Source organism: Hypomesus nipponensis, chromosome 18, assembly GCF_054491055.1.
Source record: "Hypomesus nipponensis isolate SF chromosome 18, ASM5449105v1, whole genome shotgun sequence".
Lineage (NCBI taxonomy): Eukaryota > Metazoa > Chordata > Actinopteri > Osmeriformes > Osmeridae > Hypomesus > Hypomesus nipponensis.
Genome location: NC_140378.1, coordinates 21392805 through 21532778, shown reverse-complemented (window position 1 = coordinate 21532778; position 139974 = coordinate 21392805). Strand labels below are relative to the sequence as shown.

The 139974-nt window shown below is 49.1% G+C and overlaps 8 protein-coding genes and 2 long non-coding RNA genes across 16 annotated transcripts in view; 4 read left to right on the top strand and 6 right to left on the bottom strand.

Moving 5' to 3' along the window:
- The window catches only part of LOC146252714 (constitutive coactivator of PPAR-gamma-like protein 2), an 18704-nt gene extending 18417 nt beyond the window's left edge, over positions 1–287 (bottom strand). Inside the window, 1 exon segment of the mRNA XM_084680933.1 lies at positions 240–287. Coding sequence (XP_084537059.1) covers positions 240–259 — 20 coding nt within the window. The 5' untranslated portion in view covers positions 260–287.
- A 966-nt stretch (positions 288–1253) lies between these two features.
- LOC146252713 (isocitrate dehydrogenase [NAD] subunit gamma, mitochondrial-like) lies at positions 1254–7998 on the top strand. The gene is made up of 11 exons (XM_084680123.1): positions 1254–1342; positions 2137–2184; positions 3428–3525; positions 3656–3771; positions 4465–4525; positions 5482–5614; positions 5983–6116; positions 6228–6330; positions 6458–6604; positions 6849–7004; positions 7415–7998. The coding sequence occupies exons 1-11, from the start codon at positions 1259–1261 to the stop codon at positions 7514–7516; spliced, it is 1182 nt and encodes a 393-aa protein (XP_084536249.1). The 5' UTR covers positions 1254–1258; the 3' UTR covers positions 7517–7998.
- Positions 7999–12730: 4732 nt separating this feature from the next.
- Positions 12731–21923, bottom strand: tm9sf4 (transmembrane 9 superfamily protein member 4). Its single transcript, XM_084679131.1, has 18 exons — positions 21794–21923; positions 20446–20553; positions 20196–20295; positions 19873–20029; positions 19374–19527; positions 18400–18523; positions 18203–18321; positions 17959–18070; positions 17795–17865; positions 17556–17688; positions 17347–17428; positions 15869–15944; positions 15256–15339; positions 14490–14665; positions 14323–14386; positions 13977–14096; positions 13697–13786; positions 12731–13570 (listed from the first exon to the last, which is right to left on the bottom strand). The coding sequence occupies exons 1-18, from the start codon at positions 21809–21811 to the stop codon at positions 13421–13423; spliced, it is 1938 nt and encodes a 645-aa protein (XP_084535257.1). The 5' UTR covers positions 21812–21923; the 3' UTR covers positions 12731–13420.
- Positions 21924–23211: 1288 nt separating this feature from the next.
- hck (HCK proto-oncogene, Src family tyrosine kinase) lies at positions 23212–34761 on the bottom strand. The gene is made up of 13 exons (XM_084679132.1): positions 34653–34761; positions 32123–32264; positions 31439–31475; positions 31037–31133; positions 30846–30941; positions 30426–30529; positions 30082–30231; positions 29187–29339; positions 28778–28960; positions 28530–28606; positions 26039–26192; positions 24972–25103; positions 23212–24139 (listed from the first exon to the last, which is right to left on the bottom strand). The coding sequence occupies exons 2-13, from the start codon at positions 32252–32254 to the stop codon at positions 23937–23939; spliced, it is 1518 nt and encodes a 505-aa protein (XP_084535258.1). The 5' UTR covers positions 32255–32264; positions 34653–34761; the 3' UTR covers positions 23212–23936.
- Positions 34762–36387: 1626 nt separating this feature from the next.
- rbbp8nl (RBBP8 N-terminal like) lies at positions 36388–52600 on the bottom strand. Of its 5 annotated transcripts, none has more exons than XM_084679003.1 (15): positions 52243–52600; positions 50413–50526; positions 49461–49503; positions 47401–47496; positions 47201–47313; positions 46504–46570; positions 44404–44576; positions 44179–44222; positions 43768–43859; positions 42528–43263; positions 42214–42304; positions 40340–40404; positions 39296–39428; positions 38698–38758; positions 36388–37228 (listed from the first exon to the last, which is right to left on the bottom strand). In XM_084679003.1, the coding sequence occupies exons 2-14, from the start codon at positions 50471–50473 to the stop codon at positions 38703–38705; spliced, it is 1770 nt and encodes a 589-aa protein (XP_084535129.1). In that variant the 5' UTR covers positions 50474–50526; positions 52243–52600; the 3' UTR covers positions 36388–37228; positions 38698–38702. The 5 variants fall into 5 exon arrangements, with proteins under 5 accessions (XP_084535129.1, XP_084535128.1, XP_084535131.1 ...); XM_084679002.1 differs by having other exon boundaries at positions 36388–36964; XM_084679005.1 differs by having other exon boundaries at positions 36388–36964; positions 38698–38755.
- On the top strand, positions 48084–67423 carry LOC146252709 (uncharacterized). The gene is made up of 5 exons (XR_014731983.1): positions 48084–48116; positions 55763–55944; positions 56144–56278; positions 58125–58279; positions 67311–67423. It is a non-coding gene; the product is annotated as an uncharacterized LOC146252709 (long non-coding RNA).
- A 1199-nt stretch (positions 67424–68622) lies between these two features.
- LOC146252708 (uncharacterized) lies at positions 68623–69733 on the top strand. The gene is made up of 3 exons (XR_014731986.1): positions 68623–68721; positions 68904–68962; positions 69266–69733. It is a non-coding gene; the product is annotated as an uncharacterized LOC146252708 (long non-coding RNA).
- Positions 69734–70230: 497 nt separating this feature from the next.
- Positions 70231–80323, bottom strand: gata5 (GATA binding protein 5). 2 transcript variants are annotated; one of them, XM_084681052.1, is made up of 6 exons: positions 79423–80323; positions 77348–77517; positions 76387–76515; positions 71823–71919; positions 71551–71678; positions 70231–71289 (listed from the first exon to the last, which is right to left on the bottom strand). In XM_084681052.1, exons 1-6 carry the CDS (start codon positions 79937–79939, stop codon positions 71170–71172), a joined length of 1161 nt encoding a protein of 386 aa, XP_084537178.1. In that variant the 5' UTR covers positions 79940–80323; the 3' UTR covers positions 70231–71169. The 2 variants fall into 2 exon arrangements, with proteins under 2 accessions (XP_084537178.1, XP_084537179.1); XM_084681053.1 differs by having other exon boundaries at positions 76387–76512.
- Positions 80324–112770: 32447 nt separating this feature from the next.
- Positions 112771–116073, bottom strand: LOC146252706 (zinc-binding protein A33-like). 2 transcript variants are annotated; one of them, XM_084680941.1, is made up of 3 exons: positions 115430–116073; positions 113836–114520; positions 113542–113717 (listed from the first exon to the last, which is right to left on the bottom strand). In XM_084680941.1, the coding sequence occupies exons 1-3, from the start codon at positions 115655–115657 to the stop codon at positions 113671–113673; spliced, it is 960 nt and encodes a 319-aa protein (XP_084537067.1). In that variant the 5' UTR covers positions 115658–116073; the 3' UTR covers positions 113542–113670. The 2 variants fall into 2 exon arrangements, with proteins under 2 accessions (XP_084537066.1, XP_084537067.1); XM_084680940.1 differs by having other exon boundaries at positions 112771–114520.
- An 85-nt stretch (positions 116074–116158) lies between these two features.
- Positions 116159–131300, top strand: slco4a1 (solute carrier organic anion transporter family, member 4A1). The gene is made up of 12 exons (XM_084680939.1): positions 116159–116595; positions 122382–123424; positions 124277–124367; positions 125183–125304; positions 125621–125732; positions 125841–125995; positions 126283–126541; positions 127290–127452; positions 127883–128058; positions 128334–128398; positions 128521–128669; positions 128934–131300. Exons 2-12 carry the CDS (start codon positions 122578–122580, stop codon positions 129171–129173), a joined length of 2379 nt encoding a protein of 792 aa, XP_084537065.1. The 5' UTR covers positions 116159–116595; positions 122382–122577; the 3' UTR covers positions 129174–131300.
- The last annotated feature ends 8674 nt before the right edge of the window (positions 131301–139974 follow it).

Genomic DNA, 139974 nt, shown 5'->3' with positions numbered 1-139974 from the left:
TGGCTACCTGGCTAATGTTAGCTAACCGTGCAGCTAGTTAGCTGTGATAGCTGTCGAGCTGAACCCCGGTGTGACTGACGCGTCAACTCGTACAGACAAGCCTGGAGCCGACACGACGCGGAATGAAATGAATGTTTGGAGAAATAAAATAAACTAAAAGAAAAGAAAAATAAAAGCCCGATGGTGCCTCCCTCGCTTTCTTCCACACTCACGACTTCATGTTACGGAGGGGAACATACTTCCAAGCGACATCAGCCATCTTGCGACTTCCTCGCGGACCGACAGACTGGGCCGTAGAGGCGGAGGAGCGGTGATGTGGAACGTCGCTACAGTGGGAAATGTATTTCTATATCTGCACGTCCTCAGACCCGGGCGCTTCTATTCTGTAGTGAAAGACTCTAAGTACCAGATGTGTGATACGATATTTCGGCTTGGAGAAGAAAAATAAAAACGGACCTTTTATTAAAGTTATGTTCTGAATCGAAGACACTTGTTATTGGCTACATTACTCTGGAGTGTTTCGTAAATGCGGCCTCTTAGTTATTAAAGCATTCATCTATTAGATAATGTATTTGTGGCACTTTATTATTAATCATTCACCCACAGTTGATTTAAAAATAAAATGTTATGAAGTTGTGTGTGTTGTCGAGGATAGTAAACAAGCATAAAACAGTACAGTTAATGTTGAGTCAGGTTAGTGAGAGATATGAACAGGATCACTCGTTTCTCAGCTGAGTTTTTGTCGCCCTCTTGTGTTTACTATCGGTAAGGCCAGAGAGAAGCACAGCCACCCGGTGGGCTCGTGAATTAGGAAGATAAAAACATATTTACATGTATGCATTTAGCAGACGCTTTTATCCAAAGCGACTTCCAAGAGAGAGTTTTACAAAAGTCCATAGGTCACTGATCATAACAACGAGAACAAACATTGCGGGTAGCCAAACATGAAACATACATTGTGAAAACCAAATTAAGTACCAAAGGGAAGAACAATAAGAGTATGTAGTTAGACAAGTTACAATTAAACAGCAAGAACCTCAAAAAGATGTGAGTGAAGCTGGACTCGTGTGTGATTCGGGAGAGGACGGTAAACTTGGTACAGGTGAGAGTCCTGATTTCAGCCCCTTATAGCCGTCACTCTGATCACGGCCGGGTTCATAACTGGTTAACGACACCCATGTTACATTTGGAGATGAGTTGTTTGTACTCTGCGCGCGCAGCCTTCCGTTAAGGGAGAGTTGAAACATTCCGATTCAAGATGACGGGCCGGTCGGTGTTGTCCCTGTCCAGAGTCCTAAAGCCTTTTTGGGCCAGATTAGTGGCCAATGGCCGCAATACGAACGTAAGCGCTTTCAATTCCTTTAATAGTCGTTTTCATCTTCTCCAAAGCTTTGACATATTTTACAGATCTTTTTTTAGAGTTAGTTGTAGCATATCGTTTATTGAAGCTAGTAAGCTGATTACGAGGTAACACGAATTTAGCCTAGCTAGATTGCCTAGCTCAATGGAGTTCAGATCAGTGGACAGTCGGCGTGTGTCGCTGTCCTTTCAGCACCACGGTGACATTGTCAGTTTGCTAGCACGAGGTGAGTGAATGTTGAATCCGGTTTAGGTTTTAGAATGTACAGAATCAATGTAGAATGTATTTCATAAATGGAGGATGAATTTCATGAATGGAGGCTATAATGTCTTGTGTGTGTATGTGATGTTTATAATGGAAGGTGAGGCCGAACAATAATGTCCATACTGGATAGACAATTAACTTCTAATCTATTTCAGAGTTTAGGTAAGAGTTATTTAAATAACTTTATGGTAGCAAATTAATTAATGGGATCTAGATAGACTGATTCATAACAGGAAATGTTGTTGTTGAATATCCCCTTTAGCACTGGAATGTAGCGCCTTCGTGCTGTTCAGTTCTGTATAAACGTTACGGACACAAGATGGAGTCATTGTTGTAAGCAGAGTACAATAGAGTACATTAGAGTACTAAAGTACTCATCAATGATGCAAACTTTATTTATATATATTTTTTTAACCTTTCAAAAATATAAAATGATAGTTTGAACATGGTTAGGGTCAGGGATCGCGTGATGATGTCAAAGTGACGTTTCCTGTTCTTGTCTCCATGTGCAGGTGCTGGTGACGTCTGCCGGTGGTAGGAGAGAGAAGTCCAGCTACACTGTGAGACTCCGCAACACCAACATCACACTTGACCCTTTTACCCTTGTGAAGAAAATGCTTCACTTTGTTTTTGTGTGCGGTAAAGTTGTCGCAATACAATGGTGGGTCACAATGACTGATGGGTCACAATGACCTGAAGATAACACAAGGGTTAAATAGTGCTAACAAGAAGTACAGCAGGAGATTACAGAACAAAAGTGCACAGTTTCAAAAGTTACCACAGTGTAAAGTAACATATCAGCTACCAGACACAGTGTAAAGTAACATCTCAGCTACCAGGCACAGTGTAAAGTAACATCTCAGCTACCAGGCACAGTGTAAAGTAACATCTCAGCTACCAGACACAGTGTAAAGTAACATCTCAGCTACCAGGCACAGTGTAAAGTAACATCTCAGCTACCAGGCACAATGAACACTAATAATATCAACTACAGTGCACCAATTACATCCCAACTAAAGCACAATGCAGTCACTGACTGCTAAGTTGCCATCTGTCTGCCATCTCCTCCAGACCCACTGCCCTGAGACCTTCCCTGCATGTCTGCCCCAGTGTGTCACCCATGAAGAGGAGGGGGTGGGGGGTGAGGAAGGGGGCTAGGAGGAGGGTGGATGGAAGGGGGTAGGGCATGGGAGGAGGCTAGAGGTTGGGGTGAGAGGGTGAGAGAGGGTGAGTTAAAATGGGATGGGGGGATGGTGGAGGGAGATTGGATGGGGGAGGAGGGGCTGAGGTGGGGGTAGGAGGGGGGAGATGGGATGAGGGGGAAGGAGGGGTGGGGTGAGATGGGAGGGGGGAGGCTCCTGCACCAACTAACCCTGTTATTTCCTCTTTGACCTCCCCTCTCCCCTCTGAACTACCAGGCCATAGTGAGTACCTCCCCCACACACACTTAAACACACTTACACACACTTACACACACTTACACACACACACACACACAGTTTCTCCACCATGAACTCATCATCTGGCCATAGTGATTACCACTCTCTCTCTCTCTCTCTCTCTCTCTCTCTCTCTCTCTCTCTCTCTCTCTCTCTCTCTCTCTCTCTCTCTCTCTCTCTCTCTCTCTCTCTCTCTCTCTCTCTCTCTCTCTCTCTCTCTCTCTCTCTCTCTCTATGTCTCTCTCTCACACACACTCATAAACAGTCAGTTTCTTTTGGTTATGTAGCGTGGGTTAGATTGTGGGGAATCATGTTGCAGTCCAGGAATGGGATTGGCATTCTAACGATGTTGATGTGTGTGTAGCCTCCTCCTGCACGGTATGGAGGGAGACACATGGTGACTCTAATCCCTGGAGATGGGATTGGACCAGAGCTGCTCAACCATGTACAAGAGCTGTTCAGGTACACACACACACAAACACACATATACACACACATACACACACACATATACACACACATACACACACACATACACACACACATACACACACACATACATACACACACACACACCCCTGCCTGTCCCCAGGTTCTGCTGTGTCCCAGTGGATTTTGAGGTGGTGAACGTGGACTCCTCCATGACCTCAGAGGACGACATCAACGCTGCCATCACCGCCATCAGACGTAACGGGGTGGCGCTCAAAGGTTCCAAACACCTACCTTCTGTAACTCATAACTCAACTCAAACACCTACCTTCTGTAACTCATAACTCAACTCAAACACCTACCTTCTGTAACTCATAACTCAACTCAAACACCTACCTTCTGTAACTCATAACTCAACTCAATAACCTACCTTCTCTAACTCATAACTCAACTCAAACACCTACCTTCTGTAACTCATAACTCAACTCAAACACCTTCCTTCTCTAACTCAAACACCTACCTTCTCTAACTCATAACTCAACTCAAACACCTACCTTCTCTAACTCATAACTCAACTCAAACATCTACCTTCTTTAACTCATAACTCAACTCAAACACCTACCTTCTGTAACTCATAACTCAACTCAAACACCTACCTTCTGTAACTCATAACTCAACTCAAACATCTACCTTCTCTAACTCATAACTCAACTCAAACACCTACCTTCTGTAACTCATAACTCAACTCAAACACCTTCCTTCTCTAACTCAAACACCTACCTTCTCTAACTCATAACTCAACTCAAACACCTACCTTCTCTAACTCATAACTCAACTCAAACACCTACCTTCTCTAACTCATAACTCAACTCAAACACCTGTTTGTGTTTGCTAAATGAACGTAATGTACAGTATGACATGAACAGGTCAGCATGTTTGAAAGGCTGATGTGAAGCTTTCATCTCTTCTCAGGGAATATTGAGACCAACCACAGCCTTCCTCCCTCCTACAAGTCTAGGAACAACCTCCTGAGGTCTGATCTCCTCTCCTCCTCCTCCTCCTCCTCCTCCTCCTCCTCCTCCTCCTCCTCCTCCTCCTCCTCCTCCTCCTCCTCCTCCTCCCTCCTCTCTCCTCTCTCCTCTCTCCTCTCTTCTCTGCTCTCTCCTCTCTGCTCTCTCCTCCTCTTCTCCTCTCTGCTCTCTCCTCCTCCTCCTCTCCTCTCTGCTCTCCTCCTCCTCCTCTCCTCTCTGCTCTCTCCTCCTCCTCTCCTCTCTGCTCTCTCCTCCTCCTCCTCTCTCCTCCTCTCTCCTCCTCTCTCCTCATCCTCTCCTCTCTGCTCTCTCCTCCTCCTCCTCCTCTCCTCTCCTCTCTGCTCTCTCCTCCTCCTCCTCCTCTCCTCTTTGCTCTCTCCTCCTCCTCCTCCTCTCTCCTCCTCTCTCCTCCTCCTCTCCTCTCTGCTCTCTCCTCCTCCTCTCCTCTCTGCTCTCTCCTCCTCCTCTCCTCCTCCTCTCCTCTCTGCTCTCTCCTCCTCCTCCTCCTCTCCTCTCTGCTCTCTCCTCCTCTCTTCTCCTCTATCCTCCTCTCTCCTCCTCCTCTCCTCTATGCTCTCTTCTCCTCCTCTCCTCTATGCTCTCTCCTCCTCCTCTCCTCTCCTCCTCTCCTCTCTGCTCTCTCCTCCTCCTCCTCCTCTCCTCTCTGCTCTCTCCTCCTCCTCTCCTCTCCTCCTCTCCTCTCTGCTCTCTCCTCCTCTCCTCTCCTCTCCTCTCCTCTCTGCTCTCTCCTCCTCCTCCTCTCCTCTCCTCTCCTCTCTGCTCTCTCCTCCTCTCCTCTCCTCTCCTCTCCTCTCTCCTCCCCTCTCTGCTCTCTCCTCCTCTCCTCTCCTCTCTGCTCTCTCCTCCTCTCCTCTCCTCTCTGCTCTCTCCTCCTCTCCTCTCCTCTCTGCTCTCTCCTCCTACTTGTATGCTAATGTGATGCCTTTCCCCCCCGCAGGACCTCTCTGGACCTGTATGCTAACATGATGCACTGCCAGTCTCTGCCCGGAGTGCGTTCTCGACACAAGAACATCGACATCATCATCATAAGAGAGAACACGGAGGGAGAGTACAGCAGCCTGGAGCACGAGGTGTGTGAGTGTGTGTGTGTGTGTGACTAAGTGTGTGAGGGGGAGCATTTTAATACAATTGTAAAGTGAGATGATGGTCTGTTCCTAAAGTAAACTCCCCCTTCCCTGGGGTGGTGACCTCTCTCTCTCCCCTCTCTCTCCAGAGTGTTCCTGGGGTGGTGACCTCTCTCTCTCCCCTCTCTCTCCAGAGTGTTCCTGGGGTGGTGACCTCTCTCTCTCCCCTCTCTCTCCAGAGTGTTCCTGGGGTGGTGACCTCTCTCTCTCCCCTCTCTCTCCAGAGTGTTCCTGGGGTGGTGACCTCTCTCTCTCCCCTCTCTCTCCAGAGTGTTCCTGGGGTGGTGACCTCTCTCTCTCCCCTCTCTCTCCAGAGTGTTCCTGGGGTGGTGGAGTGTCTGAAGATTATCACCAGGACCAGGTCTCTGAGGATTGCTGACTACGCCTTCCGGCTGGCGCGGGAGAAAGGTCGCCACAGGGTCACAGCCGTGCACAAGGCCAACATTATGTGAGTGTGTGTACATCCTTCATAATTTGTGTGTGTGTGTGCATCCGTCATCATGTGTGTGTGTGTGTGTTTGTGTGTGTGTGTGTGTGGGCATCTTCTTTCACGGAGCAGGAAGTTGGGGGACGGTCTCTTCCTGCAGTGTTGCAAGGAGGTTGCCGCCGGTTACCCTGACATCACCTTTGACAGTATGATCGTCGACAACACCACCATGCAGGTAACCATGGCAGCCTTCACAACATGTTAACGGAGCTCAAGGTGTGTGTGCATCCAACCCCAGCGTGTGTGAGGTGTGCATCCATTTCCTGACACCCAGAGCAAAGCAAAACTTCCTGCTGTTCCAGATGGTGTCCAAGCCCCAGCAGTTTGACGTCATGGTGATGCCTAACCTCTATGGCAACGTGGTGAGCAACGTGTGTGCGGGGCTGGTGGGGGGGCCGGGCCTCGTCCCAGGGGCCAACTACGGAGAGAACTATGCTGTGTTTGAGACGGTGAGGAGTTATACATGTTATATCTACATGTTATGCCTGGGTTAGATGTTATATCTACATGTTATACCTAGATGTTATACCTGTGTTAGAGGCTATATCTAAAAATACTCTGTCCCAGAATCTGACAAAAACACTGTGTTATTATGTGAGTGTGTGTGTTATTAAGTGTGTATATGTGTGTGTTATTATGTGAGTGTGTGTGTTATCAAGTGTGTAAATGTGTGTGTTATTATGTGTGTGGCAGGGCACGAGGAACACAGGTAAGAGCATAGCGAAGCGCAACTTGGCCAACCCCACAGCCATGCTGCTGGCTTCCTGCCTGCTGCTGGACCACCTCCGGCTGCACGCCTACGCCTCCATGATTCGCAGAGCGGTGATCTCCACCCTGACAGAGACCCGGGTAACTCCCTCTCACTCACACACTCACACACACACACACACACACACACACACAGAGTTTTCATCATGTTTATACTTTATTATTCTAACCTGACACTTAATATTCATGTTCACATATTTATCTAAACTGTTCGTGTGATTCTATAAAATGAATACTTCTTTCTCTTCTCCTCTTCCCCCCTCCCCTCCTCCCTCCCCTCCCCCCTCCCCTCCTCCCTCCCTCCCCTCCTCCCTCTTCTCCTCCCTCCCCTCCCCTCCCCTCCCCTCCCCTCCCCTCCCCTCCCCTCCCCTCCCCTCCCCTCCCCTCCCCTCCCCTCCCCTCCCCTCCCCTCCCCTCCCCTCCCCTCCTCCCTCCCTCCCCCCTCCCCTCCTCCCTCCTCTCCTCCCTCCCCTCCTCCCTCCCTCCCACAGCTCCACACTGCAGATCTAGGTGGACAGGGCTCCACCTCTGATGTGCTCCAGTCTATCATGACAGCGATCCAGAGCACTGGGCCCCTCACACAGAGCATCTAACACACACTCTCACACACACACACACACACACACAGAGCATCTAACACACACTCTCACACACACACACACACACACACACACACAGAGCATCTAACACACACTCTCACACACACACACACACAGCATCTAACACACACTCTCACACACACACACACACACAGAGCATCTAACACACACTCTCACACACACACACACACACACACAGAGCATCTAACACACAGTCACACACACTCACATTGAACATGTAACACACACACACACACACTCAAGTGCGCACACACACCATCATACCCTACAGATGTGTATGTCAAGGTGTTTTCCTTCTGATTGTATCCATGACTATGCAATGTATAGTTTCACACAAGGTATTAATACTCTCTTTATACTTATGTCTGTACTGATGTATGAGATTGATTATTCTAATACGGTTTGATAGAGAAAAATACAAAATAAATTACATGAACTGTTCATTGTGCTACAAAGTTTGTCTGCTAGCATGTTGTGCTAGCTACCTATTTAAACAGACCCTCTCTTGACTGTCATTGGTTAAAACAAAGGCCTGCAAATGTCCCATGGCTCTTCTTTCATTGGCTCCCTTGCATAGACCTGGCGTGTGTGCGTGCGTGATTATGATATCAACCCTGATTGAAACACAACAACAGGATCTCCTGATGTTGCAAAAGCTCCTTCACATAAGTGTCAAGCAAATGGTCACCAGACCTTGGTCTCCACCTATAATCTTTGTCACACAGTATCTCCTTAATAACCAAACCCCCCCTCTTCTTAGTCCTCAGCCCCAAGATAAGGGTATTGTATGTTTACCCAGAGTTCAGATTTGGGGGTAAGTCGAACCAGAATTCACTGTTTCAAGTCAGCCACCTGCAGCCGGCTGCGGCGCTGCATGAAGTCAGTCCATGTCGAACTCACCAAATGTCATGCCCTGGTTCCATCGAGACGAGTCATGGCGTCAGGAGGGAAAAGAACAAAATGGTACAACTTCTCAGACACTGACATTGAAATACCTGTAGGCGAGGTGGAGGAGCGAAAAAACACATTAGACCTATTCGGTGGCCACAGCAGCGAGATCACCAATAAATAAAAAAACAATGAGAGGTAACAATTTGAAAACAAAAGTGTATCTGTAAACACACGTTACTTCATGCCGGTTTTGTTATGAACAGTATTAGAGTTTGGACTGATAACGAAGATGTGAGTGGAGAGTGTAGCGATTGCACGGGAGCTTAACGACTGTATTTCCAGTTTTTGACATATGATGATAAATGCACAGTATTAAATAAATATATTTAGTCATACACTGTGTTCTGCAGTAATCTAAAGGTAGGATATGTGATGTTATCCTGTATTCCATGCAGTCGGCCATCTCCCCCTCCTACACTCCCGTAGTGGACAATCTGATGGTGAGACAGACAGCTTTGAAATTTCGGATTTTAAAAGGTGTTTATGGAACAATTATCGATCAAATAACACTGCTGGATGTAATCTTCATGAAAATGATGAAATGGAGTGAAAAAAACGTGTGCGAGGAAAACAAAATATATAAATAAATATTACGAGTAGCCTAATCGTTCTTCCCACATTTACTTTCTACAGTACGGTCATCTGGGTCACCAATTCCCACTGTCTGAAAAATGTGCGTATGCCTACACATGGGTCAGAGTTTGCGTGGAGGACCGCACAAACAGTCATGAAGTCACCACAGGACAGAACCTGACACAGTCATGAAGTCACCACAGGACAGAACTTGACACAGTCATGAAGTCACCACAGGACAAAACTTGACACAGTCATGAAGTCACCACAGGACAGAACCTGACACAGTCATGAAGTCACCACAGGACACAGAACCTGACACAGTCATGAAGTCACCACAGGACAGAGAACCTGACACAGTCATGAAGTCACCACAGGACGAAGAACCTGACAGTCATGAAGTCACCACAGGACACAGAACCTGACAGTCATGAAGTCACCACAGGACAGAACCTGCAACAGTCATGAAGTCACCACAGGACACAGAACCTGACAGTCATGAAGTCACCACAGGACACAGAACCTGACAGTCATGAAGTCACCACAGGACAGAACCTGACACAGTCATGAAGTCACCACAGGACAGAACTTGACACAGTCATGAAGTCACCACAGGACAGAACTTGACACAGTCATGAAGTCACCACAGGACAGAACTTGACACAGTCATGAAGTCACCACAGGACAGAACTTGACACAGTCATGAAGTCACCACAGGACAGAACCTGACACAGTCATGAAGTCACCACAGGACAGAACTTGACACAGTCATGAAGTCACCACAGGACAGAACCTGACACAGTCATGAAGTCACCACAGGACAGAACTTGACACAGTCAATAAGTCACCACAGGACAGAACTTGACACAGTCATGAAGTCACCACAGGACACAGAACCTGACAGTCATGAAGTCACCACAGGACAAAACTTGACACAGTCATGAAGTCACCACAGGACAGAACCTGACAGTTATGAAGTCACCACAGGACAGAACTTGACACAGTCATGAAGTCACCACAGGACAGAACTTGACACAGTCATGAAGTCACCACAGGACAGAACTTGACACAGTCATGAAGTCACCACAGGACAGAACCTGACACAGTCATGAAGTCACCACAGGACAGAACCTGACAGTTATGAAGTCACCACAGGACACAGAACCTGACAAAGTCATGAAGTCACCACAGGACAGAACTTGACACAGTCATGAAGTCACCACAGGACAGAACTTGACACAGTCATGAAGTCACCACAGGACAGAACCTGACACAGTCATGAAGTCACCACAGGACAGAACTTGACACAGTCATGAAGTCACCACAGGACAGAACCTGACACAGTCATGAAGTCACCACAGGACACAGAACCTGACAGTTATGAAGTCACCACAGGACAGAGAACCTGACACAGTCATGAAGTCACCACAGGACGAAGAACCTGACACAGTCATGAAGTCACCACAGGACAGAACCTGACACAGTCATGAAGTCACCACAGGACAGAACCTGACACAGTCATGAAGTCACCACAGGACAGAACCTGCAACAGTCATGAAGTCACCACAGGACACAGAACCTGACAGTCATGAAGTCACCACAGGACACAGAACCTGACAGTCATGAAGTCACCACAGGACAGAACCTGACACATTCATGAAGTCACCACAGGACACAGAACCTGACAGTCATGAAGTCACCACAGGACACAGAACCTGACAGTCATGAAGTCACCACAGGACACAGAACCTGACAAAGTCATGAAGTCACCACAGGACAGAACTTGACACAGTCATGAAGTCACCACAGGACAGAACTTGACACAGTCATGAAGTCACCACAGGACAGAACCTGACACAGTCATGAAGTCACCACAGGACAGAACTTGACACAGTCATGAAGTCACCACAGGACAGAACCTGACACAGTCATGAAGTCACCACAGGACAGAACTTGACACAGTCAATAAGTCACCACAGGACAGAACTTGACACAGTCATGAAGTCACCACAGGACACAGAACCTGACAGTCATGAAGTCACCACAGGACAAAACTTGACACAGTCATGAAGTCACCACAGGACAGAACCTGACAGTTATGAAGTCACCACAGGACAGAACTTGACACAGTCATGAAGTCACCACAGGACAGAACTTGACACAGTCATGAAGTCACCACAGGACAGAACTTGACACAGTCATGAAGTCACCACAGGACAGAACCTGACACAGTCATGAAGTCACCACAGGACAGAACCTGACAGTTATGAAGTCACCACAGGACACAGAACCTGACAAAGTCATGAAGTCACCACAGGACAGAACTTGACACAGTCATGAAGTCACCACAGGACAGAACTTGACACAGTCATGAAGTCACCACAGGACAGAACCTGACACAGTCATGAAGTCACCACAGGACAGAACTTGACACAGTCATGAAGTCACCACAGGACAGAACCTGACACAGTCATGAAGTCACCACAGGACACAGAACCTGACAGTTATGAAGTCACCACAGGACAGAGAACCTGACACAGTCATGAAGTCACCACAGGACGAAGAACCTGACACAGTCATGAAGTCACCACAGGACAGAACCTGACACAGTCATGAAGTCACCACAGGACAGAACCTGACACAGTCATGAAGTCACCACAGGACAGAACCTGCAACAGTCATGAAGTCACCACAGGACACAGAACCTGACAGTCATGAAGTCACCACAGGACACAGAACCTGACAGTCATGAAGTCACCACAGGACAGAACCTGACACATTCATGAAGTCACCACAGGACACAGAACCTGACAGTCATGAAGTCACCACAGGACACAGAACCTGACAGTCATGAAGTCACCACAGGACACAGAACCTGACAAAGTCATGAAGTCACCACAGGACAGAACTTGACACAGTCATGAAGTCACCACAGGACAGAACTTGACACAGTCATGAAGTCACCACAGGACAGAACCTGACACAGTCATGAAGTCACCACAGGACAGAACTTGACACAGTCATGAAGTCACCACAGGACAGAACCTGACACAGTCATGAAGTCACCACAGGACAGAACTTGACACAGTCATGAAGTCACCACAGGACAGAACTTGACACAGTCATGAAGTCACCACAGGACAGAACTTGACACAGTCATGAAGTCACCACAGGACAGAACTTGACACAGTCATGAAGTCACCACAGGACAGAACTTGACACAGTCATGAAGTCACCACAGGACAGAACTTGACAGTCATGAAGTCACCACAGGACAAAACCTGACAGTTATGAAGTCACCACAGGACAGAGAACCTGACACAGTCATGAAGTCACCACAGGACGAAGAACCTGACACAGTCATGAAGTCACCACAGGACAGAACCTGACACAGTCATGAAGTCACCACAGGACAAAACCTGACACAGTCATGAAGTCACCACAGGACAGAACCTGACACAGTCATGAAGTCACCACAGGACGAAGAACCTGACACAGTCATGAAGTCACCACAGGACAGAACCTGACACAGTCATGAAGTCACCACAGGACACAGAACCTGACAGTCATGAAGTCACCACAGGACACAGAACCTGACAAAGTCATGAAGTCACCACAGGACAGAACTTGACACAGTCATGAAGTCACCACAAGAGACAGCAGTAAAAAATAACAGAACATTTTAATATCATTTCATGGTACAATGTAGAACTCCTCAGGCATAACTTCCATGAGCTCAACCTCTGACACTGCATCCAAACCTGACCCTTCACCTTTACACTGGTCATAAACATCATCCAAAAGATTCAGTTAGGAAACAGAGACAGAGAGATAGAAAGAGAGGAGATACAGACAGAAATACAAGACAAGAAAGATTTTGTGCAAAATAAGTAAAACATCTTCAGGGTCAGAGTTCATGTCTGCTGGAGGAGACGCCTCCTCTGGTCCAACTCACACACACACACACACACACACACACACACAACACAGTAACACGCACACTAACACACTTTGGCCCGCGTGGTGTTGGAGGGAAGAGGCTGATAGTGATCTGAGCCTCTGTCCCTGCTGATGGGAGGAGGGAGACAGAAGGGGGGAGGGAGGGAAGCAAGGAGAGAGGCAGAGATGGAGGCTGAAAGAGGGATGGAGAGAGAAAGAGCGAGGAACCAGAGGCACCACCCTCTAGCAGTTCTATTTTTGCACCAGAACCACACCTTAAGCTTTCCACACATGCACACACACACACGCACGCACACACACACACACACACGCGTCAGTGCTCGTTGGACAATAAAGAATACAAAATAAACCAAACATAAAATAAAAAAACTTAAATAGAGCTGACAGAGAGAGTCAGTCGATCTTGACGGCGGCGTAGATACGGCGGATGAACACGTAGGCTGCGTAGAAGCCCATGGTGCCTGTCAGCAGCCAGAAGGACAGGACCATCAGAGCCGTGTAGCCCAGGTACAGCAGGGAGGGGACCACCTCCACGATGTCCAGCTGGGGAGCACACACACAGATTATACACTGGCTTAGGAAACTATTACACACGTCTAGTTTATGTGTAGTGTGTGTGTGGTTTCTTCATAAGAGGCAGGTGTTCTGAGAGCAGGAGCTGCTGTTTACCTTGTTGACAAAGTAGAAGACAGCGTAAACAAGGACGTAGAAGGCGGAGCCTCCCGATACCAGGAACGTTCTCCACCACCACCGGTAATCCTGGAACACACCATGTACACACCATGAACACACCACATACACACCACATACACACCACATACACACCACATACACACCACATACACACCACATACACACCACATACACACCACACCACGTACACACCACACCACGTACACACCATGTACACACCACGTACAGGGTGTGAGTGTGTGTGGTGTGTGTGTACCTCAGCGCAGAGCTGGAAGTAGACCATGACGATGCTGATCTGAGAGCAGGACACCACCAGGATGATGAACACCAGGAACAGGAACCCAAACAGGTAGTAGAACTGGTTCTCCCAGATGGCCTGCAGGGAGCGACCACACAGTCTTTAACCCAAAAACATAACCTGAAACCTGTAATCTGTAATCTACGCCCAATCCTAGCTCCTAATCTTAACCCCAAAACGATATCCCTCACTCTTAAGGCCAACCCTAGATGTCCTTCTAACCCTAAAACCCAGAAAGAAAACCTTGGAAGAGGAGGAGAGAAAGAGGAGGAGAGGAAGAGGAATGCAGCAGGGTGGTACTCACACTGAAGATGAAGAACAGCTCTATGAACATGGCTCCGAAGGGTAGGATCCCTGCCATCAGGATGCTGCAGAGCAAACATAGCGTGGTGATTGGTTAGGCTTCCAAAGGGCTGCATGGTGATTGGCTGAGCCCTTTGAAAGCAGCGTGGTGAAGGGCTGATGACTCACCCCACAAACTTGTTCATGTACCAGCGCTGCTCTGGGACCTGTCGAGGGATCTGATTGGTCCGTACAGGGTTGTCATAGGGTTGCTTGCGGAAGCCGAAGTAGTATCCCAGATAGACAAGAGGCATGGAGATACCAAACCACATACACAACAGGGCCAGCATGGTGGTGAAGGGAACCTGGGACACACACAGACACAGGCATTATACCCTGACCCTGAGACTGAAGAAGTTTGGCATGGACACAGTCATCCTCACTAACTTTTACAGATGCACTATAGAGAGCATTCTGACTGATTGCATTACAGTGTGGTATGGGAGCTGCACAGACAGGGACCACAAGGCCGTACGTGGTGTAGTCCGTTCTGCTGAGTTCATCATCGGCAGGAAGCTCCCTGCCCTACAGGACACCTATACCACACGTTGCCTCAGGAAAGCCGGCAGGATCCTAAGAGACTTCAGTCTTTAGACCCTGTTGCCTTCTGACAGGTGCTACCAAAGCATTTGGTCTTGCTCACGCAGACTGGACTACAGCTTCTTTGCAAGGGCCATCAGGCTTCTGAATGGACAGTGGTGTGTGTGTGAGGTGTGTGTGTGAGGTTTGTGTGTGAGGTGTGATGCGTGTTTCCCCTAACCTCAACACCTAACCTGAACCCTACGTCGAAGCCTGTGTGTGTGTGAGGAATGTGTGAGGTGTGTGTTTCCCCTAGCCTCAACACCTAACTTCCATCTAACCCTAACCTTCTAGCACTTGAAGTTGTTCAGCTCACCGCTCCTGAGGAATGCTCTCCCCAGATGAAACAGTTGAGAATGAAGCAGATTCCAAATACTACTGCAGGATACAGGGTTGCCGTCTGGAACACACACACAACATGGTAAGGTGGAGAGGTCAGAGTAGAGGGGTCACAGGTCAGGGTAGAGGGGTCACAGGTCAGAGTAGAGGGGTCACAGGTCAGGGTAGAGGGGTCACAGGTCAGGGTAGAGGGGTCACAGGTCAGGGTAGAGGGGTCACAGGTCAGGGTAGAGGGGTCACAGGTCAGAGTAGAGGGGTCACAGGTCAGGGTAGAGGGGTCACAGGTCAGGGTAGAGGGGTCACAGGTCAGGGTAGAGAGGTCACAGGTCAAAGTAGAGGAGTCACAGGTCAGGGTAGAGAGGTCACAGGTCAGAGTAGAGGGGTCACAGGTCAGGGTAGAGGGGTCACAGGTCAGAGTAGAGGGGTCACAGGTCAGGGTAGAGGGGTCACAGGTCAGGGTAGAGGGGTCACAGGTCAGGGTAGAGGGGTCACAGGTCAGGGTAGAGGGGTCACAGGTCAGGGTAGAGGGGTCACAGGTCAGGGTAGAGGGGTCAGGGTAGAGCGTTCAGTGTTTATGTTCCTGTACTCACACAAAAAGCTCCTTTCCTCCAGCGATGGCCCTTCAACGTGCGATACAGCCTCCCAGCGAAGTAGCCCCCAAACACCCTGCGCACACACACACACACACACACACCATTACCCCCCAAGCACCAGCAGACACACTATATGCTCTTCCAGACCATATGGTTCTGAGTGTTTAACTCTCTACAGAAGCTAGGTTACTGTGTGTGTGTGTCTGAGGAAGGGTTGGAACAATACATGTATTGGTACTGAACCGTACGGTACGGGTGTCACGGTTCGGTGCATGAAATTACACAGAGAATACACGGTATAAAAATAAATAAAACTTGCTTGCAAATTAATAACTGTAATGCAGAACTACTGTTAGATACTCGTGTTCTTTAGGGACACCTAGTCTGTAGCTCTGAAGCTCTGATTGGCGTCGCCTGAGTCAGAGCTAGCAGCACTAAGGATGAGGATGGTGAGTAGTGGCGACCCACGAGAGACAGAGGACCCGCCACCCTTTTTAAGATTGCATGTTTTGTAAAACTTTGGTTTCCCATTCAGTTCCAGCAGTACAGGCGAGAGAGTGGTGGATAAGACAAGCACTGTGTCTCAGCGTTGTTCAGCAGTTGAGGGCAGTGACGTGCAGTCTGGGTAGGTAAGTTAGGCACTGCCTACCTGCCAAAATTCAAACGTAAACATTTTTATCAAATCATTTTATTTAATAAACTTGTATTTGTATTTGTGATTTATATATGCAATATGTGTGTTATTCCAATTGTTTAGACTTTACAATGACAAATGTAGCAGTTACACATAATCAAATACAAAAGGGTTAGGTTCCGTTCACTGCGGACGACAATCGAAAAACTCACTTGCACACTTCGATCCTGTATTCTTCAACATATACGTTGAAAAGTAACTCTGCTGTCCTACGTTCTACATTACGTATCAAACATAGACCAATTAAAATCAAGATATTACTGGACATTTGCGCAGCTAACGTCATTACACCAGCTACATTGTAAGCTTAATCCAACTTCTCCTCCCTACAGTGCTCAACCAGCCTACACATACTAATAGAGCCCAAAAAAATCACTGACGCAATCGGAATTGACATGTTATCTTCAATGCGCCCGTATTCATAGAGGAACCTGGTTTGTTCTGCTTTTCCCTCCTTTGTACCAAACTCGTACCGAACCGTGATGTCTGAACCGCGGTATGAAGCGAACCGTGACGTCTGAACCGCGGTATGAAGCAAACCGTGATGTCTGAACCGAGGTATGAAGCGAACCGTAATGTCTGTACCGCGGTATGGAGCGAACCGTGATGTCTGTACCGCGGTATGGAGCGAACCGTGATGTCTGTACCGCGGTATGAAGCGAACCGTGATGCCTGAACCACGGTATGAAGCGAACCGTGATGCCTGAACCGCGGTATGAAGCGAACCTTGACTTCAGTGTACTGTTCCACCCCTAGTGTGAGGAGTGCATTATCTACTCACCCCATGAACATGAAGAGGAAACAGGAAGTGGTCATCAAAGCCCCTCTGCTGGACGGTGACAACATTCCCAACATCGCCACGACTACAGATGGACAAAAATGCGCGAACACACACACAGAACTGGAATCAACACATGGCTGGAGGTAGCAGGTGTAAGACAGTGTGTGTGAAGTGTGAAGTGTGTGTGAGGTGTGTGTGTGAGGTCTCACAGATGACGATGAGGATCATGCAGAACAGCTGGATGCCAGACCCCAGCAGGGAGCTAAGCACCATGGGATAGCGTGGGGGGCGGAACACGTCTCCATGGACGTTCTTCCAGCCAGACTCCTCCATGGTGTCCTCCTGAACACACACCACACACTTTAGAACATCCCTCACGCTGTGTGTGTGTGGTGTGTGTGTGTGTGTGGGGGGGGTTTGTGTGTATGGGTGGTGTGTGTGTTCTTACTATGTCGTCCTCTCTGTTGTAGTTGGCGATGTCCTTCCTCAAGGTTCTGATGATGATCATACTGAGAATCCCTAGGTACACACACACACACACAAACGTGATTATAACAGTGATACAAGGCTCAAGTGAGTAGAGAACACACACCACACGCACACAGTGCCTACCGGAGAGGAAGAACACCACCACTACAGAGTTGACGATGGAGAACCAGTGGATCTGAACATCACTCATGGTGAGGTAGGTGTCCCAGCGAGAAGCCCACTTTACCTGGCTCTCCTGGACACACACACACAGATGAAGGACACATGCTAACTTATACATGGACATACACGAGCATTAATCAACTCTTACACACAGCAAATATCAATTCAAACACACAAACGCACAGGACGTGCCCCCCCCTCTTACCTCCCAGTGGACAGAGTAGGTGAAAAGGACATGGTTCTCCTGGGAGGGGTCTATCTCCTGGGGGGCGGAGCCACCGGCCTCCGGAAGAGTACACGCCCCCTTTCCATCAGCCTTCAGGTCTAAACACAGGAAGTCAGGATGAACACACAGGAAGTCAGGATGAACACACAGGAAGTGGATGATAGATGCCCACCTACCTTCCACCTTCACGCTTTGAGGAACCACCTCAAAGCGCACCACACGGTAGTTATGATCTTCTTCCTCCTCCAGCTTCTCCTTGTGGAAGTAGAGGATGAAGGAGAGGTGGTTGTGGAGGTAGAACTGGAGGGGATAAGGAAAGGAGGGGGGGAGGAGGTAGAGAGGAGAGGAGGTAGAGAAGGTAAGATAAAGGAGCTACAGTACTACCCAGCTCCAGCTTTGATCTCCAGCAGCAGGTTAGGCTCCTCCTAGGTTCAACATATCAAGGATGAGACAACAGCATCATCACAACACAGGAGGGTTCCAAGGCTGTCTGGTCCATACCTAGTCTGTCTGGTCCATACCTAGTCTGTCTGGTCCATACCTAGTCTGTCTGATCCATACCTAGTCTGTCTGGTCCATACCTAGTCTGTCTGGTCCATACCTAGTCTGTCTGGTCCATACCTAGTCTGTCTGATCCATACCTAGTCTGTCTGGTCCATACCTAGTCTGTCTGGTCCATACCTAGTCTGTCTGGTCCATACCTAGTCTGTCTGGTCCATACCTAGTCTGTCTGGTCCATACGTAGTCTGTCTGGTCCATACCTAGTCTGTCTGATCCATACCTAGTCTGTCTGGTCCATACCTAGTCTGTCTGGTCCATACCTAGTCTGTCTGGTCCATAGCTAGTCTGTCTGGTCCATACCTAGTCTGTCTGATCCATACCTAGTCTGTCTGATCCATACCTAGTCTGTCTGGTCCATACCTAGTCTGTCTGGTCCATACCTAGTCTGTCTGGTCCATACCTAGTCTGTCTGATCCATACCTAGTCTGTCTGGTCCATATCTAGTCTGTGTGGTCCATACCTAGTCTGTCTGGTCCATACCTAGTCTGTCTGGTCCATATCTAGTCTGTGTGGTCCATACCTAGTCTGTCTGGTCCATACCTAGTTTGTCTCGTCTATATCTAGTCTGTGTGGTTTGTCTGGTCCGTACCTTGCCGTTGTCAGAGAATCCCAGTCTATAGCCATGTTCAAACTGAACATCCTTGACCGCGTCCTTCCTGTGCTCCTCCTCCAGCCCGCCGGCCCCCCCCTCTCTGCTGGGGTAGAACTCCAGACGCGTGGCCACCGGAAGGTTGTCTGCAATCCTGGTGTGTGTGGTTTGTGTGCGTGTTTAAACAGGGATCAATAATGTACTGATCTACTGGTAAAACTGGGAAAGAGGAGAGGTAGGGGGGAAAAGGAGCAGGGGACTAGGAGGAGCAGGACCAGGAGGAGCAGGACTAGGAGGAGCAGGACTAGGAGGAGCAGGGTGGAGGAGCAGGGTGGAGGAGCAGGACTAGGAGGAGCAGGACTAGGAGGAGCAGGACTAGGAGGAGCAGGACTAGGAGGAGCAGGACTAGGAGGAGCAGGACTAGGAGGAGCAGGACTAGGAGGAGCAGGACTAGGAGGAGCAGGACTAGGAGGAGCAGGACTAGGAGGAGCAGGCTTACAGGTGGATGTAGTACTCCTCCTGGATGCGCTCGGCCACCAGCTTGCTCTGCATCAGGCTGAGCGTGAACTTGGAGCACACCTCCTCACACTTCCTGTCCTGATTCATCAGCACAGAGTAGGGCGTGTTCACGATGCGGTCCCCTCGCAGTACCTCCCCTGCGCACACACACGAACATATGGAAACATATGCATGCATGCGCATAAACACACGGAACAACAGACACACACATTAGATCTCTTGTAGTAGTTAAATCTATGGGAGCCATACCAGGGCTTTTGCACGTCCATTACACATACACACACACACCCCAGATGCACTTACCCAGGTTCTCAGCCTTGTAGACCACCTTAGCAGGCTGACAGAAGGGCAGGGAGTAGTACTCATAGGGCAGTTGGGTCCTAGAGCTGGTCAGCTTCACAGCCTGAGGGGGGGGGGGGGGGGGGGGGGGCAGCGCAGACTAAGATCAGCAGCTCTCTGGTTTCCACTCAGCCTAGTTACACTTTAATACGTCCCACACAGACGTGTCTATGCAGGTGTAACCACGCTGCAAACTCGGCCTACGTTCCGCTACCTTGATTTCCACGGCGCTGCCCTGGTGGAAGTTCATGGGGGCGACACCAGGCACGTAGAAGGTCTGGGCCACCGGAAACACACATACAAGGAGCAGGCCCCATGTCTCCTGAGAGGCAGACACACACAGACACACACAAGTAACCGAGTTGAATTGGTTAAACTCACTCCCTGGTATAAATGCCCACCCGTGCCATAGATGAGCTAGCTGTTGGCCGGCATAGCTAAAGCAGTGTTTATAAACGGTCCCGTTTACAAACCCGTCAGAGGTCCCCAGACGAAATCCTAACTGCCACAGACTTGCCAGGGAAAGCCTGTGTTTACCGAACCTTTTGTCCTTATGATATCCGCGCACTGCGCCAGCAGACAGGTGTCAGTGCTACGCTGGAGAAGGCTTTAAAGGCAACTTCAGCGAGACAAATATGAGAAGGATATCAACTGTAAACTCTGACGGTGGTTTACTAGCTCGATTCGCATGCTATGACGAGTTTATTGACCGTTATTAACAACGACATGTCAATTCTTCCCGTGAGCGATCTCTGCTGTGGCACGGGTTTAAAACGAAGACCGTTAGAAGCTAGTTTACTACGTAAAGACGGTGGTTTTAGCACGTTTGTTAGCTAGCTTGCTAGTTAGTGTTTGTCTGCTAAGAAATGTGAAAGCGAAATGGCTGGCTAGTTTGGTGTAACTTGGCTCTGATAAGTTCTAATGAGAACCTAGGTTGTATTACTAATCTTTTTAACTGTTAACCTTCTAATCTGCCCACGATTTGTGGGTATCTACTAATACCTACACAAATGCGGAAATCGATTTGGAAGAGATAGCTAGCTAGACTTGCGACGTGTACAGATAAGATTAGCATAGCTAGCTAACAAGCAAGTTAGTCAGCCATACTGGGATAGCCATCAATGAATGCCAGCTAGCTAGTTACTAGCCAGCAGGATTAACGCTAAAATGCAGCACATTTAGTTTATGACAACATGGAGAAACGCGGATGCTCAGTGTGAACTAAATGGTCGATGGTACTAGACTGGCAAGCCACATGCTTACATCGTCTTTAAACGCTATGCGCTAGCCAGCCAACTATGTAGCGTGATTGTATCTTCTCAAGCTGAAACAGCTGGGAACTGGCTAACGACGTTAGCTCTTTACGGTAGCTAGAGCATCGTTAACTGCCTATTATCGTCACCAGAAACAGAAAGACATGCAATTAAAGTACCTCTTCTTTATTGTACTTGATAACATGTACGTATTTTGTGACATTTACGTAACACAAAAGTCACATTAATGCGTAAAAAGGCAAATCGAGTATGGTTTACATGACCACAGTTTCATTATTTTGCACCTACCATAGCAGCGGCTGCCATCTTGAATACACGTGTACAGGGTTGCCAGTTCGTTCAAGTACTTCCTCTCAGAACCGGTATGTCAACACATCAGATCAATGTGTTGCTCTGGTATTTTATGTTGTTATTGTTGGTCTAAGGTCGTACTGCCTTTTCCTTCTGAACTTTATGCAAAGATTTACGCGGATTCGATAAAGAACCCTTGAGCCTTGTATCGAGTGAAACTTACCTGGCAACCACGTCTCAGTAATATCATTAATCGTCAGTTATATATTTATTTATTTATTTATAATACATTTGTGATTAAATCTGCCCATATGTTCAGGGTTATTTGTGTCCTCTATATACAATTAATGGACGAGTCGCAGGCATTCTGAGATAATAGTTGTCTAGAGTTAGACAGGGTTAAATGCCAATCAGAAAACATCATCAGCACTCCGCTGTCGGGCGGAATCATTACCCAAACCAGAGAATGTCTAATATAGAGAGAACTGCCACTCCCGGGAAACTTCCGGGTTCTGAACTGGTTGGAGTTCCATGTGAGGGCGCTAACGAGCGAGTGCAGAATGAATGGAGGTCTATGGAGCGGTACCCCTCAAAATCCACTTTTCTCAGGATATAATTTTTTGTCTAGTAATTCAAATTCTGAATTCTAAAGGGAAGGCAAAAAAAAGACACACTGCTGGCTGTTTGATTTTTTTAAAGTCGCCTTTCTGTTCTAAAAAGCTTTTGAAAATGTAATTGACGTCATACACATCGTACGACCAGAGCTACTGCTTTATGGCAAGCTCTGGTCACTTACTTTTTTCTCTCAGGGCATCGACAACACAGCTGACAGGTTAGGCTCTCCCTGTCAATACACATGCTAGAAAGAGTTTTGGCTAGCTGATGTTGTTGCTAATGTTGCTAATGCTCTGAAATTCTGATTCCGCTTCGGATGCCATCAAGCAAGAGCTCTGGTCGTATCAGTCCTTCACTAACCAATCAGCATTCATTAGCAGAATGCTAGAGTGTTATAGGCCACAACGACTCACCCTGTAAGAAATCAAAAGGACATAAGTACTCGTTCATTCAACTTTCGACATATAATCCATGTTGAACATGCAAAAACTACAATCAAATCGGAGATTTCTCAACGGCAATCAGGCAAAAGAGACAAATTTAGCCGTTTAGCTCCATAGACTCCCATTCAACATGCACTCGCTCGCGATCACACCCAGTGGAACTCTGATGGAACTGCAACCAAATTCGGTACAATGGGGCTTAATAGGGAGTGGCAAGGCTATCCTTAAACAGGCTCTGCCCAAACGTTGACAGCATACCATTAAACGCCAGACTTTTTACAAAACTTGAGAGCCCTGAATAACACAAGCGTAATAACCAGTGTCGCTTAGTTAAGCACAAAAACAGATTAGTGAACCTTTAATATATTTTCTCTATATTTTATTCACTGTAATTAGTTTTCATATACAGCATCTTTTAAAAAAGGTATTTGCGTAAAAAAAGCATTATTACACATGGAATAAAAGCGACCAATAGCAAACGTTCCCCCATCCCGTCCTCCAGTTATACAGTTAAAGCTGTCCTCTCTTCGGTACACACACTTCTCAGATATAGTAGAACAACAACAGTGCTTTGCATAGTTTCTATTAAAGACTCAAAAAGGGACATCACAGTTTTACAGCCTTCAGGACACACGGATAAAGAAATGATAAAGCTCATTAAATATCAGCTCCAGTATTTAGTATTCAACTGTATTACAGACATAGAGATCTCCTTAAAGATCAATTAATATGATAGAAGAACCTTCTCATTAAAGATCACTACAAACAGTCTCCTTACAGACCCACGTGCTCAGAATACAATCAGATAAAAAAACTGAATCCTTTTTGAAAGAGTGTGATGGTGCAAAGGTTGAAGGTCACAAACAGGTCAAAGGTGAGCATGGCCAGGCAGAGGATCTATAGGTTATAAATAAGAGTTATCACAGTCTACTAGGATCAATCACACTGCTTCAATCATACCCAACAGACTATCTACTGTGTGTGCAGAGTGTGTGTGTGTGCAGAGTGTGTGTCCAGATATGTGTGTGTAGAGTGTGTGGGTGTGTAGAATGTGTGTGTGTGTAGAGTGTGTGTGTGTGTCTCTACGGCTGCTGCTGGTACTGGCTCTCGGTGGCGGTGTAGAAGTCTTCTAGAACACTCTGCAGGTACTCAAAGGTGGGCCGTTCCTCGGGCTTGTTCTTCCAGCACTCCAGCATGATGTCGTACAGCTCCTCAGGGCAGGTGGGGCTGCGCTGCATGCGGTAGCCTCGCTCCAGAGAGCGGATTACCTCAGGATTCGTCATGCCTGGAGGAGAGGGGGGTGTTAGTGACTGGGACCTGGGTAGGGTGTGTGTGTGACCTGGGTAGGGTGTGTGTGTGACCTGGGTAGGGTGTGTGTGTGTGTGTGTGACCTGGGTAGGGTGTAAGTGTGTGTGTGTGACCTGGGTAGGGTGTGTGTGTGTGTGTGTGTGTGTGTGACCTGGGTAGGGTGTGTGTGTGTGTGTGTGTGACCTGGGTAGGGTGTGTGTGTGACCTGGGTAGGGTGTGTGTGTGTGTGTGTGACCTGGGTAGGGTGTGTGTGTGACCTGGGTAGGGTGTGTGTGTGACCTGGGTAGGGTGTGTGTGTGTGTGTGACCTGGGTAGGGTGTGTGTGTGACCTGGGTAGGGTGTGTGTGTGTGTGTGTGACCTGGGTAGGGTGTGTGTGTGACCTGGGTAGGGTGTGTGTGTGTGTGTGACCTGGGTAGGGTGTGTGTGTGTGTGTGTGTGTGTGTGTGACCTGGGTAGGGTGTGTGTGTGACCTGGGTAGGGTGTGTGTGTGACCTGTGTAGAGTGTGTGTGTGACCTGGGTAGGGTGTGTGTGTGACCTGGGTAGGGTGTGTGTGTGTGTGTGTGACCTGGGTAGGGTGTGTGTGTGACCTGGGTAGGGTGTGTGTGTGACCTGGGTAGGGTGTGTGTGTGTGTGTGACCTGGGTAAGGTGTGTGTGTGTGTGTGACCTGGGTAGGGTGTGTGTGACCTGGGTATGGTGTGTGTGTGTGTGTGTGACCTGGGTAGGGTGTGTGTGTGTGTGACCTGGGTAGGGTGTGTGACCTGGGTAGGGTGTGTGTGTGTGTGACCTGGCTAGGGTGTGTGTGTGACCTGGGTAGGGTGTGCGTCCGTAGCCGATGATCTCCATCAGCAGGATTCCAAACGACCACACGTCCGACTTGATGGTGAAGGAGCCGAAGTTGATGGCCTCAGGTGCAGTCCACTTGATGGGGAACTTAGCTCCTGAGTGTGTGTTGTGTATGTGTGGTGGTGTGTGTGTGTGTATGTGTGGTGGTGTGTGTGTGTGTATGTGTGGTGGTGTGTGTGTGTGTATGTGTGATAGTGTGAGGACAGAGACTTGTTAGGGTCACAGGGGTCTTTGAGCCTGTAGACTGCAGAGTGTGTGTTCAGCAGGTCTGTACAGCAGGTGTCTACAGCAGGTGTGTTCAGCAGGTGTGTTCAGCAGGTGTCTACAGCAGGTGTCTACAGCAGGTGTCTACAGCAGGTGTCTACAGCAGGTGTGTTCAGCAGGTGTGTTCAGCAGGTGTCTACAGCAGGTGTCTACAGCAGGTGTCTACAGCAGGTGTCTACAGCAGGTGTGTTCAGCAGGTGTCTACAGCAGGTGTCTACAGCAGGTGTCTACAGCAGGTGTCTACAGCAGGTGTGTTCAGCAGGTGTGTTCAGCAGGTGTCTACAGCAGGTGTCTACAGCAGGTGTCTACAGCAGGTGTCTACAGCAGGTGTGTTCAGCAGGTGTGTTCAGCAGGTGTCTACAGCAGGTGTCTACAGCAGGTGTCTACAGCAGGTGTCTACAGCAGGTGTGTACAGCAGGTGTCTACATCAGGTGTCTACAGCAGGTGTCTACAGCAGGTGTGTTCAGCAGGTGTGTTCAGCAGGTGTCTACAGCAGGTGTCTACAGCAGGTGTGTACAGCAGGTGTGTTCAGCAGGTGTGTTCAGCAGGTGTCTACAGCAGGTGTCTACAGCAGGTGTGTACAGCAGGTGTGTACAGCAGGTGTCTACAGCAGGTGTCTACAGCAGGTGTGTTCAGCAGGTGTCTACAGCAGGTGTCTACAGCAGGTGTCTACAGCAGGTGTCTACAGCAGGTGTGTTCAGCAGGTGTCTACAGCAGGTGTCTACAGCAGGTGTGTTCAGCAGGTGTGTTCAGCAGGTGCTCTCACCTTCTCTGGCGGTGTACTCATTGTCCTCGATGATGCGGGCCAAGCCGAAGTCAGCGATCTTGCACACCAGAGCCTTGTTCACCAGGATGTTTGCGGCCCGCAGGTCCCTGTGGATGTAGTTCCTCTGCTCGATGTACGCCATGCCCTCCGCGATCTGCAACCAGGAAGAGAGGTTAGACCACGCCCTCCGCGATCTGCAACCAGGAAGAGAGGTTAGACCATGCCCTCCGCGATCTGCAACCAGGAAGAGAGGTTAGACCATGCCCTCTGTGATCTGCAACCATGAAGAGAGGTTAGACCACGCCCTCTGTGATCTGCAACCAGGAAGAGAGGTTAGACCACGCCCTCCGCGATCTGCAACCAGGAAGAGAGGTTAGACCATGCCAGAGAATGTCTAATATAGAGAGAACTGCCACTCTCGGGAAACTTCAGGGTTCTGAACTGGTTGAAGTTCCATGTGAGGGCGCTAACGAGCGAGTGCAGAATGAATGGAGGTCTATGGAGCGGTACCCCTCAAAATCCACTTTTCTCAGAATATAATTTTTGGTCTAGAAATTTGAATTCTGAATTCGAAAGGGGAGGCAAAAAAATACACACTGCTGGCTGTTAGATTGTTTTAAAGTCGACTTTCTGTTCTAAAAAGCTTTTGAAAATGTCATAGACGTCATACACATCGTACGACCAGAGCTACTGCTTTACGGCAAGCTCTGGTCACTTACTTTTTTCTCTCAGGGCATCGACAACACAGCTGACAGGTTAGGCTCTCCCTGTCAATACACTTGCTAGAAAGAGTTTTGGTTTGCTAATGTTGTTGCTAATGTTGCTAATGCTCCGACATTCTGATTCCGCTTCGGATGCCATCAAGCGGGAGCTCTTGTCGTATCAGTCCCTCACTAACCAATCAGCATTCATTAGCAGATTGCTAGCGTGTTATGGGCAACAACGACTCACCATGTAAGAAATCAAAAGGACATGAGTACTCGTTCATTCAACTTTTGACCTATAATCCATGTTGAACATGCACAAACTACAATCAAATCGGAGATTTTCAACGACAATCAGGCGAAACAGACAAATTTAACCGTTTAGCTCCATAGACTCCCATTCAACATGCACTCGCTCGCGATCACCCCCAGTTGAACTCTGGTGGAACTGCAGCCAAATTCGGTACAAAGGGGCTTAATTGGGAGTGGCAAGGCTCTCCTTAAACAAGCTCTGACCATGCCCTCCGCAATCTGCAACCAGGAAGAGAGGTTAGACCACGCCCTCCGTGATCTGCAACCAGGAAGAGAGGTTAGACCACGCCCTCCGTGATCTGCAACCAGGAAGAGAGGTTAGACCATGCCCTCCGTGATCTGCAACCAGGAAGAGAGGTTAGACCACGCCCTCCGTGATCTGCAACCAGGAAGAGAGGTTAGACCACGCCTTCTGCAATCTGCAACGAGGAAGAGAGGTTACACCACACCCCTAGCGATCTGCAACCAGGAAGAGAGGTTAGACCACGCCCTACACGATCTGCAACCAGGAAGAGAGGTTAGACCACACCCCTATTTCTCTCTTTCCCATTTCAGCAGCCCTGACCATGGACACACAATGAGAAGTCTCTTCCTGACTTCCCCTTATCAACCAGTTCCTCCTCACACCTGATGACTCGCACACACACAGACACACACACTCACACACACACACACACTCACACACATGTAGAAATGCATACACCACAGCCCTCGCTATGCAAACACACCTGGGGGAGGATAGAGGGTGGGACTCACTTCCTATACGACAACCATAGAGGAAGGGCAACTGAGCACATGCAGGCACGCACATAAACACGCATGTATACACACTCAGACACACACATAAACACACAAACAAACATTTATACATACACACAAACTGTTTCTTTTCATGCTGAAAGTGATTTGAATATGTAATTGCAGCCAATAAGAGAAGTCTGAGAGAGAGAAGAACAAACATCCTACACCAACAACATCCTAATCCTTGCAGGGATAGCACAAGTGCCTGCTTTAATGTCTGGGTCTGGGTCAGTGTGGGTCTATGTCTGGTCTGAAGTGTGTATGTGTCCGGACTGGGTCTAGGTCTTCAGTGGGTCTGAAGTGCGTCTGGGTCTAGGCCTGGTATAGGTCTGGTCTGGGCCTGGGCCTGGGTCTGGGCCTCGTGTAGGTCTGGTCTGGGCCTGGGCCTGGGCCTCGTGTAGGTCTGGTCTGGGCCTGGGCCTGGGCCTGGGTCTGGGCCTCGTGTAGGTCTGGTCTGGGCCTGGGCCTGGGTCTGGGCCTGGGCCTCGTGTAGGTCTGGTCTGGGCCTTGCTCTGAGCCTGTTCTGGTCTGGGTCGGGTCTGGATCTGGTCTGGGCCTGGGCCTGGGTCTGGGCCTCGTGTAGGTCTGGTCTGGGCCTTGCTCTGAGCCTGTTCTGGTCTGGGTCGGGTCTGGATCTGGTCTGGGCCTGGGTCTTGGAATGGGCCTGGTCTCACCTGGGCTGAGAAGTCGATGAGTTTGGGAAGCTGGACACGGTTGCCCTCGTCACTCTTCAAGAAGTCCAATAAACTGCCTACAAATACACACAAACTGCATTTTCATGTATGAACTCGACTGTACACACAAACTACTGCACGCACAAACTCTACTGTACACACAAACTACTGCACGCACAAACTCTACTGTACACACAAACTACTGCACGCACAAATTCTACTGTACACACAAACTCTACTGCACACACCTTTCTCCATATACTCGGTGATGATGTATATGGGCTCCTCGCAGGTGACCACGGCGTTGAGGCGCACCAGCTTGTCGTGCTGCAGGGTCTTCATCAGGTTAGCCTCAGCCAGGAAGGCTTCGGGGGACATGGTCCCTGGCTTCATGGTCTTCACCGCCACCTTGGCGTGCTTGTTGTAGGTAGCTGGAGGCACAGAGCACTACGTTACCCACAATGCATTTACTCCTGGTGCTTTAGTCATGTTTGTTGGGGATGGGTTCTTTCCTATAGATATAATGTAATATATTACATTATCCAAGAGAGATTATTGTCCACGACAGAAGTACTCAACTACAGTATTCCATAGCAAAGTGTAGCAAAAACCCATCCTCTTTAAGTTCAACATCAGTTTATTTGATGTGTGACCTACCCATCCAGACCTCTCCAAACTGCCCAGCCCCCAGGCGACGCTCCAGCTTCAGGGAGTCTCGGGGAATCTCCCAGGCGTCCTTCTCCCAGGGCTTCTGGGGCTTGGGGCTCAGACAGGGGCTGGTCAGGGCCTGGCACAGACCATCACCCTGCTCTGCAGCACACACACACAGTAGAGTTACATGACGAGCTGACAGCCTGCAGACAGAGTGTGTGTTGAGAGTGTGATGGTCTGAAACGGGAAGTGGTCACCCAGCCAGGAAGCTGTTTGCTCCCCTGTCTCAGCGCCCTGCACTCGTCTGTTAGACCCAACGCTCGCTCTCTTCTGTCTCAGACTGAGCGAGGGGTCGGGGTGACCTGGTCATCATGGTCACCAAGTGTAACAGGTGCCTTACATAAGGAATGAGCTTCAGTGCTTGTTAGAGATGACTCATCCAGCCAGATCATTAATGTAAAAAATGCCAAATGCAAAGTAGGTTGTGTTTCCTGTTGGGTTTGTTAGTAACTTCTATGAAAGGGGGGGAGGGTGACAGATGCTAACCCAGTCACAGGTGTCAAGGTGTCTCTCCCCAGTCTCTCTTCATCCATCCCTCTGTCCCACCCCAACCCCAGCAGCAGCCCCAGCCCCCAACTCCAGCCCAAACTCCATACCCTGGCCCAACCCCAGCCCCCTAGCCCCCAACCCCTGCCTCAGCCCCAACTCCAGCCCCAGCCCCCAACTCCAGCCCCAGCCCCCAACTCCAGCACTTAGCCCCAGCCCCAGCCAGGTAACCATGGTAACTCACTCTTGTAGCAGTCGGCCAGGTAACCATAGTAACTCACTCTTGTAGCGGGTAACCAGGTAACCATGGCAACTCAATCTTGTAACGGGCACCCAGGTAACCATGGTAACTCACTCTTGTAGTGGACGACCAGGTCCTGCAGGGTGCTGAAGGTAATGCGGGGGGAGATGTAGACGCCTCCGTTGTCCAGCGAGCGGATCTTGTAGTGCTTCACTGTGTCTCCTGACTGGACATCACTGTCCCTCACAGACAGAGAGTAGCTTCCTGCAGAACACAGCACACGTGTTGGTGTGTGTGAGTGAGTGTTTAAGTGTGAGTGTTTGTGTTTTACATGTGAGTGTTTAAGTGTGTATAGTGTGTTTAAGTGTGTGTGTGTTTAAGTGTGTTTATGTGTGTTTAAGTGTGTATAGTGTGTTTAAGTGTGTTTATGTGAGTGTTGAAGTGTGTGTGTGTCTCACCCGGCGTGGTTTCGCTGTCTCTGATCATGAAGGATCCTGTTTTGTTCCCTGAAGCCAGCAGCTGTCTCTCTGCATCCTTCCTGCTCACGCCCTTAAAGAACCACCTAACAGAGGACAACCAATCAGAGAGACAGGACAATCTGACCCACAGAACAACCAATCAGAGAAACAGCACAATTCCCTGACAGACAGGAAAACCAATCAAAAATACCAGACAGACAGAAGTATTAGACATCTCGACTGACCAACCAAAGAACAGGCTGATGTCCTGAGTAGGACTATGAGCTAACAGAGCGAGAGGAGCTAACAAAGTTAGCAGAACTAGAGCTAGCTGAGCTAGCAGAGTTAGCAAAGCAAACTGAGCTAGCAGAGTTAGCAAAGCAAACTGAGCTTGCAGAGTTATCTCATAACGCCTCTTACTCCTCAGTCTCCAGGGTGTCTTTGGCTACGTAGTTACTGGGGATGTATCCCTCCTGGCCTGTGGCCATGGCCATGGCTTTCCACCACTCCCCTGACCTGCAGAGGGAGAGAGAGGGGGAGGGAGGTAGAGAGAGAGAGGTTCCAACCAGTCCTCTGCAGTGTCTCTGTAGCTGTGCTGTGTGAACACTCACTCCACCAGGATCTTCAGCTTGTCTCCCTTCTTGAAAGCCAGGTCTCCCTCGTTCACAGCCTCGTAGTCATACAGGGCGATCACTGCGCTCTCTGGTCCTGGGGGCACACAGCACATGGAGGCTCAGGTGTGGGACATCCGTGTGTGTGTGTGTGTGTGTCTGTGCGGGCGTGTGTGAGTGTCTGTGCGGGCGTGTGTGTGTGTGTGCGGGCGTGTGTGTGTGTGTGCGGGCGTGTGTGTGTGTGTGCGGGCGTGTGTGTGTGTGTCTGTGCGGGCGTGTGTGTGTGTGTGTCTGTGCGGGCGTGTGTGTGTGTGTGTGTCTGTGCGGGCGTGTGTGTGTGTGTGTGTGTCTGTGCGGGCGTGTGTGTGTGTGTGTGTGTATGCTATACTGTACATTCCTTACCCTCTGGACCAGAAAGGGGGTCGGAGGCCAGTCTGGTCTGTATGTGGAGAGAGAGATCAGACACAGAGCTGTAGAAACTCTACACAGAATCTTCATATACTGTACATAATCTGACATCACACACAACATTTAAAAATAAACTATGTATACTGAAAATAGACCAGAATAACAGAAACAGACAGACATACGTACAAGCAGACAGACAGGAAGAAAGAGAGAGAGACAGACAGAGAGAGAGAGACAGAGACAGACAAGCAGACAGAGAGACAGAGAGAGAGACAGAGAGAGAGAGAGAGAGAGAGAGAGAGAGAGAGTGTGAGAGAGAGTGTGAGAGAGAGAGAGAAGGTACTTTAAGTTTTGACTGTAGGGTGTTTTCTGTGCTTGTGCCACTTCCTCTTCCTGCTGGAACATTGTGTTGTAACAGAAGCCCGAGTGATCACTGTCCTGCTGCACTCATTCACTTTCTCTCTCTGTCTTCCTCTCTTTCGTTCTGTCTCATGCTCTTCTTGCTCTCTTCTTTTCTATCTCTGTCTTTTTTACTCCTTCTTTCTCCTACTTTCTCTCTTGCTTATTCTCCCACTCTCTAACTCTTTCTTTCTCTTTCTATGTCTATCTCTTTTCCTACCCTACACTCCACTTCTCTTTCTCTGTCTCTCCCCCCCTTTCCCCATCTCCCCTCCTCACAGCCTTGGAGGTGGAGGTCCCTGTGGTGGGGTCCTTGACGTAGTGGGGGGGTTGCAGCCCCTTCCCAGCATCCTCGCTGGCCTCCTGCTTCCCCAGAGACTCCTGCTCCCTCGTAGAGCCGACACAGCCCATCCTGGATCAGCTGGGGAGGGGGGGTGGAGAGATCAAGAAGATCAAGGATCAGAAGAGCATAAATGCACCAGTATCACGATGGTCAGATTTGAGGAACCATCTGGATTCCCACCCTCCCCCTGACCTGCACATCAGAACGAACAAAGATACTGTCACAGTAACCTGCTAGCATACTGCTGTCTACAACCTTGTATGAAATATGGATCAAATGGCAATTAGTTTGTGTGCGCTTGTGTGTGTATGTTTGAGTTGAGTGTGTGATGTGAAAGTATGATTGGGTGAGTCGGGGTGTGTGTAGGAGTGGGTGTGTGTGGGGTGTGTGTGTGGGGTGTGTGTGTGGTGTGTGTGTGTCTTAACACATGATGAGTTACTGTTAAGCAGTAAGAGCCACACTTAGCAGGACTGCGTTTCCCGAAAGCGTCGTAAGCCTTAGTTGATTGTAGAATCCATCGTACGATGAATCCTAGTTTTACGGGCCGTTCCCAAACACATCGTAGCTAACGTGTCTCGTAAAAATGTGTAGCTCTGGAAAGTGCATAGATTAGCCTACTCCTTACGCGCACGTCAGAAATATCGATGGTTTTGTTTTTTCTCCATCGTTGCAAAATCCATCGTTATCGGGAAACGCAGCCCTGTCCTGTCAGGTGTCTGCCTGCAGCAGATGTGCAGACCAGGGTAACAGAGTCACCAGGGTAACAGAGTCACCAGGGTAACAGAGTCACCAGCGTAACAGAGTCACCAGGGTAACAGAGTCACCAGGGTAACAGAGTCACCAGCGTAACAGAGTCACCAGGGTAACAGAGTCACCAGGGTAACAGAGTCACCAGGGTAACAGAGTCAATAGGGTAACAGAGTCACCAGGGTAACAGAGTCACCAGGGTAACAGAGTCACCAGCGTAACAGAGTCACCAGGGTAACAGAGTCACCAGGGTAACAGAGTCACCAGGGTAACAGAGTCACCAAGGTAACAGAGTCACCAGGGTAACAGAGTCACCAGGGTAACAGAGTCACCAAGGTAACAGAGTCACCAAGGTAACAGAGTCAATAGGGTAACAGAGTCATGTCCAGCCAGGACACACGACAAGGCCCTGAGGAGACCAGGTGAGTTTACCAGCCTTGGCTCGTCCCCAAAAATAATGCTGTCAGGAGTTTGTGGAACATTAAAGAAACGTATTTATTTCCAGGTAAACTTGAACCACCCAGGGCCCCAAACCCCCTCAGGGCCCCAAAACCCCTCAGGGCCCCAAACCCCCTCAGGGCCCCAAACCCCCCAGGGCCCCAAACCACCCAGGGCCCCAAACCACCCACGGTCCTGGCCATACTATCCCCAACCCACAACCATCTGGTCAAACGTTTATCACACAGACTAACTCTAAACCAGCCCTCTACTGACCCTTCTCTCTTTCTCTCTCGTGAACTCTCTTATTCCATCTGTCATGGGCTGTTAAGTATCCACTCTCAGTTACAGGAAGTCCCAACTGGTCAGGGTAACTTGGTTTTAAAAGGTCAGTGACCAGATCTAACCACACATGACCTGACATTGTCCATCTTCTTCCTGTATCTGCTCATGTGTCTGTGTGTATGTACTGTATGTGTGTGTATGTATGTGTGTGTATATCTGTATGTGTGTGTGTGTGCGTGTGTGTGCATGCGTGTGTGTGTGTGTGTGTTTGTGTGTGTGTGTATGTTTCTCCTTTCTAACACGCAGACTCCAAGTCTCCAGGAACTGTCGTAATAAGTTTCGATTAACAAGTTATCTGTATCTGTTTCCCATGGACAGTCACGGTGGAGCCTAAACGCAGCTTGCGGTGCTAGCGAGGGCGCTTCAGGTGACCAGGGTGAAGTTTCACAGTGTACGGTGCTCTAAAGATGCCACTGGACAAGACCGGGGCGGAGGAAGTGAGTCGGAGCAGGACAGATGCTAATCAGAGACCTGCGCTCAGTTCGTTGAAATTTAAGTGCACAATTAAAGCCTTATTTGGAAACGATACATTACTTAACAAACCAATTTAGTTATTTTATACTTTATTTCAACTATTCGCCACATCCACAATACGTTAAAGCGTCGCACGTTTGAAGTCATGTAACGGACACAAAATTCAGTTCCTCTTTGCTAAGTTAGAAAGGCTGCGTGTCTATTTTTGACCCAGAATAGAGCTCAACCAACTGATCGAAACGTAACCTAATTTCAGATTCACGGGTCCGTGATTAATGAGCTCATTTTAAAAGGCTTAGGGTATGTGTTTTCAGAAAACAGACGTTTACAGTTAGTATAGCCTACTCGGTTAAAACGTTATCTTTTAAAATACACAGCTGCTTTTAAGTGTGATTTGATAGTATGTATAAGTAGAAGTATGATAAAGTAAGTTTGTGCAGCGAATACATTTAAAGCGCTCACCTCGATTATGCGGGTTCCCTGCGGTCAACACCGTCTGATTGTCGGGGGAGGAAAATCCTTGTTCTTCACCTTCCAAGCCCCATCCCTTAGACGATGCGGATAGAGCGATTGCGGACGGAGTGAGCGCACTTGTTGTACGAGGAAGTGACCCCCGCGCGCATCCGAGTTGTGCATGAGGAACTAACTGTCCGTGTCATCAACCGTCACTCCGCCACGAGGGCTGGATCGGGACAGGCCTACGGCATCGGGTCATTCTCCTTATAACCGTAATCAGTGGCAGCCTTAGCTTGTGTGGCTCCCTGGGCGAACCCACCCTCTTGATCGCCACTATTCGGATTATTATTATTTTTGTGAGTGGGCGCCCTGTGCCACCCCGGCAAGATTTAACCCTAGGCGGCTGCCCATGTCGACCATAGTTAAGTCCGACCCTGAAAAATCATAATCGTCACCCTCATCATCGCCATTGTTTTTATACAACCACAACCACAGGCTAAAAAATTCACATGGAAAATCCTCCACGAGGATGGATTACCTTTCCTTCAGATTTGAAATGAGTGGATGAATGTACAGATAAACAGACAGATGGGTGGAAGGTGGTGGACCAGAGGATCCAGGGCGGATCTCTTTCCCTGGGCGAGGGAGCAGGCTGGGCGGGGGGAATCCTCAGGCTCCGTAATCCTTCATCAGATGTCAGGATTAGACACCAGCTTCCTCTGACAGGGGAGGAGAATAACATAGAGGAGGAGAGGAAGAGGAGGGGAGGAGGGGGAGGAGAGGAGGAGGGGAGAGGAGGGGGAGGAGGAGGAAGAGAGGAGACGAGAAGGGGGAGGTAGAGGTGGAGAGGTGTGTGTTCTGTTTGAGGGCTGTAGGTGCTCCTCTGTATGCAAACAAGGAGAATGAGGAACCCACGAGCACAACCATTCCTGCTGGTGTGGCTGCTGTGTGTGTGAGGGTGTGTGTCTGAGCGTGTGTGTGTGAGTGTGTCTGAGTGTGTCTGAGTGTGTGTGTGAGTGTGTGTCTGAGTGTGTCTGAGTGTGTGTCTGAGTGTGTCTGAGTGTGTGTGTGAGTGTGTGTCTGAGCGTGTGTCTGAGTGTGTCTGAGTGTGTGTCTGAGCGTGTGTCTGAGTGTGTCTGAGTGTGTGTGTGTGAGTGTGTGTGAGTGTGTGTGTCTAAGCGTGTGTGAGTGTGTCTGAGCGTGTGTGTGTATTGATACAAAAGCTCTTTCCTTTGTGGAAGTTGTGGGACTTGTTGCAGTGTTGTGTGATCTGCTGTGGGTGAGATGTTGTGATGTCGTGGTGATGTCATCTCAGGGAGAAGTCCCAGGGTTCCCTGGAAGCTTGGTAGCCTTGGTAACAGTGCAGGGTACTTCCTGGTCACGGTGGCTCCACCCATTGTCTAGTTTGCATAAACATGCCTGAGGGGACACACCATCCTCTCACATCCTCTCACACACACACCAGGCACACACACACACCAGGCACACACACACACACACACCAGGCACACACACACACACCAGGCACACACACGCACACACACACACACCAGGCACACACACACACCAGGCACACACACACACACACACACACACACCAGGCACACACACACACACACACACACCAGGCACACACCACTACTACTACTACTAGAGCAGCAGATCAATCAGTTCAAGTTATTTATGTACTTATTCTATTATTTATACTTGTATAATGAATAATAACCTCATACACTTTGGTGTTCTAGACAGACAGTTTAATGAGACAAAACATGATGCTGATGAGATTGACACATAACACAGCGAGTCAGCATGCATTTAGCTGTACTGATACACTTACAGGATCAATAAGGCCCATCACCAAGGCAGACATCACATCTCTGTAAGTGGAAATACACACTAATGACATCTAGACAGGAGTGACGACAGCAAGGTCTCCATGTTCCCCTTTGTGCAGCAGCACAGCCCTTTCCCCTCCGACACACACGCACGTGTGTGTGTGTATACAGCTGAACACACACACACACACACACAGTTCCACCCCTTCTCTGCCACCTTCAGCTGTTCTGCAGCTGCAGTGGGAAGTTCACACTAGCTAAATATGAGAAAGAGGAACATGTAAGACAAAAAGAAACTCTGACAGGAAATTGATATGAAAGAGAGAGGGAGGGAGAGAAAGGGAAACAGAGAGAGGAGAAAGAAAGGCAGAAAGAGGGGAGTGAGAGAGAGAAATGTAAAGCAGGTAGTTTTATTCCTTCTCAGTGTGGAGTCACAAGGAAGGACTGTTTCTCCTCCTCCTCTCTATCTCCTCCTGACTGCTGCAGATTGAGACAGGTCCCAGGTAAACACTAGTGAACATTCACTACGTGCATATTTTATTTACAGTTTTTCACAATTGCTAAAACACTAAACCCCATCTCTGAATCAAATGTTCAGTGAACTAAACCAATTTGTCAAATCAGACACTTTTGGCAAAACTTTAAACACATTCTCATTCACTAAACACATTTTGCACTGTGATGCACTTGGTGATACGAGGCACTTGGCACTGTGATGCACTTGGTGATACGAGGCACTTGGCACTGTGATGCAAAATGGTAAACACAGGGGGCAAACAGTAAACACAACTACAACACAGTCGTCATCTGTAAAACACAATGACTCAAAATTGTTCACACTTGTTTCTAATGGTGGTTTGGGACAATGTCAGTTTTCACCATGGTGTCTGTATACAAGAATAGCCCAACATCAACCAGCATTTTTTACTGTAAATGTTTGCCTTCCACCATACAACCCTTTTCTCAACCCAATTGCAGAGTTTTTCTCTGTGTGGCGGTGAAAGGTCTATGACAGAAACCCATATACCAGGGTAAATCTCCTACAGTCAATGGAATTGTCCTGTGGTGACATAGGTGTGGAGTGTTTTCAAGGCTGGATCCAGCACACCAGAGGGTTTTTACCCCTTTTCTCTTTGTTGACAGTACTAAGTTGTGATGGTTACTGTAATATTTTCAAACCAAATGTACAGTATTTGTAAAGCCTCAGCCAACCTCAAGCTTCAAGGAAAAACTCCCAGAAAAACTCACTTAAGGAGAACAAATTTACAGAAACCTTGGGATGAGCAATTCAGTGTCAATGGGTGTTGAAACACCAAAATCCAGTGTTTCAAAATCCATTCATTTTCTTTATTGCTACAGTAAATGAATTTACTGTGTAAACATAAACAAATTCTTAATTACATGTAACTACATGGTTTGGATGCTGTGTTCTCCATTTTTTGTGTTGTGTGTAATGATTGCTCCATAGGGTTTATATATTGTTTGGTTGTGTTTATGATCTGACAGCATAGGTTGATTTTGAGCACAGGTTACATGGTTTAGGAGCGAGTGTTTGATTTTGCTACCCTGACGTTGTCATACTCATAATTCTAGTCAGAATATGAGTCTGAAAACTTTCCGTTGGGCTGTGAGTATGTGGCGTGTTTCAACCGAACTCGTAAAACAAATGCCTCTTCGCTTAATTGGATAGACCTACAACCAATCAGAGCAACGTAATATGTTGTTTGTTGAAAACAAATTCAACCCAAGAGCTCCGCAGTGACGTTGTTGATTACGTTACTGTTGATCATCTGTCCATCATCATATAAAGCCCGCCCTGGCAATTTCATTGGTCCGCCCAGATCCTGGTTTTATATAGTTTGTCCCCAATACGAGACCCTCCAGACCCAACTTCCCAACCACATTTGTGTTGTGGGCGGGGAGAAGGTGGGCTGGAAGCCAGGCTATGATTTTCCCAGAAGAATCAGAGGTTTTGGAAATTGAGTTTGAATATTTGGTTTTGTGTTTTCAGTTTTGAGAAAATGGTTGACTATTTAAAGAAATGTGTTTTAACAATCATGAAAAACTGTAAGCTCAATTTCCCCCTTGTGGATGAATAAAGTACCATCTATCACATGTGCAGAGAGAGTGACTGTGAGTATTAGGAACAATCTGACATGTTTAAGGTGTGTGTATGTCTGTGTATGATTGTAAAGGTGTGTAAAGCTCCTGACCTCAGTCATTCCTGTTCAGTGGAGGCTGGACTCAATCGGACCTTCCTCTCCTTCTGTACTGCTGAGAGGAGGAGGAGGAGAGGAGAGGAGGGGAGAGGAGAGGAGAGGAGAGGGAAGGGGAGGAGAAGACAGAGGAGGGCAGAGGAGGAAGAGGAGGAGAGAGGGGACAGAAGAAAGGAGGAGAAGACAGGAGAAGGGAGGGCAGGAGAGGGGAGGAGTAGAGGGGAGGGGAGAGGAGTAGAGGGGAGGAGAGGGGAGGAGGAGGGAGAAGAGGAGAGGACAGGAGAGGGGAGGAGAAGAGAGGAGTAGAGGGGAGGGGAGGAGAGAGGAGGGCAGAGGAGGAAAAGAGGAGAGAGGAGTGGAGAGGAAGAGGAGAGGAGGGAGAGGAGGAAAAGAGGAGAGAGGAGTGGAGAGGAAGAGGAGAGGAGGGAGAGGAGGAGAGGACAGGAGAGGGGAGGAGAGGTGTGTGTAGAAAGTAAACACAGGAGTATCTCTGTCTGTGTAGAAAATAAACTTGTGTGTATCTGTATGTATCTCTGTGTGTGCGTGTGTATCAGTGTGTGTGTGTGTGTGTGCATCTATGTGTGTGTGTTCTCACCCTCTAAGTCCCAGTCGCTCTCCAGCTCTTCTCTGGTCCTCTTGATGCTTTGACTGGTCTGGTCTCTCTCCTCCCCTCCCCTCCCCCTCTCTCCTCTCTCTCCCTCCCCTGCCACCTCCTTTTGGCTACGACTCTGGGGGCAAAGATGGCAAAAGTACACACGTCCTTGACTAAGTAGAAGTACAGATACTCATGTTTAAAAAGACTCTGGTAAGTACTGACTACACTTTTTCACTCAGGTTAAAGTAAAGAAGTGTGGGCTCTGACATATATTGAAGTAAAAAGCAGCCATGACTACACCTGTTGGACCTCACATCATATGAATACATTAATACAAAAAGACACTTTAGCATACGTCAGGAATCCTTTTTGACACTGACAATTTTGAACATCTCTTTCATATATGGCCATGCGTGATCAGTCATGTCCACATAGCTAACTCACTGTCTCATGTATTATGTACTTTTTCACAAATAGTTTGTTTACCTTTCAAATGTTTTCTTTCCTAAATATTTTATTCAACAATTCAAAACTTGATTTCAAAACGTTTGATCGAAAATATTTTTTCAACCTTTAATTTTTTTTTTTTAAATTCTACCTTTCAAAGTGTTTTTTCAACAATATTTTTTCAACACACACTGAAAGGAGAGGAAGAGAGGGGGAGAGGGGAACATATAAGCCTAAAAGAAAGTAAATCAGAGCACAACAGAATACAGTAGAGCATAGTAGAGTCCTCATCAAGTACTCATCAATTATGCAAACTTCTTTTCTCAAAAATATTGTTTCAACATTTTGAAACTTTTTTCCACACAATAAGAGGGGGACAGGGGAGAGAACAGACAAGCCTCAAACAGAGTAAAGCAGAGCAGAGCACAATATAATACACTACAGTCCTCATCAATTACTCATCAATAATGCACATTTTTGTTCCAAAATATTTTTTCTAACTTTGGGAGGAGAGGAGAGAGGAGAGAAGAGGAGAGGAGAGGGACGAGGAGACAGAAACAGAGATGGAAAGATAGAAGAGAGAGAGTGAAAACTGACCAGGTCAGGTGAGTGATGATGATCCTGTCTCTTCAAACTGCAGTGTAGAGTGTCCAGCAGCACCACTGTTGATGCGAAGAGCAAGAGCACATGGATGACAAGTGTTTCTGAACATAAACACACCCCACATCCCCCCCCACATCCCCCCCCCACATCCCCCCCACATCCCCCCCCACATCCCCCCCCACACACACCCACATCCCCCCCCCCACATCCCCCCCCCCACACACACCCCCACATCCCCCCCCACATCCCCCCCCCACATCCCCCCCCACATCCCCCCCCACACACACCCACATCCCCCCCCCCCACATCCCCCCCCACACACACCCACATCCCCCCCCCCACATCCCCCCCCCACATCCCCCCCACATCCCCCCCCACATCCCCCCCCCACATCCCCCCCCACATCCCCCCCCACATCCCCCCCCCACATCCCCCCCCACACACACCCACATCCCCCCCCCCACATCCCCCCCCACACACACCCACATCCCCCCCCCCCCACATCCCCCCCCCCACATCCCCCCCCACATCCCCCCCCCCACATCCCCCCCCCCCACACACACCCCCACATCCCCCCCCCACATCCCCCCCCCACATCCCCCCCCCCCCCACACACACCCCCACATCCCCCCCCCACATCCCCCCCCCACATCCCCCCCCCACATCCCCCCCCCCCCACACACACCCCCACATCCCCCCCCCACATCCCCCCCCCCACATCCCCCCCCCCACATCCCCCCCCCCACATCCCCCCCCCCCCCACACACACCCCCACATCCCCCCCCCACATCCCCCCCCCCACATCCCCCCCCCCACACACACCCCCACATCCCCCCCCCACATCCCCCCCCCCACATCCCCCCCCCCCACACACACCCCCACATCCCCCCCCCCACATCCCCCCCCCACATCCCCCCCCCCCACACACACCCCCACATCCCCCCCCCCACATCCCCCCCCCACACATCCCCCCCCCCACACATCCCCCCCCCACATCCCCCCCCCACATCCCCCCCCCCCCCCACACACACCCCCACATCCCCCCCCCACATCCCCCCCCCACATCCCCCCCCCCACATCCCCCCCCCCCCACACACACCCCCACATCCCCCCCCCCACATCCCCCCCCCCACATCCCCCCCCCCCCACACACACCCCCACATCCCCCCCCCCACACACACCCACCCCCCCCCACACACACACACACCCACATCCCCCCCCCCACACACACACACCCACATCCCCCCCCCCACACACACACACCCCCACATCCCCCCCCCACATCCCCCCCCCCCACACACACCCCCACATCCCCCCCCCCACACACACCCACCCCCCCCCCACACACACACACACCCACATCCCCCCCCCCACACACACACACCCACATCCCCCCCCCCACACACACACACACACACCCACATCCCCCCCCCACACCCCCCCCCCCACACACACACACCCCCCCCCACACACACACACCCCCACATCCCCCCCCCCACCCCCCCCCCCCCCCCCACACACACACACCCCCACCCCCCCCCCCACACACACCCCCCCCCCCACACACACACACACCCCCACATCCCCCCCCCCCACACACACCCCCCCCCCCACACACACACACACCCACATCCCCCCCCCCACACACACACACACCCCCACACCCCCCCCCCACACACACACACACCCACATCCCCCCCCACACACACACACACCCCCACACACCCCCCCCCCCCACACACACACCCACATCCCCCCCCCCCACACACACACCCACATCCCCCCCCCCACACACACACACACCCCCACACCCCCCCCCCCCACACACACACACCCACATCCCCCCCCCCCCACACACACACACACACCTGGTCGTAATGAGATGGTCAGCACTGGAATTTTCTTGTCTTTGGAGATTGCTGATTGGTCCTCTCTCCCTGTAAGCCCCTCCCCCTGATGCTAAACACACACAAACAAGAGCACACACATGGGACACACAACACATACAGACACATGCAGAATAAGGTGACTTGTAAACATTGGTATACTGTTCCATGTGTTAGACAGTTCAATTCTAGACATGCTTTCTTTTTTTAGTGTGTCCATGTGTGTGTTTGCATGTGTGTGTTTGCATGTGTGTGTTTGCATCATGGATGCCTGCGTGTGTGGGGGCTCTAGGTACCATGTTGTTTTGCTGGTTCTGCTGCTGTGATTGGTTAGCGGAGGGGGAGGAGCCTGCAGGGGGGGTGGAGGACGAGGAGGGGGGTGTTGGGGGACGGGGGGAGGAAGAGGGGGAGGGAGAGGTTACAAGCAGGTTCTCCTCCTCTCTGCTCCTCTCCTGCAGGGAGGGGCGGGGCTTGTTCTCTTGTGGCGATTGGCTAATTTTGGACTTCCCTCGACCTGATAGATCCAGAGGCCCGTCTGTCATCACCGCCTTCCCCAGCCTCTTTCCCAACGCTGTCTCAGGGTGCAGTACCGTATCTCTCCTGTGGAGCGCTGCCACTTTCCCATCCATGGACCCCTGCTCCCTCCCCAGGCTGGCTCCAGGCTCTGAGGGGCAGTGGAGAGGCCAGCCCTGCCCAGCTGCGGGCCTCCTCTCTGGGCTACCCTGCTGTTCCTGGGTGGGGTGTCTGGAGGTGTGCAGGCTAGGGAAGCGCGGGGAGCTGGGCTTGGGGCTGGGAGAGACTACCACCCCCTCCCTGGGGGCCCAGTCTGGGGGCGGGGCCAGGGGCCATGGCAGGGTGAGGCTGGGGGCCAGAGGGCGGGGCCGGTAGGGGACCGGGACCAGGACCTGGTGGCAGCTGGACTTGTCCTCTCCTGGGAGAGAGGAGGAGGAGAGGCCACTCCTGGAGAGGAGGAGGTGGGAGGGGATGGAAAGTGCGATGGGCGACTGTCTGATGATGTCCACACTCCGGGTTCTGAGAGAGAGAAAACAAGGGTGAAGGATGGAGGGAGGAGGGGTGGGAGGGATAGAGGGATGGAGGGAGGAGGGGAGGAAGGAGGGGAGGGAGGAGGGGAGGGAGGGAGGAGGGGAGGGAGGAGGTGAAGGAGGGAGGGAGGGAGGGAGGGAGGGAGGGAGGGAGGGGGGAGGGAGGGGAGGGAGGGAGGGAGGAGGGGAAGGAGGGAGGGAGGGAGGGAGGGAGGGAGGGAGGGAGGGAGGGAGGGAGGGAGGGAGGAGGGGAGGGGAGGGAGGGAGAAGGGGAGGGAGGGAGGGAGGGAGGGATGGAGGAGGGGAGGGAGGGAGGGGAAGGAGGGAGGGAGGGAGGGGGGAGGGGGGAGGGGGGGAGGGGGGAGGGGGAGAGGGGGATGGATGGACAAAAATAAATAAGTTACCGCACTAACATGCGCTCCATAGATTTTCGCGTTTAAGAACACAAAACTTGTCCCAAGTGTCTTGGTGTCATTGACCTCTGACCTCTCACCTCCGCTCCACAGCTCTCGCTGGAGTCCCACTGAGCTCCGTCCTCCAGGGGGGAGGAGCCTCTCTGGCCAGGGGGAGGGGCTTATAGGAGTTCTGTGGAGAAACAGGAAGTGTGAATGGTGGCTTGGAAGGGAAATTAAATCAGAAAATCTTCCTGTGTTTAAAGTCACATTTCACACTATCTGAGCTTGTATCCAAAGAGACGTATAAACAGTGTCAATAGAAAGCAGACTTTTAATAGTGTTTCCGAAGCTTGTCACAGAACAAAGTGTATTTACTGGGCAAAGTACAAAGTACCAGTTTCCCTAGTTTCCCCACAGCGACAGAAACAGCACATGCATTTGAGACTCAAAGATTGATATTGCAAAAGTGTCAATGTTTAAGATATTTAGTAGAAAAAAAGACCACTAACCAAAGATTGCCTTCCAGTCCAGCCACACTGGTGACTCTGTTCTGCTGGAGTAGAGCAGAGTAGAGCAGAGTAGAGCAGAACAGAGATATGTGTGAGTAAACTGTTCCAGCTGTGTACCGTGAGCAGGCCCACGCTAGGGAACATTAATCAAGTACACCTGAACCTTCTCAAATACGTGACAGATGGAATCTACATTGGGTCTGCTTGTTTTGTGTCTCCTCTCACCCTCAGCTGCACAGGCATCTGTCTGGTCTGGCTCTGTCTTCATAGCGCCGTTGCCCTCTACTGGCAGCCCTCTGCTCTTGCACCCTGCGTTCACCAGGGGCGTGGCTGGGGGTGAGAGGTCAGGGTTCTGTCTGACCTCTGAGGTCATATCCTGGGAGGACCCACCTTGACTTCTGAAAGGAGGAAGTTGTCATGAAACAATAAACATTATTATTCATCTAGCAAAAGCTTTTATCCAAAACGACATACAAACTGGACACATAGGAAGTACAGAACATCAGACAACAGTTTTTCAGAGGCCAGAGTTCTAACAGTGTTTCAGAGGTCAGAGTTCTAACAGTGTTTCAGAGGTCAGAGTTCTAACAGTTTTTCAGAGGCCAGAGTTCTAACAGTGTTTCAGAGGTCAGAGTTCTAACAGTGTTTCAGATGTCAGAGTTCTAACAGTGTTCCAGAGGTCAGAGTTCTAACAGTGTTCCAGAGGTCAGAGTTCTAACAGTGTTTCAGAGGTCAGAGTTCTAACAGTGTTTCAGAGGTCAGAGTTCTAACAGTGTTTCAGAGGTCAGAGTTCTAACAGTGTTTCAGAGGTCAGAGTTCTGACAAATAATCTCAGTTTACAAGTCAACTGGCATGTCTTTGTGCTCTGGATGTTTTGTTTCCAAGTGGCATTTTAGCTTGTTCGGCTTCAATTTATTTATTTTTATTTAGTCATTTATCAGACGCTCTTATCCAGAGCAACTTACAGTAAGTACAGGGACATTCCCCGAGAACACGTCATTGTGCACGGCAACCCGGTTTGATTCCCTAGTTTTAGCCCGATTACCTAACCACTCACCCATCTGACTCACCTGTCAAGCTGTCACAAGCTAGCACTTTAAGACAGACAACACACTGCGGCCTCTCTACTACCCACTATTGTACAGCTGAAGCCAAATACAAGATTTGTGTCATCATATTTTCTAGTCTTTGGCTTGGAAGGAGACTGCTTTGGAAGCACATTAGGCGATGCTTCATCCTCTGCTTTGCGTTTACGTTGGAGCACCGTCAAAAACTTGTCCATGTTATGCTAGCAGCTTGCAGGGTTATTTACTAATTGATTGATTCACTCATCCATCCACCCCCCACACCCCCCCTGCAATGGCACACCCCCCTAGGGGGTGCACCACCCCACTTTGGGAACCACTGTGCTAGAACAATCAACTATCAAATGCTAATGTAAACAGAGCAACAATAACATCTGTCTGCTGGCTGGGGGCAGCAGGGTGTAGCTGGGGGCAGCAGGGTGTGGCTGGGGGCAGCAGGATGTAGCTGGGGGCAGTATGGTGTGGCTGGGGGCAGCATGGTGTGGCTAGGAGCAGCATGGTGTGGATGGAGGCAGCATGGTGTGGCTAGGAGCAGCATGGTGTGGCTGGGGGCAGCATGGTGTGGCTGGGGGCAGCATGGTGTGGCTGGGGGCAGCAGGGTGTAGCTGGGGGCAGCAGGGTGTGGCTGGGGGCAGCAGGATGTAGCTGGGGGCAGTATGGTGTGGCTAGGAGCAGCAGGGTGTGGCTGGGGGCAGCAGGATGTAGCTGGGGGCAGTATGGTGTGGCTGGGGGCAGCATGGTGTGGCTAGGAGCAGCATGGTGTGGCTGGGGGCAGCAGGGTGTGGCTGGGGGCAGCAGGGTGTGGCTGGGGGCAGCAGGGTGTGGCTGGGGGCAGCATGGTGTGGCTAGGAGCAGCATGGTGTGGATGGGGGCAGCATGGTGTGGATGGGGGCAGTATGGTGTGGCTGGGGGCAGCATGGTGTGGCTAGGAGCAGCATGGTGTGGCTGGGGGCAGCATGGTGTGGCTGGGGGCAGCATGGTGTAGCTGGGGGCAGCAGGATGTGGCTGGGGGCAGCAGGATGTGGCTGGGGGCAGCAGGATGTGGCTGGGGGCAGCAGGATGTAGCTGGGGGCAGCATGGTGTGGATGGGGGCAGCATGGTGTGGATGGAGGCAGCAGGGTGTAGCTGGGGCAGTATGGTGTGGCTGGGGGCAGCATGGTGTGGCTGGGGGCAGCAGGGTGTGGCTGGGGGCAGCAGGGTGTGGCTGGGGGAAGCATGGTGAGTGCACAGCTAGACTCACTCCTGCATTGCTCTCAGGTCCTCCCTCAGCCTCCGGTTCCCCTGCTTCAGGACACTCACCTCCGCGGCTGAGGGGGTCAAGAGAGGAAGAGTGAGATGGAGGAGGGGATGGGGGGATGGGAAGGGTTAGAATACAGACTGATGTGTTGGAAATACCTGATTCTGACCTTAGCCAATAACCTTGGGGTTAGGGTTAACCCTTACCCTAAGGAGGGGGAGGGATGGAGAGGAGGAGGGGAGAGATAGACAGGAGAGAGAGGAGAGACAGGAGATATGGAGAGGAGAGAAGAGGGATGGAGAGGAGGAGGGGAGAGATAGACAGGAGAGAGAGGAGAGACAGGAGATATGGAGAGGAGAGAAGAGGGATGGAGAGGAGAGAAGAGGGATGGAGAGGAGAGAAGAGGGATGGAGAGGAGAGAGAGGAGGGATGGAGAGGAGAGAAGAGGGATGGAGAGGAGAGAGAGGAGGGATGGAGAGGAGAGAGAGGAGGGAGGAGAGGAGAGAGAGGAGGGATGGAGAGGAGAGAAGAGGGATGGAGAGGAGAGAAGAGGGATGGAGAGGAGAGAGAGGAGGGATGGAGAGGAGAGAAGAGGGATGGAGAGGAGAGAGAGGAGGGATGGAGAGGAGAGAGAGGAGGGAGGAGAAGAGAGAGAGGAGGGAGGAGAGGAGAGAGAGGAGGGATGGAGAGGAGCAGTCACCCAGGAGGGAGATGTGTTGTAGACTCTGTATCTGGGAGCTCTCATACTCCTGCTGTCTCCTCCTGGCCACATCCTGAGTTACTGAACACCTGTCACACAGCCCCGCCCGCAGCCTGCACACACACATGCAAAATGACACAAACACAGGTCAGCAAGGAATCAATCATTCACAAAGATGCCAAACACACACACACACCTACCTGTTCTCCAGTTGTTTGATGTTGTCTGTCAGAAGCCTCTGCTGCTCTCTGAGCTGCTGGTTCCTGTTGAACAGTTCCTCCATCCGCTTGCTATCCCTGCTCACAACAGACCAGCAGTCAGGCCTAACTAGTAGAGTATGATCAGTCAGACCCAAAGATGGCAAAAGTACACACATCCTTCACTCAAATAGAAGTACAGATACTCATGTTTAAAAAGACTGGTAAAGGTTGAAGCACTGACTACAGTTTTTCTCTGAAGTTAAAGGAAAGAATTGTGGGCTCTGACATATAGGCCTACTTTACTAGGTAAAGTACTAGGCCTACTGTACTGGTAGCTAGAGGAAACAAACGATTCGTTCATTTCCCGACCCGGTCTTTCTGCGAGTCTTTGGATCATTTTTCATGTGACCTGCATTGTATTTTTCAGTAGAGGAAACAGTTTCCTCATTCCCTTTCGCGTGGCCGCTGTTGTGACGTGAATGATACTATTCGCTCAAGTGATCATACTGACTGGTTTTGTTATTTTCACTTTACATTCACACTTACAGTTTAGTGCAGTGTAATTGTTTGCCGTGATAATTTAATGCTAGTGTCATAATAAATTACCAAATCATTCAAACTGTCATCATACTAACTACTTACCCGAGAGTGAGGTCATGCCGGGAAATATCAAACTGAGGCTGGTTTGATATTTCCGGCATGACCGAACGGTCGAGGTTAGTAAGTAGTTTATTATATGGCATTTTTAGCTTCTTTTCATTTTGTAAACGAAAGTAAATGGTACCTCTAGGCTAATTGTAGCTAGCTCTCAAGTCTTTTCACGGTGTGTTTCATGTGTTGCCTAGCAACTCATTACTTTTGATAGACAGCGGACAACATGGTTTTGCAAAAATGGCTTTAATTTCAACACAAAATTACGACACAAGTGATTCAAAGAGTCTAGTCTTCATCCCCACTTTCGATTACAAATCTTTTCAGCATCATCTGGATAGTAAAAGTCAGCAGCTTACTCGTCGATTTGGAAGCGGGAGTCAGATGGCTGAGCGGTGAGGGAGTAGGGCTAATCAGAAGGTTAACCGGATCGGTTCCCCGCCGTGCCAAATGACGTTGTGTCCTTGGGCAAGGCACTTCACCCTACTTGCCTCGGGGGGAATGTCCCTGTACTTACTGGAAGTCGCTCTGGATAAAAGCGTCTGCTAAATGACTAAATGTAAATGTCGATTTCACTCATTTTGAGGCTGACGTCAGAGGGCAATACGGATCCGTATTGACCGGCGAGGAGGGCAATACGCGGCTGGCATGACTACCCATTAGAAATCAGAAAGCTTGTACCGTCGTTGCCATATAATACATTATTTTAATGCCCCCCCCCCCCCCCCCCACCCCACAGCCCTGTTGAAATGAACAAATGTCTCGAAAAAAGAATCGTTCATTTTACTGAACGAGATTCAAAGAACCGAATCGGTAAAATGATCCGAACTTCCCATCATTAGCACGAGTAAAATCCATTGTTATGTCTACAAAATTATTTTAGAGATAGTATATATTTAGCTAGCTTGCAAATCCTGAGGATAGCCTACCGAAGTTGAATTAGCCAATGTCGTTAGCGATGCTAGCTAACGTTGGTTTGCTAGCATTTCACTGGGTCCTGCAGCTGTGTGATTTACTGAAATTATTATGAAATGTTATATTCTATTTACCAATTGCCTACTTTAGCAAGTCACAGTATTTCCCACCCCTGATAGTGTAACAGATGAAACAGTAAATTATTCCTCTTTCAAGTAATAGGCCTAAGCCCCGTTCCAGTGTTATTAACACTGTTAAGCATTAAATTAGCTGCACGTCTGTCGGTAGATCTTGGGACAAAGCCACTTTTTTGTTATACAACTGGGCTATACGCCCGCTTCGAAACAGCTGTACAACCACAAGAAAACTGTCAAATCGGGGTACAGGCCACGTATTATTATTTCTGATTTCTGATATATAAATAAGGTATGCTCCTATGGTCTATATTTCTACTAGGAAGTTAGTTTATCCAATCATACTCCAATCACACTCACCCTCCCTTCTTATTGGTCAGCTCCTGGATCTTCTCTCTCAGTCCTATAGGACGAGCACAGAAGTATCACATGACCATAAGATATTTGATTACCAGTGTAAAAGTGTGGTACAATTGTTTGATTATGTATCAGATCCTGTCTGGGCTCTGTTAATCACTAGGGGTGGGGGAAAAAATTGATTCACATTCTAATCGCGATTCAGTCTTCTAACGATTCACATCCATTCACAAATTTAAAAAATCGTTAGGTTCGTCCGTTTTTTTTAGTATCATTATAAATAAATTAAAATCTTTTAAATCGATTTTTTATCAAATTGTTAATCGATTTTTTATCAAATCGTGACCCCAACAATTGATGCTAATCAAATCGTGAGGTACCACAAGATTCCCACCCCTATTAATCACCCTGGGTTAGTCCTATCTGGGCTCTGTTAATCATCCTGGGTTAGTCCTATCTGGGCTCTGTTAATCATCCTGGGTTAGTCCTATCTGGGCTCTGTTAATCACCCTGGGTTAGTCCTATCTGGGCTCTGTTAATCACCCTGGGTTCGTCCTAGCCTGACGTTGTCATACTTGGGCTGTGAGTATGGGGGTGTTTCAACCAAACTCGTCAAAAAAATGCCTCCTCGCTCAATTGGATATACCTACAATCAATCAGAGCAACGTAATATGTTGTTTGTTGAAAACAAATTCAACCAAAGCGCTCTTTGGTGACGTGGTTGATTATGTTACTGTCCATCATCTGTCCATCATCGTATAAAGCCCGCCCTGACAATTTCATTGGTCCGAACAGCTCCTGTTTGGATATACTTTTTCCCCAACCGAGCGATCCCAGACCCAACTTCCCGAGCCAACTTTTTTGTGGGCGGGGCTAAGTTGGGCTGGAAGCCTGACTAGGTTAGTCCTATCTGGGCTCTGGTAATAAGCCTGGCAGCAGCGGGCATGTCCCTCACCTTCGACTTCTCGCTCGTGTGCATCATTCAGCCGGCGAATCAACTCGCTGAAACCTTCCATCGCTGTGGCACCTCCACCTTTGTGTCACCACCTTTGACCTCTGGCTTTAATATCTGGTTGGTTATGTGAGGAGATGACAGCAAGGCAACTGTTACACAGGACGACAGTCAGAGATAGACGATAGCAACAACCTGGAGAACTGGCTGTACTGGCTGGCAGCACCGCCTTCAGCCTTGATCTGTGTGTGGGTGTGTGTTGGTGTGTGTGTTAGTGTGTGTGCATGTGTATCTGTTGCAGGGACTTATCAATGATCATTCATAAAATGAGGATTTGAATTAAACCCTATTTAGACCTGGAAGACAGTTCTGCATAATATTTTATCTTGGCCAAACCAGGTCAGGCCAAAGCAGGCCAGGCCAAACCAAGGTAGAATCAAAAGGAAATGCAGGGGGAGTACACACAAACACGCACCATGGATCTGTTTTCTGCTAAGTCGACATGTTGGGATTCGTTGGATAACACATTTCCCTAAAGCTTGCAGAGCAAGAGAAGACCTGTACCTGTCTCATCTCTCTCTCTCTCCCTCTCTCTCCTCATCTCTCTCTTTCTCCTCATCTTTCTCTCTTCATCTCTCCCTCTCTCTCCTCATCTCTCTCTCCTCATCTCTATCCCTCTCCTCATCTCTCTCTCTGCTGTAGTCTGTATAGTGTGGTCTGTATGTGGGGAGACAGCTGGCTGTGGGGAGACAGCAAGGTTTAGTCAGTGCTAGCTGTGGTGTCAGTGCTAGCTGTGGTGTCAGTGCTAGCTGTGGTGTTAAAACTAGCTGTGGTGTTAGAGCTAGCTGAGGTGTCAGTGCTAGCTGTGGTGTTAGAGCTAGCTGTGGTGTCAGTGCTAGCTGTGGTGTTAGAGCTAGCTGTGGTGTCAGTGCTAGCTGTGGTGTTAGAGCTAGCTGTGGTGTCAGTGCTAGCTGTGGTGTTAGAGCTAGCTGTGGTGTCAGTGCTAGCTGTGGTGTTAGAGCTAGCTATGGTGTCAGTGCTAGCTGTGGTGTTAGAGCTAGCTGTGGTGTCAGTGCTAGCTGTGGTGTCAGTGCTAGCTGTGGTGTTAGAGCTAGCTGTGGTGTCAGTGCTAGCTGTGGTGTTAGAGCTAGCTGTGGAGACAGAACCCACACATCTGCATGGTTGTGAACAACCCCACAGACAAGATCACACATGTTTTCCTCCACCTCCTCATCCTGGTTACTCTGCTGTTGTTACTCAATACCAGTCTCTTCAACCACCCTAGACCCAACACTAGTACCAACACCAGGCCCCAGCACCAGTACCCTAGTACCAACCCCAGACCCCTCTGTCACCCTCTGTCACCCTCCACACCCCTCTCTACAATCCTCCTCCACACCTCTACTCCTCTCTTACCCCTCTACTCCTCCCCACCCCTCTTTTTCACCCCTCTACACCCCTCTCCACGCCTCCACCCCTCTTTCTCACCCCTCCCCACCCCTCTTTCTCACCCCTCCACACCCCTCTCTTAGCCCTCTACACTCCTATTTTACCCCTCCACACCCCTCTCCACGCCTCCACCCCTCTTTCTCACCCCTCCACACCCCTCTCGCACCCCTCTACACCCCTCCACACCCCTCTCTCACCCCTCCACACCCCTCTACACCCCTCTCCACGCCTCCACCCCTCTTTCTCACCCCTCCACACCCCTCTCGCACCCCTCTACACCCCTCCACACCCCTCTCTCACCCCTCCACACCCCTCTTAACCACCCCCCATGACACCTGTCATCCCTCTGCACATCTCCACAGTGGGCACAGAAAATCTACTCACCTTGTCAGAGCAAGGAGCTGTCTCTACCTCTCTCTCCTCCTCTCCCTCCCTCTCTCTCTCTTATTCTCTCTCTTTCACGTCTGTCGTTCTGTTCGTGTGTGAGTCCATATCTCTCTGTTCCAGAAAGTGTTTGTGCTGTCAGGGCTTCATTCTGAGATGGAGACAGTAGCCGACAGAATCACTGAGAGAGAGGGAAGACGAGAGAGGAGAAAGAGGCGAGGGAGGAGGTCTTAGCCTGCCTGCCCTCCCTCTCTCCTTCCATCTCCGCCTCAAAAAACCGGTTGGGGCAGTTCTTCTGCACAGCAACACAAACATCGGCGTTGGGGCAAGTTCTACCTGGAAAGACCAGTTCTGCAGAAATCCAAATAAACCAGAACGACCGGTCTTCTAAACCCTGGAAAGAGTGAGATTGAGAGAGACACTGAGAGGGAGGGAGGGAGGGAGGGAGGGGGGGGAGGGGGGGGAGGGGGGGGGGAGAGAAAAAGTGAAAGAGGGAGAAACAGAGAGGGATAGAGGGGGGAACAGAGAGAGGACCAGGTGTGTAGAGTATAGACCAGGACCAGGTGTGTATATGGACCAGGACCAGGTGTGTATATGGACCAGGACCAGGTGTGTATGTAGACCAGTACCAGGTGTGTATATGGACCAGTACCAGGTGTGTATATGGACCAGTACCAGGTGTGTATATGGATCAGTACCAGGTGTGTATGTAGACCAGGACCAGGTGTGTATGTAGACCAGGACCAGGTGTGTATATGGACCAGGACCAGGTGTGTATATGGACCAGTACCAGGTGTGTATGTAGACCAGGACCAGGTGTGTATGTAGACCAGGACCAGGTGTGTGGAGTAAAGGCATGCACCAGTACAGCTGTGGAGGACACTTCCTGGTCCTGTCTGGTTGCTGCATGCACCAGAACACAGAGCATGAGCTCCCTCATGGAACCATGAGAACCAGATCAGAGTTCCGGAATATGCTCCAAACCAACAGTAGTGTCACCACGGATACAGGCACAGTTATGGAATGTTCTGATGTGACCTGCAAACAAAAACAGAACCTGTGGAATGTTGACTTGATTATACTTGATATGGGACAGAGAGACAGGCAGGCAGACAAAGAGGCAGGCAGGCAGACAGCCAGAGAGACAAGCAGGCAGACAGACAGAGAGACAGGAAGACAGAGAGGCAGGCAGACAGACAGACAGACAGACAGAGAGACAGGCATACAGACAGACAGGCAGGCAGACAGAGAGACAGGCATACAGACAGACAGGCAGAAAGACAGCAGACAGACAGAGAGACAGGCAGGCAGACTTAAAGACAGGCATACATACAGACAGGCAGAAAGACAGCAGAGAGACAGCTAGGCAGACAGCCAGAGAGACAGGCAGGCAGACAGACAGAGAGACAGGCTGTTTCAAAATCAGAATCGTGTTAATTCGCAAAGTGTTCACAAACAAGGAATTTGCTTTGGTGGGAAGGTGCATACAGTAAACATATAATAAACCTATTGAATCTTCAAATCTTAAAGTGAGTGTGCTTATCCTTAAATATAAATATTAAAATGTAGAAAAATGTACAACAAAATATTGACAGAGCTATACAATATAGTCAGTTGAGGGCCTTGTTGATGAGCGGATGTAATGAAGGGCTGTTAGTGCCGGCTACCGCAGCACAGTCCTCTTTGCACAAGCTGTAGTTTGATCCTTGACCTCTTGACATCAATAATTAGTTTAAAATGACTTAACATGCGAACTTGTGTGGTAGTATTTCAGTGTTTTGTGTGTTGATATTGTTTATAATATTGTTTATATTATATTAGTTTTCATCTATTTTCACTGCCACTGATTGTAGTTGTTTAAAGGAATCAGATTAGTCTATCATTGTACAACCGTGGCCAAAAGTACTGGCATTGACACGTTATTATTTTAAGTTTGATGCTTCAGTATTTGGCAAAAACATTCAATATGCAAAGAGTCCCTGTTTTTATAGCTATCAGTCTGCTCTTGTAATCTAATCAAAATGATAGAATTTACCTGACGAGTTCACACTGTGTGCTGATAATGTAAACACAGAAATTATTTTAGCAGTCATTTTACATCAGGCCCTAAAACAGTGAAATGTGGGATTTTGTGATAAAGTAAACATTTTAATGATGAAGCTTTTGTTTCAAATGCATCTGAAGACTCACTCTGCACACTAATCTATAAACAATGTGAATCAACACTGAACTGAAGTAGCAAACTTTGGCCACAACACCAGACAACCAGCCCGGCTGCCAGCCCAGCTTAGCTCCGCCCACAAAAACAATTTGGTCGGGAAGTTGGGTCTGGAGTAGCTCGGTTTATTTTATGGAAACGTTCATTTTATTGTATATTTCATTTTAATTTTATTCCACTTAGTATTGCTAGTTTATGTATCTTTAGCATAGTTAAACCACATATTTAAATTTAAGATTCCTATGTTTATTGTATGCACCTTCCTGCCAAAGCAAATTCTTTGTCTGTGTAAACTTTCATGGCGAATAAATCCCTTTCTGATTCTGATTCTGAAAAACTATACCCAAACAGGAGCTGTTCGGACCAATCAAATTGTCAAGGCAGGCTTTATACGATGATGGACAGATGACAGTAACAGTTATAGAGTATAGAGAGAGTAGACTAGAGTATGACAACGTCAGGCTACCAGACAACAGCAACCTCTCCTCTCCTCCTCTCCCCTCTCCTCCTCTCCCCTCTCCTCCTCTCCCCTCTCCTCCTCTCCCCTCTCCTCCTCTCCCCTCTCCTCCTCTCCCCTCCAATCTTCCCCTGCTGGCAGAGCTCAGTACTGGAGGAGCACCCTAAATCTCTGCAGGGGTCATGGTCACTAGGTGGCAGTATCACATAACCACAAACACACACACACATACGCACACACTCACCTTGTATTACTGTTTTGGCTCTATTTTCTTTCTGACGGGAACCTGTGAGGGTGTGTGTGAGAGAGAGTGGGTGTGTGAGAGTGTGTGAGAGTGTGTGTGTGTGTGTACATATGCCAGCCTATGACAAGAGAAGCCAACTGTCAGCATAATGAGCAAGGTCAGGCAGATGCAGGTGGTAACTTTTAGTAATGATTAGAACATTGCTATACAAACAGACCCAATCTCAGCCCCCTAACTAGACTAGCCAACATATAAGCCCAGTTTAGCCTAGCCAACAAACAAGCCCAGCCTAGTCAATTTACCAGCCCAGTCCAGCCTTACTCAACCTAGCCTAGCCAATATAGTAGCCCAGCCCAGACCAGCCCACACACACACATGCACAGACACACACAGCCCTGAGTCAGAGTGATGTATGTGTTTGTTTGTTTGTTTGTGTACAGCAGCCGGTGCCCATGAGGCTTCCTGGAGAGGGACTTCCTGTCTATGCCAAGCTACTTCCTCTATACTTCCTGTGTCTGCCCTCTGACAGGACGCCCACCGGCTTCCCACATGTGGCCCAACTGATAAACTGATCTCCCTCTTTCTTGCTCTTACCCTCTAGAGAGAGAAAGAGAATGCTCAAGATTGAGGGTTTAAGACTGGCTGAGGGCTCAAGACTGACTGAGGGCTCAAGACTGGCTGAGGGCTCAAGACTGGCTGAGGGCTCAAGACTGACTGAGGGCTCAAGACTGACTGAGGGCTCAAGACTGAGGGATCAAGTCACCTACAGGAAGCAGGAATCAGGTAATTACACCTCAGGCTTGGGGTTAGCTCTCTCTACAGGGGAGAGGGTTAGATACAAAAGTGTCCCTGCAATGTGCTAAACTTAACTTCTGGCTCTGTGTTTAACTCCTGGCTCTGTGTTTAACTCCTGGCTCTGTGTTTAACTCCTGGCTCTGTGTTTAACTCCTGGCTCTGTGTTTAACTCCTGGCTCTGTGTTAGAGTCAGATGGCTGAACGGTGATGGCTAGTAATCTGAAGGTTACCGGATCGATTCCCCGCCGTGCCAAATGACGTTGTGTCCTTGGGCAAGGCACTTCACCCTACTTGCCTCGGGGGGAATGTCCCTGTTCTTACTGTAAGTCGCTCTGGATAAGAGCGTCTGCTAAATGACTAAATGTAAATGTTTAACTCCTGGCACACACTCACACATGAATATGCAGAAACACACACACACGTCGGCTGGTTCTGAAGGCCCATCTCTCCACCAACCATAAATCTAGACTGAATGAGACGCTGGATGCCTGGGTGGTCTCCCTCTCCCCTTCTCTCACTCTCTCGCTCCATCCCGCTTCCCACCTCTCTCTCTCCCTTCCCACCTCTCTCTCTCCCTTCCCACCTCTCTCTCTCCCTTCCCACCTCTCTCTCTCCCTTCTCACCTCTCTCTCTCCCTTCCCACCTCTCTCTCTCCCTTCCCACCTCTCTCTCTCCCTTCCCACCTCTCTCTCTCCCTTCCCACCTCTCTCTCTCCCTTCCCACCTCTCTCTCTCCCTGTTTCTCCTAACTCTCTATATATATCTCCTTCCAAAGCCTCTCAGAAGCATACCTCATCATACAAACCCAAAGAAAGAGCTGTAAACTGTCTAATACCTCGCCTTCGCTGCTCTCTCCTCCTTCCCTCCTTTCCCTTCCTCCGTCCCTACTCTCCTCTCCTCCTCTCCTCCATCCCTCCTCTCCTTCTTCCCTCCTCTCCTCCTTCCCTCCTCTCGTCTCCTCCTTCCCTCCTCTCGTCTCCTCCTTCCCTCCTCTCCTCTCCTCCTTCCCTACTCTCCTCCTTCCCTCCTCTCATCTCCTCCTTCCCTCCTCTCCTCTCCTCCTTCCCTCCTCTCCTCTCCTCCTTCCCTTTTCTCCTCCCCTACTCTCCTCTCCTCCTTCCCTACTCTCCTCTCCTCCTTCCCTACTTTCCTCTCCTCCTTCCCTCCTTTCCTCTCCTCTTTTCCTCCCCTCCTCTCTTGCTTCCCTCCTCTCCTCCTTCCCTACTCTCCTCCTTCCCTACTCTCCTCTCCTCCTTCCCTCCTCTCCTCTCCTCCTTCCCGCCTCTCCTCTCCTCCTTCCCTCCTCTCCTCTCCTCCTTTCCTCCTCTCCTCCTTCCCTCCTCTCCTATCCTCCTTCCCTCCTTTCCTCTCCTCCTTCCCTCCTTTCCTCTCCTCCTTCCCTCCTCTCCTCCTTCCCTCCTCTCCTCCTTCCCTCCTTTCCTCTCCTTCCCTCCTTTCCTCTCCTCCTTCCCTCCTCTCCTCTCCTCCTTCCCTCCTCTCCTCCTTCTCTCCTCTCCTCCTTCCCTACTCTCCTCTCCTCCTTCCCTACTTTCCTCTCCTCCTTCCCTCCTTTCCTCTCCTCCTTTCCTCCCCTCCTCTCTTGCTTCCCCCCTCTCCTCCTTCCCTACTCTCCTCTCCTCCTTCCCTCCTCTCCTCCTTCCCGCCTCTCCTCTTTCCCTCCTCTCCTCTCCTCCTTTCCTCCTCTCCTCCTTCCCTCCTCTCCTCTCCTCCTTCCCTCCTTTCCTCTCCTCCTTCCCTCCTTTCCTCTCCTCCTTCCCTCCTCTCCTCTCCTCCTTCCCTCCTCTCCTCCTTCCCTCCTCTCCTCCTTCCCTCCTTTCCTCTCCTCCTTCCCTACTCTCTTCTCCTCCTTCCCTCCTATCCTCCTTCCCGCCTCTCCTCTCCTCCTTCCCTCCTCTCCTCCTTTCCTCCTCTCCTCCTTCCCTCCTCTCCTATCCTCCTTCCCTCCTTTCCTCTCCTCCTTCCCTCCATTCCTCTCCTCCTTCCCTCCTCTCCTCTCCTCTCCTCCTTCCCTCCTCTCCTCCTTCCCTCCTTTCCTTTCCTCTCCTCCTTCCCTCCTCTCCTCCTTCCCTCCTTTCCTCTCCTCCTTCCCTCCTTTCCTCTCCTCCTTCCCTCCTCTCCTCCTTCCCTACTTTCTCCTCTCTTTTTCAGGCACTCCTAGAGATACGTAGGGGTGCTCCAAATCCATTTCATAACGGATAAACATTTGTCAAATAAGACGTGAAGCAGAGAGAGCATTGGCCACTTTAAAAGCACATCAAAGACAACAGAAGAGCCATGAGGATGGGACACACACACATGTTGAGGTAAAGTAAGCCACAGGTAGTTGACTTATCAACCTTAAAACTGTTTTCTCTCTCTCCCCCTCTCTCTCTTTTTCTCTCTCTTCTAAAGATGCAGGGAGGGGGAGGTTTAGGGATTGGGTGAGGAAGGGAGGGAGGAGTGGGGGTGTAGGGGGGAGGGAGGGAGATAAGTTGACTTCCCAGCATAGGACATCAATCAGGCCCTGACAGTTAGAACACTGACCAGGCCCTCTGGAACCAGCAACATGCAAGAGATGAGGGAGGGAGGGGAGCAGAGAGGGCAAGAGAAGGGGTAGGGAGAGAGAGAGGAGGGAAGAGAGGAAGAGAGAGAAAAATAGAGAGCGTGGGGCAGGGAGGGATAGAGAAAGATAGTGAGAAAAAAAGAGGGAAGGTATAGCAGAGAAAGAGAATGGGAGAAAGAGAGATGAGGGGTATAGTTTGAGCTCATGTTTCTGCAGTTTCTGTAGTTTGAGATCTTGTACAACTTGGTTTAAAAGCCTTTGTTTGGCATGCTGTGTGAAGCTTATCTCCCTGATTAGAGGATGTTTGTGTTGTGACATCACACTTCTCTACATCTGGGAGGCTGCCATGGAGGGTGAGACAGGCTCCATAGAGGAGGGTGAGACAGGCTGCATAGAGAAGGGTGATACAGGCTCTATAGAGGAGAGTGAGACTCGCTCCATAGAGGAGGGTGAGACAGGCTCCATAGAGGAGGGTGAGACAGGCTGCATAGAGAAGGGTGATACAGGCTCTATAGAGGAGAGTGAGACTCGCTTCATAGAGGAGGGTGAGACAGGCTGCATAGAGAAGGGTGATACAGGCTCTATAGAGGAGAGTGAGACTCGCTTCATAGAGGAGGGTGAGACAGGCTCCATAGAGGAGGGTGAGACAGGCTCCATAGAGGAGGGTGAGACAGGCTGCATAGAGAAGGGTGATACAGGGTCTATAGAGGAGGGTGAGACGGGCTGCATAGAGGAGGGTGAGACAGGGTCTATAGAGGAGGGTGAGACAGGATGCATAGAGGAGGGTGAGACAGGGTCTATAGAGGTGGGTGAGACAGGGTCTATAGAGGAGGGTGAGACAGGATGCATAGAGGAGGGTGAGACAGGGTCTATAGAGGAGGGTGAGACAGGCTGCATAGAGGAGGGTGAGACAGGGTCTATAGAGGAGGGTGAGACAGGATGCATAGAGGAGGGTGAGACAGGGTCTATAGAGGAGGGTGAGACAGGCTGCATAGAGGAGGGTGAGACAGGGTCTATAGAGGAGGGTGAGACAGGCTGCATAGAGGAGGGTGAGACAGGGTCTATAGGGGAGGGTGAGACAGGCTCTATAAAGTTCCGACAGTATTTCAGTTTTGAGGAACCTTCTGCCTTCACCAGCCTCTCAAACCCTAACCCAGCCTGAGTGCTGGGAGGCTGCAGGTGAACTGGGAGGCTGTGCAGCAGGGAGGCTGTGCAGCAGGGAGGCTGTGCAGCAGGGATGCTGTGCAGCAGGGAGGCTGTTCAGCAGGGAGGCTGTGCAGCAGGGAGGCTGTGCAGCAGGGAGGCTGTGCAGCAGGGAGGCTGTTCAGCAGGGAGGCTGTGCAGCAGGGAGGCTGTGCAGCAGGGAGGCTGTGCAGCAGGTGAACTGGGAGGCTGTTCAGCAGGGAGGCTGTGCAGCAGGGAGGCTGTGCAGCAGGTGAACTGGGAGGCTGTTCAGCAGGGAGGCTGTGCAGCAGGTGAACTGGGAGGCTGTTCAGCAGGGAGGCTGTGCAGCAGGGAGGCTGTGCAGCAGGTGAACTGGGAGGCTGTGCAGCAGGGAGGCTGTGCAGCAGGTGAACTGGGAGGCTGTGCAGCAGGGAGGCTGTGCAGCAGGTGAACTGGGAGGCTGTGCAGCAGGGAGGCTGTGCAGCAGGGAGGCTGTGCAGCTGGGAGGCTGTGCAGCAGGGAGGCTGTGCAGCAGGGAGGCTGTGCAGCAGGTGAACTGGGAGGCTGTGCAGCAGGGAGGCTGTGCAGCAGGTGAACTGGGAGGCTGTGCAGCAGGGAGGCTGTGCAGCAGGTGAACTGGGAGGCTGTGCAGCAGGGAGGCTGTGCAGCAGGTGAACTGGGAGGCTGTGCAGCAGGGAGGCTGTGCAGCAGGGAGGCTGTGCAGCTGGGAGGCTGTGCAGCAGGGAGGCTGTGCAGCAGGGAGGCTGTGCAGCAGGTGAACTGGGAGGCTGTGCAGCAGGGAGGCTGTGCAGCAGGTGAACTGGGAGGCTGTGCAGCAGGGAGGCTGTGCAGCAGGGAGGCTGTGCAGCTGGGAGGCTGTGCAGCAGGGAGGCTGTGCAGCAGGGAGGCTGTGCAGCAGGTGAACTGGGAGGCTGTGCAGCAGGTGAACTGGGAGGCTGTGCAGCAGGGAGGCTGTGCAGCAGGTGAACTGGGAGGCTGTGCAGCAGGGAGGCTGTGCAGCTGGGAGGCTGTGCAGCAGGGGGGCTGTGCAGCTGGGAGGCTGTGCAGCAGGGGGGCTGTACAGCTGGGAGGCTGTGCAGCTGGGAGGCTGTGCAGCAAGGGGGCTGTACAGCTGGGAGGCTGTGCAGCAGGGAGGCTGTGCAGCAGGTGGGCTGTGCAGCAGGGGGGCTGTGCAGCAGGGAGGCTGTGCAGCAGGGAGGCTGTACAGCTGGGAGGCTGTGCAGCTGGGAGGCTGTGCAGCTGGGAGGCTGTGCAGCAGGGAGGCTGTGCAGCAGGGAGTCAAAACGCAAAGTGCAAGTAACTTTGTGGGCGTGACTCCAGCTTGGTTGTTATTTTGCGGCAGCGGGATGAATGAATTTGCGCCTGGCACAAATCTAAAAAGGGTTGGTCTGAAGTAGCTACATTACTAATGGTTGTGGTTTGGGCGTAACGTGCAATAAACCAAATCAGAGCATCATCTCACATTCCCTTTAAGAGCAGCGCTTGTTCCATGGCGAATTGCTATTTTAACGGCGGATTTGCCAGGCGCACGCCAGCGGTTCACAGCCGAGGAGACCGACGTTCTCGTCAGGGCAGTAAAATATCGAGAAGTGACATTGTATGAGAAAGGCAGAGCAGTTTTCTCATGCTGCTCATTCAAATTATTATTATTATTTTTACATATATTTTATTTTTAAATTATTATATTTCTAAATTGTTTGGTTCTTAGAAATAGTTTAGCTAATGTACTTTTGTACTTAAGTCATTTATACCCGTATATGTTTATTGTTTGCACCTTCCTGCCACAGTCACGTATTTGTGTAACATAGGCTACATGGCGAATAAACCGAATTCTGATTCTAATGGGCATGGGAGAAGAAACCTAACCAAATTAGCTTCGGTTAAACAGTCATGGGAGGAAATTGCCACAGTTGTTACAAATCAAGTTCACATGCAATGTCTATAGACATTTCTTATGAAAATATTTGTATCATCATTGAAGAAATGTAACACACCATAAATCAAAACAACGTAACGTAGGTTCGCAGAAAGAAAACCCTTGCCTCGCCAGCAGTGCGCACGGATCAAGCTTGCGCTCTTAAAATAGCATCTGAATAATGCGCCATTGACTTTAGACCACGTTTTTCCTGGTCAGTAACTGTTTTTCGGAAACTGCAAGATAGCACCAGGGAACGTTTGCGCCTGAACACGCCTCCTTTTTCGCTGAACCGCCCACGGGAAGCGCAAGGTCATTTCGACGTGCGTTTGTGGAGGGAAAAGTCGGCTTTGCGTCGAGTGCAAACTAGGAATGACACTTGCGTCGTTGATTAATTCATTTGCGCTGGGTGCAGGATAGGGCCCTGACTGTTGGAACTCCTGTATTTACTATCATCACATTATACATTACTATCTTCTACATGAGCTGTTTGTGTGTTGCTTTTGATTAAACTGACTGCTAATTGAATACACGTAAATCTCAGTGTGTGTGTGTGTGTGTGTGTGTGTCTGTGCGTGCATGCGTGATTTCTCAGTCCAGTCTGTCTCTTGTAAGATGAAGGGTTAAGTCAATGTTTGGGGAAGATAAGACCATTCAGTCGGAGGGAGGGAGCCATCGAGCGAGCGAGCAGGTCTGCTGCTCCACTATCTCCTGCAGCAACAGGGAAAGACTGAGAGTCTGGCCAGCAGAACATACATACACAAACATGCGCGCACACACATACACACAAATTACACCCTCACACTCAGGCACACACAAGCTACACACACGCACACAAACCACACACACTCATTTACAAACTACACCCACACACAGAGGGAGAGAGGGTGCAGTGATGGACCCAGTCTTTTACACAGTGCAACAACAACATCATATCTCCAACACAACATGATAAAAGGCCAAATATTGGAGATGCCAGATGTAACATATTGGTGTGAGCAGTGTAAGGTGTGTGTAAGGTGCCCTCAGATCAGAGGATCAGGTCAGGTGGAGGTGTGTTCTCTGACCTTGTCAGGAGGTTGGCAGCTATCGAGGTGTGTAGCTGAACGGTATCACTCTCACACACACACACACCTACACACACTCAGACACATACACAAAAACACACACACCACCAACACATACACAAATACATGCGCACACATGAAGAGCAGAGTATAGTGTACTAGAGCAGAGTAGACTAGAGTAGAGAGGTTGAACTCTTGACCCCCTGCTGTGCATGTTCTCCTGGTAGAGGGAGGGTGATGAAAGCGCTGCCAGCTCTATGTAATCAAACAAATCATGATTAGAGATTCTTCTACAGGATCTGGAGCTGCTGCTATAAATCTGCAGAACTGTCTTTGTGTCTCTCTCGCTCATCACTCTCCTGTCTCTCTCTCCTATTCTGTCTTTAATCTCATTTCTGCCCCCCCAGTCTCCTTCACTCTTTCTCTCTTTCACACTCTCTCCTTCACTCTCTCCTTGTCTCTCCCTCCTTCATTCTTTCCTTCACACTCTCAATGTCTCTCTCCTTCACTCATCAGTGAAGAAAGAACAAGGGGGGAGGGGGAATGAGAGGGGAGGGAAGGAGAGATAATGGAGAAGAATGGTAGAGTTCCAGCAGTGTCTTTACGACGGTCATAATGATGATAATTTAGTGCTGTGCTCAGCTGCAGAGCAGCCCTGAGTATGACATCACAGGATCAAACAGAACCAGCGGCCCGACCCAGACCAGAGTTCTAGAACCCAGACCAGCGTTCTAGAATCCAGATCAGACTAGTGTTCTAGAATCCAGACCAAACCAGCGTTCTAGAACGCAGACCAGACCAACGTTCTAGAATCCAGACTACGATTTGCGCCCCCGGGGGAGGGGGTGGAGGTTGGTGCTGTTGATACATTTCGCCTAGGGCGCCAGATATGCTAGGACCGGTACTGAGTGACATCATGTTTAGAATTTTAACCTTTAGATCAGTGAGTTCTAAATATTTCCAACGGTCCCCACAGCTTAAGTAATTTTTTTGTTGAAATTCCGATCTCAAAAAACGGACCTCTCTCCTTAGACCCCAGGCTGTGATTGTATGACTGATATTGCTATCTGAAATTTTTCTACTTTTTGGCTCAAATTTTTGGGATCGGAATTTCACCATTTGAATTTGATCAGCTGGAATTGTTCTGATAGAATTTCTGAAACTTACATTTTTTTAATTGAATTTTTTAATTTCACTGTTGGAATTGAACAATCTGAATGTCCGAACCTTTAATTTTTGGATCTGTTTTCATTTTATTTAAATACATTCATATTTCAATTTTAAAGAGGTAAATTCAGAACCAACATATTCAGTGGTTTAAATTTCAATATTAAGTATTCAATGCCTTGCCTTCAAACAATTGTCACCGATTTTCTTCCGTAATAGCCCCCTCTCTCCGTGCACACTCTGAATCAATGTGTCCGATAATCGGAGAATCAATCCGGAGTTAGTATAACCGGTTAGTATCATAATTCTCTGCACAAATATGTCCAAAATGGATACATTTAAGTAAATTATAATAATATTCATAGTTAAATACATTTGGCAAATATAACAATATGAGTCCAACGTTATACATGAAAAACTATTTAGCGCTCAAATTAATGCAAAGAAATGTCTCACAGGCGATGCGCTCGCATGACTTGTGGAACTCCCTATACACTCACATCTAACCCACACTAGGACATAGGACACTTTTTACAACATCTGGCTCCGCCCCTACCTACCGCCACAAATATAATCACATTCTGTGGGAAACACTGCCCAGACCAGACCAGCATTCTAGAACCTAGACCTGCATGCGTGAATGTGAGTATGTATGTGTTTGTGCTTGCAAGACACCAGGCACTGATACTGAGGTGGCATGCTGGGAACCCAGGTACCTGGTAAACATCACTCTGCACCTCTCTCTCTCCTCTCTCTGGGATGCAGGGGAGAGGCGAGGGGTGCAGGGGAGAGGAGGGGGGGTGCAGGGGAGAGGAGGGGGGTGCAGGGGAGAGGAGGGGGGTGCAGGGGAGAGGAGGGGGGGTGCAGGGGAGAGGAGGGGGGGTTGTGAGTGAACCTGGACTTGACCTCTGCTGCTTTCTGGGCTCCTCTGTGGTGACGGATAGAGACTCACACTCACACACACTCCCCACACACACACACACTCCCCACACACTCACACACTCCCCACACACTCACACACACCCCCCTCTCACACACACACTCCCCACACACACACACACTCCCCACACACTCACACAATCCCCACACACTCACACACACCCCCCTCTCACACACACACTCCCCACACACTCACACACACCCCCCTCTCACACACACACTCCCCACACACTCACAAACACACTCCGCACACACACTCACACGCAACCCTCACACACACACAGAGGGAAAGAGGGTGCAGTGATGTAATGGATGAGTGGACGGGCGCCTACGTACTCCAGCTGTCTGTGTCTCACTACTAACTAATCCTAGACTGGCCAACCAATCACTTTCCCTGGGTTGGGATCAGAGGTCAACAAAAACATGAGTCTGAATGGGAGTAAATTGTCAGTCCTCTCTAGGATAGTAAAACCAACCTGTGTGTGTATGTATAGATGTGTGTATGTGTATATCAATTATATGTGTCTTAGGTTAGTATAAGTCTTGTCTTAGGTTAGTTAGATCTATAAGGTTAGTATAGGTCATTATGTGTATTAGAGGTCTAGTATATGGTATTGTATATTGCATACTATTTTGTATATTTAGGAGGTTTATTATTATTTAATTACTATTATATTTTAGCTTATCATAGATGTAATCTATGTTCTTAGTACTTATATGTTATGTTATGAGGTTGCTTGCGTTGTCTTGTTCCAAGAATTTCAGTGTCCAGTCTGACCTTGTGTTGTTCTGTGCACGTGACATTAAACAACTTGAAACTTGAAATGTGAGTGACTGAGGAGTGGAGCTTCCTCAGAGGAGGAACATGAGGACTATCCTCCTCTGGGAAATGTCATAAAACCTCCCCCTTCCTCTCTCTCTCTCTCTCTCTTTCTCTCTCTCTCTCTCTCTCTCTCTCTCTCTCTCTCTCTCTCTCTCTCTCTCTCTCTCTCTCTCTCTCTCTCTCTCTCTCTCTCTCTCTCGCCGCTCATCCCTCCTTCTATCCATTCCTCCCTCTACTGACTCCCTACCTCCCTCTTATCCTTCCTCCCTCTTTCCCCCCCTTCTCCCTGTTATCCATCATTCCTCTCCTCTCGTCTACTAAATTTAGAAATCTGTAACAGAATGGGCTCTGTTTAGAAACAGCTAATTATATCAGACTGCTGTGTTAAAACAAGACCAGGGGGAGATTTCTCTTTGTCTGTATCCTTTTTCTCTCTTTCACTCCATGTCTTTCTTTCCTTCTCTATTTATATTTCTGTGTTCAACAAAGGGAGAGAAAAAAAGAGAAACAAAAACACAGATCTTCAGACTGGAGAGGGTGACGGGGGGGGGGGGTGGAGAGGGTGAGAGGAAGGGGGGTGGAGAGGGTGAGGGGGGGGTGGAGAGGGTGAGGGGGGGTGGAGAGGGTGAGAGGAGGGGGGGTGGAGAGGGTGAGGGGGGGGTGGAGAGGGTGAGGGGGGGGTGGAGAGGGTGAGAGGAGGGGGGGTGGAGAGGGTGAGGGGGGGGTGGAGAGGGTGAGAGGAGGGGGGGTGGACAGGGTGAGGGGGGGGGTGGAGAGGGTGGGGGGGGGGGGTGGAGAGGGTGAGAGGAGGGGGGGTGGACAGGGTGAGGGGGGGGGGTGGAGAGGGTGGGGGGGGGTGGAGAGGGTGAGAGGAGGGGGGGTGGAGAGGGTGAGGGGGGGTGGAGAGGGTGAGGGGGGGTGGAGAGGGTGAGAGGAGGGGGGGTGGAGAGGGTGAGGGGGGGGTGGAGAGGGTGGGGGGGGGTGGAGAGGGTGAGGGGGGGTGGAAAGGGTGAGGGGGGGGGTGGAGAGGGTGAGAGGGTGAGAGGGTGGAGGGGTGAGAGGGTGAGAGGGTGGAGAGGGTGAGAAGGTGGAGAGGGTGAGAGGGGGGGGTGGAGAGGGTGAGAGGGGGGATGGAGAGGGTGAGAGGGGGGAGGGTAGAGAGGGTGAGAGGGGGGGTGGAGAGGGTGAGAGGGGGGGTGGAGAGGGTGAGGGGGGGGGTGGAGAGGGTGAGAGGGGGGAGGGTAGAGAGGGTGAGAGGGGGGGTGGAGAGGGTGAGAGTGGGGGGTGGAGAGGGTGAGAGGGGGGAGGGGTGGAGAGGGTGAGAGGGGGGAGGGTGGAGAGGGTGAGAGGGGGGAGGGTGGAGAGGGTGAGAGGGGGGTGGAGAGGGTGAGAGGGGGGAGGGGTGGAGAGGGTGAGAGGGGGGAGGTGGAGAGGGTGAGAGGGGGGGGTGGAGAGGGTGAGAGGGGGGAGGGGTGGAGAGGGTGAGAGGGGGGAGGGGTGGAGAGGGTGAGAGGGGGGAGGTGGAGAGGGTGAGAAGGGGGGGGTGGTTAGATGGGGGGGAGACGAGAGGGGAGGTGGGTGACTGAGGAAGGTAAGAGAAGGGTAACAAATTAAATATCACATCATCATCGTAAACAAACTAAACAACCGTATTTAAATTTGAAATGTGTGTGTGTGTGTGTGTGTGTGTGTGTAGGTACATGCATGTCTATAGACACACCACAGTCCTGCTCGAGCCAAGCCTCCTTGACAGGAGATGATGGAGTCTCCCAGGGGAAGCAGACAGCAGACAACCTGAGGAAGTTCTGATTTAAGGGTTGAATATGACTTAAATAAATACTTGTGTTACCCTTCCCAACACCAGCCTCCCACACTCTCTCCCTGTTGTTCCGTGGTCACACACATTTATTTTCCTAAAACCAGCAAAACAAAATGACTGGTAGAGGGGAAAGGGGAGGAGGGAGGGTGGCAACAATACTGAGCTAAAGAACAACATCAACTCAGATCCCTCAATGATCTGGACAAGGCTACATTAGATAGATAGATAGATAGATAGATATTGATAGATATTGTTTTTTATTGTCATTCAACAGCACAGCTAAGTGTACATTAGAACGAAATGTTGTTCCACTGGCTCCTTAGTAGTGCTCTAACTAAAAATAACAATATACTCCTGTGCGGAGTGAATACAACTAAAGGCAGATACCGTATTTGTTTGATTAAACGGCGGGCGTTTATTAAACAATTACACAATTTGAAGGGACTCCTTTGTGCTGCAATTGGGATCGATTCCGAAAAAAATATTTTGCACAAAATATTTGGATGGAAACATGTTTTGTTAGAGTAGTGTAGCATGTAACTTTTGCTTGTATTAAATCTATCCCTAGCGTCTGCTATCTTTCGACCAGTGTGTTAGCAGCAGCTGGTCCTGTTGAAGCCAGAAGGATAAAGCTAACCTACCCACATAATGGGACCGTGCTAGTTTAGCCTAGTACCAGCAGACTAGCAACTCAAAAGTGATATTAACTGGTAATAAGAAGGCCTATATGATCCCTTGGATAGTAATATGCCTATCCCTGTAATCTCGACCAATGTCAGCAGTCAACTAAGCATGGTTAGTGTCTATATTAAATTGATGAAAAACGGCACCCTGAAGATACAGATGTAGAGCAGGTTGGTGATGAATCAGCATCAGGGGTTCAGGTGACAAGTTGAATTGTCCATTTGGGTAAAGATTGCATTGAATTGCTGTTTTTTTAAGGGATGTTTAGACAACCCATGAAAGTTATCATTCACACTTATACTTGTAGGAGTGGGGGGCTGGGCAGTGACCCTACCAAAGCTGAGACGAAACCTACGCCTTTGGCTACCTCGCTATATTGTACATGTAACTGTTGCAATTACATTATAATAACGTTCATAATAATTTGTTTTCAACCAATGTCATAATTTAGAATTATATAGGCCTAATTGCATTCAGTATTATTAAGTGACTTTATTTGGTAAGAGAACAGTGCCTTTATTTTGAAGGCCTTGGAACTCTCGTGAGTGAGAGTCGACAAGCTAACAGAAAGCGAAGCACGGACAATTTAATGCTCCTATAAAAGGTTAAGGTTGTTGATCGTATGTTAGCGATCCAAGGAAACTTCTATTACCTTGTGTACAGCATGCAGCCAACGAGGGATGTTGTTTTGTGTCTGTATTTTACCTTGGGGAACGTTATTTACACGCTGCGCATGTCATTGAATGTTCATATTAAGCTAATGTGGTCTTTATTTTCTCGTTATAGGCTACTATGGGTTTAGTTTTCACGGTGGATTTGGAGAAGAAGCTTCAAATAAGCCTGTAGTAAGAAAGCCTCTTTTGTCTGCCAGCCCATCGAGGAAATTATAGTACACTTGTGATTTACACACTGTATAAATACAGTGTTTTAATTTAACCTATTAAATAACCATTTTGTGTTTTTTTTGGTGCGGCGTTTAATCGAGGGCGGCACTTATTACGCAATGTACATTTTTGGTGCGGCGTAATTTCGAGGGCAGCGTTTATTTGAGGGCGGCATTTAATCGAAGAAATACAGTAGATACCAGGCAGCTCACCCAGCCCTCAAACCCTAACCCAGTGTGACCTTTAACCCTCTGACATCACCAGGAGGTATAGGAACACAGCTACATCACCTGGAGGTACAGCAACACAGCTACATCCCCTGGAGGTACAGGAACACAGCTACATCACCTGGAGGTACAGGAACACAGTTACATCACCTGGAGGTACAGGAACACAGCTACATCCCCTAGAGGTACAGGAACACAGCTACATCCCCTGGAGGTACAGGAACACAGCTACATCACCAGGAGGTACAGGAACACAGCTACATCCCCTGGAGGTACAGGAACACAGCTACATCACCAGGAGGTACAGGAACACAGCTACATCACCAGGAGGTACAGCAACACAGCACACACACACAGACACACACACCTCTACACTGAACACACTATACACACACATTCACTTCCACAGTGCACACACTCTGCAGATAACACACTCTCTCCTATTGGTCCTCACTCATAAAGGTGGGGCAGGGCAGTAAAATGGTCCCCCCCCCCCCGTCCAGAGGTACCAGCCTGCTCCAGGACCAGCATCATAAACAAGCTGCAACACAACCTTTGATCGACAACGCTGACATGGGACACAGGAGCACACACCCTCCACACACACACCTTAATCTCACACACATACATCTTGAGAAACACACACACTCCTGCTCACACACACACTGGTCTCAGGAGCATCATCCACCAGCAGTGTGAAAACTGAGGGAAACTTCATGGGTAATTGGTAGAGGGTTTAGTGTGTCGTTAGTAGTGTGCTTATCTACCAGGGCGTTTCACTTCAGCCCGGGGCCTTTTTTTCCACCCGTAAACAAGGACTATCAAGTTAAGAGTATTTAGAGGGGGTAGAGATAAAGACAGACAGACAGAGAGTGAGAGAAAGAAAGAGAAAGAGAAATATGGAGAACAATACTTGACACACAGCTATGCTAAACAAACATGAATAACCAATAAATGTACTTTAATTATTTTGGAAAGATGAGTTTAGGAAAAAACAAAATAAACAATTAAAGAATCAGTTTATTAAACTAAACAGATTTCAAAGAACACTGTAAAGCAGTGAGATACTATGATACAATCACAGCTTCTTTTCACAACACTTCCGTCATAGCTCAACACAACGCAATTCAGAATCATTACAAATAAATTCTTCTTCTTTTTCTTTGTTATTTCAACGTCAGAACATGAAGTCAGTTTAATCATTCAGAGATGCTGTCAGGATTTGGAGAACCAGTATTCTGGACCATGAGAACCAGTATTCTGGACCATGAGAACCAGTATTCTGGACCATGAGAACCAGGACCAAACTCCCACTAAACAACTCTCCAGTCCAGTCCTAGCTGCAGTGAGAAGTGCTGTGGAAGTTAATGCCCCCTGAAACAGGAACACGTAGAGGTGGATTGTGGGTAATGTGAGGCTGGCGTCTGAGTTCTTGGGGTGTGACTGCTTATCTCAACATAAATAATGTCTCTGTAAAAGTTAATCATCATGTGATGAGCTCTGAGGTCGTAAATCTGATGACCCTGTGATTGGTGCTCCTGTCTCCATAGTGATAGCGTGGAGCTGATTACCTCAAGTGGGATGTCTCTGGGATGTCATGACAACAACTGCAGACTGTCCTGCTGCAAACTGTCCAGCTGCAGACTGTCCAGCTGCAAACTGTCCAGCTGCAGACTGTCCTGCTGCAGACAATCCAGCTGCAGAGTGTCCTGCTGCAAACTGTCCAGCTGCAGACTGTCCAGCTGCAAACTGTCCAGCTGCAGACTGTCCTGCTGCAGACGATCCAGCTGCAGACTGTCCTGCTGCAGACTGTCCAGCTGCAGACTGTCCAGCTGCAAACTGTCCAGCTGCAGACTGTCCAGCTGCAGAGCAAATTGATGACTTTTAGATGAGGAGAGGGGGGACCAGGTGAGCTGAGACCAGTTGGTGTTGTGGAGGTGCTCAGGCCTGAGACAGAGCACACCAGGAGTTGTGAGGAGCAAGGGAGGAGGAGGTGAAGGGGAAGTCCTCATACTTGATGTCCACCAGCACAGACCCTGCCCTGTCCAGCTGGGAGGAGGTCTGGAGGAGGGAGAGACGGAGATAGGGAGAGAGGAAGGAAGGGCGGGAGACAGAGGGGGGGGGGGGGGGGACAGACAGAAAAGTACTGTTACAAAATGTTACCAGCCACAGCCAGTCTGGACCATTTGGATTTCATTGGATACTGGCCTTACCCTCCCTGTTTCTTTCCCTTTTCCATCCCCCCCTAGCTCCCTCCCTCCCCCACTCTCTCCCCCTCCCTCCCCTGTTACCTCCCCCCTTCCCTGACTTCCCCAGGCTGACCTGCGAGGCGGAGGTCAGGGGAAGTCCTGGGTAGGGCGAAGGTGCCAGGTTGGGCTCACTCTTGATGGTGGAGGCGTGCTCAGATATGGAGAGAGAGGCTGGAGAGCTGGTACCTGAGGCTGTCCCCCCTGGTGGAGGGGTCGAGGGAGAGGTGGAGGGAGGGAGGGTAGGTGGAGGGACAGAAGGATAGAAGGAGGAATATCAACTACAAGAGCTAGGCTGCAGTATATACTAAAATGACACACATACCCTCCTCCCTCCCCCCAGCTGACCTCTGGAAGCCTGCCCTCCCCCCTGGGGGGTCTTCATTTTGGGTTTACGTTTCCTCGTCTGGATGCTCTCCTTCTTCATGGCCAGGGGGCGGGGCACCTGGGGGCAACACACAGTATAGACAAGGTCTAGAGTACAGTAGAGTGGAGCAGACCAGACCAGGGCTGCGTTTCCCCATAATGATGGATCTTAGCTGTTAAGAGGGTTCTCTACAAGTAAAATAACACACCATCGTTATTTCTTACGTGCGTTTCCAGAACATGCTCGTAAGGAGAACCCTCGTATGTGTCTCTTAAAGATGCTGTAAATGTGTTTTAAGTTCATCACACCACAGAAGAATGTGTTGTTAACTACCCATCCAAATTTGAATTAAAAACACAGACAAGTAGGTCAAATTCGGCTTTGAAATCGTGGGAAAATCAGCAGTCTTCTCTGCTTGATACTGGGGGGGTGTCGCCTGAAGGAGCTGTAGCTCCGCCCCCTGTGTGGAAGGCACCGCCTCTCTCAAGTACCAACGACCAGGATAATGGACGCCACGGCAAGTGAGAGGAGGAGCCGTATATAGGCCGTATATATCTGACGTATATAGGTCATATAAGTCTATGAGAAAGATAGATAGGTGGCTGTGACGTGGATAGGTTGGGTTTTGACTAGGGATGGGCGTGGTTAATCGAATATCCGGATATCCTAAAGTAAGTTAGTATTCGAATACTTTTTTCGAATACTTATGAGCGTAGTTTGATAAAAAAAAAAGGTTTTATTGAAAAACCGTCGCGTCATGTTGTGAATTCTAATAGTTGTGACGTTAGAAAATGATGAAAACCATCAAAAAAGGTAGGCTACGCCTGCGTTCTGCTGCGAGTCTCCTTTCATTTCATTTGGCGCTACAAGAAGCATTGTGTCCTGGCTAAGCAGTACCACGCAACAACCTCAGTTCCTGCAGTCTTTTCTACGCCGGCCTGCTCGTAAATCGACTCCGTACTAGCCTCTCCCCTGAGCATGTTTACATGCTAATTCTCCTGAATAAAAATGCGTATGGCTAATGCAGTTGTGGCTTATTTACTTTCTTACCAGTAGCCATGTAAAGCTAGCGTAATCGGCTGTTTATGTTCGCAATGTGTGGTGGCGCACCGTATCCTATAGGATTCCGGTTCCAAGTTAATATCCAAGTTAATATGCAATATTTCTCCGTGTGTCTTTCGTTTTTATGGAGGATAGCCTACCCAATGTGTTTAATTTAGTCCAATGTAGCCTACTTTTTATTTCACATAATAATAGGCTAATCGCTTTTCCGCCAAATTAAGAGCCTACGTCTGAAGACGCAGCGTTTTTTCAAGTTCATTGTCTTTTCGTCATGTTAATAAATTGATCTTTCATTTGTTTTCTTTATTCAACCCTTATTTAATCTAATAGTTTAACAGTCCCAATTATTGCCAGAATGTGTGGTGGTTCATGTGTTTACTGTATGCTTTGCGTCACGTCAGGCTAATTACATAACGGAACCACATTAATAAAATAGATTATCCGGATATTCGAAAATAATTTCGGATACTATTCGAATTGTGAAATCAGTTCAAATCTCCATCCCTAGTTTTGAACCACCTATACAAAACCTGAGCTGAAAACGGGTAAGAAAATGTTCAACAGTCTAACTCCACATTTCAGTGCTTTGCACATGCTTTCAGCAACTCATTTCACACCTATATAATGTAATGTAATGTGTATATATAATGTACATTATTATATAATGTACTGAGAAGTACATCATGGAATTTGCTTTACAAGAACAACTAAAGACAGTTCCCGGATGTTCCGTTGCAACTTCAAGACTTTTGTTCAAAGATGCTTAAGATGCAGTTAGCGATCTACGACTGGTCTGCAGCTCTCGTTCATCTACGAGTTTCAAGAGCTACGATGGCCTCGGGAAATGAGAGGGCTACACTCACCCTAGAGCACCTAACACTAGCCTTCTTCTACACTGGGCTCCACCTGCGGTGAACAACACTTCCTATTTAAGCACTGGGTGTCCTTCCCTCTTCACTCTGTCATGAAGTTTGTTGTAAGTACGCCTTCCATTCATGTATTAGTTGTGTGCCTCTACCCCGAAGGGGAAACTTATTTTGTTTTGGATTGTACTTCTGTTTGTGGATTAACTTGTGTTGGACTGAACCATCCTACCGGGGAGTACCCCTTTGTTAAATTGGAATAAACCATTTTTTGTTGCACTTGATCTGATATCCGCGTGTGCCTGAAAACCCCGGCCTGATAGATCCATCGTACGACGGATTCTACAATCAACTTAGGCTTACGATAGTTTGGGGAAACGCAGCCCAGACAAGTGCAGTAGAGAGCAGACCAGTAGAGAGCATTACAGTTACATTTATGCATTTAGCAGACGCTTTTATCCAAAGCATGAATTATGAATCTGACACAGGCCATGATGGGAAGCCAGTGGAGGGAGATGAGGAGTTGGGTAACATGGGAGCGTCTGGGTAGATTGAAGACCAGGCGGGCTGCCGCATTCTGAATCCTCTGAAGAGGGCGGGTTGCGCATGCTGGGAGACCGGCGAGCAGCGAGTTGCAGTAGTCGCACTTGGAGAGGACAAGTGCTTGGACAAGCAGCTGGGTGGAGTGCTCAGACAGGTATCTCCTGATCTTCCATATGTTGTAGAGGGTGAATCTACACGACCGGGAGACCGCAGCAGAGCAGACCAGTAGAGCAGACCAGTAGAGACAAGCGCAGTAGAGAGCAGACCAGACCAGTAGCGACAAGCGCAGTAGAGAGCAGACCAGACCAGTAGAGAGCGGAGCAGTAGAGAGCAGACCAGACCAGTAGAGACAAGCGCAGTAGAGAGCAGACCAGACCAGTAGAGAGCGGAGCAGTAGAGAGCAGACCAGACCAGTAGCGACAAGCGCAGTAGAGAGCAGACCAGACCAGTAGAGAGCGGAGCAGTAGAGAGCAGACCAGACCAGTAGAGAGCAGAGCAGCAGAGAGCAGACCAGTAGAGAGCACAGCTGTAGAGAGCAGACCAGACCAGTAGAGAGCACAGTAGTAGAGGGCAGACCAGACCAGTAGAGAGCAGAGCGGTAGAGAGCAGACCAGACCAGAAGAGAGCACAGCAGTAGAGGACAGACCAGACCAGTAGATAGCACAGCAGTAGAGAGCAGACCAGGCCAGTAGAGAGCACAGCAGTAAAGGGCAGACCAGACCAGTAGAGAGCAGAGCAGTAAAGGGCAGACCAGACCAGTAGAGAGCAGAGCAGTAGAGAGCAGACCAGACCAGTAGAGAGCAGAGTATGGCTGCAACTAACGATTTTTTAATAATCGATTAATCTGTCGATTCTTTTACCGATTTATCAATTAATCGGATAAAAAAGCAAAAAACTAAAAAGCATTAATTTCCAATCCTTTATGCAAGAACTGTAAACAATCTTAAGAATGTGCACAAACAGGCGCACAATTAAAAAAAGTCATTAATATTAGCGTGGATTTAATGCTATTTTCAGAAATGAGAAATGTATTTGAATTTTGTTTAAAACTTTATTGAAAATTGAAAGGTTGTGGAAGTAGGCCAGACTTTATTTGATTATCTTGTGTATATTTAAGAATTTTTTGACACAATTTTGAAAAAAGTTAAGATTTACGAGGATTAAGATATTTTCAATTTTTTTTGATTTTCTATCATTTTATTTGAGACTTAATTGAAAAAGTAAAGGCTGTGGAAGTATACCAGACATTGTTCAAATACTCTGGTGTCTGTTTGAGGTTTTATATTCATAAAAATATTATTTTTCAAAATGATATGGGTAGTTTTTACCCGGTCCCTAACACGACGCTGCAAAGGAGCGTCTTCCAAATGTGAGACGAATGTCGAATATGAAAATAACTTCACCTCGGTCAATTAACACACCTGTTCGACGTATTAAGTGTGAAATGCTCCCACACCTTGGGTCAAACTGCTTTCTCTGCCTCCGCCATGTGTTTCAGAACAACGTAGAGAGACAGAGCAGAGCAGTAGAGAGCAGAGCAGTAGAGAGCAGAGCAGTAGAGGGCAGAGCAGAGCAGTAGAGGGCAGAGCAGTAGAGGGCAGAGCTGTAGAGAGCAGAGCAGTAGAGGGCAGAGCCGTAGAGAGCAGAGCAGTAGAAGGCAGAGTTGTAGAGAGCAGAGCAGTAGAGAGCAGAGCAGTAGAGAGCAGAGCTGTAGAGAGCAGAGCAGTAGAGAGCAGTAGAAAGCAGAGCAGAGCAGTAGAGGGCAGAGCAGTAGAGAGCAGAGCAGTAGAGAGCAGAGCAGTAGAGGGCAGAGCAGTAGAGAGCAGAGCAGTAGAGAGCAGAGCTGCAGAGACATAGCAGTAGAGGGCAGAGCAGAGCAGTAGAGGGCAGAGCAGTAGAGGGCAGAGCTGTAGAGAGCAGAGCAGTAGAGGGCAGAGCAGTAGAGAGCAGAGCAGTAGAGAGCAGAGCTGCAGAGAGCAGAGCAGTAGAGGGCAGAGCAGAGCAGTAGAGGGCAGAGCTGTAGAGAGCAGAGCAGTAGAGGGCAGAGCCGTAGAGAGCAAAGCAGTAGAGAGCCTACCCCGTGTAGCTTCATATAGAGGCCGCAGGCATTGCAGACCGGCTCCCCCTCGGCGTTGCGTCTCCACAGGGTGGTGGTGCTGGTGTGGCAGTTGGTGCAGCACAGTCCCGCTCGCCGTGACGTCGTCTGCTGGGGAACCACAGCCGTTAGCACCGGGAACCCCAACACCTCATCAACATGCTGGGTTGGCACAGATGGGTCACTCTTCTGAGGCCGGGGTAAAGGCTGGGGGAGGATGGAGAGGGAAGAGGCTGGGGTAGAGGCTAGAGGAGGATGGAGAGGGAGGAAGTCGGGGTAAAGGCTGGAGAGGGAGGAGGTTGGGTCGAGGCTGGAGAAGGATGGAGAGCGAGGAGGCTGGGGTAAAGGCGGAAGAGAATGTAAAGGGAGGAGGGTAGAGACTGGAGGAGGCTGTGGTTAGGGAGGGAGGAGGCTGTGGTTAGGGAGGGAGGAGGCTGTGGTTAGGGAGGGAGAAGGCTGTGGTTAGGGAGGGAGGAGGCTGTGGTTAGGGAGGGAGGAGGCTGTGGTTAGGGAGGAAGGAGGCTGTGGTTAGGGAGGGAGAAGGCTGTGGTTAGGGAGGAAGGAGGCTGTGGTTAGGAGGCTGGGGAGAATGCTCTCTAGACACACAGAGGCCAGTGCCCTTGGTCCTAACCCCAGCACTCACAGCTCCTCTGTCTAAAAACAGCCAATCCAAGGCCAAGGCTGTGACGACCAGGAACAACACAGCCAGGAAGGGGGGGGGGGGGGGGGGAGGCATCCTGCACAAGACACAGCAAGGTCTCTCTCTCTTTCAGTTCAGAAAAGGCTTTATCGGCATGAAATACATGTGTAAATATTGCCAAAGCAACAATTACACTTTAATGATTAAGTTACGATAACTCGCTCCCCCTCTCTCTCTTTCCTTCTCTCCCTCCATTCCTTATCTTTCCCGCCGTTAATGGTAGAGCACGTTTGCTGGTCTTACCAGGCGCTTCTGGGGTTTGATGAGTGGTCGGTTGATGCCGTTCATCTTGTGGTAGAGGCCGCACGCGTTACAGAGGTAGTGGCCGGTCCCGTCCCGCCGCCACAGCGGCGTGGAGATCGAGCCGCAGTTGACGCACTCGCGCCCCTCACCGGGAATCTCCTCCAGCATGTCTAAAACAGACAAACATTTTACACATAAGATGCGGACACAAGTGTGTAGCAACAATATGAATGAAAATATTAATTAATGAAATCATAAATATAAGTCCCCATTTGTCGTGTGTCCAGTTGGTAGAAAAATATACCGAGTAGGCTTACTGTTCCTGAGCCATTTCCATGTTTTTTGTATGAATGTATTTTAGCCTATATAGTCATAGGTGTAGATGAGAATCACTAGAAAGCGACACCAATGTGTGCCTACTTTTTCTACTTTTCTAGTTTCTACTTAAGAAACTTTTCGTGAAAAATGTTGACATCTTCAAAGTTTGTCAAGAGCACGCGAGGTCGTAGCGGGAGGCGGGATGACAAATATGCCAGAACAGTCAATAGCGCGTGATGAATGCCCCCGCTTAGCGAGCTCGAAAGAGGAATTTAAAAGCCTCTCTGCGATGAAAAGAGATCCGAACTGAATGTATCAATAGTACGGAGACAGGGTCACAGGAGCGTCTTCCGGCGGGGGCCGAGCGGGCCGAGTGAGCAGAGGGACTCGGGGGAGAGGCAGGAATGTGAATGGATCTCTTATCAGCCCGGAGACTCAGGCGCCCCCTCTCAATCACCTCGCTGACACGCGACGGACTACTGCAATTAATTGCTCGGATTCCTAATACCGCGATTAGAACAAAACTACAGACCAGGGGAAAACCGGAGACAGTTGCATAATATTTAGCCGAGAATCGAACCCAATAGGCTACACAGCGCACACAGGGTTTACTGTTAAAACGCCTGGCAGGTCTGTTCTGCGTTACTTCTGGGGGAGATGTGGGAAGATATTTTAGGAAGCTGTGTTTTGTTGCAGTAAAACAAATCAGGACAGGCTATGGTGTAGGCATAGTTCAGCCTACTTCCAACGATAAACTTTCATGAATAAGTTGGGGTAATTCATTTAAATCGGTCAAATAAACAACTTTATGGAAGTGTGCCACCTGTAAGACCACTTTTGCAAAAAAAGTAATTTAATTTAATCTCTGAAAAGTCCACGCGCCCAGGCCTAATCAACAAGAACAGTATCCTACTGAATGTCCTATATAGCCTACTGAAGAGAGCGCAATGAGAATCCATGTCTCCTCAAAGGAGGTGTTCGGTGCTTAGTAAGTAGCCCATAGCCTACCTCTGATCCCACGGTTGAACAAATATTACATACACATCGTTCAAGGTGTTTATAAGTGTCCCAGTTGTTGTGACAGTGGATCGTTTCGCGGAGTGTTGAGCTCTTTCACCATGACAGTGGAAAAGCAGTTTGACCACTGCGGTGATTAAATTAGCCTCCTAATTAATTGGTTTTAGCGACCCTCTTATTTTAAGAATGTGTATTGTGTGTAAAGTTGCATTGTGTTTGAAGGTTGATTGAATCTTGTCTTTTCTGAGGACAGCATAACAATAGATTGTTTAAATGTTCCAGTGTGAAGGACGCCTCTCAACGACAATAAATAACTTTAGAGACAACACGGCAGTAAAATAGATGATCAGAGCTCCAAACGGTTTGGCCTTTTCAACTCTTGCCAAACAAGAGTTTAAAGTACCAATAGCCTAAGTAAAACACTTTAGGGCCCTATGTCTGCCTTTTGAAATACAAATCTTAGGGTAGGCCAACGGCCAACCTTACCTTTCCACTATCGGCAAGTTCTGCGTTTTTCTTTAATCGTTTGTTTAATTAATAGCGATGTTTTAAACACTTCAAAATATAGGCTGTTGGTTAAATAGTCTATGTTATCGTATATAAGTAGCCTACCACAACAACAGTGTATATTTTCATTAGTTCAACAACCTTAACCTTTAAAGAAATTAATAGGCCTATATATGGTCTACCGCACAACAACAAAATAATGATTCATATTATCTAAATACAGTCATACGTACCGAAACTGGGTCCTCTACCGGTCAGGGAGCCCTGCCGACCGTGTAGACCTATAATTCCGCTCTCGAAGTGACCGGGGGACCACGAGCTCGCCATCTCGGGGCTCATGTAGGCATAGGGACTCGAGTACGACCCTCCAACCGAGCGCACCAACGCGCTGCCGTACTGGTCGACACGGCCGCCGTTACCAAGTACCAGCGGGTTCTGGTAGGCCGTGTCCCTACCAGTGTTGCAGCTCACCGGCGTGCTGTGTGAGTAGGAGAAGCCGTGGGGCGGGTGAGGGCTGCCCGGATTGAACGAGGAACTGTCCGCGCCGCTCTGAGGCCAGCCGTGGTGCCCACCGAGACTGGGAGCCTGGTGTGGTGTCTCGCACGTCTGTAGATAGGGCAGCGCGGGGAGCATAGCGGGCACTCTGGTTGTGGGTACGTACACCGGGGAGCTGGCCGCGGGGTGTATGTAGTTCCCGGTCTCATGCACGTACGGGGACTGGTTCGAGGTTAAAGCTAGGCTTTGATACATTTTGACACCTCTCGTTCACCCCTGCTGAAATATAGGCTAAAGGGAGGTTTCCTTTCCTGGTTGTGAAAAGTCACTTCGACGGACACTTCTGTTCCCGGTCAGTTTTCGTTATCCCCTGCTTGCAGTAGTAAATAAAGACAGTCCTAAAAAGCATAAAATAGACGGTCAACTCCTGAAACCGGACGGAAACAGTAAGGAAGCTCTTTGACACGGCCCACAAAATAGAACGAGGTTGATTTAAAATAGTGCTTTTTGTGTTATATGTTGTTAATCATATTGCACATACAATACATTTATCTCAAAGACAGCATAATTCTCACTTAGCCTATTCCTATGAACGAAAATAAAACGATGAATATAATTTGGCCATAAAAAAATGATGACAAAGACATTTGAATTAATATATACATCACTCGGGTAACATGCACACTTTGACAGACTTATCATTGATCCACATCAGGCGTCATAGTGGCATTATTGTGATTGACAGATAATGTTCAGATGACGCTAATGTGTTCTGATCTCACCAGCCGACAATCAGCGAGGTCAGAGCAACACGATGCGCTTGACCCGTGTCACGAAACCAAACAAGAACTCAATCAAACTAAGCCACATATAACGGAGAGGGCCATATTTATCATGTGGATATTTCTATCAATAGTAGGCGAAGGCACATCATATAAAAACGTTGATAGCTGCGTAATACAATTCTATCCATGGGCTCTCCTTGAATTATCTCACCAACGGACCGAACCATGAAGCCCCCAGGGTCTCCGCGAGCCACGGACCCGCTACTTCTCCAAAACACCGCAAAACGACCTCGGCTTTCGCGAAGATGTCCAAAAATCTCCTTCTGCGTAAAGGTTCCGCATGGAGACAAAACGCGCTTTGTTGTCTCGGGGTTTCGGTCCTTCTCCGTTCTCGGTATCTGGAGAATGGTACCTCCGCTGATAGTGGTGATATAACTGTCCTCGGTCTTTACTGGCAAACTTTAGGCCAGTTATTTGTACGGCGGAGGCCACGTGACGTACTGTAAGGTAGGAGGTGGTGGAGGAGAGGGTGCGCGCGGAGGAATAATAACTTCACGGTGTGACTGGACCTGGGTGTAAACCCACCTTTACTGAATCTGCTGAATTAAAATATTTTATTGGGGGGGGGGGGGGGAGATTGGGTTAATATTCTATAAATTGCAACACAAAGCGTCCCGTTTATTTTGATTAGTTTAAAGATCTGGGACGTGGGCAGCTCAGCCTACTGGTCAAAAACTTAACAGGACTAATAGGAATTTAGTTAGGATAGTCGACGGTAAACTTAGTAAAATGTTTACTGTCAATGTATACACACTGTTGTTATACTAAACAAATGGACACTTATAAACGTAGCCTATGTTTGTTGCCCGTCACTGACCTGTAATAAAATCACACGTAAATGTCCAAATTATCCAATGAGTGAGTCGATAATTTTTTATTCTACCAATAATCCTTGAGAGGCCCTGTACTGGCTCTTTAAACAGCGAAGCTTGCAGTAAAAACATATTCTGTCTGAAAGAGAAACATTTTTTATGACCAAATAAATCAGAACGAGCTCTTTACAAAAGCAGGCAGAAGATAAGAGATATGACGCTGTTTGATGCTACAACTGTAATCACGGTGATTACATTGAGTTGAAGTTGTGTAATGTTTTCACCAATGACAACAGTAACATGAACAGCAACATCAAATCATTGCATGCATGTTGTATGCAGATAGAACACACTACATTTAAGAGAAATTGTTGCAACAACATTACTAATAATGTCAAAAAGAACAAAGGGCAATAACAACAATAAAAAAATAACTTTGTATTTATGTCTTAATACTAGTAATTCCATCAGAAGTATAGGCTATGCTAAAAGGCATATAGTGCTACAACTGAAACAACTGCTGATAATAAAAAAAGAAATATAATAATTAATATAAATAATAATAGTCTAATAGCAATAACATGAAATTATAGACGAAATTGATTGTCATATTAAACGTAATAACTTACCATTCAAACGTTTTGTTTTCGTGTTCCTGTAGCTGTGCCGGTGCTCATGTGGTGAAGGTGTCGCGTGCCAAACCTCTGCGTGCCCAGGCCTGTATGTATGTATGTATGTATGTATGTGTGTGTGTGTGTGTGTGTGTGTGTGTGTGTGTATGTATGTATGTATATATATATATATATATATATATATATATATATATATTCTGTTATAAAAGCAACGATATTAAAATGATTGGGCTATACTGGGGATATTGCAAATGCAATTATTTGTCCTGATATTGTGTAGGGTTAGCCTAACCCCAATCCAATTCTTTGTGGATTTTTTTTATCATTACAAATTCTGTAGGCCTATTTTGTGAAAGCCTACTGTCCTTATCATTCATTTTGTCTTTTTCATGGCAATTAAAGAACCATTTTGTTATCACAGGGTTCTATATATCACCTTATTTTTAGGGAAATGGGTCTTTGCTCCCAATCTCCCAATGTAGAACCCTAGGGTTCTATATTGAACCCCAAAGAACCCTTATTTTTTGAGTGTAAAGGGAGATTGAATCATTTTATCATTTGTATTTATATTCTCATGCACGTATCCTCGGTGTCTGACTGCCTGCTTGTTGGTTTTACTACAACAGGCCAGGCGCTTGTCGTGGGTCTGGCAACCTGATTTAATCTCGAACTTTTAGTTTGATGCAATAAAAGAGGACAATTAGCCTATTCGTCACAATGTCGAAAGTCTGTAGGAGCGACGGACAATGTGTGACATAGGTTAGAACGGATTTTAGTCAAATATTTAAAATCACCTGAACAAATATGGTCCTATTTTTGTGCGTTTGAGAGAATTAAATATTTCCTCAGAATGTGGTTGAAACACATCAAATAGAGGCATATAAACTATAGCAATAGTTGACATATAATTTGATAAAAGGGGCGATGAATTTAAACTAGGCCTACAAATTTAAGAACAATTTTAACCGAAATAATATAGAGCCTATGGTACTCAGTAGAAAAATAACGCGAACAAGACTGGTAAATATAATTATCCTTAAATTTCATTGTTGGCTTTGTCCATCTTACTTCATAAGTGTAAAAATACGAAAAGAATGTTGGCCTAACAAGTAGAATAATTAGAATGGGCCTTTCACATGCATGAAAATAAGGCATGATGCCTTATGATACGGAATACTTTTTTGTGTGATTTATAATTTGAGTAAATTCTCAACTTTTATAAATGAGGTTGGTGTTCAAGGTTGGACAGTGATTATTCTCTCTGGGGACTTACGGGCCTCATCGCCGCAAGAGCATAAAAACATCAGTTGCCCATTTGGTTCTTTTCAACTCCCCCCCCCCCCACACACACACACACACACATCAATCTTGGAGCGCGCGCCTGCCCTAACCCCAATAATTCACTGACAACCTTTGGTGGGTTAGCGTGAAGCTTAATTTTCGTCTCTCACTATGAGCGATTGATAAAGAGTTTATGAATGAGGTGCCGCTTGAAGACCCGCTTGGAGGGAGCCTCGTTACGCAGTCCATCACGCCGCTGCGCGAAAAAGCCTTCCACTCCGGTCAGTCTCTGGTTATGTCAATAGAATCTTGGGTGCTCCCAGCGCGTTCCTTTATCGGTTATTAATGCCGGTTTTAACGTTCTACTAGCCTCAGTGATAGACCCTTTGGGAGAATTGATCTGGTGATAAATTCCTTTTAGCTTTGATCATCCAGACATGTGACGCCATTGTCCAAAATGTTTGCATTCTTTAGACATGAACGGAATTTCTGTCTTTATCTTAATTTTCCACAGAGTCTGGTCTGGAAGATAGAGAAGGGTTCTCACTACGTATTTATTTTCTACAAATGGACGGATTGGAGTTGTGAACAGCAAGAAATAGCATCTGTGGATAAAAACGTGAGTGTGTGTGTGTGTGCGTGGGTGTGCACATGTGTGTGTGTGTGACGTGTGTGTGTGTGGAGTGTCAGTATGCTTATATATTCCCTTAAGGAGACTGTACATATAGTCTGATAGTGTCATCTTAGCTTGAATTTCCCTTTGAATCAATAGGGCTTTAGAATCAAAGTAAACCACATTGAACTCACCAGGGGAACAGTATCTTAGCCTAGTCTGAACTCTGGGCTGGGGAGGAGCTGTGCTGGGGAGGAGCTGGGGAGTGGAGGAGCTGGGGAGTGGAGGAGCTGGGCTGGGGAGGAGCTGTGCTGGGGAGGAGCTGGGGAGTGGAGGAGCTGGGGAGTGGAGGAGCTGGGCTGGGAAGGAGCTGGGGAGTGGAGGAGCTGGGCTGGGGAGGAGCTGGGGAGTGGAGGAGCTGGGCTGGGGAGGAGCTGGGGAGTCGAGGAGCTGGGCTGGGGAGGAGCTGGGGAGTGGAGGAGCTGGGCTGGGGAGGAGCTGGGGAGTGGAGGAGCTGGGGAGTGGAGGAGCTGGGCTGGGGAGGAGCTGGGCTGGGGAGGAGCTGGGGAGTGGAGGAGCTGGGGAGTGGAGGAGCTGGGCTTGGCTGAAGGCTGGAGAATGTGAAGCAGGAGTCAGGCTAATCTCCAGCCCTGAAAGCCAGGTTCCTGTCTGCCGGCCAGCACTATCAGAGTTCTCCTCCTGGTCTCTCCCTGCTATCTGTTTGTGTGTGCGTGTGTGAAAATTTGTGTGTGTCATGTAGTGTGAGAGTGTGTGTGTGTGTGTGTGTGTATGTATGTTGTATAGTGTGTGGCCACACACACACACACACAGTCAAACTGGCTACAGGACTGTAGACTGTAGATTATAGAACCCAGAGTCACCATGGAAACCAGGCTCCTCCTACCTGAGTTCAAAGGTGACGAAGCTCTGACAGATGGAAAGAGCTGCTTAATAGATATATAAATAGATAGATAGGTTAATGGATGGATGGATAAGTAGATTGATAGTATGGGCTCTGGGACTTAATAAAAAGCCAATACTATTGCTGAAAAGAAGACCAGTCATCATGCGACATTAGCGAGGTAGGGATTATATTTCACAAAGTGGTCTTGGCACACATGAACTATGCACCACCAGATTTAATTAACATCACCATTAAACCTACACCGTTCATCAACATTGTTGTTAATGGAAGACATTTTGTGATGTCATATGCCACCAGTGGCTAGGTAGTACTTTTCGCCACAGAAACTGAAAAATGTCCTAAACCAGAAACGTCTACAAAGTCATTTCAAAGCTATAGAGAATGAGATGCACATCTTGACACCTTTCATGTTTACATAGTACAAAAACTGTGGGATGAGTTAGGGAGTTAATAAATGACTGATTGGTCAGATATAAATATCAGTGTTAAAAAAACTCATCCCACTCCTTGATTGTAACTTTATTAGTAATATAATTAGACCGAGATTCATCATCTCTTTCCTATAATCAACTACAATCAGTGGCAGTGAGAGGTGAAAACTAATCTAATATATAAACAATATCAAAATACAAAACACTGAAATACCACCACACAAGATTGCATGTTAAGTCGTCTTAAACTAATTATTGATGTCAAGAGGTCAAGGATCAAACTACAGATAATATAAATAAAATAAGAAAATGATAAAACAATGATCTTCATTGTGATTACATCTTGATGATGGATATAATATTGGCGATATTAAAGAAATCCTGGTGGAACTGGTCCAAAGACCCAGATCCAGGATCAGACCAGCTTCTCCCAGTGCTGTCAGTCACCGTTGGCAGCGACTCCATGACTGACCTCAGATCAGCGTCTAGACAGCACTCTCCTCCTGCTCCATCCTCTGGGCTGCTCTCTCCTCTCCTTGCCCAGCTTCAGCACTGGAATGCGGGGAGACCAGCTCCATGCTCCCCCTCTCTGCAGGCTTCCTGGTGGTCTGGAGAGACAAAACACAAGAGACTCAGGAAAAGGGGAAAACCCAGAGAAATGTCACATGAACAAACAACAGTACCTTAAAGTACAGATAGAGGGCAGTGTTGGACGTCAGCAGAGTCAGCAGCACCACCACCACTCTGATGATGAAAGCTGTTTCTAACTCTGGTCCTGGTCCTGGTCCTGGTTCTAACCCTGGTCCTGTTTCTAACCCTGGTCCTGGTCCTAACCCTGGTGCTAACCCTGGTCCTAACCCTAGTGCTGGTCCTGGTTCTAACCCTGGTCCTGTTTCTAACCCTGGTCCTGGTCCTAACCCTGGTGCTGGTCATTCTGGTTTTGTTGAATTGTGATCCGAGTCAGCAGCCAGGAGTCAGGACTGTTTCTTGGCAACTCAACAGAAACACACACACTGCAGAAACACACACACTGCAGAAACACACTATAGAAACACACATGCTGCAGAAACACTGTAGAAACACACAAACACACACCCACACTGCAGAAACATACACACACTGCAGAAACACACACACACATTGCAGAATTACTACAGAAACACACATACACACACATTGCAGAAACGCACTGTAGAAACACACACACTGCTGAAACACACTGAAACACACTGCAGAAACACACTATAGAACCACACAAACACTGAGGCCCTCGTGTACGTACATTTGCAAACATAGTGTTATCAGCGCCATGGCTAACCCACAGACAGCGCACGCTGTGATACTTCAGCTTGCGTCCTATTTACGAAACCTGAAGGTCATTGGGTAATCAGCGACTTTCTCCGCCCACTATACCGTAAATTGCGAGTATTTAAAAGCGCAATTGAATGGGCCTCCTTCTCTCTGACTATCATGGATCAGCCACCAAAATCAAAACAGCGTAAACAAAGATTGAGTGATAACGAAATTGATGTGCTGGTTCATGAGATAACAGTGGATTTAAATATTATACAAGGTAGGAATTCCACACTGACACAAAAAAATGCCATCTGGACCAAAATTACAAATTCGTACGAGTACACTCTTGCACTTATTGAGGTTCATGTTGCTTAATTGGGTGTTCTCAAGCTTTCAGCGAGCACAACCATTGTTCTCTCACATATATTTATTATTATTAATATTTTCCCACCCCAAGGATCTGTCAATATTTGAACTACTTAGACAACGTCTGTGTCAAAAGTTTCGTCTTGGTAGCTTTGAGTTGCTTGCATTTTTATGTACTACGTTCTGTTGCACGGTTTAGGCTGAACTTAAGTTTTTGTGGCAAAAAGTGCCTTATGTCAACAAAGGAACTAAGTACTAGCCTACATCACAACGTCAGCACACGTTAGCAACGACGCGTGGATACAACGTGCATAGATGTGCTTTTGCACAGCGAGTATCGTATCGTGCCGTGCCGTGGTGTACTAGCAGCATCATACCTGTACATTTAAGCAGATCAAGACTTGCATGTACAGTAAGTCTAATGTCACATTAAAGAATGTATTAAAACTCAAGCTTGTGTGGTGCGTCACTGGCTTCAATGCCACAGCCAAACTTTATTTCCAAAGAAACGTTCCAATTTCCGGCGCTTTCAAACAATGCAACTAGCTTGCAAACTTGTTTTGAATTAGCCATTTCCCCTGTCAAGCTTTTTTACGTTTTTGGGGGCATATTTTCAGTTTACAGATGGTATTGTTTGAATTGCGATTCCATCTGAAATACTGCCAGTGACAACGTTGTTACAGTGGGCTACTGTACTATGCAAAATAGAGGCACGCTTTCACGGGCGTTTTTTGTACATATCGCGGAATACTTATTGAGGCGCACTTAACGCTTCCCCTCCCATCTCTTTATGGGAAACTCCCACTTTCCCCTGACCCTCCCGTGAATGCATATGCATGACACTGTCTACCTGTCTGTCTACCTGTCTGCCTGCCTGCCTGTCTACCTGCCTGCCTGTCTGCCTGTCTACCTGTCTGTCTACCTGCCTGCCTACCTGCCTGCCTATCTGTCTGCCTGTCTACCTGCCTGTCTGTCTACCTGTCTGCCTGCCTGTCTACCTGCCTGTCTGCCTGCCTGTCTGTCTGTCTGTCTGTCTGTCTGTCTGTCTGCCTGCCTGCCTGTCTGCCTGCCTGTCTACCTGTCTACCTGCCTGTCTGCCTGTCTACCTGCCTGTCTGCCTGCCTACCTGCCTGTCTGTCTGTCGACCTGTCTGTCAGCAAAGTGGCTATAACCTTGTGCTGATGTAATTAGTGGATGAGCAGCTTTATAATTTCATTAAGAGAATGTGCCATCTGTATGTTTGGAGACAGCAGCCTGTGATTCATGTGCTCTTAGTCCTTATTGTCCTGTTTGGGCACCCTTACCTCACACACCCCTGACATAGGGGACACATGTTTTAGCTGATCACTGCTGTTCTTGTGTGTGTGTGTGTGTGTATGAGAGAGAGAGTATATGTATCTATGTTTGTGTGCGTGTGTTTGTATGTGTGTGTATGTGTTTGTACCCTAGTCGGTAAAAGTGTCTACATGAGCAGACTCCATTAACCCTCCTCCTCCCAGCTGGATCTGCTGACTCAGAAAGGAGAGCACCTTCGAAGGACCTCAGCTAACAACCAATCCACCCCTCCACCCCTCCATCCCTCTATCCCTTATCCTTCCTTCCATCCATCCCTCTCTCCTTCCATCCCTCTATCCCTTATCCTTCCTTCCATCCATCCCTCTCTCCTTCCATCCCTCTATCCCTTATCCTTCCTTCCATCCATCCCTCTCTCCTTCATCCCTCTATCCCTTATCCTTCCTTCCATCCATCCCTCTCTCCTTCCATCCCTCTATCCCTTATCCTTCCTTCCATCCATCCCTCTCTCCTTCCATCCCTCTATCCCTTATCCTTCCTTCCATCCATCCCTCTCTCCTTCCATCCCTCTATCCCTTATCCTTCCTTCCATCCATCCCTCTCTCCTTCCATCCCTCTAACCCTTATCCTTCCTTCCATCCATCCCTCTCTCCTTCCATCCCTCTCTCCCTCCACCCCTTTACCCCTCTCTCCTTCCATCCATCCCTCTCTCCTTCCTTCCATACCTCTCTCCCTCCACCCCTTTACCCCTCTCTCCTTCCATCCATCCCTCTCTCCTTCCATACCTCTATCCCTCTATCCTTCCATCCATCCTTCTCTCCTTCCATCCCTCTCTCCTTCCACCCCTCTCTCTCTCCCTCCACTCACATCCCAACCCAGGACAGAGGGATTGTGAGATTTCTCTCTCTGCCCCCTACTGAGAAAAGCCAGTAAGAAACCCATGCAGAGGTCATGGAGAAGGAGGGAGAGAGAAATAGAGGGAGAGAGAGAAATAGAGGGAGAGAAAGAAATAGAGGGAGAGAGAGAAAGGAAGGGAGGGAGAGACAGGGAGAGAGGGGGAGAGGGAGGGGAAGAGAGAGAAAGAGAGGGAGAGAGTGAAAGAGAGAGAGAACGAGAGGGAGAGAGAAAGAGAGAGGGGGTGAAATGTGCAAAGACAAACAGAGATTAAATGGAAAGGGTTGATGACATCACTCAGGCAATGAAACCTGTCAAAGAGAAGCTTGTCCTTCAGGGTGAGGTACACACACACACACACACACACACACACACATATACACAGAAACACACATACATATATGTCCTGTCTGTAGTGAGGTGACTGCAGGGTTAACATGTCCTGTCTGTAGTGAGGTGACTGCAGGGTTAACCACTCGGCTCTACGGCCTCTTTGTTCTTCTATGTTCACTAGCAGTTCTGACCTTCAGACCTCAGAGAGGCTGTACCACTGATGTCAAGGAGCCTCCCTCCTCAGGCAGCCAGTGGTTCTCGACTCATAAACCCAGAACCTGAGGGGAAGTCTCCTCGTTACAGAGGAGGGGAAACCAGGGGGAGGGAGCAGGGAGAGAGGGAGAGGAAGGGAGGGAGAGAGAGAGAGGGGGAGAAAAATGTATGTTCAGCGTAATCAGTAATCCGTTGTGTGGCGACCTTGCTGCAGTGCAGGGGGGGAGTGAGATGTTCAGAAAGAGAGAGGTAGTGTTCAGAAAGAGACAGGTAGTGTTCAGAGAGAGACAGGACAGTAACCATAGCAGCCACTAACAGTACTAAAAACCACAGGTCTTATCGGTTTGATATGCTTAGTCACCCTTAGTACTGTGGCAGTAACATGTGTTTAACGCAGCATGTGTGTAGTGTGTTGGTAGCGTCTTCATTACTAGTGTGTAAATACTGCAGAACACACTGTCCAGGAAGCCATCAGAGCCTTTCAGAAGCATTTTGAGGACAACTATAAAGGAACTGGGTTAAATTAACACACATCTTCCTGCATGCACACAACTTGACACACACTCTCACACACACACTCACACACACGCTGGTGCAGCAGGAGAGCAGGTTGTGTTTTATACAAGGAGGAGTCTCCCATAAATCACCCTGAACAAGAGAGAGAGAGAGAGAGAGAGAGTGTGTGATAGTGCGTGTAGTAAGTGTATGTGTGAGAGTGTATGTGAGATAGAGAGCATGTGTGTTTGTGCGAGTGAGAGTGTGTATGTGTGTGAGAGTGTGTGTTTGTGTGTGTAGTGAGTGAGTGTGTGTTGTGTAGTGTGTGTGTGTGAGAGTGTGTGTTTTTGAGTGTGTGTGGTGTTGTGTGGGTGTGTGTGTGTGTGTTGAACTTCACCGCCACAACGTATTTGCTTCTAACTCCAGAGGACTTCCACCAGTAGCAGATCTTCTCACACACTCATATACTACACACGTGTACACTGTCACACCTCAGAAGGGTGGTGTTTGCATCTTGCGGAGCGCTCTACTAATTCCAGAACTTTGAACAAATGGTGGGTGATAAATCAGAACTGCCAGCACCAAAATACATCACACAAACACCTTTACACACAGATACATCCCACACACACACACACACACAAATAACACACATACAGTTTATATATAGCTACATCACATTAGAGATCTACTTTAACACCTCTCTCTCCCTCTCCTGCTCTCTGTCACTCTCTATGTCTCCCCCTTTTGTCCTCTACATAAAGTACCAGAGAACTCGCAGCTCTCTCCCTCCCCCTTCCTTCCTTCCCTCCCCCTTCCTCTCCCTCCCCTTCCTCTCCACCTTCCCCCTCCTCTCCCTCCCCTCTCCCTTCCTTCCCCTCCCCCTTCCTCTCCCTCCCTTTTTCCTTCCCTTCAACCCCTTCCTCTGTCTCTCCCTCCTCTCCCTCCCCTCTCCCTTCCTTCCCCTCCCCCTTCCTCCCCCTCCCCCTTGCCCTTTCTCCCTTCCCTTCAACCCCTCCCCCTTCCTCCCCCTCCTCTCCCTCCCCCTTGCCCTTTCTCCCTTCCCTTCAACCCCTCCCCTTTCCTCTCCCTCCCTTCTCCTTCCCCCTCTCTTCCCCTCTCCCTTCCTTCCCCTCCCCTTTCCTCTCCCTCCCTTCTCCTTCCCCCTCTTCCCCTCTTCCTTCCTTCCCCCCCCTTCCTCTCCCTCCTCTCTCCCTCCCTCCCCCCAGAATGGCAGTGTTAAGGCAGTTAGAATCTTCATGACTATGATAATAATAATTTAAACTCTCTGTAATTTCACTTCATTGCAGACATCCCAAGTCTCCCTGAAGGTCCGGGAGTCTCCAGCATTCCAACAGCGGCTCCCTGACTCCCGCAAGGGAGGGGGGGGGGGGTTCTCCTCCAAAGTAGAAGGGAGAAGGGAGACTGTCATTTGAATGAAAGGGAGAAAACTGGCGGAAACATGGCAAATATCGCTAATAAAAATTACAAAAAAGTTTTTGGGACAACATAGTCAAGGCGGCAGGCGTGTGTTGTTAAGGCGGCCGCCTTAACTGCATAGTGCTGCAGGAAACCTTGCGCAGCATGAAGCAGCATGAAGCAGTACCTGAACATTACACAGCATGAAGCAGTCCCTGAACATTACACAACATGAAGCAGTACCTGAACATTACACAGCATGAAGCAGCATGAAGCAATACCTGAACATTACACAACATGAAGCAGTACCTGAACATTACACAACATGAAACAGTACCTGAACATTACACAGCATGAAGCAGCATGAAGCAGAACCTGAACTTTACACAGCATGAAGCAGTACCTGAACATTACACAGCATGAAGCAGCATGAAGCAGTACCTCAACATTACACAACATGAAGCAGTACCTGACCATTACACAGCATGAAGCAGCATGAAGCAGTACCTGAACATTACACAGCATGAAGCAGTACCTGAACATTACACAGCATGAAGCACCATGAAGCAGTACCTCAACATTACACAACATGAAGCAGTACCTGAACATTACACAGCATGAAGCAGCATGAAGCAGTACCTCAACATTACACAGCATGAAGCAGCATGAAGCAGTACCTCAACATTACACAGCATGAAGCAGTACCTGAACATTACACAGCATGAAGCAGCATGAAGCAGTACCTGAAAATTACACAGCATGAAGCAGTACCTGAACATTACACAGCATGAAGCAGCATGAAGCAGTACCTCAACATTACACAGCATGAAGCAGCATGAAGCAGTACCTGAACATTACACAGCATGAAGCAGCATGAAGCAGTACCTGAACATTACACAGTATGAAGCAGTACCTCAACATTACACAACATGAAACAGCATGAAGCAGTACCTAAACATTACACAGCATGAAGCAGCATGAAGCAGTACCTCAATATTACACAGCATGAAGCAGTACCTGAACATTACACAGCATGAAGCAGCATGAAGCAGTACCTGAACATTACACAGCATGAAGCAGCATGAAGCAGTACCTGAACTTTACACAGCATGAAGCAGTACCTGAACATTACACAGCATGAAGCAGTACCTGAACTTTACACAGCATGAAGCAGCATGAAACAGCATGAAGCAATACCTGAACATTACACAGCAGGAAGCATCATGAAGCAATCCCTTAACATTACAAAGGTCAAATGAAATGCTGAAGTGTGCATTATTTGCTGCTAAACTAGTTCAGAAACAGCTAATAAACAGTTAATAATATGGCATATTTAATGAATAATATTTAATAATAATAAATATTAGTTAATGGTCTTTGTAGAATAGTGTAGGTGTGTGTGTGTATGTGTGTGAGTGTAGGTGTGTGTGAGTGTAGGTATGTGTGTGCATGTGTGTGAGTGTAGGTGTGTGTGTATGTGTGTGAGTGTAGGTGTGTGTGAGTATGTGTGTGAGTGTAGGTGTGTGTGTATGTGTGTGAGTGTAGGTGTGTGTGAGTATGTGTGTGAGTGTAGGTGTGTGTGTGTATGTGTGTGTGAGTGTGTCCTCGTAGGCTGTCACAGGAGCGTACCACACTAGGACAGAAGTGCTGTGTTCATCACTCAGAGTCAAACACACACACACACACTCACACAAACCTACAAGCCTCCCAGGAGCTTGTGAAAGGGGGAGATTGCCTCTTTAAGGTGGAAATCAATATCCTTTTCTTTTACCATCTCTACCTCCTCCTGCCCTCTCACCCGCCCTCTCCCCCTCCTCTCCACCCCTTCCCACCTCTCCAAACACATACAGTATTTATCTCACTTGAGAAACCTCTCCCTTCACCCTCTCTCTCTCTTTGGTCTCTCTGGTGTCTCTCTCTTTGGTCTCTCTGGTGTCTCTCTCTCTGGTGTCTCTCTCTCTCTGGTCTCTCTCTGGTCTCTCTGGTGTCTCTGTCTCTCTGGTGTCTCTCTCTCTCTGGTGTCTCTCTCTCTCTGGTCTCTCTCTGGTGTCTCTCTCTCTCTCTGGTGTCTCTCTCTCTCTCTGGTCTCTCTCTGGTGTCTCTCTCTCTCTGGTGTCTCTCTCTCTCTGGTGTCTCTCTCTCTGGTCTCTCTGGTGTCTCTCTCTGGTGTCTCTCTCTGGTGTCTCTCTCTCTGGTCTCTCTCTGGTCTCTCTGGTGTCTCTCTCTGGTGTCTCTCTCTGGTGTCTCTCTCTCTGGTCTCTCTCTGGTCTCTCTGGTGTCTCTCTGGTGTCTCTCTGGTGTCTCTCTCTGGTGTCTCTCTCTCTGGTCTCTCTCTGGTCTCTCTGGTGTCTCTCTCTGGTGTCTCTCTCTCTCCACCCAGGGTGAAGGCCAGTGAGTAAGCTGGGGACTGGAGGCTGGGGGCTAGAGGCTGGTGAGTAAGCTCGAGGCTGGAGGCTTCAGGGTGGAGAGTAGACAGGCACTCTCTTTATTTGGGCCTCTGCTAAATATACACTGGGCTGGGCTAGAAGTCTGGGCTAGGTGTCTGGGCTGGGTATCTGGGCTGGGTGTCTGGGCTGGGTGTCTGGGCTGCGTGTCTGGGCTGGGCTAGGTGTCTGGGCTGGGTGTCTGGGCTGGGTGTCTGGGCTGGGTGTCTGGGCTGGTTGTCTGGGCTAGGTGTCTGGGTGTCTGGGCTGGGTGTCTGAGCTGGGCTGGGTGTCTGAGCTGGGCTGGGTGTCTGAGCTGGGCTGGGTGTCTGGGCTGGGTGTCTGGGCTGGGTGTCTGGGCTGGGTGTCTGGGCTAGGTGTCTGGGCTAGGTGTCTGGGCTGGGTATATGGGCTGGGTGTCTGGGCTGGGTATCTGGGCTGGGTGTCTGGGCTGGATGTCTGGGCTGGGCTAGGTGTCTGGGCTGGGCTAGGTGTCTGGGCTGGGCTAGGTGTCTGGGCTGGGTGTCTGGGCTAGGTGTCTGGGCTAGGTGTCTGGGCTAGGTGTCTGGGCTGGGCTAGGTGTCTGGGCTGGGTGTCTGGGCTGGGTGTCTGGGCTGGGTGTCTGGGCTGGGTGTTTGGGCTGGGTGTCTGGGCTGGGTTTCTGGGCTACGTGTCTGGGCTGGGAGTCTGGGCTGGATGTCTGGGCTGGGTATCTGGGCTGGGTGTCTGGGCTGGGTATCTGGGCTTGGTGTCTGGGCTGGGTTAGGTGTCTGGGCTGGGCTGGGTGTCTGGGCTAGGTGTCTGGGCTGGGTGTCTGGGCTAGGTGTCTGGGCTGGGCTGGGTGTCTGGGCTGGGCTAGGTGTCTGGGCTGGGTGTCTGGGCTGGGTGTCTGGGCTGGGTGTCTGGGCTAGGCATCTGGGCTGGGCTAGGTTTCTGGGCTGGGCTAGGTGTCTGGGCTGGGTGTCTGGGCTGGGTGTCTGGGCTGGGTGTCTGGGCTGGGTGTCTGGGCTAGGTGTCTGGACTGGGTGTCTGGGCTGGGCTAGGTGTCTGGGCTGGGTTTCTGGACTGGGTGTCTGGGCTGGGTGTCTGGGCTAGGTGTCTGGGCTGTGTGTCTGGGCTGGGTGTCTGGACTGGGTGTCTGGGCTGGGTGTCTGGGCTGGGTGTCTGGGCTGGGTTTCTGGGTTGGGTGTCTGGGCTGGGTATGGGTTGGGCTAGGCATCTGGGCTGGGTTAGGTTTCTGGGCTGGGCTAGGTGTCTGGGTTGGGCCCCTCCCCTAAGTCCCAGACTGGGCACTTCAGGGTCTATTTTCTGCCCTCACTAAATAAGGACAGGGAGAGCAGCCTGCTGGGGGAGGAGAGGGAGAGGAGAGGAAGAGGAGAGGGGGAGGAGAGGGGGAGGAGAGGGGGAGGAGAGGGGGAGGGGGGAGGAAAGGGAGAGGAGAGGGGGAGGGGGGAGGAGAGGAAAGGAAAGGAGGACGAGAGGGGGGAGGAGGAGAGGGGGAGGAGGAGAGGGAGAAGGGGGAGAGAGAAGAGGAGAGGGACAGGAGAGGAAGAGGAGAGAGGGAGGGAGGAGGAGGGGAGGAGGAGAAGGGGAGGATGAGAGGGGGAGGAGGAGAGGGAGGGGAGGAGGGGGGGAGGAGGAGAGGGAGAGGGAGAGGGGAAGGAGGAGGGGGGTTTGAAAGCTCATCAGTGTAAAGCCTGTAAATAGACTGGGAGAATTCTGACCACAAGACCCTCCTGCTGTCTCTCTCCCTCACCCGCTCTTTCTGTCTGTTTCTCCCTCTCTCCCCCCTCTCTCGCCCCCCTCTCTCTTGGGTGGCTGTGGCTCAGAGGGTAGAGAGGGTTCCCTCCCCCTTCTCTCTGAGGTGAGGAGAGGTGAGGAGAGGTGAGGAGAAGAGGTGAAGAGAGGGAAGGAGAAGTGAGGAGAAGAGGAGAGGTGAAGAGAGGGAAGGAGAGGTGAAGAGAGGGTGTTCTCTGTCAAATATCTCCTCTTTTCACTAGACGTGTTTGTACTATTAATTCAGTCTCTCTTTCTTTGATTTTCCTCTGCTCTCACCTTTCCTTTTCTCTGCACTATCCCTCCTTCATTCTGTTCTCACTCACTTTATCACTTAGTCACTCTCTCAATATGTCCCTCTCTCCCTCCCTCCCTCCCTCCCTCTGCCAGATTTGTCCTTCAGCCCTGTCAGCATTCTGAACGTCCCCCCCCTCTCTAAGTTTGGAGCCCTGAGTCCTGAGCAGTACAAGGTGGGTAGCCTCAGTCCGTCTCTGCTCCCCACCACACCTCTCCTGTCAGCCCACTGGCTCCTCTCTCTCTCTCTCTCTCTCTCTCTCTCTCTCTCTCTCTCTCTCTCTCTCTTCTATTCCCCCTCTTGTTCCTGCGGTCCGGTGAGATAAAGAATACACGTCTCGTGAGCCTCTCCTCCTCTCCTCTCCTCCTCCTCTCCTCCTCTCCTCTCCTCCTCCCCTCCTCCTCTCCTCCTCCTCCTCTCCTCTCCTCCTCTCCTCTCCTCCTCCTCCTCTCCTCCTCCTCCTCCTCCTCCTCTCCTCATGTTGATGCAGCTCTGTGGGACAGCCTGCGCTGCATGGACACGGCAGCTCCACTACATGGGGTGAGTGTGTGTGTGACTGTGTGTGTGTGTGTGTGTGACTGTGTGTGTGTGTGTGTGACTGTGTGTGTGTGTGTGTGTGTGTGTGACTGTGTGTGTGACTGTGTGTGTGTGTGTGTGTGTGTGCGTGTGTGTGACTGTGTGAGTGTGTGTGTGACTGTGTGTGTGTGTGTGTGACTGTGTGAGTGTGTGTGTGACTGTGTGTGTTCATTCTGACAGTGCTTTCCTGGATAGATCTTCTTATGGTTTCTTACACACACCAGTCTCTGCTGTCAGGGAGATGGTAGTGAGCCACCAGTCTAGCTTCCTCCAGAGTGTTTGAGTGAGTGAGTGTAAGTGAGTGAGAGTGAGTGTGTGCACTAACACTCCAAAGTCAATTCTCATTACACATTTAAACGTTAAAACCTTTTCATGTAAATGTTCATTCACGTTAAACAAGTTTGGAGGTTTACGGGGCTGTTTAGAGGTAATTTTGATGCTGTTTAGAGGGTAGTAAAAAGTATATGTTAGAGGCTGCAAAGTGACTGGTGAGAATATACTTAGAGGCTGTTTAGAGGTTATTTGGAAGCTACTTAGAGGCTGTATAGAGGTTGGGTGAAGGTTATTTAGAGGATAGGGGTGTGTTCAAGGCTGTATGGAGGCTGTGTAAAGGTTATTTAGAAGCAGTGTAAAGCTTGTTTAGAGGCTGGTGGGGTGTGTGTATTAGAGCCTGTATGGAGGCTGTGTAAAGGCTGTTTAGAGGCTGGCAGAGTTCTGGCCTCCAGTGTGACAGGCTAGTGACGGAGCACAGAGGGACAGGTGCACTCTGGGTAAACCAGAGAGGCAGGGTGGCTGCTGTCAGCAGAGAGAGAGTGTGTGTGTGTGTGTGTGTGTGTGTATGAGAGTGTATGAGAGTGTGTGTGTGTGTGTGTGTGTGTGAGTCAGGAGGTTGGCCTACCATGACTATCTATAGATGGCACTCTGCAGACAGAGAGAGGGGGGGAGAGAGAGTGAGAGAGAGAGAGAGAGAGAGAGAGAGAGCATGCTGGTCAGCTGTCTGTCCTGTGACAGCTTCCTGTCAGGGTCCAAGGTGTCAGGTGACCAAGGTGGGCCTATAGGAGCCAGGATTAGACATCCAGCTGTTTAGTAGGCCTCTCTTTCCCTCCCCCCACTACCCCCTCCCCTCTCTCTCTCTCTCCCTCTCATTCCCCTCCCTCCCTGTCTTTCTGTGGGAGCTGTACTACACAGTTGTGATCTCTCTATCACTTTCTTGTTTTCTGTTTCTCACCCTCCTTCTTTCTTACAGCCTCCCCCATCCTCTCTCTAATTCACATTTGTCTCAATCACACTTCAAACATTCTCAGTGTTAGATCTAAATCTAGTGGAATCAAGGACAGACACAGACACAGACACACACACACACACACACACACAGACCCTCTGCACGGTCTTCATTAGGAGACTGACACTAGCAATGGTTTAATTCATTGAAAGCACGAGTCAGCCTTTGTGCATTTGCCTATAAATTGGTATTGATCTGAAGGGACAGGAAGGAGGAAGAAGAGGAGAGAGAAATGGAGAGAGAAAGAGTGGAAAGAGAGGGGAGGAGAGATGGGAGGGGAGAGAGAGAGAGAGGGGAGGAGAGATGGGAGGGGAGAGAGAGAGAGAGGGGAGGAGAGATGGGAGGGGAGAGAGAGAGGGGAGGAGAGATGGGAGGGTAGGGGAGAGGAGAGAGAGAGGGGAGGAGAGATGGGAGGGGAGCGAGAGGGGAGGAGAGATGGGAGAAAGGAGAGGAGATGGGAGAAAGGAGAGGAGGGGAGGAGAGCAGGACAGCATTAGAGTAAAAGTTTATTGATGGAAGAGAGAGAAACGATGAAATAGAGAGAAAGAGAGAGAGAGAGAGAGAGAGAGAGAGAGAGAGAGAGAGAGAGAGAGAGAGAGAGAGAGATGAACTGAGGGAGAAAGGAGGGGTAACAGATGAGAAGGTTGCTGTTAGGGAGAGAGAGGGAGAGAGCGAGAGAGAGAAACTGCAGAGGCAGCACCTGGGACATTATCCGGTAGAAGAGCATAGCAGGATATGCACTTCCTCCTCCTGCACCTCTCCCTCTCCTGCTCTCTTCTTCACCTCTCCTGCTCTCCTCCTCCACTCCCTTCACCTCCTGGACCAGTATGACTGTTCTCCTCATGTTTGGTGCATCATCCTAAGGAATGCTGGGGGAATCTCCTTAACTACCAGTAGCTAGGTAAGACCTTCTCTCTATATTCTTTTTCACTTTTCTCTTCCTCTCCTCCCCCTCTCCTCTTCTGCAGCCTGAGTGTAACTCAAGGTTAAGGTGTGTGTATGTGTGTGAGTGACTGTATTGAGAGATGGTAACATATGGATTTGTAAATTATGTAAATAATAGTAAATATGTTTAACAAACTAGCAGTTTATACTCTTTATATGTGAAAAGTGCATGGATTATAGTTTTATTTAGGTGTTTAGTGACATTGTGTGGTCAGTGTGGGCCTGGTGTTGGGTCAGTGTGGGACTGGTGTGGGGTCAGTGTGGGGCTAGTGTGGGGTCAGTGTGGGGCTGGTGTGGGGTAAGTGTGGGGCTGGTGTGGGGTAAGTGTGGGGCTGGTGTTGGGTCAGTGTGGGGCTGGTGTGGGGTCAGTGTGGGGCTGGTGTGTGGTCAGTGTGGGACTGGTGTGGGGTCAGTGTGGGGCTGGTGTGGGGTAAGTGTGGGGCTGGTGTGGGGTCAGTGTGGGGCTGGTGTTGGGTCAGTGTGGGGCTGGTGTGGGGTAAGTGTGGGGCTGGTGTGGGGTCAGTGTGGGGCTGGTGTGGGGTCAGTGTGGGGCTGGTGTGGGGTCAGTGTGGGGCTGGTGTGTGGTCAGTGTGGGGCTGGTGTGGGGTCAGTGTGGGGCTGGTGTGGGGTCAGTGTGGGGCTGGTGTTGGGTCAGTGTGGGGCTGGTGTGGGGTCAGTGTGGGGCTGGTGTGGGGTCAGTGTGTGGCTGGTGTGGGGTCAGTGTGGGGCTGGTGTGGGGTAAGTGTGGGGCTGGTGTTGGGTCAGTCTGGGGCTGGTGTGGGGTCAGTGTGGGGCTGGTGTTGGGTCAGTGTGGGGCTGGTGTGGGGTCAGTGTGGGGCTGGTGTTGGGTCAGTGTGGGGCTGGTGTGGGGTCAGTGTGGGGCTGGTGTGTGGTCAGTGTGGGGCTGGTGTTGGGTCAGTGTGGGGCTGGTGTGGGGTAAGTGTGGGGCTGGTGTGGGGTCAGTGTGGGGCTGGTGTTGGGTCAGTGTGGGGCTGGTGTGGGGTCAGTGTGGGGCTGGTGTTGGGTCAGTGTGGGGCTGGTGTGGGGTCAGTGTGGGGCTGGTGTTGGGTCAGTGTGGGGCTGGTGTTGGGTCAGTGTGGGGCTGGTGTGGGGTCAGTGTGGGGCTGGTGTGGGGTCAGTGTGGGGCTGGTGTGGGGTCAGTGTGGGGCTGGTGTTGGGTCAGTGTGGGGCTGGTGTGGGGTCAGTGTGGGGCTGGTGTGGGGTCAGTGTTGGGCTGGTGTTGGGTCAGTGTGGGGCTGGTGTGGGGTCAGTGTGGGGCTGGTGTGGGGGGAGGCAGAAGGGGAGAGAAGCTCCATGAAGACTGGGACCTGCTTGGGTGACGTACTTCTTTATATGCCCATACGAACAACAGCTACTGTGGAATGTAAAGAAGTATGTATCCCAGGTAGGACTGAACACCTGCCTGGATGCACGCACACATACACACGACCATAGGAACTGTGGAGATGACAGTGGTGATAACTGTGGAGATGATGGTGGTGATAACTGTGGAGATGACAGTGGTGATAACTGTGGAGATAGTGATGGTGATGGTAGTAATTTGGGGGATGTAAGTTTATAAGAGTGTGTGTTTGTGTGTGAGTGTGTGTTTGTGAGTGAGAGTCCCAATGCCTGTGTACTCACACACACGCGCGAATGCACATGTTAGCAGAGACCGGTGTGTGTATGTGAGAGAGAGAAAGAGTGCCAGAGAGAGAGAGTGTGTGTGTGAGGGTGTGTGTGTGTGAGAGAGTGTGTGTGAGGGTGTGTGTGTGTGAGAGTGTGTGTGTGTGAGGGTGTGTGTGTGTGAGAGAGTGTGTGTGAGGGTGTGTGTGTGTGAGAGTGTGTGTGTGTGAGGGTGTGTGTGTGGTACTGCAGAGGCACATGTAAGGACCACAGAGCAGAGCAGCACTATCAGCAGTTCAGACCTTTCCTCTCCCTCTCATCTCCCCTTCTCTCCTCTCTTTTCATCCCCTTTCCTCTTCTCTACAGAACACAGTAGGTGACACTTATACTATTACAGTATGGAAACACAAACACACATACAGTACACACACACACCCACACATACACACACATACATACACAGACAGCAGTTTCCAGTAAATGGTGCAGTGAGCAAATGCTTACTAATGGATACAATGGTCAGACTGGAGAAAGACGAGAGTACAGACTGGAGGAGAGTGGAGAAGAGGAGGAGAGAAGAGGAGAGGAGAGAGGAGGAGAGAGGAAAGGAGAGAGGAGAGGTGAGGAGAGGTGAGGAGAGTGGAGGAGAGTGGAGGAGAGTGGAGGAGAGAGGAGGAGAGTGGAGGAGAGAGGAGAAGTGAGGAGAGGTGAGCAGAGGTGAGTGGAGGAGAGGTGAGTGGAGGAGAGAGGAGAGGTGAGTAGAAGTGAGGAGAAGTGAGGAGAAGTGAGGAGAGAGGAAAGGAGAGAGGAAAGGAGAGAGGAGAGGTGAGGACAGTGTTGGTGCCATGGGTTGGGTTAGCAGGATCCTGCTTTATTTGACCCCCAAGATTAGAATCCCCCCAGGACAGTTCCTTCACGTGATGATCGGTCTGTTTAGAAGGAGGGAGAGAGAGAAAGAGGGAGGGAGGGAGACGGGGAGAGAGAGGGAGGGAGAGTGAGAGAAGGAGGGAGAGGGATGAAAAGAGGAAGAGGGATGAAAAGAGGGAGAGAGAGAGAAAGAGGGTCCCAGAGAGAGAGAGGGGGGAGGAGGTGTGGAGAGGGAGGGGGAGGAGGTGTGGAGAGGGAGGAGGTGTGGAGAGGGAGGGGGGAGGAGATGTGGAGAGGGAGGGGGGAGCAGGTGTGGAGAGGGAGGGGGAGGAGGTGTGGAGAGGGAGGACTGAGGAGGTGTGGAGAGGGAGGACTGATGAGGTGTGGAGAGGGAGGGGGAGGAGGTGTGGAGAGGGAGGAGGTGTGGAGAGGGAGGGGGGAGGAGGTGTGGAGAGGGAGGGGGAGGAGGTGTGGAGAGGGAGGACTGAGGAGGTGTGGAGAGGGAGGACTGAGGAGGTGTGGAGAGGGAGGGGGGAGGAGGTGTGGAGAGGGAGGGGGAGGAGGTATAAAGGAGAGAGAGGGGTGTTTTCCCTGCCCACATAGAGCTGTTAAGTGTATCAGAAAAAGTGCTCTGTGTTACAATTACATACAGAGATCCATATTATCAATACTAACCCTAAGCCATGCACATGAAAATGAGTATGTGTGTCATTATGTGTGTGCATGTTTGTATGTGTGTGTGGGAGTCTGAATGTGTGTGTGCGTGTCAGCACAATTTCAGCTGCTGACACACTAAGGACAACCAAACACAACCCCCCTGACCCCTCCCTCTCTCCTCCTGACCCCTCCCTCTCTCCTCCTGACCCCTCCCTCTCTCCCCCCTGACCCCTCCCTCAATCCTCCTGACCCCTCCCTCTCTCCCCCCTGACCCCTCCCTCTCTCCTCCTGACCCCTCCCTCTCTCCCTTGACCCCTCCCTCTCTCCCTTGACCCCTCCCTCTCTCCCTTGACCCCTCCCTCTCTCCCCCCTGACCCCTCCCTCTCTCCCCTGACCCCTCCCTCTCTCCCTTGACCCCTCCCTCTCTCCCCTGACCTCTCCCTCTCTCCCCTGACCCCTCCCTCTCTCTCCCCTGACCCCTCCCTCTCTCCCCCCTGACCCCTCCCTCTCTCCCTTGACCCCTCCCTCTCTCCCCCCTGACCCCTCCCTCTCTCCCTTGACCCCTCTCTCTCCCCTGACCCCTCCCTCTCTCCCCCCGACCCCTCCCTCTCTCCCCTGACCCCTCCCTCCCTCTCTCTATCCTTATCCATCTGGTCTGGGGTTGTGGTGAGGGAAACTCACCAGGACAGTCCTTCCTCACCACTTGGTTTACAGGGTGTGTGTAATCTACAGGGGCAACACATCTAGTTTAGCCGGAGGGGTCAGGAGAACAACTTTTTCAAGCAGTCACAGAAGGCAGAAGGGGGGAGAGGGAGGGGTCAGGGTGGGTCAGGGGGGAGAGAGGGAGGGGTCAGGAGCGGAGAGGGAGGGGGGGGGGAGAAGGGGATGCAAGGAGGGAGAGAGAAAAGGGGGAGGGGGGCTCAGGTTTGGAGAGGAAATAATTAAATAAATGATCTAAATAGCTATTGATTCCTTAAAGTGTGTTGCCGTTAGATTAAAAGGTTAAGGAATAAAATGGCTTTGTGGATTAAATCATTCCAAAGTAAAATCAAAATTGAGGCAATTAAGACCAGAGACCAGACCAGATAGAGATGGAGGGAGAGAGAGATGAGGAAAGAGAGAGTGAGTCAAGTTACCATACTCCAAAGAGCGTACTCTTCCATGTCTTCCATAGTGCCAGCTTGGCCTGCCCAAATACGTAGTCCACGAGTCTCCTCTTCTCATGCACTGTGTACCTCATGGACTGTGTACTTTATGCACTGTGTACTTTACAGGGTCTCCCTATAAACAGCGCGCGAGAGAGAGAAGGAGCGAGTCAGTCAGCCAGTCTGAAGGGCGCTCGGTGGGAGGAGGGCTTCTGATCAAGGTCAGGGAGCTGTGCTGCGTCAGGACCAGGGTGCAGCACCCCCCTGACCAGGGTGCAGCACCCCCCTGCACTCTCTCCCAGCACCAGGCCCCTCCGCTGGGCAGCAGCAAAACTGCCAAGTTCAGGCTTCACTGCTGGAAGAGGCCTCACTGCTGGAGCTTGTAGCTAAACTGCAGCAGTGTTGTGAAACCAGCAGGGCTATGCCCCTCAACACACACACACACATTATGGGAGCAGCTAATTAGCATGGCTCAGATGGAGTCAGATGGCTGAGCGGTTAGGGAATCGGGATAGTAATCTGAAGGTTGCGAGTTCGATTCCTGGCCGTGCCACATGACGTTGTGTCCTTGGGGAAGGCACTTCACCCTACTTGTCTCGGGGAAATGTCCCGCTCTGGATAAGAGCGTCTGCTAAATGTAAATGTAATGTAATTAGGCTGTCACAGCCGATAAAGCCGACAGGCAGAGCACAGGTTAGCTAACAGGTCAGGTAGCAGGTTAGCTACTCTTATCTCCCAAATAAACGTACCGGTAAGTTTTTTTTTTTTTTTTTTTTTTTATCCACCCGATACGTTCTTATTTTGGAAATACATTCATTTTGGGGGGGAAAATCGAGACATAATTTTCGAAAATTCCAGGAAGGGAATTTCGGAATGGAAGATAAATTTGAACTCTTTGATGTGAAAACGTTAGCTACCTTAGCTAGCTACTGGCAAGTAGCTTACATTAGCTAAAAACATTAGCCACCAACTGAAGGTTGTCAGTGCAAGCTAGTAAATGTTAACCAGAGCCTCATTATGGCTCTGATGTTAGCTCTAGCTACTGTACACTCACATAACGGTTCCCATTTAGCACACCAGCATGATAGTCACAACCTATAGACAACAAGCCTCTCATTGTCAAATACAAATCCCAGGGTATTTACTTGTTTATATTTGCGAACTCAAGTAAAGTAACCCAACTGTACCCAGTTGGTGCAAGTTCAGGATTGTATGCCGCACAAGACGCGGCATATGAGGTGCTGCAAGATGATGTAATTAGAAATATCACAGTACCTGCAATTGTACTACTATAAGTAGTATGACACGATAGTGAGACGGCTGAGCGGTGAGGGAGTCGGATAAGAGCGTCTGCTAAATGACTTATTGTATAAGTTTGTAGAGGTATACCAGTTGTCATGGCATGATTGTTATTTGACAAATTTGTAACTATGTATTTCCAAGCTACAGGCATTGAAGTATTTTCCTAGCAATGCTTTATTTGGTAGTGGTTGTCATGTTGACTGTAAGCTGCTTTAGGAAAAGTGATAGTACTAGTACATGTATGTTGTGTGTTTGTAATTAGACAGACTCTTTTTTTTGACTTTGTAATAACTATGTATTTCCAGTGGTTTTCATGTTATGTTGCAGACATGTTGACTGTAAGTTTTTGAGGAAAAGTTCTACCATATATTTGTAACCACACACCTCTTTTTTTTGTTGACATTTTCTAACAATAATTATGTATTTCCAAACTACAAGTGTTGCAGTTTTTTCCTAGCAATGGTATATTTGCTGTCCATTTCTATTCCTGATTGCAAGTGACAGTAAAAGATGCACACTTACACTGGTAGGAACACATTTTGATAGCATATGGACACAGTTTGCGTGCTGATCTGGCAATTTTCCGGGGGGTACTTTTATTCCGGGGGGTACTTTTATTTGGGTGATAAGAGTATGGTTACAGGTTACCTAGCAGGTTCGCTAGCAGGTCAGGTAGCATGTTAGCTAGCAGGTTAGCTTGCAGGTCAGGTAGCAGGTTAGCTAGCTTCATCACTGTGCTGCTGGAATCTTCTGACTTAATAGGAGAGGAATCCTCCGACTTAATGACTGTGGGTTAACGACTGGAGTAGGTACTGTGAACTATGGTTCTCTGAGTGTGTGTGTGACGCGTGAGGCATGGTGAGACAGTCCAGATAAGGAGAGAGAGAGAGGAGAGAGAGATAGGGGGGAGAAAGATAAGGAGAGAGAGACAGCGAGAGGGGGGGAGAGTTGGGTGTGATTGGAACAGGGAGAGTGGGGGGGGGGTGTACTATCTTCCTCCCCCCTCTCCCTCCCCCCTCTTCGCTCCCTCTCCTACCTCTCCCCTCCCCCCCTCTTCACTCCCTCTCCTACCTCTCCCTCCCCCTCTTCGCTCCCTCTCCTCTACCCTCCCTCCCTCCCCAGTGTGTGTGTGTGGAGGTGGGGGGCGAGGGGGGGTCAGCTACGTTTACGTTGCATGTCATCAACTCTGTTCTCTCTACATCATCTTGTCTCCCCTCTTCTCCAGGTACCCCCCTCATCCCACTTCACCCTGCGCCTCATCCAACTACATCTCCCAGAATGCTTTGCTAAAGCTGGTAAAATGGAACCAAATCAGCTGTTGAATGGATTTGGTCCCCTTCAACCAGCTGTAGCTGTGCATTGATCTCCTCGCCCTGAGTCCGGCCAGGCAGAGCCCTCGCCCTGAGTCCGGCCAGGCAGAGCCCTCGTCCTGAGTCCGGCCAGGCAGAGCCCTCGTCCTGAGTCCGGCCAGGCAGAGCCCTCGTCCTGAGTCCGGCCAGGCAGAGCCCTCGTCCTGAGTCCGGCCAGGCAGAGCCCTCGCCCTGAGTCCGGCCAGGCAGAGCCCTCGCCCTGAGTCCGGCCAGGCAGAGCCCTCGTCCTGAGTCCGGCCAGGCAGAGCCCTCGTCCTGGCCTGCTGCATGGACATTGCCCTGTCAACCAGCTTCATATACATGGAGAGAAATATGGATATTAAAGCCGATTCATGTATTTACCTTTGAAATGATGCGCCTCTGACAGTGTGTGTGAGTCTGTGTGACTGCAGTAAAGCAAGGTTCATGTCTGTCTCCAACTCTTAATGTCTGATCAATAAAGAATTCCTGAAGTTCTCATAAACTGCTGAAGTTGTTTTCGTGAGGGGGGGGGGGGCAGTGACAATGAGGACTGAAGCACACGCTCCCTTTTTGATTTAAATGATAGAATGTCTGTCATTCTTTTCTTTGATTTGGCACTTTCAGGGTGTCAAACATGGCCCACACTTTAGTGCAATCTCTATTGTTGCATTACTGCCGTGTGTGTGTGTGTGTGAGAGAGAGAGAGAGAGAGAGTGGGGGTTTTAGTGTACCTTCTACATCCCCCTTTCACACACACACATATTCCCACAGACACACGCCTTGCAAGCAAAGACACAGAAACCGACGTCCTTATTCCTCCTCTCAGCTCAGGACAGGTCAGTAGACCAGAACATCCATCTCAATCTGAAATAATCAGCCACATGAAATCTTATAAATTATGCATCGCTCGATAGTCCTGAAAGAGCGCTGCGTTAACACCCAGATAATGATCCAACTGCTTTATTCTCAATGTCACGGCTGTTTCCATTTCACCACACGTCACTGCTCTGGCAGAGATGGACAGGACAAGAGACCAGAAGGAGAGACCAGAAAGAGAGACAAGAGAGAGAGAGAGATAATAATATGAATACTATTTCTGTTATTCCACTGTACCATTGTTTGTCAATATGAACATGTGTTTCTTAATGCTACTAAAGCCCATTGAATTGAATTGAGGGAGAGACCAGAGAGAGAGAGACCAGAGAGAGATAGAGACATCAGATAGAGAGAGACCAGAGAGAGATAGAGACATCAGAGAGAGAGAGACCAGAGAGAGAGAAACAGAGAGACACCAGAGAGAGACCGAGAGACCGAGAGAGAGAGACACCTAAGAGAGAGAGAGAGAGAGAGATAGAGAGACCAGAGCAGAGCAGAGCAGAGCAGGGGGTAGGGGGAGACAACTGGATTCTAATTCTGGAAACACTTTGGTAATCAAGTCATTTGGCCCAAGTCCAGGGGCTCTCCCTGCCCAGCAGGGACTCTGGTACAGTACATCTCTCTATCTCACACACACACACACACACACACACACACAAGTACTCTGGTACAGTACATCCCTATCTCACACACACGCACAGACATTCTCATAAGGTACTGCAAAACTACACTTACACACACACACACACATGTACACCCACACCCTCTCTCAAGGCCAATTTATACTTCTGCGTCTTTACGGACACGCACACAGGGAACGCCCTCTCCGTCAAGGAACTCCCTCTCCGTGCCCTCTCCGAACCCCTCGCAGAGCTCTACGTGCACCTCCTGATTTTCCTGACTATCCGTCCATCAGTCTGTCATTTTACGGATACCCCTTGGCTGTGATTGGTCCGTATTAAGAACTGCTTGCGTCAGGGGCGGGGTTGCTGTAACAACAAGAGAACAGAATCCTTTGACCGCCATTGTTGTAAGTTTTTACAATTCATATTTCAGCTAAACAGTACATGTAAATCAGCATCTGAATTAAAATGTAACGAGTATTTTACAATATTTTATTGATGGAACGGCTCATTTGTAAATTTGCTCTGACTTATAACCTAGCTGGCATCGCAGTGCAGTGCCATCTACTGTTCTGGCAGTGAATTGCTTTCAGCACGTACAGCCGTCGGAGTAGTATAAATTCAACCAATCCGTCCAAAATCCGTGCGTGCATCTGTCCGTAACGGAGTTGAAGAAGTATATTTTGTCCTTCTCTTTCACTCTCTCTCTCTTACACATACAGTCTCTCACTCTCTCTCTCTCTTACACATACACTCTCTCACTCTCTCTCTCTTACACATACACTCTCTCACTCTCTCACAGACACACACAAACACAGGGTACTTGCCCACACACACACACCCATAGAAACATTTCACCCTCCCTGAACACACGACCATACAGCCTGGGTGTGCCTCCTGTTGTGATGGCTGAACTGGGATTAGACCTGAGATATCGATCAGCAGGACCAGGACTAATGAAAGGAGGCTTGAGCTGCAGGCCAGTGTGTGCGTGTGCGTGTGTGTGTGTAACCTACATATAGTCCACTCAGCACTTTAAGATGTACGTGTCCTGTGTGTGTGCATGTGTTTTTTGTTTGTCTAGATCTCTGTGTGTGCTTGAATTTGTGTGTGTGTGGATGTGTGTGCGCACAGCTTACAAGACCGACCCCACTTTATTGACAGTGAGAGAGGTGGAGAGAGTGAAAAGGAAAGATATAGAGATGGTGAGAGAGACAGACAGCAGGTGAAAGACTGAAGAGACTCGATATCTATACGGTCAGCTTGAGAGTACATGAATCCAACATCCCTCTCTCTCCTCCACCGTCCCCTCTCCCCAGGGTTAAGCATCCTTTATAAGAACTGTTAAGCTTGTTTGAGTGCTGACCACTTCCCAACTACTGTCCCTACGATGGCAACACCCCCCGCTGTCTGGTGTTTTATTTTTTCCCACAAAACAAAAGAAAACACCAGGCTGGCAGCTGATGCTTATTACAATCTGGTGATTCTGGGCTAAAATTAGGAGTAGGTCTAGCCTATTTCCTTATTGCTGAATCCTATTGAAAACAATAATTCAGTTTTTTGCTAGAACTTTGTTCTAGAAAATTTACGACTTTAATCTCAGAATATTACCCCCCACCCTCCTCCGTTTTTTTTACCTACCTGGCCCTAATACGCCGTCGTAGAAGTTTACTTCAGTTAAATACGTAAAAATAAAATAGACATTTTCCCTTTCAAACATTCTCTTGTGCACCCCTGGTGGTCAGTCTGCGCACCACTAGTGTAGTCTATGATATCACCTCAGTGCTGCGTTTTTAAATGTAATCTCCAAAAAGAAACAAATCTTGTGGAGATCAATTCTTCCATTGTTTCCCTAAATAGTTTCTACTCCGCCGTCGTGAATAGATTTGCAAAATAAGAAGAGATCCTGCTGGACATTTTAAGGTAAGATGTTAGTAGGTTATTATCTGTCATACAATTGAAAACTCCGCCCTGACCCTGCAGCACTGACCCTGCAGCCCTGACCCTGCAGCCCTGACCCTGCAGCACTGACCCTGCAGCCCTGACCCTGCAGCCCTGACCCTGCAGCCCTGACCCTGCAGCCCTGACCCTGCAGCCCTGACCCTGCAGCCCTGACTCTGCAGCCCTGACTCTGCAGCCCTGACTCTGCAGCACTGACCCTGCAGCCCTGACCCTGCAGCCCTGACCCTGCAGCCCTGACCCTGCAGCCCTGACCCTGCAGCCCTGACCCTGCAGCCCTGACTCTGCAGCCCTGACTCTGCAGCCCTGACTCTGCAGCACTGACCCTGCAGCCCTGACCCTGCAGCCCTGACCCTGCAGCCCTGACCCTGCAGCCCTGACCCTGCAGCAAAGTTTAAAGCTTAAACGTGTGTCGTATTGTGTAGGAAAAAACGTTTTGAAATGTGTAGTAATGTAATGGCTACTTTTTACTTGTCAGAGCCCATACATACTACAGAAGTGTAGTCAGTACTTCAACTTTTACCAGAGTCTTTTTAAACATGAGTATGTACCTCTACTTGAGTGAAGGATGTGTGTACTTTTGCCATTTCTCGCTAGCTAGCGGAGCCAGCTACTTGGTCTGGATAAATGGCTAATATAATGGCTTGATTAGCCGCAAACCGGTCCCTCCGTCCTTCACACACACTCACATACACTCACACACACACACACACACACACACCACAGTAAGACTAATGAACAAAGGCCCAAACAACTACATGTGTTTGTGTACTTAAGTGTGTTTGTGTACGTGTGTGTGTTTATCTGTATCTATGGCGATAATTATGACAATGACATTGCTGAGGATGAAGGTAGTGATGATGATGATGAGGATGGTGATTTTGAGGATGATGATGAGGATAGTGTAATTGACCTGTAACAGCGGGTGACAGGAACGTTTTTGTTTCTCTGCTTCCCTAGACAACACTGCCATCTAGTGGTCACAACACACTAACGTTATCCGACAGAGCTCAGACAGAGCTCTCTGACAGAGCTCCCAGACAGAGCTCTCAGACAGAGCTCCCAGACAGAGCTCTCAGACAGACAGAGCTCTCAGACAGAGCTCCCAGACAGAGCTCTCAGACAGAGCTCCCAGACAGAGCTCTCAGACAGAGCTCCCAGACAGAGCTCCCAGACAGAGCTCTCAGACAGAGCTCTCAGACAGAGCTCCCAGACAGAGCTCCCAGACAGAGCTCCCAGACAGAGCTCTCAGACAGACAGAGCTCTCAGACAGAGCTCCCAGACAGAGCTCCCAGACAGACAGAGCTCTCAGACAGAGCTCCCAGACAGAGCTCCCAGACAGACAGAGTTCTCAGACAGAGCTCTCAGACAGACAGAGTTCTCAGACAGAGCTCCCAGACAGAGCTCCCAGACAGAGCTCCCAGACAGAGCTCTCAGACAGACAGAGCTCTCAGACAGACAGAGTTCTCAGACAGAGCTCTCAGACAGAGCTCCCAGACAGAGCTCTCAGACAGAGCTCCCAGACAGAGCTCCCAGGCAGAGCTCCCAGGCAGAGCTCTCAGACAGAGCTCTCAGGAAGAGCTCCCAGACAGAGCTCTCAGACAGAGCTCTCAGACAGAGCTCCCAGACAGAGCTCCCAGACAGACAGAGCTCTCAGACAGAGCTCCCAGACAGAGCTCCCAGACAGACAGAGCTCCCAGACAGAGCTCTCAGACAGAGCTCTCAGACAGAGCTCCCAGACAGAGCTCCCAGACAGAGCTCCCAGACAGAGCTCTCAGACAGAGCTCCCAGACAGAGCTCCCAGACAGACAGAGCTCCCAGACAGAGCTCTCAGACAGAGCTCCCAGACAGAGCTCCCAGACAGAGCTCCCAGACAGACAGAGCTCCCAGGCAGAGCTCTCAGGCCGAGCTCCACTGCAGAGAGCGACTGCTCATTGAGAGAAACCAGGCAGGTGCGGATAGAGGTGGGCCTCTTCCAGAGCCGTCACAGACACACCTGTTGGAGGAAGTGCGTCCTGTAGGTCTGGAGGAAGCGCTGGTAGTCCTTACTGCTGTTGGAGGGGCTCCAAGGCAGGGCCTGGACGACCCGCCTGAACTCTCAGGATATGTTAATGAGACACGCTGAAGCTGGGGGAGACAGAAGGGAAGACAGAGGGGGAGTGAGAGGGGGAAACAGGGAGGGAGACAGAGGACAGTGCTAACTAGTTTGGCTTATTTCAGGATGTGCTGATTTGAGCAAACTACTAAAACATAGTAAAGTATGTCCTGACAAACTATGACTCGTACATCTGAGAGCATAGAGGCCCTGAGGACTGGGTCTGTTCTTTGGTGCATGTGTGTCTGAAGCAGGTGGGTACACAGTGTCTGAAGCAGGTGGGTATACAGTGGACCAATATGGATGACTTACAGGCAATACTAGACGTTTCACTCTCAAATCTCAGGTTTATTTGCCAGTTGAACAGCAAATAAACAAGAACAGGTACCTTGGAATTATTTTTCCTGCCCCTCTTTACAATTTCCTAGCAGCCTAAATGAAAGTGATAAATAATAAAATAAGTTATAATCCTATATGAGCTACTGCTCTCATTAACTATACCTATACATTTACCAACTACTTACTAACTGAGAGTGAGGTCATGCTGGGAAATATCAAACTGAGGCTTGGACGTATGCTGAGGTAAAGTATGTACATAGTGTATACAAATACAATATGAATACAAAGTAAATAAACATAATAAATCACTACACGGAAACTGACCTGTAGTGTGAACAGGTGTGAGAAGATGGTAGACTTGTCGGCCTGGAAGGAGGAGGAGGTGAAGCTGTAGATGTTGGAGCTTCCAGACAGCTGCACTCCAAGGATCCTCAGGCCCAGCCACACCTTTAAGTTGTTCTGGATCGATTCATCGGTGATGAAATGAGCAAATAAAACCTGTAGTTTCCAGAAACTTGCAAAGCCTACAGAGACTGGAGTTTGAACATGTTTATCACCAATAACAAAAGTGAAGTTGTGATACTGTGGGCTGATAATCCCAAGGAGAGAACTCCTCTCAAGGAGAGACCTCCTCTCAAGGAGAGACGTCCTCTCAAGGAGACACCTCTCCTCTGAGTTGTTGCGCTGGAAGTTTAATCTGCCTCTCAGTGGCTGCAGAGCATCATGACTGCCCAGCCAATCAGAGCTGCTCTTCTCAGCTAACAGCCCAGTAAAGAAACACAACCCTTCACATTGGAAGGTAAATAGCATGGCTTGCATTGCCTCGGGCACCATGATTTCCTGTCAGACAAGTTAATGAGTAACATGCTGCTACCCCCCCCCCCCCCCCCTTCTGAGACTGCTGACTCCTGGAGCGGGAGGTTCTGGGCCCACAGACACTCAGACACTGTTTAAACATCATCAAACTTCCTATCTGACAACTCAGACCAGTGGATATGGGGCTGTGGTTATGACATCATCCAGTCCTGCCATGGGTCACTGAGGTAGATCCTACATCCTATTAATATTTATGATATTGCCATCTTGGTTATATATAATGAGTTACATACTGTAGGGTTAAAGAAGGTAATTATTCACATTTTATTTATTTAATATGAGATTTGAAAAATGTTTTACACATTTTGAGTTCAAGGTATTCCATAGCTAAATCCCTGTTTCACCCGTTAAACATGATTGGCTGTGTTAAAACTTAACATTTCCAACAACACAACAAATTAGACAATACCTGTATAACAAAGCCTGTATTCAAATATTAAAGCATTTACAATAACTATGTATGACAATGGCTTTATGTAAAAATAGCAAAAACATAATATAGAAAAGAAATGATCTTGTTTTCAATTGACATTTATTCTCAGTTCATTTAAAGTATCCCATTTATTCACGCTAATGACATGCAGCAGTTATGTTTATTTATGTATTTTTGCTAGTTATGTCAGTGTTACCAATATCAGTGTCGCTTTTCCTTTTTTTTTTTTTACACCCAACTTAAATCTACCTTCTGAAAACCCCAAGCACAGTGACGTTCAGTCCTAGGTCTGGACTTCAGTACCAGCAGACCTTCAGAGGGTCTGGACTTCAGTACCAGCAGACCTTCAGAGGGTCTGGACTTCAGTACCAGCAGATCTTCAGAGGGTCTGGACTCACCTTATTATAACCAACAGCACAATAGGAAGCTACATTCTGCATACCGCCAACTATAGTATGAATCAGCATCGAATTGTCGGCATTGTAGAACAACAGCTCATTGGTCTCACAGTTGAGGTAAACGCCTATCTTACGAGGTGCGTCTGTTACCGGGGACGAAGGGCTAGCTGTACCTCTGCCCTGTTTGATGAGATATTGTTGACCGTCATACCGGAGAGCAGTTATGAGGTTGTTATGCGTCACACCCACCTCCCAGAGAGCCCCCAGCCCCACCTCCACCTCCCAGTAATGCTGCCCGTCGGGGAAGGGGGCGCTCACAGCATAGTCTGGCTTGCCTGAAGAGAACCTTGCAGAACTAGTTCTAGGTGTAGAAAATGCTAAATTAGTTCTTGTAGATATTGCACTTCCAAAGTTAAACGAATGTGCTTGGTGGAATACATCATGTTGAGACTGGGTGGGTTCGGGAGTGCTGTACATACTGCGTCCATCGTGAGAGACGGTCAGCTTCGTATTTCCTGGTGTCATGATGAGTCTGTCGGGCAGCGGTTTGATGATCTGCAGCATCTCCTTCCAGACGAGGAACTGCAGGTGACTGCTGTAGGGGCTGAAGGACAGAGACTCAGGTACCAGCGTCATCTTAGCTGCTCTAGACGGCTGCTCTCTCATCTTCTCCGCCCAGCCCTTCAGGAAGGCTTCAGGCTCAGAGACATCTCCTTCAGACCTCATCCAGTTCTCCCTCTCCTGCCCCTCAGACAGGTGGGTCTTCAGCCTCTCTAGATTCACCTCCATCTCATTCAGAGCCTCCTTGTTCTTCTGCTCCAGATCGTTCTGGATCTCCGTCTGCCTCCTCTTCAGGAACTGCTGCATCTCATCAAACTGCCAGCTGATCTGGACCTTCAGATGCTGGGTTTTCTGATTGAGTTTCATCTTCTCTCCTTCCTGTGTTTTGATCAGGTCTTCAGTGGTTCTGTTTTGACCAATGAGGAGCAGCATAGTGTCCTCTAGTCCCTGCTTCCTGATCTGGGCTGCTTCTTTGATTGGTTTAAACTTGTGTCCGTCATGCTCCTCCCCATCTCTGCATATGACACAGACCAGCTGCTGGTCGGTCTCACAGAACAGCTTCAGTTTCTCTTCATGCTCTGCACACATCCAGGAACTCCCCTTCTGGAGAGAAACACCACCATCAGCACAGGTCAACCTGGTGTTATTCATCATAGCGTTTAACACATATCAACTACAACGTATTTTATACTACATAAAAAGTGGTAAACTAGTCATAAGAAAATATTGCATTTGACATTGCAAATGATAAACAAAATACTGGCTTGATGAGTAAAAACAAATAACACTTTTCATAATTTTTTCTATATTCTATTTGTAATTTAGTAACATTTATTTTAAAAGTGCAAAGAGACATATTTCTTGAATCATAATAGGTGCAGAGACCAAGTCTGTTTATTTTGTAATGGAAACATAAGTGTGTGTCAAATAAACCTTTGTTTCAGACTCGGCCTGCCTGCTTTCCTGCATTTGGGTCCAACCCTGCACTCCACATCCTTGACAACTGCCTATCTAAGTTTTATAGCCTATGAACTGTTGAATTTGTCTTGTGCTGATAAGGTTGAGTGTCTGCAGCCGTGTAATTATGCTGGGCTGCGTTTCCCAATAACAATGGGTCTTAGCGTTCTACAAGCAAAATAACCAACCATCGTTATTAAGTGTTTCCCGAACATGCTTGCATTTTCAAGAGCCTCTTTAACTACAATGGCTTTGGGATACGCACCCGGACGGGTTGAGACCAGGGGCGTAGCCAGACAAATATTTTTGGTAGGCCTAGAAAAATACGGATAGATATCTTTACAGTTTTATTTTTACTTAGCCTATTTACTTTGCAATGTGCACCCGGTGCATCATTTTTTGGAGATATTTTCCTTTTTGGATAGGCCTTAAAACACATTGGGTAGGCCTGTGCCTACCCAGGCCTACCTGTGGCTACGCCCCTGGTTGAGACTGGTTTAATACCAATTTTGACCACACACAGTAACTCAGTTCCCATGTCAAAGTTCAAACTACCTTGTTCCTAATGTCCTCCTTCGCCGTGTCGGACAGCTTCTTCAGGGTGAGGCTGGTTGTCAGATTAGCAGCGTAGACAGCCTGGCAGCATGGACATGCTCTCTGTTCTGGGGAGCCGGAGACACATTCCCTACAGAAGGAGTGACCACAGGTGAGGCTGACTGGATCAGTGAAGATGTCCTGACAGACGGAGCAGGTGAGCTCAGCCCTGAAGGAAGCAGAGGCCATGTCCAGCAGCTGTGTTACTTCACAACCAGAATGAGGGAACTTCCTCCTTCACGACTAAACGAAACCTAACGCATGTCCAAACAGGAAGAATTGAAACTACGTAGTGAAAAATAACCACGTAGTAACTTTTCTGGCACTTCAAGAGAAGCGCAACATCGCCATCTAGCGGATACTTCCAGAAAAAAACGTCTGTAACAAACTGTAAAAACAATACACACATCCTAAACTACACAATATAATCCAGAATGCCACTATAGAATCCAAAACACCCCAATGAACCCCCAACAAACAATAAAACAGAGCAGAATATTCTAAAATCCAGAGCTTCAAATAACACGTGTGTATGGAACTATCAGTCAAGTCCACGTCCTTCCAGACTTTCTACAAGGCGGGTAGACAACTTCTATTACTTCAACACTGGGATAAAGATATACACGTGCCTTTTCCGTGTGGCCGGGGCTAGGTGCGTTCTGACAACGAGCCTTTTTCTAGACACCTGTCAGATACAGGATGTACTGACTGCAGCAGCTCGAGCTCTGCACTCTGTGTGCACTCGCGGAAATATATTTTCATCATAATTTACATTTAGATTTCTGAGAAAGATAGGTCACGGCGGAGCCACAGACCCGCCGAGTCATTCTGATAAACTGTCATCCGCTCCACTCATCTACCGGCAATTGGTCGAGCGGCGGTAGCGCCACGAGAAGCTGATGATCATTGGGCGACATCAGCTCCTTTTGAATTCGCGGACTCACGAGCGCTTAGCGACCGATAGACGCTGCCGCCATCGCCGTTAAAACTGTAGCACGCGGGTAGGAGGGAGAGGAGAGAGGAAGAATAAAAAGGATATCAAGGATTTCACGGGTTGGAAATGTAACATTGTGTTTTTAAAATTTTATTATATTTACGAAGCTCATTCGGTAGCTGGATATCTACAGGTGAGTATCTTAAATATTTTATTATTCGTTTTTCACATGGGTAGCATAGAGGGTCGTATCAGTGATGCTCTCGCGCCTGTGGAGCAGCATCAGCAGCCAGCGGCACGCGCAGGGCGGGCTGTGGCTCCCGTCAACGTGTCTGAACAGTACGAGCAGTGAGTGTGGCGCACATGCTATACAACCTCACACGGTAAAGGATGATTTACTCTGCTTCGCGGGACGTCTCTATCAGAGCTGAATATCTTGTTAAACGGCCTGCCTTTCGTCCGTTGCAGTTGTTTTAATCGCGGTTGATGAACAGACAAAAGGCCCGTTGTTCTGATCAACAACATCTGCGTCTGTCTAATCCATCTCGAGCGTGCTTCCCAGCTAATCCGCGAGGCGTAGGCAAAAGTGTTCAGTATTATTTTACTGTTAAAAGCAGCATGATTTCATAACCCGCCGTCATGTCACATTATGGATTAAGAAAAGGCTATTTAGTAGCCTATTAAAACCAGTGAATAACATAGCAGGTAGAACGTATTCCCACATCTGAAATCATATTCAGAAAACGTTTGTTTTCGTTATTTTTTGCATGATTAGCGGTATATTTAAGTACCAATTGATATTTCAATCAAAAACCATGCTAGTGTATGAACATGTTGCATAACAGGAGCTACGGCTTGATCTCCTGCTGCCAGGGTGGTCATTTGCCTACTCCGCGTGATCCGGATTCACACAAAACTGAATTATGCCTGATCCACGGACTTTAATCTTAGGTGATGTGGTTGCGGGGGGGGGGGGGGGGGGGGGTTCTTCCAATCCTTTGTTTGTATGTGCAATCAAGCAACACCGCCACGCGCTTCGCTTAGTTTCATTTGATGTCGGGAGTTGAGCTCGACCGAACGGTAACACCTGCGCGCGCCCCAGCTGGATCCAGGATGCGGAAGCGTCTCGGGTCAAACAGATTGTGAAAGGTTTGTAAACTGATCAACAAAGTGAACTTTGTGATCATGTGACTGTTTTGTTAAGCTCACGTGAGTTGGCCACAGTAACATCTACTCTTATACAAACCGTGTCTGTTCACCCCTCACTCACAGTGACTGCCCCCTGCATGGCTGGGCGTCACATGCGTGTTACATTGTGTAACGCAATGTGACTGTTTTGTTCCACACAGTAAGGTCATATTAGTAAAAAGGATACTTGTCAAGTTATTTATAGGAAAATCATTACCAAAGACTAGTGTGGTGGATTATTTCTACACTAGTTGGTATTTCCTGGTCTCCTGCTTGTCTGTTTTGTCAGCTAGTTTAGGTTAAGCATCCCCCCCTCCTCCCCCTCCTCCTTCCCCTCCTCCCCCTCCTCTTCCCCCCTACTCCTCTTTCTCCTCCCCCCCCCCTTCCCCTCCTCCTCCCCCTCCTCTTCTCCCCTACTCCTCTTCCTCCTCCCCCCATCCCCCTCTCCACTCCTCCTCTTCCTCCCCTCCTCACCTCTTCCTCCTCCCAGGTTAGTGTGGATCTCTCATGTATGTTTGTACTTTGTACTCTTTTCTCAGTATAGTATAAGTCAGTCGCTTGGTAACCATCACTATCACAGAACCAGAAAAGGTCTGAGGTCTGAGGTCACCATGACGATGAGGAGCTTTTAGTCATTCCCTTGTCAAGTTCCCTCCCACTTATCGTATCTAACAAAAACCTTTCACAATTAACTTCCTATTTTCTGGTTCCTCTATTCAGACACTTTGTTCTTTGTACAGTCCTATGGTTGTGGATGTGTGTTTAGGAAAAACATACAGGTCAGTGTGAGTAATTAAAACTACTTCAGCATAATAATGTACCTAAAATACAAACGTGAGCAAGGGCAGCAATCGCTATTGAATCAACAGGCATGCAATTATGCTAGCAGGGGAAGAATACAAACAACGAAAATCACCAGTTAACTTAAAATTGCAATAACTGTAGACTAATACAATAACAGGCTTTAATGAACTGAAAACATAAGTTATACGACTAACAGTTCTCAAGGATGCACACACGCAATCTCAACTGCGCTGTGAAGCGTGTCCTTGCTATTCTCCGACATGCACTCTAACAATCACTGCTGATAGACGGCCTGTCTTGTACAGCCCTATTTCTGATACCGTGGCGGCAGAAATGTAGCGGTGGTGGGCCGCCACGACAAAATCAACATAGGGGAAACACTGAGCTAATAACATGTTCCCTGTTAGCTCAACTTCCCAGATGCTTTAGACCTGGCCTCCCAGATGACAGCTTTACCAGCGGTCACAGTCAGGTCAAGGTAAGGTGGAGGAAGGGTCATGGTAGGGTCACAGTAAGGTGTAGGTAGGGTCACAGTAAGGTAAAGGTAAGGTGTAGGTAGGGTCATGGTAGGGTCACAGTAAGGTCAAGTTAAAGTGTAGGTAGGGTCATGGCAGGGTCACAGTAAGGTGTAGGTAGGGTCACAGTAAGGTAAAGGTAAGGTGTAGGTAGGGTCATGGTAGGGTCACAGTAAGGTAAAGGTAAGGTGTAGGTAGGGTCATGGCAGGGTCACAGTAAGGTGTAGGTAGGGTCATGGTAGGGTCACAGTAAGGTCAAGGTAAAGTGTAGGTAGGGTCATGGCAGGGTCACAGTAAGGTGTAGGTAGGGTCATGGTAGGGTCACAGTAAGGTCAAGGTAAAGTGTAGGTAGGGTCATGGCAGGGTCACAGTAAGGTGTAGGTAGGGTCACAGTAAGGTAAAGGTAAGGTGTAGGTAGGGTCATGGTAGGGTCACAGTAAGGTAAAGGTAAGGTGTAGGTAGGGTCATGGTAGGGTCACAGTAAGGTAAAGGTAAGGTGTAGGTAGGGTCATGGCAGGGTCACAGTCAGGTCAAGGTAAGGTGTAGGTAGGGTCATGGCAGGGTCACAGTCAGGTCAAGGTAAGGTGGAGGTAGGGTCATGGCAGGGTCACAGTAAGGTCAAGGTAAGGTGGAGGAAGGGTCATGGCAGGGTCACTGTAAGGTCAAGGTAAGGTGGAGGTAGGGTCACAGTGCTGTCCAGGTCCAGCTGAGGTTGTAAGGGACAAACTGAAGCAACTCTCTCACACACACACACACACACACACACACACACACACACACTTGAAACACAACAGTGTTTACCAAAGAGGAGGAAAGGTTGCTGGCTCCAAGACAAGCACCAGTACAGGATAACCCAGCCCACACACACACACACAGCCCCCCCCCCCCAACACACACATACTAGTCCACACACACACAGCTTCCCCCTCAACACACACACACAGCCCCCTTTAAAAAGTGCAAAAATAAACTTTGGTATCATTCATGAGTACTTGATGAGGACTCTACTACACTCTGCTGTACTTTATTGTACTCTGCTTTACTCTACTATGTTTTAGGCTTCTTTGTTGTCCCCTCTCCTCCAGTTTCACTGTGTGTGTGGAAGCTTGAAAAATATTTTTGACAAAAAGTTGTCCATTTCTTTTTATGAAGAATGAAAGAATATTTTATTCAAAATAAAGTTTCTGAAAAAAAGTTTCAATAGGTTAAAACAATTTTTTCCAATAAAAGGTTCGAAAAAATTGTTTCTCAAGGTGGAAAAAATAATTGTAAAAAAAGTTTACAAAGTTTACAAAATATATTTTGTAATAAAATAATAAAAGGTTGAAAAAAGGTTTAAAAATATTTTTGACCAAAGGTTTCCTTAATTATAATTTTTTTTACAAAGATTTAAATATTTTCAAACAACTTTTTCAAAAAAAAAGTTTCAAAAGGTTGACCAAATTTTGACTGAAGGATGTGTGTGCTTTTGCACAAACAAACACATTCAACCACTGAGCATGATTTGAAAGGAGGATTATTCTGTGTGTGTGTGTGTGTGTGTCAAGGTGGGCTATCAGCAGGGTTAAAGACGTCACCAGCAGGAGTCTGATTGTCTCAGCGTCAGGGTTTAAGAAGCTTGAAGTTGTAGAGACTGGCTCATATTATGAGACTCTTCTCTATGTCTGTCTCTGTCTGTCTCTGTCTGTCTCTGTCCTGTCCTCCAGCTCTCTCTCTTGTTTGGGACTGTGAGCTGACAGCCATGTTGTGAAGTGCAGGTAGGGGAAACCTTTTGTTGTTTAATCTCAAATTGTTGTAATTGTTACATGTACTTATTAGGACAGGAGAGAGAGAAAAGAGGCAAGCAGGAGAGGGGGGAGTAGGAGAGAGAGAAGGAGGAGAGAGTGGAGGAGAGAGGGGAGGAGGAGCTGAACAAAGCTGAACGAGATAAGAGGATTTTCTTAAGAGTATCTCAAAATAGATGAAACACAAGAGGTAAACGTGGTCTGACAGGGCGACTCCTGTTCTCGTCAGCAAACCTCTCAGATCTGGAGGTGCAGAACACTGACTGCTCTCTTCCTTCTCCAACATTACAAAGCAGTTTTACTTCAACATAAATAATCTTAAACAAGAAGCAAAATTGCCTATTCTAGCTAGCTACACCTGTTTTAAATATGCTTTTTTTTAAAGGAAAGATTCAAGTGTGAGTCATGTTTAGAGCTGTTTGATGAGCTGTTGCTAATCCACAACTAAAAGACAGTTTGCTAAGCCAGATCAAGATCATTTTAATTAGCAATATAGCTACTGTTTATACACACAGGTGCATAACAGCTTTCGTATGTCAATTTGGATAAAACAGTCTGCTAAATGAATAAATGTATCTGTGGTTGTGTGGTTCAGGGTTGTGTAGTGTTCTGGGTTGTGTGGTTCTGGGTTGTGTGGTTCTGGGTTGTGTGGTTCAGGGTTGTGTAGTGTTCTGGGTTGTGTGGTTCTGGGTTGTGTGGTTCTGGGTTGTGTGGTTCTGGGTTGTGTGGTTCTGGGTTGTGTAGTGTTCTGGGTTGTGTGGGTCAAGGTTGTGTAGTGTTCTGGGTTGTGTGGTTCTGGGTTGTGTAGTGTTCTGGGTTGTGTGGTTCAGGGTTGTGTAGTGTTCTGGTCCTGCAAAGGTCATGATCTCAAGTACCTCTTGGCCACCAGGACTTTTCTAACTATTTACACATTTCAACATTTCCATTTATGAGACTCAAGATTAGCAGAGTAGCGGAGCACGATAGTATTCAAACTACATCAACTGTCGCTTCCTGTAGTGGTTCGTGGGTGGGTTTGGAAGAGAGGGGAGAGGGGGGAGAGGAGACAGTGGGGAGAGGAGAGAGGGGGGAGAGGGAGGAGAGGAGAGAGGGGAGAGGGAGAAGAGGGGAGAGGGAGGACAGGGGGGAGAGGGAGGAGAATCAAGAAAGAGGGTGATAGAGATGGAAAAATAGGTAAATTAAATAATAAGATATTGGGGGAGAAGGAGGTCTAGCAAACTAACTGTCTACCTATCTGGCTGGCTGGTTGGCTGGTATGTAATGGCAGCGTACCAGGCTGGAGCAGCTGAGTGTGTTGGTTCTGTACAGGCCTCCAGCCTAACGGGCTCAGTCTTTGTCCTGACAGTGCTGGTCCTCTGGGCCGCTGTAGCACCCTGGCAGCACCACACACACACTATGCCATGTCTCCAAAGAACAGAGCGGACTCTGTGTACAATATTTGGTGACAGTGTTGTGGTTACAGTTTTGTGGTTATGGTGTTGTTTTACAGAACATTGTAATGATGATAGCTAATTGTGTTTTTCCCTGTCATCTCTCTCCTTTCTTTCCCTGTATCTTTTTCTCTTTTTTTCTCCACCCCTCTCCCTCTCTCCTCCCTCTCTCCTACGCTCTCCTCCCCTTTCTCCTCCCTCTCTCATCCTATCCTCTTCCCCCTCTCTCTCCCCCTTTCCCTCTCTCCTCCTGTCCAGGATGACCCTACGCAGAAGCCACAGAGCGGCAAATTGTGTTCCCTCCCTGTAGAGCCCAGCACCTCCCTCTCATCTATCCTCTTTCCCTGCAGCCTCCCCCTAATGTCCCTTTTCTCCTCCTCTGTCACTCCTCGTAAACACAACCAAACCATCTGACCAGCCAGATCAGGTCACACCCCCCCTCCCCCCCAGACAGATGCCCGTTCTCCTGAACGGCGACGCTTCCTTCAGCTCCAAGCAGGAGTTGCTGGACCTCCAGGACTGGCCCCCGGCCCGGGGAGCCTCCTCCCTGGACACTCCCAGTCCTGTTGACTCCCAGGCGGGCAGTCCCCTGGGCTCGGACCCTGACAGCCCTGGAAGTCCCTCCGGAGATGCATCCTCCAAGGGTGTCAGGGACCTCCTCAGCCAGCCCAGTCCGCCGACAGGCCCCCCGTATGGGCTGGTTGACCCAGACACACCCCTGGGGGTGAAGTTCGTCCCGGAGGAGGTGGAGCAGCTGTGCGGCTGGGGCCGTCTGACCCCGCGGGCGGTGCAGGCTTTCAACACCCCACGCTGGGTGCTGTTCTTCCTGTGCGTGGCCTCCTTCCTGCAGGGCATGATCGTCAACGGCTTCATCAACACCGTGGTCACCTCCATCGAGCGACGTTTCGACCTGCGCAGCTACCAGGCCGGCCTGATCGCCAGTTCCTATGACATCGCCGCCTGCGTCTGCCTGGCCTTCGTCAGCTACTTCGGGGGGACGGGGCACAAGCCGCGCTGGCTGGGCTGGGGCGTGCTGGTGATGGCACTGGGCTCGCTGGTGTTTGCCCTGCCGCACTTCACTACGCCGGCCTATCAGGTCAGCAAGAGGGAGGAGGCGGGGCTGTGCTCAGCCAACCGCAGCAGCCCCTGCCTGGGCCGCGAGGGAGGCGGGCTCTCAGACTACCGCTACGTGTTCATGTTGGGGCAGTTCCTGCACGGCGTGGGGGCTACGCCCCTCTACACGCTGGGCGTCACATACCTGGACGAGAACGTCAAGTCCAGTTACGCACCTGTCTACATAGGTGAGTAGGACTAGACAGGTGACAGTAGGTCTTGTTTGCTGTACTTGTTGTGGTCTTGTCTATGCTAGCTGTGCTAGTTATTGTCTTGTCTGTGCTAGCTGTGCTAGTTGTGGTCTTGTCTATGCTAGCTGTGCTAGTTGTGGTCTTGTCTATGCTAGCTGTGGTAGTTGTGGTCTTGTCTATGCTAGCTGTGCTAGTTGTGGTCTTGTCTATGCTAGCTGTTTTAGTTGTGGTCTTGTCTATGCTAGCTGTTTTAGTTGTGGTCTTGTCTATGCTAGCTGTTTTAGTTGTGGTCTTGTCTATGCTAGCTGTTTTAGTTGTGGTCTTGTCTATGCTAGCTGTTTTAGTTGTGGTCTTGTCTATGCTAGCTGTTCTAGCTGTGCTAGCTGTGGTCTTGTCTATGCTAGCTGTTCTAGCTGTGCTAGCTGTGGTCTTGTCTATGCTAGCTGTTCTAGCTGTGGTCTTGTCCATGCTAGCTGTTCTAGCTGTGCTAGCTGTGTGTGGACCAGTAAGGTATCTGTGTTCCAGGCCTCCACCACTTTCTCTCCTGATCCATCAACATCGATCAATACCACAGCCTCAGTGCACTCTATCAGTTTGACCCTCTCTGGCTCCTGTAGTCACACCACCTGCCCCAGGCACCCTGTTACCACGGAGGGCCAGTGGTTCCGCCCACTCACCTGATCTGTGAGCCAATCACAGCTGTCCCTCCCCTCCCTGGCCCCTATGAGAACAGAACTCCACAGAAACAATAACTTCTTCTGATCTTACCCAGACAGGAAGGACCATGTAGGTGCAACAGGAATTGGTGTACAGGAAATGATTTAATGCTCTTCTTTTGTCCTCCCCTAGGGATCTTCTACACAGCGGCCATCGTGGGACCTGCAGCTGGTTACCTGCTGGGAGGCTACTTCCTCAACATCTACACAGAGATACACCAGAGGTCAGTACACCCCTAGTCCCCTAGTCCTCCTCTTGTCCTCCTGTCCTCTAGCCCTCCTATCCTCTAGTCCTCCTGTCCCCTGGTCCTCCTGTCCCCTAGTCCTCCTGTCCCCTGGTCCTCCTGTCCCCTAGTCCCCCGGTCCTCCTGTCCCCTAGTCCTCCTGTCCCATGGTCCTCCTGTCCCCTAGTCCTCCTGTCCCCCAGTCCTCCTGTCCCATGGTCCTCCTGTCCCCTAGTCCTCCTGTCCCCTAGTCCTCCTGTCCCCTGGTCCTCCTGTCCCCTGGTCCTCCTGTCCCCTGGTCCTCCTGTCCCCCGGTCCTCCTGTCCCCCGGTCCTCCTGTCCCCCAGTCCTCCTGTCCCATGGTCCTCCTGTCCCCTAGTCCTCCTGTCCCCTAGTCCTCCTGTCCCCTGGTCCTCCTGTCCCCTGGTCCTCCTGTCCCCTGGTCCTCCTGTCCCCCGGTCCTCCTGTCCCCCGGTCCTCCTGTCCCCTGGTCCTCCTGTCCCCTGGTCCTCCTGTCCCCTGGTCCTCCTGTCCCCTGGTCCTCCTGTCCCCCGGTCCTCCTGTCCCCTAGTCCCTCAGTCCTCTAATTCTTCATGTACTAAGGCTAATACAGAGACAGAAGTTCAGAGCTAACAAATAAAAGGACAACACTGCCCTCTAGTGGTTTGGAGGAGAAAGGTGTGAATCCACAGAGGTAAAAAAAAATCTCCTTTCAATGTGTGTGTGCGTGTATGTGTCTGTGTGTGTGTGTGTGGGAGGGGTATATGTGTGTGTGTGTGGGGGGGGTATGTGTGTATGTGTGTGTGTGTGTGCAGGACAGAGCTGACTCCAGAGAACCCTTTGTGGGTGGGGGCGTGGTGGGTGGGCTTCCTGGCGGGGGGGGCCGCAGCTCTGCTCATCGCCCTGCCCATCCTGGGTTACCCACGGCAACTACCAGGTAAGCCACCCTCTGCACCACTATTACTGTCTTCCTGTGGTGAAGGAAAAACTAGGTAATAACACCCTATGCACTCCTCTCTCTTTCTCCCCCCTCTCTCTCCCTCCCTCTCTTCCCACTCCCCCTCCCTTACTATTCCCTCCCCTCCCCTCCCTCTCTCCCTCTCTCCCTCTCTCCCTCTCTCTCTCTCTCTCTCTCTCTCTCTCTCTCTCTCTCTCTCTCTCTCTCTCTCTCTCTCTCTCTCTCTCTCTCTCTCTCTCTCCTCTCTCCCTCTCTCTCTCTCTCTCTCTCTCCCTCCCTCCCTCCCTCCCCTCAGGTTCTCAGAAGTACCAGGCTATGCGTGTTTCGGAGGCCCACCAGCTGAGGGATGGCAGCCAGGTCACGGCCTCCGACCCCCAGTTTGGGAAGTCAGTGAAGGACATGCCCAGGTAGGACAGTATGGACTGCAGACTGTGTGTGTGTGTGGTGTAGGAGGATGGAGTTCATTTTATGTACTGGCAGGAGTCATGTTCTAAACACCTCCCTGCTCCCCCCAGGTCGGTGCTGCTGCTACTGAAGAACCCTCCCTTCCTGTTCCTGTGTCTGGCGGGGGCGACCGAGGCCACGCTCATCGCAGGCATGTCCACCTTCGGACCCAAGTTCCTGGAGTCCCAGTTCAGCCTCAGTGCCTCCGAGGCAGCCACCTGGTTTGGTGAGGAGAGAGAGAGAGAGAGAGAGAGACAGAGAGAGAGAGACAGAGAGAGAGAGAGAGAGAGAGAGAGAGAGAGAGAGAGAGAGAGGAAGTAGAGGAAGGAAAGGGACAGGATTGGAGGGGAGGTAGAAGGTAGGAGAGCTAGAGGGAGTGGATGGGTGAATAGGGAGGAAGTGGAGGAGGTCAAGGCGAAGGTGAAGGAATACCATTGTTCAAACATAGTCACTTTGATAATCTATATTTACAATTCTGTATAAACTGTAAACATGTAAAGTTCCCCCGTCCAGGTTACATGGTGGTACCTGCTGGTGGAGGGGGCACCTTCCTGGGGGGCTACATCGTCAAGAGGATGAACCTGCGTTGCCGTGGCATCATCCGCTTCTGCATGCTGTGTGCCCTGGTCAGCCTGCTGGCTGTCTTCATTTTCCTTGTCCACTGTCCCAACGTGCCCATGGCTGGGGTGAACGCGCCCTACCGCCCCCCCCAGAACCCCCCCTACCAGGACCAGGGTCATGAGTACCCCAGCTACACCCCGCCCACACACAGGTGACTCTCAGAGTTTGTTGAATTTAGAAGGGTCTCTCCTCTTACCTTGTCTCGTCTCCTGCCCTCTCCTAGCCTCTCCTGCCCTCTCCTAGCCTCTCCTGCCTTCTCCTGCCCTCTCCTAGCCTCTCCTGCCTTCTCCTGCCCTCTCCTAGCCTCTCCTAGCCTCTCCTGCCCTCTCCTGCCATCTCCTGCCCTCTCCTGCCCTCTCCTAGCCTCTCCTGCCCTCTCCTAGCCTCTCCTGCCTTCTCCTGCCCTCTCTTAGCCTCTCCTGCCTTCTCCTGCCCTCTCCTAGCCTCTCCTAGCCTGTCCTGCCCTCTCCTGCCATTTCCTGCCCTCTCCTGCCCTCTCCTGCCCTCTCTTAGCCTCTCCTGCCCTCTCCTAGCCTCTCCTAGCCTCTCCTGCCCTCTCCTAGCCTCTCCTGCCTTCTCCTGCCCTCTCTTAGCCTCTCCTGCCTTCTCCTGCCCTCTCCTAGCCTCTCCTAGCCTGTCCTGCCCTCTCCTGCCATTTCCTGCCCTCTCCTGCCCTCTCCTGCCCTCTCTTAGCCTCTCCTGCCCTCTCCTAGCCTCTCCTAGCCTCTCCTAGCCTCTCCTAGCCTCTCCTTGCCTCTCCTGCCCTCTCCTAGCCTCTCCTAGCCTCTCCTAGCCTCTCCTGCCCTCTCTTAGCCTCTCCTCGTCCACCCAGTCCTGTACAGATGATAGAATGTAGAAAGCAAACTAGGGGCAGTAAAGTGTATCTCCCTCCTGTCCAGGGCGTGGGTGGAGGGCAACCTGACAGTTGCGTGTAACTCAGGCTGCAGCTGTGTGCGGGAGCGCTACAACCCCGTGTGTGGAGCTGACGGAGTCATGTACTACTCCCCCTGTCATGCTGGCTGCACCGCCCTCAACCACACCGACCACGCCACAGGCCGACAGGTACGCCACCTGCACCACAGCTATCAGACCTTTTCAAGGTCTACACAACTTCAATTGCTATTTCCATGGGGTTTTAGGAGTTAAGGGTTAGAATGACATGAAGGGTTAAGGTCAGGGGTTACGGTTAGGGTCAGGGGTTACGGTTAGGGTCAGGGGTTACGGTTAGGGTCAGGGGTTACGGTTAGGGTCAGGGGTTACGGTTAGGTTCAGGGGTTACGGTTAGGGTCAGGGGTTACGGTTAGGGTCAGGGGTTAACTGATGGGAATTAGGGATAAGAGATTGGGGACAACCTGATTTTAAATGTCAAGTGAAATGTTGGTCCTCACTAGGCCAGTAAAACAACCCATTTGTGTGTATATGTGTATGTGTGTGTCTGTGTGTGCGTGTGTGTATGTATGTATGTGTGTATGTGTGTGTGTGTGTTCCCCAGGTGTTTTCCAGCTGCAGCTGTGTGGGGGGTAATGTGTCGTGGGAGGGGGAGGGGCTGGCGTCGGCAGGGAAGTGTAGCAGCACCTGCCACCACATGCCAGCCTTCCTCATCTTCCTCTTCCTGGTCATCTCCTTCACCTTCCTCTGCTCCATCCCCGCCCTCACCGCCACGCTAAGGTGGGCGGGCTCAGCAGCTGCAGCCAATAGGACACAGACCTAGACTGACTGAAGTCTATAAGAAATGCATAGCCAATAGGAAAGATAATATTGACATTAAAACTGAAAACATTCATCAAGACGCTACACACTAATCCTATAGACGCACACTATCTGTATCTGCACATTCACACCACACCCCATAGATACACACAGATCATTCCTGTGTGTGTGTGTGTGTGTGTGTGTGTGTGTGTGTGTGTGTGTGTGTGACCTGCCTCCCTGGCTTCCCACAGGTGTGTCCCAGACAGCCAGAGGTCTTTTGGTCTTGGCATACAGTGGATCGTGGTGCGGACACTTGGTAGGTTCTCCTGTTCTACCCAGACAGGGAAGAACGTAGGATAGCCTGGGTTCTACTCAGACTGTCTTGGTTCTACTCAGACTGGCTTGGTTCTACTCAGACTGGCTTGGTTGTACACACAGGTGGAATCCCTGGCCCCATCGCGTTCGGCTCTGTGATCGACATTTCATGCCTGCTGTGGCAAGACCAGTGTGGGGAGCAGGGCTCCTGTTACCTCTACCACAACTCTGCCATGAGCAGATACACCCTCATCGCTGGCATCATCTACAAGGCAGGCATACTTCACAACATTACCTCAGGATATTACCTCAGTACATTACCTCACAACATTACCTCACAACATTACCTCACAACATTACCTCAGGATATTACCTCACAACATTACCTCACAACATTACCTCACCACATTACCTCACCACATTACCTCACAATATCCACCATCACTGAAGTCTAATTCTCTCGGTTTTTCCCTCCCCCACCTGTCTCCCCCCCACCCCCCACCTCTCTCTCCCCTCCCCCACGTTTCTCCCCCCAGGTGTTGGGGACTGTCTTCTTCCTGTTGGCCAGTGTTCTCTACCAGCCCCCCCCGGACTCCCCCCACTATAGCTGTGACAGCACGGACCCAGGGGCGGAGGGGAGGGAGAGGGGGAGGGAGGGGGAGGGCGGGAGGGAGGGGGGAATGGAGGGAGGGAAGGTGGGCAAAGCCTGCAGCGACCTCCCCGTTAAGGACCATTCCCTGGACCACATCATCACCAATGAACACGCCCACTTGTGACCTCACACTGCAGCCTAGCGCAAGTGCTTGTGTGAATGTGTGTGTGTGTGAATGTGTGTGTGGATGTGTGTGTGTGGACGCGTTAAGGAGATCACTGTGTGTTGCCATGGAGACGTCTGAGCCACTGTAAACAAACAGTTTTTCAAAAGATGATGTTCAGAGTGTCAGCCCTGGATGGAGCCAGACTGATAGTGGTCGGCATGGTAACCCTCTCCTGTCAGAGGGCTCTGTGTGTGTGTATGTGTGTGTGATAAGCACTGTGTCCCAGCCTTGACTATGAAGCATGAGAAATGTGGAGTAAAGTTCTGGCGTTTCTAACCCCCCCTGGACCTGTCATTAGTTACATTACTACTGGTCCTTTTATTACCCTAGATACATTACTACTGGTCCTTTTATTACCCTAGATACATTACTACTGGTCCTTTTATTACCCTAGATACATTACTACTGGTCCTTTTATTACCCTAGATACATTACTACTGGACCTGTCATTACCCTAGATACATTACTACTGGACCTGTCATTACCTTAGATACATTACTACTGGAACTGCCATTACCCTAGATACATTACTACTGGACCTGTCATTACCCTAGATACATTACTACTGGACCTGTCATTACCCTAGATACATTACTACTGGACCTGTCATTACCCTAGATACATTACTACTGGACCTGTCATTACCCTAGATACATTACTACTGGACCTGTCATTACCCTAGATACATTACTACTGGAACTGCCATTACCCTAGATACATTACTACTGGACCTGTCATTACCCTAGATACATTACTACTGGACCTGTCATTACCCTAGATACATTACTACTGGACCTGTCATTACCCTAGATACATTACTACTGGACCTGTCATTACCCCAGCAGATATCCTTTCTCTCTCAGTTCTCCTGCATACTGACACCTGCTACTGATCCACAGGAACTCAGAGGTGCTGGAGCGACCTCACTGAGTCTGTGCAGGAAGGGACATCTTCCCCAGAGACACAACCATTTTCCCCAGAGACACGACCATCTTCCCCAGAGACATGATCATCTTCCCCAGAGACACAACCATTTTCCCCAGAGACACGACCATCTTCCCCAGAGACATGACCATCTTCCCCAGAGACATGACCATCTTCCCCAGAGACACGACCATCTGCCCCAGAGACACGACCATCTACCCCAGAGACACGACCATCTGCCCCAGAGACACGACCATCTGCCCCAGAGACATGACCATCTTCCCCAGAGACACGACCATCTGCCCCAGAGACATGACCATCTTCCCCAGAGACACGACCATCTACCCCAGAGACATGACCATTTTCCCCAGAGACACGACCATCTTCCCCAGAGACACGACCATCTTCCCCAGAGACACGACCATTTGCCCCAGAGACACGACCATCTGCCCCAGAGACACGACCATCTGCCCCAGAGACATGACCATCTGCCCCAGAGACACGACCATCTATCCCAGAGACACGACCATCTGCCCCAAAACCAAAAAAAAACATTAAACATGTATCTGTGTGCCAAGAGTGATGAGTGATAACCTGATCTGATGCTATTTGTTGTTTCACCTTTATTTATTCAGAGGTTTTTATTTATAAATCAAATTACTGTATTACTATTATTTATACATACATGTATTCATTTTGGGGGGGATTTCACATGATGTAAGATATTGTGTAATGACATCTTTATGTGGAGATCATTTGGCAGATGTTAAACCAGTACTATGATCCAGTTCCCAGAATAGCTAAGCTGTGTCCTAATGGAACAACTGTTCTGATCCTGTGATAAAAATACTAATATGGCACCGCTTTTCACCTGACCACTTCCTGCCTTGCACTTCCTGCTTCCTGTTTGATTATCTCCCATTGGCCCAAATGCCTGCCAATCCATTTCCGTCCTAATGTCCTGCTGATCGAAAGTGTGCATTCTTTTGGGTGTGTTTGTGCGTGTGTGTTCCCGTTTGTGTGTGTGTGTTTCTGTGTGTGTCCTAAGATTTTGCTTTTCTTGCATACTTTTTTATTGACAAAAAAATGGAACGGAAATCAATAATTTGTACGGAAATATTTCTGAAATTGTCATGTTTTTTATAAAAAAGAACAGGTGAATTACTAGTTTTGTCGTTATTGTTTTTGCAAGACCAGAGTTTATCACAACCGAGTCAAGACCAATTGCAAGGCAGGGCGAAACCGGGTCAAGACTAGACCACTCAAAAAACCCAAGCAGTAGGGTTTGACTAAGTAAAAAGTTAGATTTGATCTGTAACTGTGTATTTGAACTCAACATCACTCTTAAACTAGTGCTGTGTGGTTAAGGCCAGGCAAAGCAGCCTCTTTAATGCGTTTGATTGTTAGTTTTTCTTCTCCGACGTGGAGGCGCATTAGTAGCCAACTCGCTCTCTGCTTTCACATCTCTCTCTCACCCAAGTGAACGAGCGCCGTACCGCAGCGTTTAACTTCACAATATTACAGTTTTTTACAATTGCTATGACAGTTTTTCCAATACCTTAAACAAGTTTTACAACTCTTAACGCACCAACACACCTACCACACACAATTGGCAAAACTGTTAATTTCATGCTCCAAATCACACATTGTAAACTAAACTCAAACGCCAATTGTCATAACACAAAAATACACTAAACATGAAACCATGTCTACCAAACACTAACACCCGTTCTCTTTTCACAGGAACATTTAGTCAATCATAGCACTATGTCATAAAAAACACTAACATCAGATGGAATTAAACTGCATTCATTTATGCAGGTAAGTGTCAGGTCACACAGTATATGGATTATAGATTGTGTTTGCAATGCAGTTTCTTTTGAAGCCTCTACATTTTTGTTTTGTTGGGTTTAGTAAATGCATTTTGTTTCTTTTGCTGCGTAAATTCAGAACAAAGACCAAATGACCCATCTCAGAGTAGCTTTATAGAATGTACGGTTACTGTATTGAAAAAAAGAAGATAGAAACAATTGCTGCAGTAAAGGCTTCATTTGCAACAGGTCATTACTGCAAGAAATATGCAATATAGCTTCAATTTACAGTATTACCTAGCTCTGGCCCTTCTCTGAGCGCCACCACACATTCTAACTCCTCTCCCTCTCCCTTGCTCCACTCCTCTCCCTTGTCCTGGTACTTGTCTTCCTCTCCCTTGTGCAGGCATTACTGTATTCTTACTTTCTTCGTGTTGCTCTATATTGTTATTTTTCCACACCAGATCAGCCCAAAGAGGTCCTCTTTACTGTCTATACCATATGGTCATGCAAGTGAAAGAACCTCAACACCTGAGTGTTTCCTAGTTGGGAATCAGCTGTGATTTACAGTAGGCCTATTTGCATAACTTCAGCTGTTTCTCAGTAGCAATAGAATAAAATACAGGGGATATATTTGTGTTTCAATTCACAATATAAACAGCTGTTCACTTTGACTTTAGCCAATAATTTAGGTTTTGAACATAATGTTATCTGTTTTGCTGACAGTGGGAAAACATTGGAAAATTTGGCAGTAAAAATAGATTGTTTTGGTCTTGGTTGAGCTTGTGTGTAAAAGTTCAAGCACTTAAAATGTGTGTTTAGCCTACTCTATGCATTTTGTGTCAAAGCAAAAAGAAATGTTTTAATTGTACAGCCTACACAGACGGATGTTGTGCTAACTGTGTTAAAAGTTTAGGAAACTTGTTAAAGATATTGAAAAAAGTGTCTTAGCGATTGTATAAAACTGCAAGTCGGGAGAGGTATGCAGCTGACCTGAGTTAAAGTTGATGTAACGTTATCATTAGCTACATATCTTTATGAGGCCTGGCTCAGTATCGCAAATCTGGCAAGCAACTGAAACTAGCGCCGAGAAACACAGTATGTAACGTTACATAGGTAGCTTACTCGCTAAATCTTTTTGTGTAAAGGGATTTCTGAATAGTTTGGGTACAGACGCAAATTGCAAACGTTAGGTAGCTAACTGTAGCTAGCTTTGCTAGCGTCACATCTGCTTAGGTTACCTTTTTTATGTTTTCTTTCTAAATGCTGGTAAAAGTTTGATGTAGGCCTATTCCCAGCCGTCTAAAAAAGGGGAAAGAGAGAGAAAGAGAGCAGCAGAGGGGGAGAGAGAGGCAAAGAGAGAGACAGAAAGTCACTGAAATAAAAAGACTCAAACTGGAAATGAATTGGTGTGACAATGAATCTGTTTCCATGGATATCTTTCTAGTCTGTGTGTGTGTGTCTGGAATGTTTCAGCAGACATCTGAAAACCCATCCTCACACCACTGCACTTCTGTTGCACGTTCTCGCACATGTAAAAACATGCATTGACACGCATTCACACATCTACACACACACACACCTACACACACATCTACACATACACACACATCTACACGTACACACACACATCTACACGTACACACATACACACACATGTATGCACAAGTTTTATGCTCAGATTGTCAAACTCCTATTTTACACGCCACTGAACAATTTCAAACATAATCTCATAAATTTGTCGCATGAAACAACACATTTCAAAACCAAACATGTGTTTCTGTCTTTTTCACACACACACACACACATTCACACACGCACGCACACACACACACACACACACACACTCACACTCACCTCGGACTGTTGGCTGAACGGTGCAGATATCATGTTGTTCCTATCTCCACCAGCAGGTGGTGACATCATGTCATTTCCACCTCCACCAGCAGGTGGCCAGCTTTTCTGACTGTGCTGGACTGACTGTGTGACTCCACAGTCTTTTACACTGACCCAGAGGTGACCAACACAGACACATGATGACTAGGAAGGAAAGAGAAAGCGAGAGAGAGGCTGGGAGAACAGGGGCTGGGAGGATAGAGGCTGGAGGATAGAGGCTGGAGGATAGAGGCTGGAGGATAGAGGCTGGAGGATAGAGGCTGGAGGATAGAGGCTGGAGGATGGAGACATTAGCATGCTCATTGCAACACATTCTCAATCAAGGCATATGGACCGCATGGACGCACACATACACTCAATCACACACACACACACACACACTCAATCACATGCAAATTAAATCACAGCATATGGACAACGTCATGCAAGACATCCACACACCCGATACTCAGTCATCGTATAGGGAATGACTGCACCTTGCGGGAAGGAGGAGGTGCATCAGCTCCACCTGACACACATCGAGCGATGATGTCACTCCTCCTAACAGCCCAGGTTCTCTACATGGAACCATCAGGAGAACCGGAAAACCTTCATGAAGGTTCCAGAACTCTGAATTCAATACCTTTCTCTCCCCCCTCTCTCTCTCTCTATAAGACATATTGGCAGGCACCACACACACACACACACACACACACACACATCTATAATCATGCTCTCAGTGTTCCAGTAATGAATGAGGGGGGCTGTGCCTTCAGCACCGTGCTCACGAAGGAGGTTTACACACGCACACACACTCACACACACATACTCACACACATGCTTACACACACACTCACACACACACACATACTCACACACATGCTCACCCACACACACACACACACACACTCACACACACACACACATCTACACTCTATCTCTCTGTGAGTCACAGATCAATCAGAGAGGATGGTCAGTGTCTTCACTACAACATGTCCTCTCTGTTCTAGTCACCCCTGCATGTCCCTGTGCCTCTGACACATGCACCTTTATATACACCTCTTCAGCTCTACCATAAATATACTGACTAAACACCTGGATGCACCATCATTAGCATGTTTATATACACCTCTTCAGCTCTACCATAAATATACTGTCTAAACACCTGGATGTACCATCATTAGCATGTTTATATACACCTCTTCAGCTCTACCATAAATATACTGTCTAAACACCTGGATGCACCATCATTAGCATGTTTATATACACCTCTTCATGTATATACAGATGTAGATCTACCTGTAGTAAACACTGTATATTTCTGTTCCTGTGGATCTGCTGACACCTTTACCATGTTTGAACTGCTGCATATATCCTGCCCAAGACAAGAACACTTCAACCATCCAGTAACCAGGACAAGAACACTTCAACCATCCAGTAACCAGGACAAGAACACTTCAACCATCCAGTAACCAGGACAAGAACACTTCAACCATCCAGTAACCAGGACAAGAAAACTTCTACCATCCAGTAACCAAGACAAGAACACTTCAACCATCCAGTAACCAGGACAAGAACACTTCAACCATCCAGTAACCAGGACAAGAAAACTTCTACCATCCAGTAACCAAGACAAGAACACTTCTACCATCCAGTAACCAGGACAAGAACACTTCTACCATCCAGTAACCAGGACAAGAACACTTCTACCATCCAGTAACCAGGACAAGAACACTTCAACCATCCAGTAACCAGGACAAGAACACTTCTACCATCCAGTAACCAGGACAAGAACACTTCTACCATCCAGTAAGCAGGACAAGAACACTTCTACCATCCAGTAACCAAGACAAGAACACTTCTACAATCCATTAACCAGGACAAGAACACTTCAACCATCCAGTAACCAAGACAAGAACACTTTTACCATCCAGTAACCAAGACAAGAACACTTCTACCATCCAGTAACCAGGACAAGAACACTTCTACCATCCAGTAACCAGGACAAGAACACTTCTACCATCCAGTAACCAAGACAAGAACACTTCTACCATCCAGTAACCAGGACAAGAACACTTCTACCATCCAGTACCTAGACTACCCTCACATCTCTGCCCCCCACCCTCACAGCGTCAGGTCTGGAATACCAGCTGATGCAGAAGGCAGGCAGGAGCTCTGGGAGGAAAAGGCAGCATGTATCTAAAGGAGGGAGACGTCAGTGTCGGAGAGAAATACTGTGGGTTTCACAGGAAGAATAGCAGGCGATCAAGTGGAGAGGGCTTGTGAATGCTTTGTGTGTGTTGTGCGCGGGGAGAGGGAGAGAGAGAGGGTTAGAGAAATGGAGAGAGAGTGGAGACAAGGAGAGAGAGGGAGAGATAGAGAAGAAGAGGGAGAGATGAGAGAGAAGGAGAGAGAAGGACAGACAGAGAGAGAGAGAGAGAGATGAGAGAGAAGGAGAGAGAGAGTCAGAGATGAGAGAGAGGGAGAGAGAGAGAGAGGGAGAGAGAGAGAGAGAGAGGGAGAGAGAGAGAAGAAGAGGGAGAGTGAGAGTAGGAGAGAGAAGGACAGACAGAGAGAGAGAGAGAGAGATGAGAGAGAAGGAGAGAGAGAGTCAGAGATGAGAGAGAGGGAGAGAGAGAGAGAGGGAGAGAGAGAGAGAGAGGGAGAGGGAGAGAGAGGGAGAGAGAGAGAGGGAGAGAGAGAGAGAGAGAGAGAGAGAGAGAGAGAGAGAGAGGGAGAGAGAGGGAGAGAGAGAGGGAGGGAGAGGGAGGGAGAGAGATGAGAGAGAGAGAGAGAGAGAGAGAGGGAGAGGGAGAGAGAGAGAGAGAGAGAGAGAGAGAGAGAGAGAGAGAGAGAGAGAGAGAGGGAGAGAGGGAGAGAGAGAGGGAGAGAGAGGGAGAGAGAGAGACAGAGGGAGAGAGAGAGACAGAGAGAGAGAGAGAGAGAGAGAGAGAGAGAGAGAGAGAGAGAGAGAGAGAGAGAGAGAGAGAGAGAGAGAGAGAGGGAGGGAGAGAGAGATCTGTTTTCAGTTAAAAAACAGAAGAGGCTAAAAGACTGTGTTGGCGTGGAAACTGATGGTGTTGGCGTGGAAACGGCAAGTGGATGCTAAAGTGACGCCGTGGCAACGATGACCCCCCAGAGCATGGGGTCTGCATCATCGTCACTGTGATGTCATGGATACCAGAGACTATGGTACAGGCGTGCCGCGGAACCTGCCAGGGCTAACTGATGGATCTCTGGATTGCACACACACACACACACACACACACACATACAACCAACAAACACACTCATACAACCAACACACACACACACACACATACAACCAACACACACACACACACACTCAACCACCATCACACACACAGCCAACACACACAAATGCAACAGTGTGACAGAGAGATGGTGGTGGGATGGAAGGATGGATGGAGAGAGAAGGAAAGACAAAGACAGAATGGGAGAGAAGAGAAATAAAAGCAACTATGAGAGACAGAAAGAGAAAGATGGAATGAAAGAAAAACAGAGATAGGGAGAGTGTTATAGCGAAAGAAAGAAAGAGAGGAAGTGAGAGAGATATTAATAGACAGAGAGAGTAAAGAGAGAGAGAGAGAGAGAGAGAGAGAGACAGAGGAAGATAGAGAGAAAGGAAGATAGAGAGAGGTTGTCTTGATTGCAATCAGAGCATCTACAGGACTCCTGATTGCTCACTATGTGTATGTGTGTGCGGACGTGTGTATGTATGCGCACACTTGTGTGCGAGTGTGTGAGTGTGTGTGTGTATGAGAGTGTGTGTGAAGAGCAGAGACCACCTGTCTGTGACCTAGAGTTAATTCAGACTAAGTGCTGTTACTCTCTGAATACACATGGAGTTCATCCTTGAGTCCCCACTCCACTCCCAGCCTCACACCTCCACCCCTCTCCACCCCTCTCCACTCCCAGCCTCTCACCTCCACCCCTCTCCACTCCCAGCCTCTCACCTCCACCCCTCTCCACTCCCAGCCTCTCACCTCCACCCCTCTCCACCCCTCTCCACTCCCAGCCTCTCACCTCCACCCCTCTCCACCCCTCTCCACTCCCAGCCTCTCACCTCCACCCCTCTCCACTCCCAGCCTCTCACCTCCACCCCTCTCCACCCCTCTCCACTCCCAGCCTCTCACCTCCACCCCTCTCCACCCCTCTCCACTCCCAGCCTCTCACCTCCACCCCTCTCCACTCCCAGCCTCTCACCTCCACCCCTCTCCACTCCCAGCCTCTCACCTCCACCCCTCTCCACCCCTCTCCACTCCCAGCCTCTCACCTCTACCCCTCTCCACCCCTCTCCACTCCCAGCCTCTCACCTCCACCCCTCTCCACTCCCAGCCTCTCACCTCCACCCCTCTCCACCCCTCTCCACTCCCAGCCTCTCACCTCCACCCCTCTCCACGCAGCATAATGCCAGATGCGTGCTGGACTGGTGGAGGTGTGGTGGACTGGTGGAGGTGTGGTGGACTGGTGGAGGTGTGGTGGACTGGGTGGAGGTTTGGTGGAGAAGGTTCTGGAAAGGCCCCCCTTCCTCTGGAAGCTTCTGCACCTGAATGTGTGCCCATGTGACCTTGACAGGCTCAAGAGAGATGGGGGGAGTACATTTAGTCATTTTTAGTCATTTAGCAGACGCTCTTATCCAGAGCGACTTACAGTAAGTACAGGGGAGAGAGACAGAGAGATAGGGGATATAGATAAAAAGATAGAGGAGAGAGAGAGCAAATGTCTGTGTGTAGGTCTCTGTGTTTGTGTGTTTGGGTGTGAAGGTGTGTTTGACCTGGCTTACAAAATTAATTTTTCCTGACTGGTTTGTTTGTGTCAGACCAGATCAATCAAGCTCTGCACCATCAGGGGATGACACTCCTCTCCATACATTTACACTTTAACCCTTGTATCACAGGCTGACCTGGACCCTATGCCCTCACACACACATGTACACCTTGTATCACAGGCTGACCTGGACCCTATGCCCTCACACACACATGTACACCTTGTATCACAGGCTGACCTGGACCCTATGCCCTCACACACACATGTACACCTTGTATCACAGGCTGACCTGGACCCTATGCCCTCACACACACATGTACACAGGCTGACCTGGACCCTATGCCCTCACACACACATGTACACAGGCTGACCTGGACCCTATGCCCTCACACACACATGTACACACGCTGACCTGGACTGTATGCACAGACACACTCAGAGAGACACACACTCAGAGACACACAGCTGCTGGGAGAATGTTAATCATGATGTATCTGCACTGGGGCAGGGGGTCAGGAATTTAATTCACAAGTAATCATTGGAATGTGTGAGGATGGGTTATATGTCATCATTCATGTGGTGGTGGTGGAGGAGGAGGAGGAGGAGGAGGAAAAGGAGGAGAAGAAGAAGAAATGTACTTTGGCAGGGAGGTACATACATTAAACATTTAGGAATATTGAAACTTAAATATGTGGACTAACTATACAAAAGGAGCAAAGTCTAGCTAATACTAAGGGGGGTCTTGCTAATACTAAGGAGAATAAAATAAAATATAAGTAGTTATAATATACAATCTAACCTAAAAAAACAGATAGTGCAAGAGAACGATACAATAGTGCAAATTGCAATGTGCAGGGTGTCATTGTGCAGCTTGTGATTTAAAGTCAGTGTGAGTCCTTGGCCTTGTTAAAGTGGCCAACAGCGGATGGAAGAAACTGTTCTTGTGGCGTGAGGTTTTGGTCTTGATGGACCGCAGGCTTCTGCCGGAGGGGAGTAACTGAGACAGGGAGTGTCCAGGGTGGGAGGGGTCGGCCACAATCTTCCTCGCTCGCCTCAGGGACCTTGAGGTGTGCAGGTCCTCAAGGGTAGGCAGATTGCAGCCGATCACCTTCTCAGCAGTGCGGATGATCAGCTGCAGTCTGCTCTTGTCCTTGGCAGTGGTAGCAGCGTACCAGATGGTGATAGAAGAAGTGAGGATGGACTCCATGATGGCTGTGTAGAAGTGCACCATCATTGTCTTTGGCAGGTTGAATTTCTTCAACTGCCATAGGAAGTACATCCTCTGTTGTGCTTTCTTGGTGAGGGAGCTGATGTTCAGTTCCCACTTGAGGTCCTGGGAGAGGATAGTGCTCAGGAAG

What these genes read in the sequence shown, in the direction of transcription:
- LOC146252713 (XM_084680123.1), top strand. Translation starts at nt 1,259, where the DNA reads ATGACGGGCCGGTCGGTGTTGTCCCTGTCCAGAGTCCTAAAGCCTTTT. An exon ending in TAACGGGGTGGCGCTCAAAG is followed by an intron (nt 3,772 to 4,464) that starts GTTCCAAACACC and finishes ATCTCTTCTCAG; the next exon opens with GGAATATTGAGACCAACCAC. An exon ending in ACAGCAGCCTGGAGCACGAG is followed by an intron (nt 5,615 to 5,982) that starts GTGTGTGAGTGT and finishes CTCTCTCTCCAG; the next exon opens with AGTGTTCCTGGGGTGGTGGA.
- tm9sf4 (XM_084679131.1), bottom strand. An exon ending in TTCCTCTTCATGTTCATGGG is followed by an intron (nt 15,945 to 17,346) that starts GTGAGTAGATAA and finishes GTGTGTGCGCAG; the next exon opens with GGTGTTTGGGGGCTACTTCG. An exon ending in ACTTCCAGCTCTGCGCTGAG is followed by an intron (nt 13,787 to 13,976) that starts GTACACACACAC and finishes GGTGTGTTCCAG; the next exon opens with GATTACCGGTGGTGGTGGAG.
- hck (XM_084679132.1), bottom strand. Translation starts at nt 32,254, where the DNA reads ATGGGCTGTGTCGGCTCTACGAGGGAGCAGGAGTCTCTGGGGAAGCAG. An exon ending in CACCGAGTATATGGAGAAAG is followed by an intron (nt 28,607 to 28,777) that starts GTGTGTGCAGTA and finishes GTGTATTTGTAG; the next exon opens with GCAGTTTATTGGACTTCTTG. An exon ending in TGAGTACACCGCCAGAGAAG is followed by an intron (nt 25,104 to 26,038) that starts GTGAGAGCACCT and finishes ACACACACTCAG; the next exon opens with GAGCTAAGTTCCCCATCAAG.
- rbbp8nl (XM_084679003.1), bottom strand. Translation starts at nt 50,473, where the DNA reads ATGGAAGGTTTCAGCGAGTTGATTCGCCGGCTGAATGATGCACACGAG. An exon ending in AGATGCCTGTGCAGCTGAGG is followed by an intron (nt 44,223 to 44,403) that starts GTGAGAGGAGAC and finishes GCTCTACTCCAG; the next exon opens with CAGAACAGAGTCACCAGTGT. An exon ending in GACCATCTCATTACGACCAG is followed by an intron (nt 40,405 to 42,213) that starts GTGTGTGTGTGT and finishes TCGCATCAACAG; the next exon opens with TGGTGCTGCTGGACACTCTA.
- gata5 (XM_084681052.1), bottom strand. Translation starts at nt 79,939, where the DNA reads ATGTATCAAAGCCTAGCTTTAACCTCGAACCAGTCCCCGTACGTGCAT. An exon ending in TCAAACCCCAGAAGCGCCTG is followed by an intron (nt 76,516 to 77,347) that starts GTAAGACCAGCA and finishes GTGGTTCCCCAG; the next exon opens with CAGACGACGTCACGGCGAGC. An exon ending in GGGAGGGCAGGCTTCCAGAG is followed by an intron (nt 71,679 to 71,822) that starts GTCAGCTGGGGG and finishes CCCCTCCACCAG; the next exon opens with GGGGGACAGCCTCAGGTACC.
- LOC146252706 (XM_084680940.1), bottom strand. Translation starts at nt 115,657, where the DNA reads ATGGCCTCTGCTTCCTTCAGGGCTGAGCTCACCTGCTCCGTCTGTCAG. An exon ending in AGGAGGACATTAGGAACAAG is followed by an intron (nt 114,521 to 115,429) that starts GTAGTTTGAACT and finishes GTTTCTCTCCAG; the next exon opens with AAGGGGAGTTCCTGGATGTG.
- slco4a1 (XM_084680939.1), top strand. Translation starts at nt 122,578, where the DNA reads ATGCCCGTTCTCCTGAACGGCGACGCTTCCTTCAGCTCCAAGCAGGAG. An exon ending in GATCGTGGTGCGGACACTTG is followed by an intron (nt 128,399 to 128,520) that starts GTAGGTTCTCCT and finishes TTGTACACACAG; the next exon opens with GTGGAATCCCTGGCCCCATC. An exon ending in TCGCTGGCATCATCTACAAG is followed by an intron (nt 128,670 to 128,933) that starts GCAGGCATACTT and finishes TTCTCCCCCCAG; the next exon opens with GTGTTGGGGACTGTCTTCTT.